At 49.3% G+C, this 122,196-nt stretch overlaps 3 protein-coding genes and 1 pseudogene across 7 annotated transcripts in view; 1 reads left to right on the plus strand and 3 right to left on the minus strand.

Annotated features, from left to right (window-relative positions):
* Positions 1 to 38,040, minus strand: part of Otof (otoferlin) — a 97,730-nt gene extending 59,690 nt beyond the window's left edge. For all 5 annotated transcript variants that reach the window (XM_052184774.1, XM_052184771.1, XM_052184773.1 and 2 more), the window contains exons 1-3: positions 37,962 to 38,040; positions 16,975 to 17,033; positions 866 to 954 (exon numbers count right to left, since the gene is read on the minus strand). In XM_052184774.1, the coding sequence (XP_052040734.1) occupies positions 866 to 954; positions 16,975 to 17,033; positions 37,962 to 38,040 (227 nt within the window). The remainder of the gene's footprint in view (positions 1 to 865; positions 955 to 16,974; positions 17,034 to 37,961) is intronic.
* On the minus strand, positions 23,531 to 31,436 carry LOC127687742 (40S ribosomal protein S9-like; annotated as a pseudogene).
* A 5,186-nt stretch (positions 38,041 to 43,226) lies between the features above and the next one.
* On the plus strand, positions 43,227 to 62,375 carry Fam166c (family with sequence similarity 166 member C). The gene is made up of 4 exons (XM_052184794.1): positions 43,227 to 43,300; positions 58,840 to 59,110; positions 60,557 to 60,669; positions 62,231 to 62,375. The coding sequence occupies exons 1-4, from the start codon at positions 43,227 to 43,229 to the stop codon at positions 62,373 to 62,375; spliced, it is 603 nt and encodes a 200-aa protein (XP_052040754.1).
* Positions 62,376 to 64,393: 2,018 nt separating this feature from the next.
* On the minus strand, positions 64,394 to 121,588 carry Cib4 (calcium and integrin binding family member 4). Its single transcript, XM_052184777.1, has 7 exons — positions 121,535 to 121,588; positions 121,065 to 121,099; positions 110,931 to 111,027; positions 77,051 to 77,192; positions 67,618 to 67,727; positions 66,804 to 66,892; positions 64,394 to 64,424 (listed from the first exon to the last, which is right to left on the minus strand). Exons 1-7 carry the CDS (start codon positions 121,586 to 121,588, stop codon positions 64,394 to 64,396), a joined length of 558 nt encoding a protein of 185 aa, XP_052040737.1.
* Positions 121,589 to 122,196: the final 608 nt, after the last annotated feature.

A 122,196-nucleotide genomic window follows, 5' to 3' on the forward strand; every position in this document is an offset into this window, starting at 1 on the left:
TATATTGAACTAGCGCTGTTACGTCTTTTGGGACACCTTGTAGTTCAGCCATGATCTGCAGGTTACAGAAGAGCAATGAATTTTTGACTCCAAGGCAGCATGCCTCTTTACACTTATGTTTAACCACCATCCCAGCACCCTCTAGAGTGCGTGCATCACCCACAGGGAACGGGACTATTTCCATCAATCAGCTTGTAGGATAACTCTCATATGGCAGGTGAACTTCACTCACAGAAGAGACACTCCATGAGGGTAGGCATCTCTCTCCTTAGTGCCTAGCTCAGCTCATGACATACAGTTTGCATACCATAACTGTTTGTTGAGTGAATGCATGAACAGATCTATCTCATTTAGTTCCCACAGCTGTTTGGAGACAGGTTCTTATCTTTTCTACATACAAACACAGTAAACTCAGAGGGGTTATGTAACCTGCTTAGGCTCACACCTTAAATCACCAGACCGAGTGTCTGAGACCATGTCTGCCTCCTAAACCGCAGCACCAGACAGCCTCTGTAAGACAACTTCATCCTCAGGGCCACAGGATATAACAGCCGTTTGGCTTTTGAATTCTCTGATGGGCCATCATCTTCCAGTATGAGTAAGAGAGAGGCAAGAAGAGGGTCATGAGTGTTAATGGAGAGGAGAATTGAGGGGTGCACAGGAGGGTGAGGTGCTCTTGCTTGACAATGGATGGAAGGGCCAAGGTACTTTGAGGACCCCACAAAGGACAAGATGGATAGCCAAGACCACCAGCCCAAGGCCTCTTAGGCCTTTAAAGATGGCCGCAGAGTACAGGATTTCTGTTTTAAGTCTGAAAAGAGGGGTTCAAGAATCAGGCCAGGCCCCCAGGATAACCCGTACTTACTTGTTGTTGAAGACTTTGCTGTAGTTGAAAACCTGAATCTCCAGCACCTCATTCCTGTCGATGCTGCTGGCCACTGGCCACCGGAACGTCTGGGGAGAGAGGGACAGCTGCGGTCTTGGGGGCAAGTAGCAGGGAGTTGGGACCCCCTCTCATGGGATCCCCGGGACAAAGCATCTGTACCCTTAGTTGCCATAGCTACGTTGTGTGGTGGGTATTCTTACATACTCCTCTTCTAAAGATGGTGCCAGAGAGGTTTGCAAGGTCACAGGGTAAGTGGAGGACTCCCAACCGTGTGTTCCTTCCACTGCCTCCTGGCTCCTGCGGGAGCTGAGGAGGGTGGTGTAGCCAGGGTGGGGGTGGGCTCCAGTAGACACAGACCACCGGTGGGACAAGCTGACTGGAGTCCCAGTTTGTAGCTCTCATGCCATTTGAGTCAGTCCAGGCTTGCCCTGGCTGTCCTCCATCGAGACGGTGTGAGCACTGGGCACACGTTCTGCCACTCTGCGTGTTATAGGGGTCAGACCTACAGTGTGTGCCCCACCTAGAGTTTCTCCGTTCACACCTCTAAGTCAATAGTAAGCATGGATTAGAAACTCAGTGCATCTTTTCCTACTGTCTGAAGAGTGGTGACTAGAACCCGATGCCGATCATAAAAGGAGTCATTCTTTCTCTAGGGAAAGTCATTGACGGGCAGAGCCAGGCACCTTCCCAGGGCTTCGAGGCTCTGGCATTCCAGTCCTTGCCTAGCCTCTCTCTCCTTCGGAACAACAAAAACAAGTGGGGAAGAAAAAAAAAGAAGATCGAAAGAATTTCGTTTTGTGTGTAACATGTGTTGTACTCCCTACAGAGATAGCTCGTAGCCATCAATTTCAAGAACACACAAGTTCCTAGGGACACCTGCCTGCCAGTAAGTAATGTAAGCCACGCCTGACCCCCAGAGACCCTGCCTTCTGAGCAGGGAGAGGCCTGGCATGCCTCTGTTGGTAAATATGGAATTTATTCTCTGTGAGCCAAGCTGAGCAAGGCCACCAAGAGGCCACTCACTCAAAAGGCAGCCAGCCAGGGAAGCCGTAGGGCTGACCCTCCAGGGGCAGGGGACAGTGACTTAGAGCCAGGGCTCAACGCTGGGATGCAGACACAGGCCACTCAGGTCCCTCGCAGATCTCACTACACAACACACTCGAGGAAGCCCGAGTTTGTAGACTCCACCCCCTCCCCGGGAGCCCTACCTGCTGACAGCATCCAAGGCAGGTCAAAACTGGTCAGACTTGCCCATCCTTTGTAGAGACCACACTCCCCCCCCCCCATGCCCTGCTAAAGCCGGAGGATGATAAGAGGATCTGAATGGGACCCTCGTTCATTCTAGGCAGGCCTGGTGGATCCAGCATGAGGATATGGGGGGCGGGGAGCCATGGAGCTGTGGGGAGCAGGCCTGGAGTAAGAGTGGGGTTGAGGTGTGTCCAAACCCTGGAAATCTCTACCAGAGATTGGCAGGAGTAGGATTGTGTCTGTGTCTGCATCTCCCTGCCTTCTGCCCCTGTCCCCTGCACATGTCCTGGCTCACATAGACCTGTGCCACTACCTTGGCCCCACCAGAGGAGGTCACTGGCAGCCAGGTTAAACTTTCCCCTTATAAGGTCATGTCCAGTAGCACCTGGAATCCCTCCTTATGCAAACAAGGTATCCCAGGACCCTGGCCCAGCCCATCGATGTGCACCCGCCCCAAAAGCCTCTACCCACTCTCCAAAGGTTTAAATCACCCTTATTCCTCCCAATTACGTGAGCTGCTCAGTAAGGCCTGCCTCCCGAGAAGTCTGTCTCTCTTTGCGTTAACCTCTTGTGACCCACCGTCTCCATCACCTCGGCCCCACCCCACATTTCCTCTCAAGGCCACCTGTCTGATCCCAGGGTGATCATGCTGCTGCTAAGGGAGAGGGAGCAGAGTGGGAACAACCAGGACAGAGGAAAGGGGCAGAAAACGGGGTGTGGACACCCCTGCCTCCTACGTGCCCTGCTGGGCTACAGGCTTGCACCAACCCATCTGTTTTCTTCCATGCTGGGAACAGAACTCACTCATGCATACTAGGTGAGCACCCTACCGACTGAGCCACACCCCCAGTGCGGCTGGACTTTTGATTAGCAGAGACCAGCAGGCTTCAAGAACTGCTAGAAGCTATTGAGGGATGGTGCCAGGGTTTTGACAGACTAGACAAGCGCAGTGACTTCAGTTTTGAATGTCGCCTATGTTCCCTACTCAGTTCAGACCAGCCAACCGTTCAGGAATAACAGTGACAATAATGATTGCTGTTTATAGAAAACTTTACATTATGCAGGAGGCTGGAGTCTTTACGCACATTAATTTGTTTGGCTTTGTCAACAGCCCAGGAAGCTGGGGTCTGCCTGGTTTCATGGGCAGAGGAGCCACAGCACTGGGAAGTAGGGGTGAGGCAGCGTTCCGCTGATGGCGGGGTGGACACCGCTGACCCTGTAAGCTTGCAATCCTACGGCTGCACTGCCTTCTCCCCGACTGGGGACTTTAAGGGTCGGGGCTTACAGGGCCATCCTGGCTGCTCAGTGTCTCCCTTCATATCGTCTCCTCTCAGGCTGGGTTCCAGGGAAACTGTGAGGGCTGCTTAGCTTCAGTCAGCTTGATTCAAGCTAGAGTTTCCAAGAGGCGGGAACCTCAGTTAAGAAAATGCCTCTGTAAGATGGGGCTACAGGCAGCCTGGGGGCACTGGTGACCAGTGAGGGAGGGCGCAGCCCATTGTGGGTGGTTCCACTTCTGGGCTGGTGGTCCTGAGTCCTTATTTATTTATTATCATTATTATTATTATTATTATTATTATTCTGCTGCTGCTGCTGCTGCTGCTGATGATGATGATGATGTTTTTTTTTTTTTTTCCGAGACAGGGCTTCTCTATGTAGCACTGGCTGTCCTGGAACTCACTCTGTAGACCAGGCTGGCCTCAAACTCAGAAATCCGCCTGCCTCTGCCTCCCAAGTGCTGGGATTAAAGGCTTGTGCCACCAATGGTCGGCGGTCCTGGGCTCTATAAGAAAGTAGACTGAGCGAGCCAGTAAGCAGCACCTCTCCATGGCCTCTCATCAGCTCCTGCCTCCAGGTTCCCACCCTGCTTCCTTCAGTGATGAGCAGTGATGTAGGAGCGTAAGTCACATAAACCCTGTCCTCCCCAAGTTGCTGTGGTCACCGTGTTTCATCACAGCAACAGCGACCCTGATGAAGACAGCTACCCTGTTGGGAGCATGAGCTGGAGAGAGGCTAGAGGTAGGCGGGGCCCCTGGCGGCCTACAGACCTGCTTCAGCACAGCCTTGGCTCCTGTTGTCTGAGGCCTGTGGAGCTCAGCACAACTCAGCTCCACAGAGCATGTCATCTTCTTAATGGAGTTGCTTAGACAAGACTGCCGGGTGGTAGAGGCCTGACTCAGTAGCCGTGGGCCCAGGGGAGGTGTGGAGGGACCAGTGAGGCTGTGGTTTTGGGGTGAAGCAGGTAGGGTATTTCTTTTACTTGGGGACTGTGGGTGACTCCTGACATTGGTAAGAAAGAAGGAGTGGGGGAAACTGGCGATGACCCTGAAATGGCACCTCAGAGAGGGGTGTTTTGGGTGGACACAGTAGCAGCAGTGGGGTCGGTGGAGGAAGTGATAACCAGATACAGGAGACTCAGAGAGACACGGTGAACTTCTGCTTGTCCTCACTGGGGTGGAGCTCAGTGGGTCACAAGAGTTGACAGGACATAACGGCTTGCCTCTCTGTGTTGTCTCTGTCTCTGCTTCTGCCTCTGCCTCTGTCTGTCTAGGTCTCTGCCTCTGTCTGTCTAGGTCTCTGTCTCTGCCCATGTCTCTGTCTCTGTGTCTCTGCCTCTTTCTGTCTCTGTTTCTGCCTCTGTTTCTGCTTTTGTCTCTGCCTCTGTCTGTATCTCTGCCTTTCTCTGTCTCTGCTTCTGCCTCTGTCTCTGTTTCTCTGTCTCTGTCTCTGCCTGTGTCTCTGCCTCTTTGTGTCTCTGCCTCTCTGTATCTGCTTCTGTCTTTGTCTCTGCCTCTTTCTGGGTCTCTGCCTTTTTCCGTCTCTGTCTCTGTCTCTCTGCCTCTGCCTCTGCTTCTGTCTCTGCCTCTGTCTGTGTCTCTGCCTTTTTCTGTCTCTGCTTCTCCCTCTGTCTCTGTCTGTCTCTCTGTCTCTGTATCTATCTCTGCCTGTGTCTTCCTGTGTCTCTGTCTCTATCCCTGTCTCTGCTTCTGCCTCTGTCTTTCTGTGTCTCTGCTCTCTCCGTCTCTGTCTCTCATTGGTTCTCACTTTGCTCATTAGCCTGATTTCTGGAAGAGAACATAGCAGGGCAGAAATGAAAGTCATCATTAGTTCGGGCTTCTCTCCCCCCCACCCCCACCCCTGCAGGGCTCTGTGCATGTTGTAACCAATATGTCTCCCTGGCCCTTCTCTGCTCTGCCTCTGCCTCCCTCACACTTTACCTGCCTTGGCTTTCCATGTCTTCCTCCCCTCTTTTGCTTGTCCTCATCCTGATTTCATTTCTCCATGTCTCCTTTTGGCCGTCATTTCCCTCTTTGTACCCGTTACAGAGATGCACACATATGTCGAAGACAGAGTCAGATAGGGTGGGGGAGTTTAGGAGTCTGGGGGCTCCCAGGAGCCATCGCTCACCATCCCCCGGCAGCCAGACAGTGCTGCTCCACTCCTGAGCGTCTGGCTGAGGGAAGGGGTTCTGAGTGGGACTGCTCTCGAGCAAAACTCTGGTGATGTGGCTAGGATGCCCTTCTGCTGAGAGGACTTCAGAGGTGGGGCCTGCGATTCTGATTATCCTAGATTGCCAGCTGCAAAATCATCTATTTATTGAGCACTGACCACCTACTGGGCACCTGCTACCACTTGACACGTAGCGTGCTAGCAATTTAATCCCACTTCACAGATAAGGGCACCGAGATTCAGGATTTGCCCAGTAATGCAGCTTAATTGATTTTTATTAATTAGATCAATTAATCATTATTAACTAAGAGGCAGAATGTACACATTCAAACTCTGCTGCTGATCTTTAACAACTATGAGAAACTGAACAAGTTACCCCACTTCCCAGTGCCCTTATATGTAGTATGGATGGTATACCACCTGACCTCGGCTCAGGCGCAAGGTAAACACTGGGGAAGCATGGTCTGCTGTTATCTGGGGGTGTCTACTCCCGGTCCCCCTCTCTCCATTTTCTCTGTGACACCTCCTCTCACAAGATGGGGTCTGTGCTGCCGCTCCTTGAGTCGAGGCTGGCCTTATGACTTTTACCAACAAAAGGTTTCAAGTATGAGGCTGTGTGGCACCTAGACCCAGAAGCTTCCCTTCTTCATAGAAATCAGCGGTACATGAAGACGCCCAGGTTATCCTGCTGGAAGAGAGCCCCATGGAGGGGGAGACAGAAAGGACCCAGAAGGATGTTGGGATACTATCACAGCCGCCCAGCAGGCAGCCAGAGCCAGCCTCAGAATCAGAAGCCACAGTAAAGTGCAGAGGTTGTCAGTCATTGGGGGCTTGCTACCCAGTAGTAGATAACTGTGACATTATCTCATTTTGCCCATGATTCTCCTTGTAAGGTCTGGATCAAGATCATGTCTCACCAGCAGCAGAGCTGGACTCCATGCCCCTGCCTCGGTCTCCTGCTCCCTCTCCTTCCCATTGGCTCCCAGAATGTCATGATGGTCACTGTCAGGGTGATCAGAGCAGGAGCAAAGGTGAAGCCCAGGTGGCTGCTTGGTTCACCGGGGCTTCCCACACTCTTTTACAGGGTCTGGCACACAGTGGACTGTCAGCAAACAAGTCTCAGGTAATAGAAGGGACTGTAGCCCAGACACCCACCAGGGGATAGCAGGAGTGTGCTCTTTCGGGCCTATGAGGCTGGCCGGACTTTTGGCAGACAGCCAGAACACAGGAAGTGTTCAGTTAATGGGACCATTTATTATAATTGTTATTACTGTGCTGTTTGTTCCAGGATCTGGGCAAGACTTGGCTCCTTGGTGACAGACACTTCAGGGCTGCAGAGGCTTCTGGGGACATAGGGCACTTCTCCAGCTTGGCAGTGTTAGCACAAGTCTCTTCCTGTGCCATTGCAGGTGAGGGTAGTGACTTTTATTTCTGGAAGTGCCCAGAAAAGTGGTTGCCAATGAAAGCCAACTCACTATTTAATATCCTGCTTCATTCAACCCCTAAGTCTGGGACCCTGGCTCTGCTGAGCCAAACATTGCTGCCCTAGATGTCACGGGCCACCACATCCCATTCAAGGGTACAGATTTGCTCAGCATTTTTTGTGCATCAGACCTGTGAGTGGCTCTGTGTGGGATGCAGGGTTGTAGGAATGCATGGGTTCAGGGATACAGGGATGCAGGAATGAAGAGATATAGGGATGCAGGGATAAAGGGATAAAAGGATATAGGGGTACAGGGATGCAGGAATGAAGAGATATAGGGATGCAGGGATACAGGGATGCAGGGATGTAGAGATACAGGGATGCAGGGATGAAGGGATAAAGGGATATATGGGTACAGGGATGCAGGGATGAAGGGATGTAGGGATGCAGGGTGCAGAGATGCAAGGATGCAGGAGTGAAGGGATATAAGGATACAGGAATGCAGGGATGCAGGGATGCAGGGATGCAGGGTGTTTCCGGGTTCTGGAGATATACCTAGAAGGCTCCGAGGACAAACTGAACGGGAAGCACCTGCAATGGGACTGTTTACAGCAGCTGGGGGCAGGTACTAATGGTGGAGGAAGAAAAGGTGATCTCTGTCTAGAATAGTCTTAGGAGCACTTGAGTGTCCAGTTGTGACCCAGTTCACTCTCTGCAGGCTTGGGCTAACCTGGCTGGTAGTGGTCAGGGCACGGTGTTCTGTGTCCTATCGGTCTCAGGGATCTGGGGCTCCTCAGAGTTCCCTGATATCTGTGGGAGGATGAGCTGAATTACCCCTGGCTGGTTCACTGACTAGGTGTGGAATGTCCTATCAAGAAGACTAGCATCCTAAAAGGCACAGACCCTCATCCTCTCTCTCTCTCTCTCTCTCTCTCTCTCTCTCTTTCTCTGTGCGTGCGCGCGCGCGCGTGTGTGTGTGTGTGTGTGTGTGTGTGTGTGTGTGTGTGTTAAGGGGAATTTGAGAGTTGAGAGTTTTCTGTAAAGATTTTGGGTATAATAGAAACAGTCCCAGGAGCTGAAATACCCAGGTTCTAGTTTTATGTTTGTGTTCCTTTGGAGGTCTCAAGGAGCCCCTTCCCCTCCCATAGACCCACTTCAACTGCTGTAAAATAGTGAAGTCCAACTAAAGTGACCTCTACGGTGCCTTTAAGCACCTGTGCCCTACCTACTGCTTATCCCAAAGGCTAGAGCGAAAGGCCTGTGCACACCACTAGCTCTGTTGAACATTCCAGACCTGGATATGGGCCTGGCTGTAGTAACAGGTGCCAGAGTAGCAGGCACCCGGTTCCCCCCATGTTTTCAGTGCTTTGTGTTAGAGCAACAAAGAAGAGACAGGCACATTCCTGTCTCCTTGGAACTCAGCCTATAACTTCCAGGTGTAAGCAGGAGTGCGCAGACAGGCCCAGGTCCCTTGCTTAACCAGTCTCCAGGCTGAATGTGGCTCCTTACCTGATCTCAGGAGGCAAGTCTACCTTTGCATGTAGTGAGCACCTGAGGGCAGGACTGAATCACTATCCGCCTTACAAGTCACCCTTGGCCGGGGAATCAGACAGACTAGCATTCAGATCCTGATGTGGCTCCATGTGACCTGGGGATGCTGTTCTTCCAGCCGGTTACACAGAGCAGACTGCTCAGGCAACGCTCTCCCCGTATACTAAGCGCCTGGGTCTTAGCATTGAGCACTGGGGAAGCCTGGTTCCCCACTTGAGTAAGCCAGCCAGAATCTTGAAGGCCTGGGGCCTACTCAGGGATGGAGGGATGAGTGGGAAGTGGGGGTGAGGGGATGGGGGTGGGGTTGAGGGTGCTGGGGGCGGATAGGGGTTAGGGTAGGGTGTGGGGTCCAAACAGTGCCTGTGTTAAAGCCAGACCAGGCTGGGCTTAGACAGACTTGGCTTGCTCCCCCAGCTCCACCAGCTCCCCCAGCATTGCCTCAACTTCTTCAGAGCCACAGTCTCAATGAGGGATCTCGGGTTCCAGCCCCTAGGAAAGGGGACACCGCTGGCTCTGTTTCCATCCCTGTAGGAGGGGCATTGTTTGTCTGCACAGCTACCTCGTGCCCACTCAGGTTGCTCAGTCAAAGTGGCTCTTCTACCTGCGTCTGAATCAGTCCCCTCCCTTCATGGGATTCCTCACCCTAGAGAAGCAGCCTTTATTTCATTTGCAAGGAGAACACCCCTCCTCCTTTCATAGAAGAGTCCAAGACCCAGAACATTGTCTCATGAGGGAATTAGAGCCCAAGTCTCCTCACTCCAAGGCCCATGTATCTCCCTCTCTAAGCCAGTTCCCAAAGGTCCTAGGCAGAATTCAGGGACAGAGAGACCCTTGAAGGGTTCATAAAAATTTCTTTCCCAGACTTGTTCTGGAACGTCTAATGGGTAGGTCCTATCAGGAACAGACAGAGGGATGTGGGACTTATCTACTGAGGCAGGGCTATATCTCCATGATCTCTTAGGGGGTCGAGGAGTTGTCCCGCCTGCCTTGTGGGATATGACTAGTGGTAGCCAGGCTATGGGACCCTTTTAGAGGTTCACAGGAAGGAAGTTAGGTTCCTGTGAACAAGCCAGTCAGCATTGGAAGGCCTGGGTCAGGTTTTACTGCTGTACCCAGAGAGATCTTCAGATCTAGTCTTGGTGTACACTTAGAATCCTGGCTTGGCTACTTCTATTCTGTCACTTGGTAAGGGATACTTACTCTCGGGGACTGAGTGTCATCGTCCATTGGTTATCATGGGGAGTGGATGGAAGAGGACGGCTCAGATATTGTGTCACTCCCACGCCCCGCCACACCAGTGGGTCTCCATTACGTAATAACTGGGAACTTCCTGGTCAGTGTCCCCACTCCTAAAGGCCAGGTAGCAATGTGAGCATGATTCTCCCCATCTGGTGGTGGCTCTTGGTCCTGTTAGCGTCTGCCATAGCTCCCTGGCTTCTGCCTCTTCCCCGTGCTCACTGAGCACTGTCCCAGCAACAGCTCTACGTAAAGTTCCTATGTGGAACACCCTGCTCTCCCTCTAGCTCAGGGACCCTTCCTTCTGACACTCAGACTCTGCCCCATGCAGATGTCCAGTGGCATCAAGGGCATCCTCTACCTGATCCGTGTTGGGCTACTCTGGAAAGAGGAAAGACACCGTGATTAACTTTGAATGTCGGGTATTATCTGTGGCTCAGGTGTCCCGGGTGCAGGGCATGGAAAGGGGTGGCATTGTCCTTCGAAGGGGCATCAGGTTGCTCACTGCCTGGGACTTGAGCTGATAGGGCCCCTAGGAGTCTTGAAAGGGGGCAGTTAGGTGCTTGCTGTAGGCTCTGGAAGGCAGGCCCATGAGAAACTGATCCGGAGCCCCTGACTGAGGAAAGAAGGTGGGGATGGGAGCCGACAGGTTGCCCAGTGGGGCTGCAGCCTCATGATAGCTTTTTATGCAGCGAGGTGTCTTTATCACAGCTGACCCTCCTTTTGCTTGTTGTCTCCCAGAGAGAATGCATATCTGTCCCCAGCATGGTCTGACAAACATGGAGACAAAAGGTAAGCTAAATTTGAAATCTACACAGCAAGGAGACAGGGAAAACAAGAACAGAATACCCACAGGATTGGTGAAGAGTCCATATGTCCCAGGACTGAGGGACTCACTTAGTGGGGAGGCAGTGGCCTCGCAGTTGTGGTGATGTAGCACAAGATGAGACTTTATTTTTTTCTCTCTCCAGCCCTGGGTCTGAACTCCCAGGTCTCCCACATGGTATTGGCCCAGGAGGAGGAAATGTAACTGGTTAGGGTGAGCCCTCAGCCCGATGGATCAATTGGACCTCAAGTCTATCAGGAGGTCCTTCTCAGCACAAACAAAACCAGACACAAGAGGCAAATGACAAGGTCAGGCTGCTTTGAAGGCCACCCCGAGCTCTTGGCTTAGTCTAAGATGGCGACTTAGTATTGTTGTCCTCATCCCCAAAATCAGTCCTGGGGAAACTATAGTAGCAGGAGGGACAGACAGATTCCAAGCAGACAGGAGAGAGGACAGAGACACATGAAGTATCCTGGACTGTTGGAGCTGGTGGCTGTTGGAGGGTAGAGGCTGCCAATGTGAGGCAGGAGGTAAGGGGAGGAACCGGGCAAGGGTGAGACCCAAGGCGGAGGAAAAGTTTGCTATGATGCCTGATGCCATCTTATTTCTGATAAAACAAGTGGGTGTTGACAGGCCAGCAGCTCATGTCCTTGAATCCTAGAGGAATGGCCAATGGTGTTTCTCCTCAAAGGTTCCAAGAAGAAACCCTAACTCTGGTGAGGGGTCCACACATCGCTGTGGTGACTTGGTGTAATGGCTATTCCTGGTTGTCAACTTGACTCTATCTGGAATGAACTACAGTCCAGAATTGGAGGGTTTACCTGTGATCCAGATCTTGAGGCTGGAAGACACAAGTTTTTGACCTGAATCTTGGCATGGAGATCTTGAGATATAGTGGCTATGAAAAGCTTAGGGCCAGGCAAGATAGTATACGCCTTTAATCCCAGGAGACTAAGGCAAGGAGATCTCTGAGTTTAAGGTCAGCCTGGGACAAAAGAAGTCCCAGATCTAGGCATGGTGGTACACACCTTTAATCTGGACCACACCTTCTGCTGGAGACACGCATAAGGACATTGGAAGAAGGAGACTGCATTTAGTTGCCAGCCCGTCTTACTTCTACAGAAGCCCAGCTGAAACAACTAGCCTCATGGGACAGAGAAACTACTAGATTCTTGAACTTCTGATTCACAGCTGAACATTACTGGGGAGTTGGACTACAGACTGCAAGTCATCACAATAAATTCCCTCAATACATAGAGACAGTCCCTAAATTCTATGGCTCTAGAGAACCTTGACTAATACACTTGGGTCCAAAGTGTCACTTTCTCAACTGTCATCAGACAATGTGGCCAATACAGGACCATGCACAGAAGGAAGGAAAATGCTTGAACAGTACATTTCCCATGAGAGAAAGAGTAGGCTGGAAGTGTTACCACCACAACAGAGTTAGCACGGAACACGGACCATCCAGCAATGTATTAGCAATAACGACAAGGACCCGCCACAGGGAACAACTAGTGCTCCGAAAGACCAAGGACAGCATCTCCTCAGGAGACAGCAGGGAGGGATCAAGACAGACAAAGGGAAAGCCCAGAGATTCAAGTCTCCAGAAGAGAGAACAAAAGTTTTAATAAAGAGTTGGGGGAACTGATTGACTCTTAAAATAAAATAGTAAACAAAGGTTAAAAAGTCATAGGTTTGTAAAGGTTTACAAAACCCTCCAAAGTAGGAGCAAAAAGGAAAATCTACAACTAGGTCCATCATGACAAATTTTAGGAATAACCAGGATATGGGGCTTGTGAGATGTCTCAGCGGATAAAGGAGCTTGGGGGCAAGACTGGTGATTGAGTTCAATCCCCAAACCCACCTGGTAGAAGAAAGGAGCTGTCTCTTACAAGTCTTTCTTGGACTTCCACATATGTTGGTGTGTGAAACCCCCCCCCCCCCCAACTAACTAACTGTAAAAAACAAAGAATATCCAGGACAGGCTGGGATGTATATAGCTTAGTGACAGAGAACTTGATTAGTGTGTGCAGAGCTCTAGGTTCAGTTTTAAGGAGACACCCACACTCACACATGTGTATGTATGTATCAAATATATATGTTTATATATCAAATACACTTGTGTTTTATATATATAACATATATATATATCAAAGTCAAAAACATGGCATATACATGAGATATAAGATTCATTTTTCTTTTTTTTTAAAGAGGGAGAAAAATATTACCCACAGCGCTCTAAGAATCTGAGGACCAGCAGGCTTTTTAACCATAACATAGAATTACACTTTTTCAATTGTGAAAAAAAGAATCTTAAACTTAGAATTTCTGATCTAGTAGAACTCCCAATCTTGAGTAAGTAAGAAAGATCTCCGATTTATAGAGCTTGGGAAGATGTACTGCAGAAAGACTGAATGACTCTTTTGAATGAAACGCCCAAAGAAGAACAAAATCCAAGGGATTCTTCAAGAGATCCTAGAAGTAAAGATATCAGATATTTTTATTTTATTTTTAAATTTTACGAATATGGATAATTTACCTGCCTGAATGTCTATGCACCAAACTCATACAATGCCCACAGAGGCCCAAAGAGGGTGTTGGATTCTCTAGAACTAGAGCTATAAATAATTGGGAGCTGCCACATGGATGCTGGGAATTGAACCTAGGTCGTTAGAATAAGGAGCCAGTTCTCTTAACCGTTGATCCATCTCTCCAGCCAAATCAGAGATTTTTTTTTAATAGAGACTAATCATCTTTTAAAAGAAGGCCCAGGCAAAGAAAAGTCAAAGAAACCGCACATCCTCCAGGCTAGAATACAGAATCTAACCAAACTCTCAGAGCTGAGGTTGGGACCCCCATGTGGAGTCTCACAGCTGAGACTGGGAATGGACAACACTGGCAACAGTCAAGGTTTCTGAACATGCCATGACCAAAGTCAGTTCCAAACCAAAGACTTAGCAAGTGTGAGGCGTGTCTGGTACTGCTCTGTGCTGCGTCCCACGACTCCCCAGCAGCCTTGGCGCTGAACACACAACACAGCTCATGAACGCTGCCCAGCCTGGCAGTGGTGGCGTACGCCTTTAATCCCACTACTTGAGAGGCAGAGACAGGCGGATTTCTGAGTTCGAGGCCAGCCTGGTCTATAGAGTGAGTTCCAGGACAGCCAGGGCTACACAGAGAAACCTTGTCTCGAAAAAACCAAAACCAAAACCAAACCACCACCACCACCACCAACAACAACAAAAGTAACATTATATGATAGATAAAAGAGACTTATCTTAATAATTTTTATTTTATGTGCATTGGTGTTTTGCCTGCATTTGTGTCTCCGTGAGGGTGTTGATATCCTGGATCAGGAGTTAATGAGCTGCCATGTGGGTGCTGGAAATGGAACCTGGGTCCTCTAGAAGAGCAGCCAGTGCTCTTAACCACTGGGCCACCTCTCTAGCCCCCACAAAGTCTTACTTTAAAACAAAGTTATTTTGTGATTTATCATCAGTGTCTAATTGTATAGCTATCCTATTTTATATAAGTTTGTGCATGAGGCTGCATAAAAATTTCTTGGGTGAAAAGGGATGTGGAGTGGACAAGGTTAAAGGATGTCCAACAGAGACAGTAGTGCCAGCTCGAGGGTGGTGGGGGGGGGGGGGTGGAGAGGGGAGGCAGAGGAGCCAGAGAGGCACAAGGAGCCCCTGAAGTTCTCATGTGAATGAGAAACTACTCAGAATGATTTCTGCAAGCCATCGATAGGGACATTTGATTGTATAAGGGAGTGCGTATAAGGTTATAGAACCTTTCTAGTAAACCTCATTGGGCCATGGTAAATTGATAAGGAGTGGACAAAAGGGATGGGAAATGGGTAAGCTAAAGCAAGATGCTGATGGATACAAGCCTGGTGGGCGTACCGTAAAAATAAATGGAAATGGGAAACAGTGTCACTCATGAAACAGAAAAGCACTAGGGCTGGAGAGATGGCCCAGAGGTGAAAAGCAGGGGATGCTCTTGCAAAGAACCCAGGTTCGATTCCCAGCAACCACATGGGGGCTCTCAACATCTGTAACTGCATTTCCAGAGGACCAGCGCCCTCTTCTGGCCTCTCTGAGCACTGCATGTATGTGGCACACACACACACACACACACACACATATTCAGCTAAACACTCATACACACACACACACACACACACAAAAAAAAAAACCTTAAAAAAAATCCGGAAACACTCAGGTTGGTAAAAAGATCTAAAAATCTTAAGAAGATCCATCTGAACATATGGACATAATGAAAATAAAAAAATTGAAAAGCTAGTTTAGAAAAATAAGCTGAAATTTGCAGTGTGAGTGCATGTGTGCATGTGTGTGCATGCGTGTGTGTGTGTGTGTGTGTGTGTGTGTGTAACAGAAGAGTCCATATTAGCTTCAAACTTGTAGTCCTCCTGCCTCAGCCTCTCAAATGCTCAGTTACAGTCATGTGCCACAAATACCTAGATATCAATCTTAGTATCCAATAGGATAGAAATTAATGTAAAAACATCCTGGGGGATAAGAAGGAGAATCTTATGCTACCAAGTGAGAAATTATGAAATATAGCAACTGATACCATGGTTCCACATTATAGTAGCCCACAGCTCACAGAGTACCAGGGAGAAATCCACAAAGAAACAGTTGAACCTTGGACCTTGTTCATAGATAATTGATAGACTGGAAAAAATCTCTCTGTCTCTGTCTCTGTCTCTGTCTCTGTCTCTGTCTCTCTCTCTCTCTTCACAGGATCTTCTCTAGCTGGGGCTGGCCTTGAACTTGCTATGCAGTTAAGGATGACCTGAACTTCTGTCTCTACCTTCCTAGCGCTTCATTACCGGCATGCGCCACGTGTCTGGTGTATATAGTGCTGGAGATGGACCCCAGGGATTTGTGCATATTAGGTAAGCACCCTACTAATTGAGCTGCATCTGAGGCAGGTGTTTTTAACATCTAAACTCAACAGAGATTAGAATATACTAAGAAGATCTGCAAACCGGTAAGAAAAACCAAAGAGGCGAACTTGTAAGACATCCAGGAAGTTGACAATTTGCAAAAGAGGAATGTAAGAGCCAAAGCCATTCTCAAGAGATGCTCATGTCCCCTAGCAATCAGAGATCTAGAGATCTCTGTTGGACTGGTGAAAACCAGAGGCCTTGGAGGGAAACGCTAACTGTAGCCAATGACGTGGGCAGAGGAAGCGTCAGTCTCTGCTGACAGAAGCACAAGCAGTGCCTGGTCACCTTAGGTGTATGTCACCCTGTAAGTCAGAAATTCCTGATTCTAGTGCTCATCCTGGGGAGACACACACACAGGTCCAGGTGAGGCGTGGAGACCATTTTCTGTATTTCTAGGCCCGAGTTAGGGACCCGCCGTGGTAGAGGGCACATGACCGACTAACTCATCCTGGCTTGCTCAGAACCTGCCTGCTTCAGTACTGAAAGTCTGTTTTTCTAGAATCTTCTCCATCTCAGGCAGACCAGAGTGGTTGGTCACCCACTGCTGGCTGTGTCCCAAGCAGCGCCTTGCAACACAGATGGAACTTAGAAAGAGTGCACAGTGGAAAATAGAACAGAAAATATTTAACACATTGTCATTGAGGTAAACAAACATACACACGCTTACAGCAGCCCAAACCTTGCCGGAATGTATAGAGCTCTAAGAGGCGTTTGTTGACTACATTAGAAGTGGGTGGAGAGGAAAGAGTGAGGACCAGGGAGAAAACACACATATATACGTTCATATCGGAAGACGGGGGTGGGGCCTTCCAGGGGCCAATGAGATGACACACATAAACTGAAGTGTGTGGTTTATAAGTAATCTGAGTCTATAGTTCAAAAAACAAACAAACAAACAAAGTCCTCTGGTGGGGGGGAAACCACTGTGCGTGAGTCTTTTGATGTTCCCACCCAGAAAGTGTCTGAGAACACAGGCAGGAGAGGTACCCCGATGTTCTTAGAAAGGAACAGTCTTGTGTGAGTTGGGCATCACTGAAGCTCTGGTGGCCTTGTTACTCCAAGGATGCCAGGAGACCCTGGGAAAGGCCCTAACGGCAACTGCACCGACCACTTAGAGAGACTCACCCTGAAATCTGGTGGATATTTTCTTACAGGGTCAGAAGGGCTCAGACCTGGTGGCAGCCACTGCTCGGCTCCGTAACTCACTTTGTGGGATTCTGCTGAGTGGCGGCTCCTCCACAGCCACCCACCACCTCCTCCCAGGAAGTCACTCAGAGATGAGGCACTACACACAAGCCACCCAGGGTTAGGACCAGCACATCGAGCGTAGAGGGGATGCTTGCTGGAGAGGGGTGAGGACGGGGACTCAGACATCCTACCTCATCGAAGTCAGCCACATCCTCGCAGTTCTCCAGGACCCGGGAGTAGAAGGACTGCCCTGTGGAGAGAGGAGATCCTAGAGTCAGACTTGTCTAATGAGCTGGAGACACTCATCTTGAGAGTGTCAGAACAACATTTGACCCTATGGCTATGCAGTTCTTTCCAGAATGAGGAGAGTTGCTCCATATAACCTCTTATCTGACCTTCTAGCAGTGAAAGGCCATGATCTCTATTTTATAAATGGGACACTAAAACTTAGGAGGGCCCAGGCTAGTCAGGACACGAGGGTGGAACTGGGCTCTATTTTAATCCTGCCACTTACCCGGCGGCTCCCCTGGTCTCCTTCAACAGCCTGCAGCCCTGCTGCCTCTGCATACTGGCCAGGCTTTGGGGAGTCTAGCCCACGTCTGTGACCATATCCATGGCCACCTCAGGATCTGCTTGGGCTAGAATAGGTCTCAACTCCCCTAACTCTTAGCGCTTAAGAGATGACTGAGGACTGCTCTGGAAGAATTTGCTAAGGTGTCCTGTGTGGTCCTAAGTGACTCATGGCACAGCCTCTTGGTGACCTGCTCCTTTAATAGCCTCATTGGGGTCCTCAAGCAGTCAGCGTTTACCACCCGACAGCCCAGCCAGAGCAGGCGGACCCACTATGCCTGGGCAGACTGGCATGACTCTGTAACAGTCTGCCGTTAGCCAGCAGGACTCTGAGCATGTGCCTGTGAGCCCTCCCTTTCTGTTTAAGCAGCACCAACTGCGTCTGCCTCCTGACTGAAGCTGCGTGCCACCACACCTGGCCTAATGGCTTTTCCCTCAGCCCGTTTTACTTTGTGTGTTGGCGGTTTCTACTGGCAGGTTGAGCTCACTCATTACACCGTTGGCTAGTTACACCAAAGACTGCTGGTCCGGAAAGTGGCCAGTAACCAGGGCTGGTAACTCTGAGAGCAGTTGGCAGCTGCGCTGGGAGCCCATAGCACAGTGGTGAGCCTTGGAGAGCTTCTAGGAGTTGCAAGCTCTGAAAACTGAAGAGTCCCCGAAACCAGCTGGTCGCCGTAGGGGGGAGGGGTCGAGCACTTGGCTGGAGGAGCTGCGGCCACTAGGGGAGCTGTCCTTTGTCTGCTCATGATTATTGTCTGAATCGAGCAAAAGAACCTTCAGCCAACTGGTAACACAACCACCAAGCCCTAGGCAGTAGTTCTCCTCCAGACCCAGGGCCATGGTCTGTCCTTCTCCCACTCTGTCTCCCTTCCCATGTCTGTGCCTCTGCCCCCTTGCAGAGAAGACAGGCTCAGGTACTTCTTGCCTGTGCCCGACACGTGGACCCTACCTCCCTGCTGGCTCATGTAATAGACGATTTGAAATGGACATGGGTGTCTCAGACCACCCTCCCTGCCCCACGCTGCCTCCCCAGATGGGGATTGTTGAGTGGAAAGGCTGAAATCACCTTCTTTCCAGATTTATCCAGTCTGGGCCAAGCTGCTGGAAGAATCAAATTAAGAGAGGGCAGGGCAGGTGGCGGCGGGGCATGGGCTGGCAATGACCGAAGGCACCTACTAGTCCAAACCACGTTGAGAAAGTCACTGGAATACTTGATGTACAGAACAATGGGGACTCAGTCAATATATAAAACATGCCAAGGTATCGTGTGTATGAGATATGAAAATGATGTGTACAAAGGATGCATCATTTCTCTTCTGGAAGGGGATGGGATCTTATGAGAAGGGTAGAAACTCTATCAGGAAGAAACCAAGTAGAAGACGTTAAAATCATTACTTAAAATGAACTTACTATTCAGAAAAGGTAGATTATGATAGGATATGGTTTCTTAAGCAAAAACAACACCACAGTACACACAGACACACACACATACACACACACACACGTATTTTACTCATCCGCACGGAAAGGCTGTCATCTCTAAACGACCGTCTCTGTGGAGCAAGGGGTAGATACTGCAAAGCTGATGTGTGTTCAGGCTTTTACTGTACATTATAGATATTGTGTATGAATTTTTTGTTTAGTTTTCTGTTTGTTTGCTTGTTTTGCTGTTTCTTGGAGATAGACTATCTGTAGCTCAGGCTAACCTTTGCCACTCAAGACTTGACATAGACTTCCAAATACTGGCTTGTGCCATCTCATACATGTGTGTGTGTGTGTGTGTGTGTGTGTGTGTAACTAACAACTAGACAAGGCCCTTGTGCATACTAGACCAACACTGTCTCTGATTTGTATCCCTGACTACACGTGTGATTTTTTTCTTTAGAGATTATACTTGACTTTTGTAATCAAAAGGGAAATATGCTTAAATCCTCACCAACTTCAACCAGCAGTCTATCTCATGGAAACCTTTTCCCAACTTGAACAAAATTCTGTCTGGGAGTTAGTATGGGCTGTCACTGTTGACCATAGCTAGGTGGCCAAGTGACTTGGTATTAGGGAAACACGCTGTGCCCTCCTCTCCCAGAGGACTTGAAGACTCTTCTTGACAAGCATCAGGCTAAGGAAAGGCGGGATGAGCCCTTGGGCCTTGCTGTGACACATGACACGGTGGGGGTGGGGGCGGGGGCTCAAGCAAAGAGGCTTGGCCAGGCTTGTTCCCTTTGGGAGCAAACTCTAGATTTCTGGCCTCCGTGGCTTCATCCTGTTGGTTTTGAAACAGTGCGGCACTATAGCTTGGCTTTGAATGCTCAACTGTCCTCCAGGTGTGAGCCACCGAGGCTTAGCCATTCTATCCTGTTTAATAAGAGATTTCCAGGAGCCGAATGGCTTGTGTGACAGAGGAGGGAGAGCTGGCCCCTGTCCAGGAATCAGGGCTTTGAAGTTGGGCTTACATAAACAACTCAGTGTGTGTGTGTGTGTGTGTGTGTGTGTGTGTGTGTGTGTGTGTGACAGGGACATATAGAAATGGTTGCTTAGTTGCATCTGAGTTAAAGACGGCACGCTGAAAAGCACAGAGAAGTTGTATTCACAGAAAATGGATGGGAAATAGATGAGACAGGAAAGAGTCTTTAGCACTAGCCAGGGACAAAACAAATGGAGAAAAAAATCAAAAAGAAGAAGCCTCACTAGGCATTTGAAGGCAGGCAACGGAGGGGAGGGAAGCGTGCACGATCACACCTGAGCTTTGCGCCTCTGTTAATTTCTCCCTCAGGCCACACACACACACACACATACTATAACTCCAGATTCAGGTGAACACTGGTGTGCACTGTGCGCTCTGAATAATCAAAGGCCTTTTCATCCTACAAAGTCTTAATGAGCTGCGGCCATGGCTGTGCTCTGGGGTCTCCAGGAATGGAGATCCGGGGAACTCAGGGGCAGGGGAGGGCAGGGGAGGGCTGGGGAGGGCTGAGAGGTGCTGTTGGGTTTGAATGTGCATAAAGCATTCCTCTGTTGCTGCTCCTGACCCTGTGGAGGAGACTTGAAACTCAGTGCAATTAGTCACTGCACAGCATACACATCACAGCTCAGCTCCACCCGGAGATGCACTAAAAACCTCATTGTCTTGGGCTCTGGGGATGCAGCTCCGAGGAAGAGTCTCTGGCAGGAGAGCTGAACTCTCTCTCCCTCCATATACCTGTAATATATTCATGCGAATATAAATAAATATTTGCTTAAACAAATCATGCGGAAACCGTGCAGAGAGAAGTGCACGGAGGAAACAAAACACACTTTGGAAGAGCTGTGTTTTGGGAGGATTAGCAGCAGTCCTGCCTTCACCGGGGAAGCCGGAGGCCCTCCGCCTTTCCGAGATATCACGGAGGACTGTGAACCTCACCCTGCTTGAGCTCATTTCCACTTACCACCCACTTCACCCACTGCCAGGCTGGGAGACTGATATTTCAGCTTCATTTTAAATGGCCTCAGACAAAACCACTAAAAATTCCTAATGCCCAATCCTCTTTCTTGCCACAGAGAAGATGGAGAAAAATGGCCTTTTCCTTGAGTGGAGAGGGGTCAGATAAGGAGGTTAGATGGAAAATTGAACATCACCCTTGCTTCCTCCGTTGATGGCTGAGCTATTTGATTTGAAATGGTCCCCTCCCCAGCCAGTCGGTGTACAGCTGAGCTCAGAAGGTCGTTAAGGACCACACCATCCGATAGCCCCATCACAGCTTGGAGGGTTCAGAATCTGAATACAGTGAAACTTTATGTCATTTACCATTTAAAAATACCCCCTCCCCTCCAGCTATATGCAGGTGAGCTGAGCGCTTGTATTATGTGCAGGGTGACTGATGTCCTAGCTTCTCACGGGATGTGATTTCACAGCACAAAATATGCCACCCGCACAGATTAAGTTCTCTATTCCACTTGGCTCTGCTAGAGACAGACCTTTGAGACAAGGCAGGCGCTGGCTGCCCTTAAGTTCCTTCATTCCCACAGGTGACAAGAGGTCCTTCCCTCCCTGCCCGTGTCAGACCTGCCATTCAGCCCTCGTGGAATGAATCTGAGCTGAGATAATTAGAATCTTTAGGAGCTTATTACAAGCCACAGGGAGAGAGATGTGCCTGCCTCGGAGAGGCTTTTATGTAAGGTAGCATTAGGCTGTCGGCATGAAGTGCGAGTACAGACGAGGGGGAAATGAAGTCTGCCCAGCAGGTCAGGGCGGCAGTTACCCAGGCATGAGTTCAAAGAACAGAGGAATGACAGGTTCTAGGTTTCCGAGAGCTTGGCCAGGGAGCCAGGAATTCCAGGAGAGAATGCGTATATATTTTCAAAGAATATAGAGCTAAGTAAGGGGTCCTGGTGGGGCTGTGAGTTCTGATGGTGCCGGGAGAAATACAGCCCCTAGGATGTAGCCATTGAAGGGAGAACTAAGGAGGGTCTAGAGGTGTAGGGGTTCAAAGTCACCCTTGAGGGTCTGGAGAGATGGCTCAGCGGGTAAGAGCACTGAACGCTCTTACAAAGGTCCTGAGTTCAAATCCCAGAAATCACATGGTGGCTCACAACCATCCGTAATGAGATCCAATGTCCTCTTCTGGTGTGTCTAAAGTTACATATAACAATAAATAAACCTTTGGGCCGGAACAAGAGGGGTTGGAACAAGCAAAGGTCCTGAGTTCAATTCCTAGCAACCACATGAAGGCCCACAACCATCTGTACAGCTAGTGTACTCATATACATAAGATCAATCAATCAACCAATCAAGTCACCCTTGAGCCACTGTCTTAGTTTGGTTCTTCATTGCTGTGAATAAACCATTGGACAAAAGAAGCAGGTGGAGGACGGGTTTTGTTTGGCAGACAGACTGCAGTCCCTCACTGAGGGAAGCCGAGGCAGGACCTCGAGGCAAGAACATGGAGGAGGAAGGACCTGAAGCGGAGGCTGTGGAGGAACTGGTTTGCTCTACGTGGCTTGCAGAGCTTGCATTCCAATACATCCCAGGACTACCTGCCCAGGGCGGTGGCAGCCACAGTGGGCTGGACCCTCTCCCATTGTTCATCAGTCAAGAGAACTCCCACACGTGTGTCCACAGGCCAATCTAATGGAGGCAGTTGCTCAACTGAGGGTCCCCCTTTCCAAGTGACTATAGTTTGTGTCAAGCTGACAAGAACCAGCTGGCACAGTTACATAGAGTGTTCAAGGCTAGCCTGGGCTACATAAGACCTTGCATAAAGAAGAAGAAAGAGGAAGACGAAGAGGAGAAAGAAGAGGGGGAGGAAGAGGATGGGAAAGAGGAAGAAGTCTGGTGCTGAGAGTCCAGGGTGGGTTGGTCATCATCTACAGTGCAAGATAATCCCAAGACCAATTCTAGCCTCAACCTGGTTTTGCTAGGAGTTAGCCCTCAGGTCACAGCTGCTCCATGTGACCCGAGAGACTGAACAGAACACTCTTTCTCACCCAATCCTGTCCTAATTCTTTCCTTGCATTACTTAAAACCAACAACACTTCACTGCATTTCCTAAAAGGGCACAGCAGAGTTCCCCGCTGGTGCTCCCTCCCTTCCTCTGACCCTGTGTGCTTCCTGTTAACTCAGTAGCAGGGATCTCTGCGCAGTCCCTGCTGCATCCCCAGTGTCTCCACGCCATGTCAACCTGCATCCTTGGAAGGCTAGCTGCCTTCGCAAGCTGCAGGAAGCAGGGCATGGCATCCCTGAACGCAATGGAGAGGACATACATGACTTCGGCAGGGCTGGGTGGGCCTGGTTAGAGCCCTGGAGCTGGGGGTCCCATCCGCAGGGTCTCAGGCCGTGGAGGAACACTGTTCCTCCTTCATCATCTGTAACATGGGAATAATCATGCTGAACCAGTCTGATGTCTTGGAACATGGGGCAGTCAGCAAGAGGATTCTTTGAAGTATGTCTAAGCATAAAACCAAGTCTCCACGAGCATAGTGCCATTAGGTAGATATTTTAGAGTTTTTATTTATTATTACTGTGTATAAATGCATGAAGATGGTGGGGGTGCACCCCATGAGCACATGTGGAGGTCAGAAGATATCTTTGTGGAGAGAGTTCTCTCCTACCATCTTTTTTTTTTTTTTAACCAAGTATCTTTTTTTTTTTTAAATTTCAACTAGAAAACTAGACAATCCTCCAGGGCAGCAAGGTATTAATTAGTCCTCTTCCCCCTCATCACCAGCTCCAGTGCCGCCCTGGCCTTTCTTGGCATTCTTCCTCTTCATTCGGCCTGGACGGATGAAGTCCCATTGAAGGGTGGGGTGTTCACCATCTGCTTGCGGACCCTGAAGTGACGTTGACGGATAAGCACACGGTCATTGTGGATAGATTTGTCCAGGCCCAGCTTAAAGACCTGGGTGCGCAGCCGCCTCTCCAGGAAATCCTCGGTCTTCAGGCCCAGGAGGTGATCCAGCTTTATCCTGCCCTCATCCAGCGCTCCAATGCGAACCAGTCGCCTCAGCAGAGCATTGCCTTCAAACAGACACCGAGGATCCTTCCCGCCCAGCATCAGCAGCTCCCGGGCCGTTTTACAGATCTTGGCCAGGATAAACTTGACCTTTCACACTTCACGCTTGTTCCCGGCATGTTGACCTTGCTAGGCCTCCTGCACCTATGAAACTCTCTCCTTCCATCTTAAAAAAGGATTCTAGGACCTGAACGCATGTCTCCAGGCTTGCAACAGAAGTGCCTTCACGGGCTGAGCCATCTCCCTGGTCCTGAGTTGTGTGGATAGATGGCGTGACTCTTATGTCAGCTTTGCCACTTGATAGCCACATGCTCCCACCTGTTAGCTCTCTCTGACTTAGTCTCCTCATTCACAAAATGGGGAGAGGGCGGTGTTTAGAGCAGCATTTGTGCATCTTTTATTACTAGGCAGAAAACAGCCACCATTCCACGGAACAGTCCTGTCTTTGCTTTAGGCCTTTAAGTCATGTGCGGAAATATAAAAGCTGTCTCCTCTACTATGAGTCACATTTATAGTGTAATTTTAGCAGCATATAATTAGAAACAATTTTTCACTCACCTGTAATATTATTCAAGTTTTAGGTATTTTAAGTGTGATTATGATTTTTTTAAAACTAGGTAAAATTTACATCCACAGATCTTAAGGGTATGTTTTAATGAGTCTTAATAAATACTCATGCGTATTTAATTACTGCACAGTCAAGACATTTTTAGTTCTTCAAAATATTCCCAGCCCCCCTTCCCAGTTAATTTCTACCTGGCCCTGTCAGTTTTTAACCATGGCTCTGATTTACATCATCAAAGATTGTTTTTATCCCATCTTAAATTTTTAAAGTTTATTTCTATTTCATGTGTGAGAGTTTGGTCTGCATGTATGGAAATGTACCACATGCATGCCTGATGCCCCTGGAAGTCAAAGAATGATATCATATCCCCTGAAATTGGAGTTATAGACAGGTGTGAGCCACCATGTTGGTGCTGGGAACTGAACCCAGTCCTCTGCAAGAGCAACAAGTGCTCTTAACCACAGAGCCATTTCTCTTGCCCCGCCCCCCCCCATGTTTTTCCTACCCTAAGCATCATCTATATGGTATCCTATAGAAGGTGCTTTTGTGTATATGTGTGTGTGCCTGTGCGCATGTTCATGTGTGAACAAGTACCTGTGTGCCTGTGTACACAGAGTCAGAAGAAACAGCCTTGGCAGTTGTTCCTCGAGTGTCACCCACCATGTCCTTTGAAACAGGGTCTCTCCTCAGCCTGGAGCATGACAAACAGGCTCCAGCAGCCAGCCTATGAGTCTTCCAGCACTGGAATCTAAGTACTTGTCACCATGCCTGGTGGGTTCTAGGGATTAAGCCCAGGTCCTTGTGCTTACAGGGGAAGCCGTTACCAACTGAGCTATTTATTCCTCCAGCCCTGAGATGTGCTTTCTGTGTGTCTGGCTTCTCTTAGTCAATGTTTTTCTGACTCATTCATATTGACGTATACATCAGTATACCTGTTCTCAGTGTCTGAGGGCTCCTGGGACCAGTTCCCTATGGATATCGAAGTCTATGGGTGCTGGGGTCCTCTGTACACAGGGACTTGTAACATCTGCATTAACCCACACACACCTTTCCATGTACTTCCCATTGCCAGACCACATATAACACATATAATGTGAATGCTTATAGATGTAAGTAGAGTGTATTACACAGGAAATACCAGAGGCAAGGCCATGTTCCATATGGATGCATTTCCCCATCATTCTTCTCAACCTCATGTATAGATCTCATCCATAGGGTGGGACAGTCTATTCATTTTTGATGTCAGGTAATATTCTGTTGTATCGATAGACGGTTAGGTAGCTCACTTCTAACATTGTGCTACATGGTTATTTTTGTTTTTGTTATCGTTTCCTGGGGAAAGAGAACCTCAGTTGAAGAATTGCCCCTATCAACTTGGCCTGTGGCAATGCCCACGGGCAGCATTTTCTTGGTTAACGATAGTTACAGGAGAGTCCCAGCCAGTGCGGACGGCGCCACCTCTGGGAAGGTGGCCTTGGTGTGTATCAGAAAGCAGACTGGGCATGCTGGAAGAGCAGGCCGGTGAGCAGCAGTCCTGCCTGGCTGCTCTCAGTGACGACTGCAACCTAGCTGCCAATCAAGCCCTTCACCTCACAAGTTGAACTTGTTCAGTGTCTCATCGTAGCAATAGGAAGCAAACTGGAGCGGCTTAAACCAGTAAACCTGCTGTGATCAACAACAACAACAACAACAACAACTCTTCTCATAGACATTAAATTTCATCCTTCTTGGGGAAATGCCTAGGCGCAGAACTGCAGGCGCAGTGGATAGCTATCTGTATAAGTTTATCAGAAAGTGCCAAGGAGTTTTCCAAAGTGATAGCTGCATTTCACAAACTTATTAGTAATAAAAAAAAATCCAGCTATGTCTCATCCCATAAACATTTGATTACTGTGCGACTTTTACTTTTCTGGTTATTTGTAGTGCCCGTGAGACAGCAGCTCCTGAAACTTAGATTTTCATTTCTTTAGTGGTGCTTATTACCATTTTTGGGTTTGGGGCTTAATTCTATGAGATCTGCTCAAGTCTTTGGCGCACTTTAAAAAGTTTACCCATTTTCTTTATTATCAATTTGCATTGGTGTGTATATTTTCATCCTATGTGTGTCTTGCCTTCTTGTATTCTTAACCGTATTTTGTGATGGATAAGAGTTTTTAATTATTAGACAATCTAATTCATTTGGCTCATATTTTACAATGTGTGGCTTTTGTATTTTCTTTAGGAAAATTTTGTGAGAAGCTTATAGTCTTTTTGTTGTTTAACTTCATCTTAAATTTTATTTTAGTGTGTCTGTGGTGTATGCGCATGCCTGTGTACACGTTGCATGCCTGTGTGCACATGCAGAGGACAGAGAAGGGCACAGTGTGTCCCCTAGCACCTCCCATGTTATTCCTTTGAAGCAGGGTCTCTCAAAGAACCTAGAGTTCATGGGGTTTTTTATTGTTTTGATTTTGCTAGACTGACAGTCAGCAAGCCCCACCCATCTTCCTGTCTCTGCTCCTGTCTGTCTTGGTCTTCCTTACAGGTGCCTGTGAGACCACTTCCAGCCTTGTCATACAGATGTGGGAATCTGAGCTCTCTCTGCTCCTCATGTTTACACAGCAAATGCTCTTTCCTTCTGAGCCTTCTCTCCAATCCCTGAGTTTTTGAAACAGGAACTCTCCATGTATCCTTAGCTGTCCCAGCGCTCACTACATAGATCAGGCTGACCTCAAACTCACAGAGATCCAACTGCCTCTGCCTCCAGAGTGCCGGGATGAAGGTGTGCACTGCTTTGCCCAGCTCCGTAGCCCCCTTTAATGTTAAGTGATCCATCTTAGATTCGTCTTTGTGGGTGGAGTGATGTAGGAGAGTAAAGTTTATTTTCTGATTTGGTCCTTAGCTCTTTGAAAAACACATTGCCTTACTTCCAATCATTTGCATGCTAATGAGACCCACCCCTGGATGCTGTGATTCCACCCCATCGGCTGTGATCTAGTCTTGGGCTAACGGCACACTGACTTAGCTCCTGTGACGTTAGAGTGAGACTCCCAGCCCTCTCTGTTTTCAGAGTTGTTTGGACTATTCTAGATCGCCTATATGCCTACACAAGTGTAAAACAGTTTCCAGTGTCTACAAAACATCCTGCTGAAGCTTTTGTTGGGCTGAGCTCATTCTATAGAGCAGGTAGTGGAGATCTGGTACCTTTCCTGTATAAACTTTCCTCCCACTGACCAATACGTATGCCCTGTGTTTGATGTCCTTTTGTTTCTCTCAGTGTTTTGATTATTTTTTTATGCCAATGTCTTTGACAAAACTTATTTCTGAATATTTCATACTTTATGCAATTGTAAATGTAATTACTTTTTAATTTCTTCATTCCAGCTGGTTGATTCTATATGAGTATTTGTATGTCTCAATCCTGTGTCCTAAAAAGCTGCTAAATTCCACTCATTGAAGTCATTTTTATGCAGGTTTCTTGGGCTTTTCCACACAAGCCAATAAGGTCTTCATGAAAAAAGACATTTTCCCTTCTTCCTTTCCAAGCTGTTTGAGTTTTGTTTTTCCTGTCTTATCGAACTGGCAAGAATGCCACTTAGTACTGAGCAGAGATATAATCGGAAGATAACTTTGTTTCACCTGTGATCTTAATGTTCAGGGTTTGTGGAGTAAGTGTGTTGGCTGGATAGTTGGGGTAGTCCTTTATCTGATTAAGAAGTTTCTCTATTTGTATTTTGCTGAGTGGGCATTGAATTTTGTCTAATGATTTTTATGCAACCATGTGTAGAATTATGTACCTTTTCTGATTTATTCTGCTTATATGATAAAATGCTTTGATTTTATAATTTTTAAAAGAACTTTGCTTTTATGGGATAAAACTTGTGTGTCTTGATGCATACTTCGTTGTTATTTATCAATTTTTTTGTTGACTGATATTTTGTTAAGGGATTTTTTATCTGTGCTTATGAGAGCCATTGGACACACAAGTGTATGTGTTTGTGTGAGTGCATGAGTGTATGAGTTGTGACTGTGTGTGAGAATGCATGAGTGAGTATCTGTATGTGTATGCATATGAGTGTGTTATGTGTGAGTGTGTGTGTGTGTATGCATATGAGTGTGTTTGTGTCTGAGTGAGCGTAAGCATCTGAGTATGATTATGTGTGAGGGTATTTATGTGTGAGGGTCTCTGTGTGCATACATGTGAGTGTATCTGAGTGTATTTGTGCATGTATATCAGTATGTGTGAGTGTGTGTGCATCTGTGCATGTGAATATGTATGGGTGAGTGTGTATGTGTGTGTATGGGACTGTATATGTGTGAGTGTTTGTGTGTGTGTGTATGACTGTGTATGTGTGTTTGTGTATATGTGAGTGTGTGTGTGTGAGAGAGAGAGAGAGGGAGAGAGAGAGAGAGACTGTGTGTGTGTGTGAGGGTTTGTGTGTGGGGGCCAGAGCTTGGTGGCCTCCTCAGTTGCTCCCCACTTTATGTGAGGACTCAGGGTCTAGCCTGGAACAGCTTGCCGATCCCACTCAGCTACCCTGCTAGACAGCTTTCCCAGGGATTTCGTGTCTACTTCCTGAGTGCTGAGTTTACAGGCGGCCTCCATGGCTGCCCGGCTTTTACGTGGGTGCTGGGGATCTGAACTTCAGTCGTCATGGGTGGGGCACACACTTCATCCAGCACCTCTCTCTGCTTTTGCAAAATTAGAGCTCGTGGGGAGGAGGCAAGGGTCAAACCCAGAGCTGCGTGCACCCCAGGCACGAGCCCCGCCATGCCTTACAGCCACAGCCACCGATGCTTCCTGATGCCTCCTTTGTGCTCTTTGCCCACAGCTTAGAAAGAAGACCATTATTTAATTGTCAAATATTCTGGGCTTTAAAAGATATCATAATGCTATTGATTTTATCATGAATTTCATATGGCCAAAGACCATACCCCGTGTTAATTGCCCAACCTGAGGCCCATGGGCTGTCTGTGCTCCACAGTAGCTACGAATAAGGCACACGTTTGTAGATGATAATCCCATTTTCAAAAAGTTAGACCTCCCTGGGAGTGTTCAGGATGTCAGTCTATTAAAATTTTCTTAATTATTAATGTGTATGTATGATATGTGTTTGTGGTTGCACATGGTGTGCGCACATGAGGAGGTCAGAAGACAGCGTTAAGGAGCTGGTTTTCTCCTTCAACCTCTGTGTGGGGTCTGTGGATCAGCCTCAGGTGACCCAGCCTGCTGAGCTATCTCCCAGGCCCGGGTGCCAGCCTTTTGCAGTGTGGTGGCACCTGAGTCCTGCAGCATATGCCTGCCACAATGACGGTACCGTAGATATTTAAGACAAGTGTGAGTTCTTCAGTTCAGAGGTGCAATGCCTCAGAAAACCCTGCTAGGGTGACGTTGGAGGAGGGATGTGTCAGGTCGCCCATCTCCCTAACGATTCTTTTGTCTGCTTGTTGGCAATTTCCTTCGGAAATAACCCATCATTTGCTGATACTGAGTGCTTTTCTCTTTCTTATTGATAGGTGATGGCACAGTACAACAAAGAAATTCAACTCAAAAAAAGTTGCCCTCCCCCAAAAAGCATAGCCCTCAAGCTCCTTCAACCTAAAATCCAGCTGTGCACAGAGCTGGGCTCAGGAGACGGAGACTTCCTGGGGCCCCAACTCTCCCAAGCAAAGGCCCCTCAACCACTCTTCTTTACTGCCTGTGACTGTTAGTCAAGGGTCATTTCCATTTCCTCTTCCTCACCCTGCTAACACCCAGAAAGTCAGACTCAGACAGGGCTCATCTGAACCCTATCTCTCTGATGCAGCTCAAACCTCCCCTGTGCTGATGTCATTGGGTCCCACTTTTTAGACAGGATCCTGGAGGCAGAGGAGGAGGAAATGTTGCCTGGGAGGCCAGGCCAGGGCTAGCAAACACTGGGAGAGAGGTTCTCCCAATACAGAGGCAGATGGAGGTGCTTGTGACCCCAGCCAGCCACAAGCTGTGCAGAGAACTCACTCTGTGTCGGTTACCAGGAATATAATAAGGCACGAAGGGAGAATGACTGATCACTTTCTCAAATGGAGTAAAAGTATTGTTACAAGCACAATGGTGATTTTATCCTAAACTTTCACATAAAGAGCAGGGGCTGGGTAGATGGCTCAGTGGTTAAGATCACCAGCTGCTCTTCCAGAGGATGTGGGTTCATTTCCCAGCACCCACATGGCGACTCACAGCCATCTGTACTGTACTACCAGTTCTACCGCATCTGAAACCCTCTTCTGGCTTCAGCAGGTATGAGGTGCACACGTGGTACATAGAGTTACACTCAAATAAAACATCCATACACATCATCATCATCATCATCATCATCATCATGGAAGCACTAATGGGCGTATCACAGGATATTCTGTCAAAGGAGATTTTTCCAGAACTGTGAAACAAGGATCCACATGAGAACTGCATGTCTGTGCGGCAATATGACTCCCTTTCCCTGTGTAGTGCGGGGTGGCATACCTCCTTGCTGTAGTGATGTTTGCTGTTCCCTGAGGTATGAGACTAAACATTCAACCAAGGCTGAGCCATCTGCAAATGGAGCATCCTTAGAGGATGTGACGGCTGGTCTGTGTCAACGTGACACAAATAGAGTTATCCGAACAATGGGAAACCTTATCTGAGAAGATGCCTCTGTAAGATCTGGCTGTAAGGCATTTTCTTAATTAGTGATCAATGGGAGAGGGCCCAGCCCATTGTGAGTGGTACCACCCCTTAGCCTATGGTCCTGGGTTCTATAAGAAAGCATCCATGGTAAACAAGTCAGTAGGCAGCACCCTTCCATGGCCTCTGCGTCAGCTCCTGCCTCCAGGTTCCTGCCCTGTTTGAGTTCCTGTCCTGACTTCCTTTGGCGATGAACAGCAATGTGGAAGTGTAAGCCAAATAAACTCTTTCCTACCCATCTTGCTTTCCAGTCATGGTGCTTCATTACAGTAAGAGAAACCCTAAGACAGGGGAATCCAGGGCATCTGTCTTTCTCTGTGGTAGGGAGTGGTGTACCTTCTTGAAGAACGGCATTCTGAAACACTTAAAGAGTTAGGAAGGTGTCACAGTCTCTAGGGGTGGAATCATCACTGTCCTCAGGCTGCACAGTGACCTCTGTTGCTGACTGGCCAGCTGCTGTTGGAAGGGGTCAGGGCTCCAGTCCTGGGGGTGCCCACATGGACGCTCACAGTTCCGCCCGATGTCAGCATTCCGGAGGCCAGGGAATGACTGATTGCTCAGAGCAGTGCATTGGTCCCCAGTATCATTTGACCTCACATTATTTACCCATCTTTTCCTGGGACTCCACATCAGAATTCTGGCAGGGTCACCCGAAAGGCAAGCACAGGGATGTGATCCTAGTCCTATCTGAGTTTATCAATTCCTGCTTCTCAAATCCAAATCCCTGTGTCCACAGCCACACCTGCCCTCTATCCAGAGCCGTCTTTTCCTACTCGCTCAATTACTCTGTCTCTGAGCCACCTCTCCTCTGAATAGCAGATCTTCCTTTCCCATCTATCCCATAGCCCTAGCTGTATGCACACAGCCCTGGCTTCCTCTCTGCAGTCTGCAACCAAATGGAATGTTTTTTCCTGAACCATCTCTCAGCACACCGCCCCCTCCATACATTCTCCCCACATCCTCTTAGCAAACAGAGTTCAAAGGCTTCAGTATGCCACCAAGACCCATTGAGTCCACAGTTAATCGGTTTCCAGCCTCAGTGCCACGCGGCCAGCTCCTAGACCCCTGCCTTACCTCCACACACTACACTGTACCAATCCTTTCTTTTTCCATTTTTGCACATGCATGTTTATTTCTCATGAGTGTGAACAGACGTGTGCTTGCTGGTGGTGGCCCAAGGCTTCCAGGGTTCATCTTGCTTCACCTGCCCACCTTAATCATTGAGATAATCTTTCAGTCAAGTCCAGAGCTCACCCATATGGCTACTCTTCCTGTCTTGCTTGCTCTAGGGAATCTCTGCCTCTGCTGTCCCAGGGCGGAATTGCAGGTGAACCACTATGCCCACCCTGGAGCATGGATGGGTCCTGGAGCTCTGAACTCTTGTATTGCAGGCACTTGAACCACGGAGCCATCTACACAGCCCCACACTAGTCTATTCTGTAGGCTTGTCCCTGCCTCGACTCTCTGGCCTGCACTCAGGGACAGTTCCTTAGCAGCAGCAGCAGCCCCTTCCCTCGTAAGCCACACCCTCCCGGCTTCCATCCACATCCCTCCCAGACCCCACTCACTTTGGCTTCAGGTTGGCTGCAGGGTGCTGCCCCCTGCCTCTGCCTACCTTGTCAGGGCTGCCAATGTCCTGGTTCCAGCACGCTTCCCTGGCTGTGCTCTGCCCTGGCACCTGTGTCTCCTCCTCTGCAACCCTCTGTGTGTTCACAGTGACAGTGTCAGGGCTGTCCTTCCCCCTTGAGGGCCTCTTTGCTGTCCCCTCAGGGTCCCCAGGGTCTAGAGCAGTGTTTGGCACATGGATGGTTCTCAAATAAAATTTGTGGATGAATGAAATACTGGGTGAAGGGATGATTAACTACTTGATTCGCAAGACACATTGAGAGAAGCCCTCCCTGAGCTAGAAAACAATTTATAATATCATGGAGACAAAGAAAATTGGCCTGGACTGAGTACTTGGAAATTGCTCATTTTTAAGGAACAGTAAAATATATGTTTTTTTTATATCTATGATTTGAATATTTCTAGACGAAATGATAGATTTTTTTCAGGACAATTGGCATGAGGGAATTAGAAGGGGATCATGAACAGGATGTGCCGTGAGCGGAGGGTGTCGAAACTGCAAAATCGTAGGCTCCCTCCTCTTGTATATATTTGAAGCTTTTTAATATAATTTTTTGTCTGACCATGGAGTGGGTGTAGGTAGGAGAAGGCAGCCTTTTGTTGCCAGTAGAGATGGACATGATAAGCGAGCCTTCACGATCGCTTGCTTGCTGGGGAATCATTTGCAGGTCTGCTCTCTCCGTACATTTCCAGCAGTGTTCACTGCATGCCTTTGTAGCAGAAGATGATTCTACAGTCATTTTCATAGCATGGAAGTGCCTTCTCCTATCAAAGCAGGAAGCCTGCGGAATGTTCCGGGTGGAATGTCTGCTTCCTACCAGGACTGCGTCTGCTTGGGCTTACTCAGGGGAAGAGGGGGAGGAGGAGGAGGAAGAAAAGGAGGAGGAAGAGGAGGAGGAAGAGGAGGAGAGAAAGGAGGAGGAGGGAAGGAGAGGAGGAGGAAAAAGAAAAAGAGGAGGCAGAAGAGGTGGAGGAGGGAAGAGGAGGAGGGGAGGAGAGGAGGAGGAAGAGGAGGAGGGAACGGGGAAGGAAGAGGAGTAGGAAGAGGAGGAGGGGAGGGGAGGAGGAAGAGGAGGAGGAAGAGAGGAGGGGAGAAAGGAGGAGGAGGGAAGGAGAGGAGGAGGAAAAAGAAAAAGAGGAAGCAGAGGAGGAGGAAAGGGGGAGGAGGGAAGAGGAGAAGAGGAAGGGGAGGAGGGTGGAAGGAGGAGGAAGAAAAGGAGGAACTCTCAACACCCTGGGGTTTAGGCAAGAAGCTGTCCCCCAGGTGTCCCCCAGTGTGCTGGAGGAATGGGAGGATGGTGGGGACGCATTCCTTGTAGCCATGTCGAAAGCACAGCACTGCCCACACCTGCATGGGCTGCAGCTGCTGTGCCCAGGGAACCCCTCTGTCTCCTGCCTTCAGAAAGAGGAATACCTGCCCCATTCTCCAAAATCAGGGGGGCTAGGATGGCCTAGGCAGTCAGGGAAATAGTGAGGATGGGACCTTGGACTGTCTGGCTCCCTTCCTGGGGATGGCAAAGATGGTTCCAGAAAGAAGACATAGTTACAAACAAACAAACAAACCCTCTGGCTAAATCTTGTCCTGGGGCACGCTCACCCCCTCCCTTGCCTGTAGCCCTGGGCTGGCTTCCCAGGTGTTCTGGCTGGGAGTCCACTCTGCTCCCTCATTAGAGTAGTTCTGCCTCCGACAGCCCATCCTCATGTCTCCTGATCTATTTATGCCGAGATGCCATTCCAGACCCAGCGAGGAGCTGCTTTTCCAGGTCAACCTTCCCTCCCCTTACAGGAAGCTCTCCCTGACTGCCGGGGCTCTTAGTAACATGGTTACTGGGTTGCACTGCCCCCGGCATTTGCAGAAGGATAAAGTCTGCCTTCCTCCTGGACCCTGAAGCTTCTCCAAGCTAGAGGCTGATGGGAGGACGGCGAGCCAGTGTTCTTAGCTCTTTGCCCCTGAGATCTCTTTTCATTGGGTATATACTGTAGTTCTGGTGACATTTACAGTTGGGCTAAGCCAAGGGGGTGACAGGGCCACCGTGGAAGACTTAACCCATTCAACAGTGAAAAGCGTGGCACATGGTACCGTGTGTTTGCAGTCCTGTAAACCTCAGCTTCAGAGAGTTCCAGGCCAGCCTGGGCTACATGAGATCCTGTCTCAAAACGCCAACAAATAAACACAACATCTAGAGACCTCCGAGAAGGAGGACATTTCTTATAGTGACTGGTTAGCAGTTCAGCTGAGATCTGCTCTCTGCCTTGAGGGCCCTCAGGAGGTACCACAGCACAGAGTGTGACCTGTGCCCACAGTGAAACGATGGCAGAGCTACAGGAGGGTGTACAGGATATGGAAGGGAAGGAAGACTTCCTGGAGGAGGTGGCCCATGAGTGGGCCTTGAAGTATGCACAGATGGACATTTGTAAGGTGGAGAATGGGGGTCATTCTGCAACGAAGAGCAACACAGTCTCAGGCAGGAAACCCTTGGCATCTCGACAATCAGCAGTCAATGTAGTAGGGCAGAAGTTGGGATGTGGGGAGGAGTGTACAGATGAAACCCCACAGGAAGCTTTACTACAGAGGACCTCCGCACCAGCCGGCGGGCCAGGTGAACAAGTGGAAGTCTGGAAGATTCTCAACTGTGTGTCTTGGCAAAAAGGCTCAGGGGAGGAGTGTAGAGATGACAAGATACCACTGGGATCTGACAGTGGAGGGGTGGGGGGAGAGGGCCACAGGGGCTGAGCACAAGGCAGAAAACAGACAGACAGGCAGACAGGCAGACAGGCAGCTCCCTCCCTGCGCTCTGTGGCTCTGGTGATTACTTGAGTTGAAGTAAGAGGAGAGAAACTAGAAGCCAGCTGACAAGCCCTGCACCAGATCTCCTCCTGAGCGGCTCCTGCAGGCTGGAGGCCCCTCGGGGCTGCTGTATCCTATCTGCTGATGGGAGGCCCAGGCCGGCCATGCCGGGTGGGGCAGGGTGGAGTCCTTGCCTCTTTGTTTCCCCGCATCTCCTCAGGGCAGCACCTTCCTCTCCTTCACCCTAGGTCCCATGCTAGCTTCTCATCCCATCTGCCGCCCGCTTCATTTGAGAGTTTTGGAGGGAGGGTATTACGCTCTATGTTCTAATTTTCCCCCAGTACAGTGTGTTTTGAACATGGGTTGTAGATGTCAGGAGAGCATGTCAGTTCCCTCCGAAATGTCAGTGTTAGCTGGTGTTTTGGGGTGTCCGTAGTTACCACCTGCTGTGAGTGTCTGAGCATTCCCTTTTTGGAAATCTGACTGCAGTCTTCCTTGTCCCTACTGCCCACCCTCACCTCTTGCTCCACCTCTGACTCTGAGGAGAGCATGGGTTACAAACAGCCTGGTGGGGCAGGCCTGCAGTCTCAGCTTCCCGAGAGGCTGGGGCAGGAGGAGTGTGTATGCTCAAGGCCTGCCTGGGCTACAGAGTGAATTGAAGGCTACAAAGGGGAGAGGCACGTGTGGTTCAGTGGGGGAGAGCTTATCTAGTGTGTGGGAGACCCAGGGTTCAACTTCCTGACACTGCCCGCTGCAAAGAGAAAAAGAAAAAAAAAAGAAGTCTCTGATGACCAGGATGCCCACCCACTGTGGGCCCTGGAGGAGATGGAAGAGAGTACAGGATTGGGTAACCAGGAGGAAGACATGACAGTTGAGCAACTGTCCCTGTCCCTCGCTAACTCACTGACCAGCTTTCTGGGCCCTGGTTTCTCTTTTTGGGAAGGAGACAGGCCCTGCTCAGTCCTGACTGTGGTGTTAAAACTGTCGTCACCGAGTACCTTAGGGCTAAGAACCAGGGCCAGAGCAGTGTGTGGGACACAGGGATGCACTTCTTCTGAAGCCAGCACAAGCCAGCAGGTGGCACACGGAGAGCTGGGCTACTGCGGAGAAAGCAGCCCCTGGGGTGGCCAGCAATGCCGTGGTGGGTGGTCCAGCCCACTCCGGGTCCTTTCTGCCTGCCTTGCTCCTGCCCGCAGACACAGCTGGAATTCCACCTGCCCTGGGAACAGCTGACGGTGGGTGGACAGCCCAGGGACTGAGTGGGTGACACAGGGTGCCTGGAGGCTCCCACCGGAGGGTCGTGTGACTTGCCCTGTCTCGTTTCTCCCTCGTGGCAGACCTGTAGGGACAGTGTACATGCCGGGCCATAACTCCTTCCCTGTGACCCCTGTGGGGAGATGGCACCACACCGGAGAGGGGCACATCGACCCTGGTCAAAGCGGCTAGGCAGGCTGAATTTCGCAGAGGTGGGTGGGCACAGAGATAAGCCCGATCTTGGATTTCTCTACTTGATCCTCAGGGGCCGCCAGATACCCTGGATGAAGCCCAGCTCCGGCTCCTTGGCTCTTTGGAGGTCAGCTTCTGCACTCTCTCTGAGCTCCAGCTCATGCAGCCTCGTCTCTCCTTTCTCCAGTTCTGCCCCCTGACATGGGGAAACACGGCCCCCAGGTCCTCTCACACCATCCTTCCCTTTGCCTGCTCCCTCTGCTGATCTCTCAGCCAGCAGTTGAGCACCGCCTCCTCCTGGAAGCCTTCTCTGACTGCTCACTCCCAGCCTTGGTTAGGGTCATCAGGTCCCCTTCTGTTCTGCATCACACACTCATGCCTGCCTGCTGACTGCTTCCCCTATCCCACCAGATGCAGCTCTTTAAGACACGGCCTGCCTCATGTTCGTCTTCACAGTTCTAGCCCCCAGATTTGGTATGCAATAGGTCATAAAGCACACATGCCGAAGGAGGCTAGGAGTCCACAGAGGAGAGGTGGGAGCAATGCCCCTGCCTAGAAACACAGGTCTAGAAAAGCCAGCAGCATCCTCATCACGCTGGAGGGCAGAATACCCCTGGCTGCCATGGTTTCTACCAGGCACTCTGGTCTTTCCAGGCACGGACTCCTGTTCGGCAGATAGAAGCCAGGCTGGGGGTGGTGCTAGAAAAGGGGTTCCAGGAAGGTGCTGGGCTGGGGCCCTTTGTCCTGGGTCCGTGTGACTAGAGGGATGGACCCCCTCATTGAACCAAGAACCTGCACTGAGCCAGGACCCTGGTGTGTTGGCCCAGGGCGATCGTAGGAAACCTAAAAGCTGGTCAGGCCAAGGGCAGGTGGCCACTCTTAGAAAGCCTTGTAGCTACCATGCCTGCTAGAACTTAGCCATCCCTCCTCCTGTCCTATTCCCGTCCCCATCAGCTCACGGACTATGGGCTGAGCCAGCTTGCAGAACTGGCATTCTCCTGAGACCGGGGCTTCCTTACCTCGGAAAGTCACTTTGGCAATCCGGTCGCCTCTGCCTCGAAGCTCCGAGACGGTCTTGAGGTGGACGATCAGGGCCATGCTGGTGCGGGGAGCCCGGGCAGTGTCAGAGCGCTGGGAAGAAGCTCCCTGGTAGAGTGTGGCTCACACGCCTCCCTCTTCTCCGGCTGCTGCCGCCTCCTCCTCCTGCTGCTGCCCACAGAGACCAAGGCAACCAAAGCAAGCTGCTCCTTCAGCTCATCAGAGCCGTGCAGCCCTGCCAGCCCCGCCCCTCTGCGTTGTCAGCCCAGCGTGTGTGTAGTGTGTGCGTGTGTGTGCATGTAGTGTGTGTGCGTGTATGTTGTGCACCCAGCCAGTAGCCCAGGAATGCACTCTGAATTCATTATTCAGAAGCATCAGCCCCTAGATAAAGCCCTGTCCAGCCTCAGCTGTCTTCTCTCAGTTCCTCAAATGGAAGCCCCTGCCACTTGGCAGAGCAGAGTGAGCTGTGCTACTCAGAGCCGACCGATTGCAGAGGGGGCATGCGGATGGGCAGGGGTGGGGTCAGGGCACTTCTCGTGGGAATCTGGAACTTCATGGCCTGAGCTTGGATGGGGCGTTGGTCTCTTGGGCCGTATCCATGGGGTCTCCTGCTCTGTCTAGCTAATCGCCGGGGTTGTGGATGCTCAGAAGGCTTGGGGAACATGGACGGGACAGGCCCGGCTGCTCTGGATAAATCATGCTGTGCCTCAACCAGGGGCGAGGGAGACGCCTCAGTCAGTAAAGTATTTGCCACACAGACACGAGGATCAGAGTCTGTGTTAAAGATGGGCACAGGGGCAGGGGCTTCTAACCCAGCTCCGGGGTGACAGAGGGTAGAGACAGGAGAAGCCCTGGGGTTTAGTGGCCAACCAAGCTACCTGCATCAATAAGCTCCAGTTTGGTAAGCCTGTCTTTAAACAAATTAAGTTGAATAAATACATACTTAAATACATAAGGAAGACAACTGAGGCTGACCTCAGGCTTCCACACATGAACACAAACACATCCACACATCCATGTGCCTACATACTACACACACACACACACACACACACACACACACAAGCAGAGGTAGAGGCACAGAGAGACAGAGAGAATTACCTAGAGTCTGGACACATACACACACAGAGGTGGGGGGAATCATCTAGAGCCTGAACAACTCTCTCTCTCTCTCTCTCTCTCTCTCTCTCTCTCTCTCTCTCTCTCTCTCTCTCACACACACACACACACACACACACACACAGAGGGGGTAATCATCTAAATCATCTAGAGCCTAGACACACTCTCTCTCTCTCTCTCTCACACACACACACACACACACACACACACACACACACACACACAGAAGGGGGAATCATCTAAATCATCTAGAGTCTGGACTCACTCTCTCTCTCTCTCTCTCTCTCTCTCTCTTTCTTTCTCTCTCTCTCTCTCACACACACACAGAAGGAGGAATCATCTAAATCATCTAGAGCCTAGACTCTCTCTCTCTCTCTCTCTCTCTCTCTCTCTCTCTCTCTCTCTCTCTCTCTCTCTCTCTCCCTCTCTCACCTGGGTCTGGAAAGCAGCTTCTATAAGGCAGCTTGGAGGAGGCCCCCAAGGACTGTTCCCTATTAAATAGGAACATTAGAAGTCACAATGCATTGCGCACTTGGCCCTGCACTGTGTGTGCCCCTGGGATGCTAGGTTCTGGTGCTCTGTCCTGGGACCACAGTCTTGAATTTCAGGCAGCTGGTCCTGAAATGTGGGACTGTGACTAGAGATGCCCTAATGAGAGGTCACAGGGGCTTCTTCTGTGCTGGCTAGGGAGTATGTAAGAGTCAGGACACTAACCTACCCACCACAGGCTGGGGACAAACAACTGGAGGAGGCGACGCCATTGATAGGCAGTTTCCAGTGAGAGGACTGCCATCTTGCTCCCTGCTCTATCCAGCTGCTAGAGGTTGCAGAGGGATATCTGTAGAGGAATAGCCAAGGAACAGCAGAAAACCACCCATCTGCTCTTGTAGGGGAAGGAGCGCTGGGGGCTGAGTTCCCTGACCTTGGGGACTACACATTACTGCTTTTATGGCTCCCTCTTGGTAGGGTGTCCCCCATCTTGCCCCTGCCTCCTGGGCTCAGGGGCTCATTCCCAGGGGTGACTCTGCATCCACACTCAGGGGGGCTTTGGGACCCCCTTTGAGTGGCTCCTGCTCCAGGCATCACTGGCCTGGGGCTGCTGCACATGGATCCCCCTGCTGACCCCTTTCACCGGAGATCGTCACAGGGCATCTCCTGTTCAAGATGTGGCAAGATGTTCAACTAATCCCGACAGGGCTTGGGAGTGCAGGACCCTGTCCAGAAGAGTCTACAGGCTTTGTGCTGACGGGATGGCTCAGCAGGTAAGGACTCCTGCTGCTCAGCCTGCTGACTGGAGTTTGATCCTTGGGACACACATGGTAGGAAAGGATAAACTACTCTTCTGTGAGCTGTAGTACATGTATTCCTCTGAGAGAGAGAGAGAGAGAGAGAGAGAGAGAGAGAGAGAGAGAGAGAGAGGGGAGAGAGAGAGACAGAGAGAGACAGAGAGACAGAGAGAGACAGACAGAGACAGAGACAGAGACAGAGATAGAGAGACAGACAGAGAGACAGAGAGGGAGAGAGAGAGAAAGGGAAAGGGAAAGGGGGAGAGAGACAAAGACAGAGAGACAGAGGGAAAGACAGAAGGAGAGATAGAGGGAGAGAGCACAGCACATGTGCCCTCTTCATAAATAATAGATAGATAGATAGATAGATAGATAGATAGATAGATAGATAGAAAGATAGATAGGTAGATAGATAGATAGATAGATAGATAGATAGAGCTAGGTAGGTAGGTAGATAGGTAGATAGATAGATAGATAGATAGATAGATAGAAAGATAGAGAGGTAGGTAGATAGATAGATAGATAGATAGATAGATAGATAGATAGAGAGGTAGATAGATAGATAGATAGATAGATAGATAGATAGATAGATGTAATGAACGGGTTTGATAGTTTAAAGATGCTAAACTTTCATGGCATGGTGTCTCCCCTCGGAACCCCTCAGTGGGGTAACCTCAGACACCCTAGAGCCTTCCCTGTCTAATTGTTCCCTTGCTTTCAGCCCTAGTTTTCTCTGTTCATACTTTCTCCTCTAGCTCCTCAGTCTCTGCTCACCTTCCTGATGTATATTTAACTACATTGAGTTAGAAAATTCTTCAAAAATACATATATTGAATGCAAGAAAATATCAGAAAAAATAAAACCAAGGTTAATGTCCCTTTTAAATGACAAAATTCGTCTTCGTCTGTAAGGCTCTGTGGCACCTAGTAGCTCCCCTCCCCGAGGGTCCCCTGGTTGTTCTCCACTGTCAAGGGTGAATTGCATGGAGCCTCTTACAGTCCTGCACATGATGAAGGGAAATCCTACGAAGCAGCCCTAAAAGCTTTGCTGAGCCTCAGTTTCCCCATCTCAAAGATGACAGCGATTCCAGTTAGCATGTCCTGGCTTCACCAGCTCCACCAGACTCCAGTACAGAGTCCATGCAGAAAAGACAGAGGACTTGTGGTCCAGAGCAGCACAGGAGGGTGATGTGTCCGCAGACGGGGCCAAGTGGGAGGCCGCGAATGGTGAGGAAGTGAGGCCTTCACCTTGTAGAGTGGGTTCATTCAAAGTCTTCCTGGAGAACGTCACATTAGAGCCATGGGTCACCTTTTAAAAGCAACTTTGCCTAATATTTTTCTTAGTGAAGCAAAAGTACCCCTAGGCGACCTGGGAAACAGTAGATATGACTGCGCATTTCCTTCACTGATTGGTAACCACTCCCACACCTGTGGCTTTTTGGCCACGCTAAGCTTCAGTCATTCTGATTGTGTGTGTGCGTGTGCGTGTGCGCGTGCGCGTGCCTCTGCCAAGCATGTGCCCCCAGCATCGCTGGCATCTGTTAGAGGACATCTCTGTAGAGTTCTGATTGCGGCAGCATCCTGTGAGTTCATTAGTGACTGTGGTCTTCATCCACGGCCATTTACAGGGTCCAGCTGTGCAGGTGGCGCCTCTCCCTGCGGGATAGCTGAGGAGAAGAGGCCCGCCACAGGACGGTAAATATCCGCTGGCTCTTTTCAGGACCTCTATTTGCTTAGGAGTGGAAAAGCTTCACAGAGGCAGACAGTTTATGTAAAGCAAACCTCAAGTGGACTTCGGGGCTTGAAGGGAAACCTTCGGGGCTTGAAGGGAAACCCTACACGACAGATCTCTGGGCAGAAGGAGCTGCAGTACCTGAGGCAGGTGTAGGCCACACACTACTCGTTATTTCTACGCCACCTGGACAAAATAGTGCACCGAACAACTTAAGGAAGCCAAGCTTTATTTGAAATAACAGTTTCAAAACATCCTCTTGGGGAGGCATGGAAAAACAGCTCCTTTCCTATCTCAATGATCAGAAAACAACGAAGCCAGAACCAAGACATAACTTTCCAAGGGTGGCCCCTAGTAACTCTGTGGACCAGCCAGGTCCCTCTCCTACAAGATTCTTGGTCTTAAGGTAACACCCACCAGGGAACAAGGCTCAAAATATGAGCGTGTGAGGGATATTCTAGACTCAAACTGTAACAGGCACCCCTCCCTTCTCCTCCTCCTATCCCTCCTCTGCTCCAGCAAGTGTCTCACTAGGTCGCCCAGGCTGTCCTCAAACTAGCAATCCTCCTGCCTCAGCCCCTGAAGATGGGATCACAGGCAAGTGTCATCCAACACAGCTCACCCTATTGGAGGACCGTGGGAAAAGTAAGTTCCAGGGGAGAAAGGAGAAACTAATGAGAAAATTAGTGAACATTGAAAATGACAGGGGCGGGAACCCACCGGCACATAAAGTGAGGTCCACCATAGAGCCACTTCCGGAGGGAGCTCCGTGGGTGGAGGGAGCCCTCGAGGTCCAGACGGGATTACAAGAACCTCTTCAGGATCGATCCAGCTCTTTCATCTCTGCAGCATATCTGAGCACGGTAGATAGGAACACCTAAACTAGACAGATGTCAGGGACACTTGGGGGACTCACACAGTAACCTTGTGAGGATGGGGCGGCAGCTTTTCCGAGCTGCGAGACAGAGAAGGTCCAGGGAGCACACAGCAAAGAGGACTCACTGTCCCAGAACGAACTCAGGTTGCCAGGCATGTGGTTGCCGGGTGACCAGCTGGCTGTTTACCGCAGGGCTGAGCCGAGCCACCGCGCTGGGGCTCGCAGCACCCACCATGGCCTTCCGCAGCGCGGGCACATTAATGACCGAATTCAATGCCGCCTTCGTGCCCCCAGCTCTCATGCCCGGGTAAGCCGCCAGGCACCCTAACACAGGGGAACTTGCGGGTCAGAGTCCTCGCTCTCCTCCCTTCCGCACACCCCTGCGGGAACGCCGAGGCCCCGCCCTCCGGCTCTGGGGGCTTCAAGGAACCCCACCTGGCCAAGGTTTCCTTCTTGGCTTTCCAGGTCTTTCTGCTGTAACAACAGACGGGCTGGTGGTGGGGCTGGAGAAGTGGGTGGCCGAGAATTAGCCCACCTGCTGTGGATGGGGTCCAGACTGAGGGAGAAAGAGAATATGAAAATGTGTTTGGAGCAAGCAGTCTGGCTCACAGAGAAATACTGTGAAGAGGAGCGGGGAGTGCCTGGTTTTCCAGGAAGGAGGGATTGACGCCGCCGGGTGGGCATGCCTAGCAGAATCTGGCGGGGCAGTATGCGACAGTTGGTAGCGTACACTATCCACCTGATTTTTACACCCTTTCTCCCGCGAACCGAGCAGACTGCAGGGTGAAAGCCACAAGCGTCGACAGAACACATTATATTTTACATAAAATTCGAGTTGTTTTCCTGCAGAAGGAGCAGAACGAAGGGGGATCTTGTGTTACCAACATTTACAGGACAGTGTGTGTGGAAGGAGCTGCCCCAGAGTCTGGGACTCTAGGTTCCATCCGGCATGTCTGTGGACAGGACCCATCAGACAAAGCTGGTTTACAAAGCATAGCAGTTTCCCAAAGGCCAGCCAGGCACATCGGATCACCAGGCCATGGGAGTTAGCTATTCACTCCTTCTTCACTTGGGAAAGGTGTTGAGTGCTCATGGGCGTGTGACAGGTGTTATAGGATCCCCAGGGAAACAAAGACAAAGGGGCAGGGTTCTATTTAGATTTTCTTTACATTTTGAGGCAGAGTCCCATGAAGTTACCTGGACTGGCCTTGAGCTCAGAATGGAGGCCAGGCTGTCCTTGGACTTTTGATGCTCCTGCCTCAGCCTCCCAAGTGCTGGCATTAGAAGCCTACGGCACCAGGCCTGGCTCTTGTGTAAATACTTAAGATTTAGTTCAAATTCATCTTTGGGACCAGGGCTAGCAGTGGTTTTTCCACATTCTAGCTGTCCGTCATGAAGTATGGTTGTAGACATTGATCTTTTATTTTTCTTACCCCTCCACAGCAGTGGGTCTCAACTTGTAGGTTTCAATCTCTTTTGGGGGGATGGTGTCAAACGACCCTTTCACAGGGGTCACATGTCAGACACCCTGCATATCAGATATTTGCCTTACGATTCATAACAGTAGCAAAATCATAGTTAGAAAATAGTAACAAAATGATGTTATGGCTGGGGGTCACCGCAGTCTGAGGAGCCATGTTATAGGGTTGCAGCGTTGGGAAGGTTGAGAACCCCTGCTCCACAGGCTTTTCATTGGAAAAGCTTCTTCTGCAGAACTGGTTGGTTCTTTGCCGCCTGCAGGGCAAGCCCTGCTGTGCCAGCAGCCCTATCCTGAGATTGCTTCACGCTAGAAGCTACAGAGGCTGTAATTTCAGGGTAACCCCCACAGCGCCTCTCTAAACACTAGGCTTGCCTACGCTTCCCTTGAGGACTGCATCCTACCCCATGATGAGTTTAGAAATAGTAAAGACAATGGGCGCTAAAGGGGGCTTCAAGCCTGGCCTCTTGATAGGCAGAGTCGCTGAGCCAGGGCTGCTGCTTCCTGTCAAGACCTTTCTGGGAGAGATACGCTTTCTTTAAAGGTCCCCCTCAGCAAGGAATGAATCAGGACAGCTGGCGTTTCTACTGCCACGGTGGCAATCCCGTTAACTTAATGAAAGACTCCAGGATTCCCTACCTGGCTTGGATAATTATTATTATTATTTCCCTGTTCTTTTTCAAACATTAATCACAGATTTGAAAGAATAGTCATTCTCTTTTGACACCTAAATCACCCTCTTTGTGGATTTATCTGCAGGCAGGGAATGTTTGGGTTATTTGGGACTGCCCTCCTCCCTGCTTTTCAGATGCTGGCATGGAGGCCATTGGGGTCAACGCATGATCTCCTGCTGGTGACTGTAAAGAGCTGGGCTGGAGCCAGGTCTCTGCCCCACCCTCACGGTAACACCGCGACCCTCCCCACCAAGCATGCACCAAGCCCTCTGCAGAAAGGTTTCCACAGGCTCAGTGCATAAGGGAACTTGACGATCTGAGTTCAATACCTGGGACCCACATGGTGGAAGGAGCAGAGAACCCAAGGGAAAGCTGTCCTTTGACCCCCACACACAAGTAATAGTAACATGCAGCGCTGTCCCCTGAAAAATAATAAACAAAAAGGTCTTCATCGCAACCAAGAGGAGGTTGGAGCGAGCATTGTGCCCAGGGCCACCCAGCAAGACCTCTCGGCTTTAACCTTCCGCTCTATCTCAGTACCTACGCCGAGCCCTGGTGGAGTACAGCACAGTTTCTCCTTACTCTGCACGGCAGGAGCAGACAGACAGCCGTGAGCCAGCCTGCCTGGGTTGGAGTTCCGGTCTTGTCATTACTTTACCTTTGACAAGCTCTACTTAGCTGTCTAGTAAAAGAAGACAATGGCGTGCAGGTTAAAGGAAAGGAAATCATCCAATGTGTGCAAAGCCCTGTGCTCAGTGACTGTTAGCTGTTATTGTTAGTGAGTGCACTACTGTGTTCAAGGTCTCAAGCTCTGGGGGTTTGGGGGGCAGCACCACATGAGGATGATAGTGATGACGATGATGGTAGTGGTGGTGGTGCTGGGGATGATGATGACAGTGTTCAGATAGCTATCAAGATGGCCGGATTTGTTTCTTGCTGTTCCTAAGTGGCACATTATCTTTCGTAGATAATATCTGTATATACCTGGTCCACTATTTGTATATGCCCTGTCATGCTTACCAGGCAAAGAACTCTTGAGTCCAAGGCCCTGGAACCATGAGCCTTTTGAAGGTATAAGCCAGTCTGTGAGAGTCTGCCCTCTGCCTGCAGGCCAGCGCAGGTGGGCGGCGCCTTCCCTGTGTCTCTACCTCCATCCACGCTTCTTGTACGCTCACTCACGCCCAGCCTGCTTCTTGAAGCTCACTCCTGAGGATCTGTAGTGTTTACCTGGATCTGTGGCAGAAACCCTCCCTGGTTGTTCGTTTCCAGATGTCAGGGTGGTGGCTGTGAAGCTAGGTACGTGGTGACACACCACGACACAGGACATGGGCTTCCGGCAAGTTCAGTTACCAAAGTTCAACCACAGTGGGAAATTAAGAATGGAACCTTCCAGAGCTCAATAATTCATAAGCTTTAAATAACTTTAATTACGGTGTGTGGTTGTAATTGTTCCATTTATAGCATTAGTTATGGTTAGCCTTTCGTATACAGTTTATAAGTTAAACTTCCTCATGAGTTCATAGGCACAGGAAGAAAGTGGATAGCGAGAGATAAATACCTGGAGGTCTCTTCGCAAATAAATCCTCCTTGACGAGAGAGAGGCCAGTCTGTGTCCTCCCTGTAAAATCTAATAGGTAGAAACTAGAGAGCACAGACCATATATATGATCAGGGGCGATGTTTTTCCGCACATTTATTTACTTCGTTTTCATACGATTCGTTTAATTGCAACTTTAAGTAACTCAATTTTTATACTAGCTAATTATTCATTTATCTTTTAATAGTAGCTTTTAACATAACAGATATTTTGGAAATTTTAGCAACCATTCTTCTGAGGCCAGCCTGGGCAGCGATCCATTCCCCGCACCTGCCAGTTCCCTGAGGCCTGTGGCTTCACGGGCGAGGTACGGAGGTACAGGAGGGACATGATGGGGTGGGGCAGAGCTTGGGAAATGCTGCCTCCGAGGTGGGCCACTCCGTCGGCGTCGGCGTCAGCGTCGTCATCATCGTCGTTGTCGTTGTCGTCGTCGTGGAGTGTGAAGCAAGGGCTGTCTCAGCTAGCTGTGCGCGTCACTGTTAGGTCCTCTGAGAGCTTTAGTTTGTGTTTTCCCATGAGCCACACCTACGTAGAGGTTCCGATGCCATTGGTCAGCTAAGCACAAGGGAGAGGTTTTCCATTGGTGATTCCAGCGTGGAGGACCTCTGCGAAGGGGCAGGCAGCAGCCTAAGCATTTTTAAGATGTATTTATTTATTTATTTTATGTATATGAGTATGCTGTAGCTGTACAGGTGGCTGTGAGCCACCATGTGGCAGCTGGGATTTGAACTCAGGACTTCGAAAGAGCAGTCAGTGCTCTTAGCCGCTGAGCCGTCACTCCAGCCCCTAAGCATTTTTAAAAAGGTATCTCCTGATGTGGGACCTTCCTGTTGGTGTGTGCCCTTCCTGTGTGTGACTTCCCATAGCTACCTCTTCGGGCTGTAGGGTCTGACTCAGGCTCATAGGCAGCCATCTTCTGTCGGTCTCATCCCAGATTCACCAGCAGGTGGCGCCCCAGCTGCAACAAGCAGGTGCCAGACGGTAAGGTCCTACTCCCCTCCTGCTCTAGATTCAGCCCCTTCAGGAAGTCCTACCCCAGCCTTAGCCTCCTTAGTGGAAGCCTGTTCTAGTGTGAGGATCTTCTTCCAGGGTGGTCCTCAAGGCTCTCAGCACCTCTGACCCAAGGCTATTTCTTCCTCCTCCCTAGGCTGTTCGGAGAGCTGGGGGCAGTTCTTAAGTGGCTGGTAACTCTCACACAAGGTGTGGCATTAAGGAACCCCTGTGAACAGAGCGTCAGGAGCCTGGAACATGGGCTTCCTCTCAGAGGTTCTCTCCCCTTCCTAGAGAAAGATGGGCTCGTCAAAATGAGCCTCTGCTGGTCAATTTGACCCAATAAATATTTACAGGTCACCTACCGGGAGGGAGCAGCAGGACCACAAACAGGAGTAGAAAGAATATTCCAAGGGTTCAGACCATTTCAAATACGATCGAATGTGCACAGGTCAGTCACCCTGCACATGAGTCTAGAGGAGCGTGGCCTAGAGGCGTCCTGGGAGTGAAGGCACTTGGGTTGGGAACAGAGCTAAGGAGAGAGGACTTGCCTAGCACACATAGAATTCCTGTGTTCAATTCATAGCATTGTTTAAGAAAAAGAGTGTACTTGGCATGGCCTGGAAAGGCATTCCATACAGGCTCACAGCTAGGAGCTCCCTCCCCCCCACTGGCCTGTTTTGTTCTTTATTCCACAGGCAGTGGGGAGCCTCACAGGCCTGCCGGGGCATGGGATGGGGCGGGAGGATGCTATCAATATTGTCCTCAGTGGAAGGTGTAGATGCACCGGCTGCACATGGACCGGGAACACACTGACTGTAGCAAGTGAATTAGTTAATAAGGCTGCTCGAGGGATCCCTGATGCTCACGATAATTAATTTTAATGTCAGCTCTGGGGCCAGCCAGCGCTCTTAAGAGGCAGGGATAGGATTGCTCTCTGCACACAGCGATCCACAAGGGGCCTTAGAATCCATCTGTGGTCTTGGCCCAAGAGCTCTGCTTAGTATCTCCTAGCTTGTGTGTCAGGTAGATGGAGAAACATGGCTCTCGATGAGAGATGGGACAGAAGAAGGGTTCATCGGGAGACAAGTGTGTGCCATTGTTCGATGCCCCTCAGTCCCAGAGGAACAGGAGGCTCTATCGTGGAGCTCTACGGGTCTGCTGAAGGCCCACACACCCAGGTGCGGCCAAGGGACACACACCCAGGTTCTTGATGTGTCCTCCGAGAGATAAATAATGAGACTGTGTGCGCACGCATGCACCTGGCAGAGCTTAGAATTCAGACTGGAAGCCAGGCAGAGCTTAGGAGAGCTGCGGAGGAGGGGGCTTCTATTCTATTGAGACGCAAATATCTTGGCATTCAGAGAGGGTGGGAAGGCAGGGAGCAGAGGAGGAGCCCTCGGGGAGCTGGGGGAGTGTCAAGAGAAGTCATCAGAACAAGTCTCATTTCCGCTGTTCTTTTCTTCAGAAGAGCCCAGTGTCCTGTGGGTGGGATGCTTCATGTGCTTCAAAAGTCTGAACTTTTTAAAACAGGCTGGGGACTGTTGTGCCCCTTGATCTGGACTTCCGGTCCTCCTATGAGCACGTATTGATCTATGCTGGTTTGGGGGCCTGGGAAGAACATGGAGGTAGACTTTTGCTGTTTCTGTTGCTGTGATAAGACACTGACCAGAATGGGCTTGGGGAAGAAAAGGTTTGTTTGCCTTACACAGTCCAATCACAGTCCATCACCGAGGGAAGCCAGGATAGGAACTCAGGCAGGGCTAGAGCCGGGAGGCAGAAGTGAAGCAAAGACCACGGAGAAACTCCCCTTACTGGCTTGCTCCCTCTAGCCTGCTCAGTCAGCTTTGTTCTGTGACCCAGGACCACCTGCCCTGGGTGGCCCTCATCAATCACCCACTAAGAAAACGCCCCCACAGGCTACCTGATGGAGTCCCAGATGACTACCTGTGTCAAGTTGACAAAACCAAATACATTCACCAGGACATGTGTGGACTTGACTCTGAGTGTAAGAATGATAATACCAACAGCAAACATTCACACCAGGTACAGGGTGAGGTCAGGGGTCAACTCAGAGTGCTGGCTGGCTCTTCCCAATCCAGTAGAAGGGCAAATGTCCTGGTGGGCAGAAGATCAGCCCTGCAGACGTAGGAGCTACTGAGAGCATCAGAAGCTGTGTGCACCACTGCTAGGCCTGGGCATCTAGAGGGCAGTGGGCAGTGGTGAAGGTCACTCTGACCTGGACACAGGCTACAGCAGGGGTTTGGGAGGGTGGATAGGATGGGACTGGGAGGGGGGAGGAAGTGGGGACAGGACTTGGTTGAAGGGAGAGACACTAGAATTGAGATTGTCCTGGTATGAGCACAGTTGTGGTAGAGAGGAAGACAGAGATTTGGGGAGTATATGAACAGGATTGAGGGAGAGCTGTGTGCAGGTGACAGAGAAGAAACACGGACTACTGTTTTCTGGACAAAGTGGTATTAACAAGGGCAGGATTATAACACCAGGCAGAAGAAGCAGGCAGGTTCCCTGTGTGGAGAGTGGCGCAAGAGCGTCTGTGGGCAGAGTGGTTGGGGCTGGAGCTGGAGCCAGGCATCATCAGGGAATGAGAGATGGAAGTCTCTCGTGGTGCGGTTTCCTGAAAGGAGTCAATCTTTGAAAATAGAACCATAGGTCATACCAAGATGACTCAGGACCAGCGCTGACCCTCCCTCCACCAGACCTTTCCAATCCCTGCTTTGTGGTTCTCCTAAAGCCAAGCCCTTCTCCTAACTCCCAAAGGAGACTTCCATACAGAGCTCTGCCAGTCCCCACCACAGGAGTGGGCTTCCCTCCTGGCCCTTCATGAGAGCCTGACCACGATCCAGCTTGAGCTGGAGCTGCTCTTTGTTAGCTACCAACACGTCACCCACACAGGACGCACCCTCACGACACCATCACTTCTGCCCGAGAGTCGGAACTTGTGTCCCCCACAGCCTAGCATTATGTCACCACACAGTTGGGTTCACAGAAAAATGGCTTTAACCTCTCTCTGTCTTCCCTGCTCTGCCTCTCTCTTAGACGCATATACCAAAAAGAGAACAGTGAGTCTTCCCAAATCTAACACCCAATGTCATCATTTGGTGAACCCCACCTTAGGTCTGAAAAAAGGGCCAGAAAAAGGAGACAGATGTGAAGTCATACAAAAGCAATTTTATTTAAAAAAAAAATCAGAGCCTATTTGCTATTTCAAAATGAAAGTGTGAAATTTAATCTCACTAGAATGTAAGGGAAGGAAACTGAAATAAAAGGAAAGACTAGGCAGACTTTCGATAAATGCCATCTCATCAGAAAAAGATATTAATCCCTCAGCGATCCTTGGGTGTGGGGGCAGGTCGGGAGAAAGCACCTCCCAAAGGCTGAGACTCAGCATCACTCACGTTGCCCTGGCTTTCAGTGGCATTTCCATCCTCCAGGCACGACTGACTGCTCAGAGGCATTCTTGGTGCGCCCCCACCTCCCCTCCACCCTCCTCTCGATTTTTTTTTTTTTTTGGTTGCTCAGGTTATTTTTACCTTGACAGGTTTTATAACATTCGCTCTGCACTCAGCGCTCACCTGCCTGCTGTTCCTGGTTGTGCTCTTAAGTAGGCTGGAGGGCTGCTGCTCGTCCTGACTGCTCACAGACGCTCTCCATGACTGAATTCCGTTTTCCCTTTGAATCACCTTTTGGTTGGCAGGGTTTTGTCACTGAATACTTCTTTTAGGGCGAGTCCGTGAGCGTTTTCCCCACCTTCAGGCAGGGAGAGGAGTGGCTGGACCCTTGGCTGGGGTGATAGATAGTCTCAGGTCCTGCTTCCTGTAGAGTGTGCCCTACAATGCATGCTTCCTCCATTCGATCTTTTAGTGCTGTGGGGTCTTAGGGTTTCTACTGCTCTGAAGAGACACAACGGTCACACAACTCTTATAAAGAAGACATTCGGTTGGGGCTGGTTTATTGTTCAGAGGTTCCGTCCATTGTCATCACCTTAGGAAGCATGTTGGCACCTGCAGGCAGACACAGTGCTGGAGAGTATCTGAGCTGTCTACATCTGGACCTGCGGGCAGCAGGAGGAGAGCGTTAGGAGAAAGCAGTGGGGCGACCTTCGCTGGGCCTGGGGCCTAGGTGTGCTGCTAAGACCTCACTCCACACAGCAGGTCTATGGGGGGGGCGGGGGAGGCAGTGGGAGCAAAAGGCTGTCTTGGAATGGTGACATGAGAGGGGGTTGGGGGCAGGAGACAGAGGGAAGAAGACAGACAGAGCTATCTGGGGTGGCTGGGACCCTTTAAAGGTGGCTCATATTCCTATGAGACGGGTAGGAGAGTGGAGACGTGCTGCCCCTGGAGGACAACAAGCCGAGATGAGCCGCTGCGGGGCAGCCTGGTGTAGCTCACCTGATTTATGACAAAGAGAGTGAGTCGCTGGCTGGCCTGGGCTTCTGAAACCTCAAAGCCCAGTGACACACTTCTTCCAACAAGGCCATTCCCCATGAGCTCAGGGAGGCCATTTTCATTCCAACTACCACATGTGATGTGGTGTGTGTGTGGGGGGGGGGGTAAACGTTTTTATTACATGTATTTATGTAATGTGTCTGTATGTACATGCATGCACGTGAGTGCCGCTGCACATGTGGGGGACCAGTGGGAGTTGGTCCTCCCCTTCAGTTGTGTGGGTTCTGAACATTAACCCCAGGCTGTCCCGCTTGGTGGCAAGTGCCGTTACGGAGCCGTCTCACTGGCTTTCCATGGTGTTTGTTGGGCAGAGTCTCGTTGAACCTGGAGCTCGCCAGTTGGTTCCAGCTGGCTGGACTCGCATACCCACCGTCTCTGACTTTGCAGCTTATTGAATCTGTGTTCTTAGGAGGTCTACTGTACAGCGTGAAGCTCTGCTTCCGCTTCTCAGAGTTGCTTCCTCCCAAACAGGGATCATTATCGTCATCCGTCCAAATGTAACAGAGGGGCCGGTGAACCACAGACATCGGATGGCCCTGGAGGGTCTTGATCAATGCAGTAGGGGTTTCGGATTCAGAGGGTGAGATGGGGGAGGGGCGAGAGAGGCCAGGAAAGGCCAGGGCTGAAGAAACAAAGACAGAGGTTCTGGGGCATTCCTTAGAGAGGCAGAGACACAAAGGAAGAGAAAGGCTAAGATGTGAGAGGCAACAAAGTCTCCTGTGGAGCTTCACAGCCTAGAAAAGACCAGGGCACATCTTTCCGCACAGGGAAGAAGTGAGGAGAAGAGGAGACATTGAAGATGGCAGGGAGGATGGTCAACCGTGCACATCATCACTGCTGAAGACACACTATCTGCTCGTCTAGAGAAACAGACAAGAAAGGGGGACTCCAGGTCAAGAAGGGGCAAGCCATTTTACAGAGGAGGATTCTGTCTTCTGAGAGTGACCAACATGGTCACCCATGCTCCCAGGAGAGGGCAACAAAGACTCCTGAGCTCTCAATCAGAGGGGGCATGGCGGTCAGCAGGAAGTCCAGGAGGACCCAGAAGAAAGGGCTCTGAAGTGGATACAAAAGTATCAAGAGCCCATGAAGTTAAAGAACAGAGTGAAGGTGCTGGAGAGAGACCTGTGAAACCAGTGATGTGATCTCCCAGCTCAGCCTCCTCTGTGGCGACTTTACTTCCGGCCCTGACCCAGGTGGCATTCTTGCTACTGCATCCCAGGCCCACTGGTGGGAGGGACAAGACGGGAACCAGAGGAACTTGAGATGTTTTCACCACAATGGAAATCAACCAGCAGCTCTGTCTGTCAGTCAACATAGTTTTCCTGCCTCCTGCTCTCCCATCAACCCCAAAACTACAGGGAAGGAAATAGTTTATTACTACTTAATTCTAGGCCTTTACCTGTTGGTAAGGAGGCAGAGGCTCAAGGGGGCCTCTGGGGACATAGATCCCTTGGAGCAAGATGAATGTCTGGAATGTAGGAACAGAGAAGCTATAGTTCTCTGTGCTATCAGGGTGTTTCTGGGATTGCCCTGGTGTGGTAAGGCATCAGTTCTCATGGAGGGCAGTTGTCTTAAGGCGTATATACAAGCCCCTGAACACAGTCCCTGACTTTCTGGTGCTTGCTAATCTATGGTCAACTGTGCCCATCACCACTGCTGCTGGTACACTATCTGCCCACCTGTTTTGTCTGTTTAATAAACAATTTATTTTCTCCTCACACACACTTATGAAGAGCCAGTGACTCAGATAGGTAAAACCCAACCCCATTCTGCATCTGAGAAGCTCGCCATCTGGTGGAGGGTGTGGAGAGTTGCAGCCATCTGAACAGACACAGGTGCAGGCGATGGAGGGGAGGTCAGGGTGCAAAGGTAACAGGCAGCAAATCAGAGCCAGGAGAGGGAGAAGCTCTTAGGCATGCGTGGTATCCCACAAGTCTCGAGGACCATTTAACACTGGGAGGCAGAGCGTGGTAACATGCATTTGGCACTCAGGAGGTAGAGGCAGGTAGAGCTCTGAACTTGAGGCCTATTGGTCTATATAGTAAGTTCCACTCCAGCCATGGTTGCACATTCTCAAAAGGAAATGGGGGAGGGACAGAGGGAGTAAAATGGACAGATTGACATCCTGATCGCAGGAGACACAGGATAAGAACCCAGGAAAAGGAGGAGGCAGAGAGAAACCAGAGAGGGAGGGAACACGGCACCTATAGAAACACAGTGACTCCATAGGCCTGAGATGTCAGGTGGATGGGGCTTTAAGTGCCTCACCTAGGACCCAATGCTGGGCAGTGCCGTGTGTGGGATTCAAGGGGGAGAGGTTGGAGCACAATGAGGAAAACAACAAAGATGTTGTGGCCCAAGTCTCTGTGAAGGAGACAAGACCAAGCCTAATGGAACAGTGGAGAGATGGGACCTAAGGGCTGGCTGGATGTGAGGGATGGAGATGTCTGGTTTTCACCCTGGCAGGAAGGGAGAACTCTTCATGGAGCTAAGGCCAGACTGTTGGGCCAAGTAGGAGTGACAGGTCATGCCCTGGAAAGGCCCAAGAGAGACGTGTAGTGTGCAGCGGCATGCAGCACTCTGTGCTTGAAGGGGGCTCCTAGGCTAGATTATGGTAAAGGCAATGGCCTGCGTGTCAGAAAAAGACCCCAAAGGGGCCCAGCCTTTAAAGACTGTGAGAGGGAATTGAGAGAAAGCTTAAGCAGCAAAGGAATCCATCAACAATGGGAAGCTGGCTTAAGCAGCAAAGGAATCCATCAATGGGAAGCTGGCTTAAGCAACAAAGGAATCCATCAACAATGGGAAGCTGGCGCACGCATAATTGAACAGAAGGCAGCAAGCTCCAGCTGCTGCAAGCAGAAATGACTCGGCAGCTTCGACCACACACATGGCCTGGCTTTATCAAAGGATGGGTATACAGGGCTAGCGTTGTGGCATTCCCCCTACACACACACACACACACACACACACACACACAGCTATGGAAAGCCACTGAGGCCCAGCACATGTCAGGGAGTCCCTGCATGGAAGTCCATAGAGACCATTGTGTGAAGCTGTGAGAGTATAGCCTGGATTTTGTTGGAGACCCTGATATATTAGAGATGCCAGAGCTGTGGGATACCTTCTGAGGAGAACTGCTGACAGAGTGGAACCAGCCCAAGAGAAAAAGTGTGCTGCCGTCATCAAAGCCAGAAGGACTTGGGATCTGAAGAGTGCTTTTACATCAAATATAGAGATGCAGAATTTGGAGTTTTCCCTGCTGGTTTTAGGTCTTGCTTTGACCCAGGATTTCCTCACTGTGCTCCCTTTCCTCCATTTTGGAATGGTAATATGTATTCTGTGTCGTATGTTGAAAGTATATGACCTGCTTTTTGCTTTTGATTTTATGGGGTGAGGGGGTGTTATCATTAAGAGATTGCTTTAGTCTCAGTCTCAGGGACTTGAACTTTGTACTTTTAAACATTGCTGAGACCGTGAAGGATTATGAGGACTTTCGAAGTTGGACTACATGCATTTTGCACTGTGTTATGGCTACAGGCCCCAAAGGCTCTTAGATTTGAAGGCTTAGTCACTAGGAGTGGAACTGTTTGAAAGGATTAGAAGGATTAGGAGGTGTGGCCTTGTTGGAGTAGGGGAGGCCTTGTTGGAGGAAGGGGATGGGCATTGGGTTTTAAAAGCCCATACCAAGCAGAGTGCTTCTTCCTCTGTCTATAGATCAGTATATAGCTCTCCATCCCATGCCATGCTCCCTGCCATGATGATAGTGGACTAACCCTCTGAGACTCTAAGCAAGTCCCGATCAAATGCTTCCTTTTATAAAAGATGCCTTGGCTGTGGAGTCTCTTTACAGCCTTAGAACAGTGAGTGACTAAGACAGGTGGTTTGAGGGTCTGAGTTCAGTTGCCTAGCACCCACATAAAGTTAAAAATCCAAGTGTGGTAGAACACACCAGTATAGACCCCAGAAAACCAAATAACCCTATTAAAAATGTGGTACAGAGCTAAACAAAGAATTTTCACCGGAAGAACTTCGGATGGCTGAGAAGCATCTTAAAAAATGCTCAACATCATTAGTCATTAGGGAAATGCAAATCAAAACAACCCTGAGATTTCACCTTACACCAGTCAGAATGGCTAAGATTAAAAACTCAGGAGACAGCAGGTGTTGGCGAGGATGTGGAGAAAGAGGAACATTCCTCCACTGCTGGTGGGGTTGAAAACTGGTACAACCACTCTGAAAATCAGTCTGGCGGTTCCTCAGAAAACTGGGCACCTCACTTCCAGAGGATCCTGCTATACCACTCCTGGGCATATACCCAGAGGATTCCCCAGCGTGTAATAAGGATACGTACTCCACTATGTTCATAGCAGCCCTATTTATAATAGCCAGAAGCTGGAAAGAACCCAGGTATCCCTCAACGGAGGAACAGATACAAAAAAAAATGTGGTATGTATACACAATGGAGTACTATTCAGCCATTAGAAACAATGAACTCATGAAATTCTTAGACAGATGAATGGAGCTGTCTGAATTCTTAGACAGTATGAATGGAGAACATCATACTAACCCAGTCTCAAAAGATCAATCATGGTATGCATTCACTAATAAGTGGATATTAGCCTAGAAAATTGGAATACCCAAAATATAATCCACATATCAAATGATGTCCAAGAAGAACAGAGGAGTGGCCCCTGGTTCTGGAAAGACTCAGTGCAGCAGTATAGGGGAATACCAGAACAGGGAAGTGGGAAGGGGTGGATGGGGGAATAGGGGGAGGGAAGAGGGCTTATGGGACATTTGGGGAGTGGGAAGCCAGAAAAGGGGAAATCATTTGAAATGTAAATAAAAATATATTGAATAAAAAAAAACACACCAGTATGTGAACTCTGGGAGTCGGGAGGGTCCAACAACACTCACTAGACAGCAAGTCCAACCAAGTGAGCTCCAGATTCAGAGAGAGCCTGTCTCAAAAAGTCAGGTGGAGAGCAATGGAAGAGAGCAAGAGCCACTCTGGCCTCTCCACATGTCTGCAGTCTGTCTGTCTGCAGTCTGTCTGTCTGTCTGTCTGTCTGTGTTTCTCTATTTCTCTCTCTCTCTCCCTCTTTTCTTCTCCCTTTCTTCCTCCCTCTCTCTCCCTCCCTCTCTCTTCCTCTCTTTCTGTAGTGAATAGAGAAGCATGAAGAGACTCAAATGAGTGGTCAGGGAAGTGGGTGTAAGTACAAAATAATGAAGAGTGACATTTCCAGGGTGGACGGGAGATGTCCTCTGTGCTAACAGCAGGAGGAGGACCAGGTGCTGGCCGGGGAGGAGTGGGGTGGAGTGGTGCCTAGGCTGGCTGGAAAGCTTTGGTCTGTATCTGACACTGCTGGGCGTCATCCTCTGTTAGCTCCATGTAGCCAAGGCGTTCCCATCTCAGAAGGGCCACTGAGTCTTCACTCTCACATCTTCTGACCCTCTTGCTGGGCCTCCTTGGCATCCAAAGAGTTGTTCACGGGCATTTAGCATCACAGATCGATGGCCAAGGCCCTCGAGTCACGTGAATAAGCACCCTTGTGTGGCCATGGGAAAATCATCCGGAAAACTACACTCATCTGGAGAAGGAGTGGGAGGGATCTGGGAGGAGTTGGGAGATGGAGGAATAGAACTGATGTAAATTCAGCACTCATGTATGAAATTTAAAAAAAAATTCTAATTAAAAAGCAAAATCAAAAAGCCACCAAGAACACAATTTGCACCTCAAAGGAGAGGAGAGAGTTTATTGTAGAGCCAAATATGAGTGTCTATGGGCCTGGAATGCAGAGTTAAATGACCCCAAATTTTGTGTTCCAACGCGGTAAATGTTGGATGAAGCTTTTTTGGTAACAGAACAAAGTCATAAATCAAGACACCTTAAAAATACATCGGGGGAACATTGAGTAGGTGCTTGAAGCAAAGTTTCCTCTGTTACAGGCCCCACGTGCTATCTGATGACATTCTTACTTAGCCTTTTGGTTAGTAGAAATTAGGGTTTTAAGTTAATGCATTCCAAAGAGTTTTGCCTATTAGCCACTGGATAGAAGCCTCAGACACAGAGGTGGGCAAAACCCCAGCTGTCGAGGGGGATATGGATAGCCTAAGACAGGATGCAATTAGGCTCAAGACCGCAGCATTCAACTTTTCAGTCCTTGAGGTTTAATCAGTGGCTTGGCCTTGAAAACAGTTTAGTTGAAAGTGCAGTTTCTTTAGGGAACGTCCGTTCACAGGAACAAGATCTAGGCCTGTGTTGCAGATAAACCAAGTCCTCACAGCCTTTCACCGCTGAGCCCCACCAACTTCTCTAGTTCGTTCGCTCTCAGAAGACCAGGGTCAGACAGAGTACCAGAACCTTCTGGCTGGCCCCTGAAGAGCTAGAGGATCCACTTACCTCTGATGTTCCTGTAGGCTCACTAAGAGGTGTGAGGGTACTCTGAGGTGTATAGGGGCTCAGAGGCCTGTTCGTGTGACCATCCCTCAAAGACCTAAGTATTCTAGTGCTCTTTAAGAATCCTTTCTCAGCCAGAGGGACACAGGGACCCTCAGTCCTCAAAGGCCTGCCTGGGAACTAGCCGTGGGTGTCATGAGACTGTGTCTTCTCCACCCCTCCCCGCTGTCCCTGCAGGTATAAGGGCCATGTCCCCAGCGTGGCTTCCTCCTTTGGCTCCTCTTACGGCAACACCACGTTCAAGTACTTCCAGGACCTCCGCCACAAAGGCTTGGAGAAGAGCTACGCGCTTCTCAGCGGAGGCCGCTTTCCCACCATCTTCTCCCCTAACTGCTCCCTGGTGCTGTCTGACCACTCACAGAACTGGGATCGATGGCTGCACCTGCCCACCTACAGCCGATCCAGCCTGGACAACGGGCGCACCACTGAGCTCACAAACTTTTACAGGGTAAGCTGCCTGCCTGGTCCCAGCCTGGGGAAGCCTGTGTGTGGTGGGAGACGCTGTTGTCTTTCCAGAGTTTCAGGGGCAGAGGAGACTTTTCACAATCCGGGGATTTCGGCAGCCCTGTCTTGCTCACTCGTAGCCCGTGAGGCTGGAGAACCTTTAGGGACGTCCCCTACCCCTTCCTTCTGCTCCCTGACGTCTTTTGACTCTATTGCTCTGTGGTAGAGTTTTTATTTCTCTGATAAAACACCACAGCCAAAAGTCAGCTCGGGGCAGAAAGGATTTCTTCGGCTTACACTTCCACATCATGGTCCACCACAAAAGGAAGTCAGGACAGGAGCTTAAGACAGGAACCCTGAGCCAGGAACCATATCAGAAGCTGTGGGGAAATACTGCTTACTAGCCTGCTCCCCATGACTGCTCAGTCTTTCTTACAACATCCAGGACCACCGGTAGTAACAGTCACAGTGGCCTGCTCACTCCCACATCAATCAGTAACCAAGAAAATGCCCCCACAGGCTTGCGTACAGGCTGGTCTGGTGGGGACATTTTTTCAATGGAGGTTCCCTTTTCCCAAATGACTCTAACAGGTCTCAACTTGACATAAAATTAGCAAGCACCGGATACTTGCTTGCCACTTATGTGAAGGAAAAGCCAAAAGCAAAACCCGGGAGAAATCATACACAAAGGCCCTCCTGACATTTCTTTGTACCCACTAATCCTCCTCAGCCCCCATCCCGCTGAGAGTGTGACCCGCTGTACCAGACTGTGCACGACGGAGAGATGAAGATGGGGTAGGGGGGACCCAGCCACACACCCCAGTGCTTTTGCGTCTCTGATTTAGCATGTGCATACCTGCCGCTGTCCCCTTGTGGGAATGAGGCATCGCCCTAGTCTTTGCGGCATCTTCTCTCACAAATACCCTTCCATTTAGATGGGAAGGACACGGTCACTGTCTGGTGTCAGTGTAGGGGACTTGTCCTGGGTGAGGAAGTTTTCCCCGGGGCAGGATGAGTAGATGGTCTCAGGCTCTGAGAAGCCATGGGGTCAAGTCAGTGTCTGTCAGTGTGTCTGTCAGTGTGTCTGTCTGTGTGTCTGTCCGTGTGTCTGTCCGTGTGTCAGTGGCAGGCTTTCTCTCCATGTTGACTCACACCTGCTCCAGGAGCGAGGGAGAAACGGAGCTTAGAGCATGCTCGCGCGGACATGGGTGTATTAAGCATGTGTGTGCCTAGAGCATGCGTGTGTGAACAGCGTTTAGGCGTGCAGATGCTAAGTTCTCATTTACTCTCTGCATCAAAACCGCTGTGTGATGTCACTGTCCCCGAGAGACGGAGGACGGACTCCATCAGGAACACTGGGGTGGGGTGGGGCTGCTCCACCCCTGGCCAGCTGTATGGAGGAACAGGCGGTACAGCCACAACCTGCTATGTGTTCTTTGCCGAGCTGTAGACAGTCCAGCAGCAGCGGGAGTATTATAAAGACAAGACTGGCACGGTGTCCCGTGTTCCTTACTTTGTACTGCCTGTGAAGGAGCCGGACCGGTACCCACTACCCACCGACCTGTGAGTGTCCTCTCTTCCTCTCTGCTGTCAACAAACACACATCCACAGGGCTCCTCCTCCTCCAGCCCTGGAGCCGTGACCCTGAGAAACAGTTAACCTAACCAGTGGTGCCTGCCATTGCAGAGGGTCCCGGGTCCAACAGCTTTTTTTTGGGGGGGAGGGTGCGCCAGAAACCTGCATGGGAAGATCAGGAAGTGTTTTCCTGACCAGATGCATACTCCACAGCCTTTGCTTGTGGGAACTTGCCCTGCTGCTTCCTCTGCAAAGGCCCTTCTCAAAGCTGCACCAGTCCAAACCTGGAGCCGCTGCTGCCCTCTGGTGGATGAATAGGACACTACATGGACTAGGGAGGGGTCATCAGCTTGCCACCCACACCTCTCCCCCTCCTGTGGAACCCAGTCTGGGATGTGCTGGGATCCACGGACTTGAGACTATCTTAAAAAGTCTAACCAGCCAGGTTAAACAAAGTAAGAAACGCCTTACAGCCCCGCTTTGGAGTCTGCTATTGGAGGGTCCCTCACCACCCCCAGGAAAGACCTTTGCTCCCTCCTGTTACCGAACCCCTGGTGTTTCACAAGTTTATTCTCAGGGCCCTAATGGCTGCTGCGGGAAGGAGGTGACCTGTGCAGGGGTAGAGACCAGACCGAAGCCTGTTCCCCACCCCACTTTGCAACCCACCTGTCTCTGTCTGGGAGGGGCGGGGACTCAGGAGGTCAGCAGACAGGTTTGGGTTTCTAACCTTTAACCCCTGCTTGCCTCAAGAGGCCTAGCCTTAGCTTCCAGATGTAGATACAGCAGCTGTTCCCACAGAGTTTGGTACACTTTGCTGGCATTGTCTCAGTGTCTCTAAAAGTGCCTCTCTGTAAGACAGATGGGTCTGGCACATGAGAAAGTAAACTGAGTCCAGTGAAGACCTCAGGAGCTTGGGGCTAGGTGGCATTGTGGTTGGAGACCCCGTCTGGGAAGAGACCTATGCTCGCTGGGGTCTGCTCAGCCTTTGTGTTGACTGTCTTTCTCTTGAGGCAGTTCTGAGCTAGTGAGTCTCTTGAAACTCTTTCCTGGGGACAGGTCTCCTGATATCTTGCCATGTGCGCCCCTTCTTGAGGTCCTTGTATCTCTTTCTTCTCCAAATTACCCAGTAGTCTGCACTGCTGACCGTGCCATGCCTGTTACAGAGGGTTAATCTTAAGTGGCTGGGGAAGGTCAGTATCCCGGGGAGTCTCTAGCCTTTCAGAGTTACAGCACCATCACCACCATCACCTTCCCCACCATCATCACCACCGTCTCTACCACATCAGCAGCCAGCATCTCCTGTAGTGGCTGAGTGACTCCTCAGAACAAAGCCAAGAGGGTAAAAGCAGGAGTAGTTCCCCGCCACGTGAGCTTGTTTTCAGCAGAGGACAGGACCAGAATCCAAGTCACGTCCTTGTTCACTCAGCAGGTGTCACACTGCTGATGGCTACAGGGCCACAGAGCTATAGTGGGCACGCGGGGGTTATGACGAACATTCCTCCCCCTCCCCTGGGCGCACTGCCTGACGATGGCCCATCCTTACCCTCAGGCCTCCTCTGAGTGAGAAGAGTAAGTGGAACCTATTAAGAGTATCCCCCGACTACGTGAAGACCTACCAGACCTTCCCATCAGGGAAGAGAGTTTCCTCTCAGGAGCGGCAAAGGCGGGACCTTTACTTCGAGTTCAGAGCCTGAAACCAGGTGGCTGACACCAGGGAGCCTTGGCCTGCCCAGGCTGGCGTGCTTGTAATAAAATCTTCAGCCACAACCATCCCATGTGCCTCTCGGTTGGATCCTGTCACCATGCGTGAAGGTGTCCTGAGCGCCTAGGGACAGCTAAGCCAGAGGGATTCGCACCAAGAAGCAGTGCCCAGCCACTGTGGGCCACCCAGGTGGAGACAGGTGGGGCTCGGGGGACGACTACGGTCAGGCTCATAAGGCTACCCAGGCAGTAGGGCCACTTGGGGATGGAGACCTCCTGTCTGCTTTCACGAGTATAGCTGAGAACACCCAGCAGTGTCTGGGGTGGGTGGCAAGACCCCCAAAAGTTTCCCTCAGTGCTGCTGCTCAGCTGGCTTTCCCATTTCTTGTTACGGAGTCTGGGACCACAGCCCACTGGGTGGTGGGTGCTTCTCACTACCAGAGTGGGGTTTCCACCCTCAGTTAATCATCTCTGCAAACACCGTCACACATGTCATACACACCGCAAAAGCACATGTCACTAACTCCCTAGGCGTTTCTTAGTCCAATCTGATTGATAATCCAAACAACCCAGGATTCTCCCTGGAGCCTTGGCATCGCTTAAATTGATCCTTGGGATAACTTGTGAACAAAGTGTCCTCCTCCCGCCCCACCCCCACCACTGATGAAGTCGGGGAACTTCCGGGATGCTGAGAAAGTTGCCCAAGAACACAGTATGGAAATAGCACCGGCAAGATTTGAACCAGGTCTTTTGGGCTCCTCAGTCCTGGTTTCTCAAATATCACACACCCATGTGTAGACAGAGAGAGTCTTAGTGATCCCAGGGGTCTGGCTGTGGGACGCCAGGGGGTGGGGGTGGGGGGCAGCAGACAATTCTTTAAGAGAGGAAGCCATTTGAAGCAGGCAACATCTTGTATTCAGCACTGACGGGCCAGACTGACTAGGTCTCTACATGTGCCTCAACTTATTTCTTGAAGAGCTGAAGGAATAGCCTGGGACTAACCTACCCTTAGTGACATGACCTCAGGAAGTGGGTGCCAAGGTCGCAACAAGCCTAGGTCAAACTCTACTCTCCCGACATGGCTGCTTTGGACAGCCTGGGAAACTTTGATAGGGCAGAGGGTAGGGCACAAAATCCCATCAATGGTTCTGGGCAGAGACCTCAGCTCAGGAGTGTGCTACACCATTGGGCTCCCCCAGCATTCCACTCATCTGGATTAGATCAAGGGGATTCTGTCGAGGAATGAGTCTCTATTGCCACTGAACAGGGGAATCAAGACCTAAAGACAGAATTCAAGTGTACACTGTGGCAAAATAACTCTTCCTGTGTAACCAGAGCTATCCCCTCCCTCAGGCCCACAGAGATAAGAAATCCACAGCAGTTGGCCATCTGGCAGCTCCCTCAAGTTCCCATGATGAACTTCTCCTGTGTTCCAGAGTCTCTAGACAGCTGGACCCTAAAATGTCCCCCGAGTGGCCAAACTCATTACAGGGCTTGGCTGAGTGGCAAAGCAAATAGGACCTAAATGCTGGTCACACATGGCCCCATCCCCAGGGTCCAAGGGTGGCAGCAGGGCCAGGATGTCTTCTCCCTGGGAGGAAGCCAGGCAAGCCGGCGCCAGCTGGAATGGCAGCTATGCGCTCATCCTGACACGGGTGGGTTCCAGAGGAGGGAAGGACGAGCCTTTCCTTTCCTTCCGAACTTTGTTCCAGTTGGCTTGGTCTTTTCCTCTGACACGGGTCAAGGCTTGAACTCGGTTCTCAAAAACCCTCCTGCTTGTCGGGAGTCGTTGGCAAACCTGAGGCCTAGAAGCAGCACCGTACCTAGGACCCTGCTTTCAGAAAGCAGTGGGTATGGATGGGGAAACACAGATTTATTTAGCAAACAGTATTCTAGAGGTGAAGGAGGGACAGAGCTGAGTCATAATTCAAATCAGATTCTACAGAGCCCGGATGCAGGGCTGGTCCAGTAGTCTTCCTTGAAGCTGCTGAGCCGGGCGGTGACCTCCAGGTCAGCATCCCCAGAAGTGAATCCGAAAGGAGCTGAAAGAGAGACCCAGAGCTAGCTGAGGTGCCCGCCTTGTCCCATCATGCATCATGCCCCTTTCCGTAGGCAATGGTCCCAAGCTGATTCAGTTGTGTGTGTGTGTGTGTGTGTCTATACACATGCTCATGAGTGTCAATGAGGGTGCATGTACACATATGTACATGTGTGGAGACAGGAGAACAGCCCAGATGTGGTTCCTCAGGAGTCATCTACCTTGTTTTTGTTTGTTTTTAGACAAAATTTCTTGCTGGGACCAGGGAGCCCAGGGACCCTCCTGCTCAGCCTCCTTAACCTTGCAAGTTTACACCACCACACTCAGCTTTTAACAGGGATGCTAGGGGTCAGACTCGGGTCTTCATGATTACATAGCAAGAAATCTAAGATATCTCCCCAATTCCTATACTTTACGCTTCTTTTACCATCACCAGAACACAAGGGGTTTCTGAATTTTTGGGTGGCCAATAGAAAGAAACAGGAATGACTCAGACACAGGTGAAGGGCAGGTAAGATTCCAGCGGCCGTGCTGTGTGGGAATGTGGAGGAGGGGGAGGGATTTCCTCTGACAGGGTGATTCAAGCATGGCACTCTAGGTTCTGCCCCAGCCACAGCCCTGGAACCTAGAGATGTCATGTCCATACAGGGGGTTGGAAGAAGCGTGACACCTGACCCAGCGGGGTCAGTCAGAATCCCTCTGTCTGGGAATTCAGAATTGAGCTGAGACATTACTTTAAGATTCTCTAAAATTAAATCAAACAGACACAAACTGTTGGGAGGCCATAATATATGACAGGCTATGCCTGACAACTCAGAGGTTGCTGGTGTGCAGTGAAAGTAAGTGTGTAGAAGAAGAGAGAATGGAGGGAGAGACAGATCGGGGAGAGGGAGAGATGGGTCGGGGAGAGGGAGAGAGGGAGACGGGAGTGTGCAGCTATGTTCGCTCCTGCCAAGGTTCTTGCTAGACCAGCTCTGTCCTTTTTTAAGTTGGTTTGCAAAACTGTCAAGACCCGTCAATCATCCTTCTTCACCATCAAACTCATCTTGCCTATGAAATCAAGGGGCAGCGTTAGGGGCAAGCACGAAAGACACGTGTCACCAGAGGCCAACTAGGCACACATACGAAAGGCCTCTTCAGTCATGGTGAGGACCATCTCTAGAGATGATGCATTCACCCTGAATTGGAAGGAACTGGAAGGCTGGTAAATATGGCTTGGAAATGCAGAGAGCCAGTCATCTGGAGGGAGTCTGGAGCCTAGATCGCCGAGGCCCCTTCTGCTCTCCAGAGGAATGATTTGTTTCTCTTGTCGTCTCCAGTGTATCTGGGTAAGAGTGTATCTGTGTTGGAGAGGCAGGTGTTGGAGAGGGTGCGGAGAAAGAGGAACACTCCTCCACTGCTGGTGGGGTTGCAAATTGGTACAACCACTCTGGAAAGCAGTCTGGCGGTTCCTCCGAAAACTGGGCACCTCACTTCCAGAAGATCCTGCTATACCACTCCTGGGCATATACCCAGAGGATTCCCCACCATGTAATAAGGATACATGCTCTACTATGTTCATAGCAGCCCTATTTATAATTGCCAGATGCTGGAAAGAACCCAGGTATCCCTCAACAGAAGAGTGGATACAAAAAATGTGGTATATCTACACAATGGAGTACTATTCAGCCATTAGAAACAATGAATTCATGAAATTCTTAGGCAAATGGATGGAGCTAGAGAACATCATACTAAGTGAGGTAACCCAGACTCAAAAGGTGAATCATGGTATGCACTCACTAATAAGTGGTTATTAACCTAGAAAACTGGAATACCCAAAACATAATCCACACATCAAATGAGATACAAGAAGAAAGCAGGAGTGGTCCCTGGTTCTGGAAAGACTCAGTGAAACAGTATTTGGCAAAACCAGAACGGGGAACTGGGAAGGGGTGGGAGGGAGGACAGGGGAAGAGAAGGGGGCTTACGGGACTTTCGGGGAGTGGGGGGGGCTAGAAAAGGGGAAATCATTTGAAATGTAAATAAATTATATCAAAAAAAAAAGACAAAAAAAAAAAAAGAGTGGGCTATGCTCAGGTCAGATCTGAAGGCCGATATGAGAGACATGCATTGATGTCTGTCATCAGGGACAATGGCTCTGAGGTTGCACCAACCCCACACATGGTTTGCAAGCACTGGCATCCAGTCAGCCCCTGTCTCGGTTCCCCAAGGTTAGCTGATGTCTCGGAAGCTTTAGTTTTACTATTTCTCAAAGAATGAGGGAATCCCTGGAAGCCCATGACTTCCATAGGAAGACAGAGACAACCCTTAGTCCAGGGGAGACTACAGAGCCATCTCTCCCTCCAACCTTGGTGGAAAAGCCCTGCCCTCAAGCATGACTTACTTCATGAAGTCTGGAGATTTGGCCATTGCATGTTCAAACTCGGAGAAAGAAAGCATGCTGTCATTGTCGAGATCTGACTCACTCAGGACCTGGCGGAAGGAAGGAGTTTGAGAGGAGCCTTAGACCTGACAGGAGATGGGTCTCAAGTGGAGGGAGACGATGGTCTGTGTGGAGGAACTACCTGCCACATGCCAGGGTGTCTCAGGGCCCCTGCCCCACAGAGAGGAGAAGGTGTGTAAGCTAAGGTAGGGGAAGAAGAGGATTCATGGGCTTTCTCCTGGAAGGACTCTCCTCATGGGGCCCTCCAGCACCAATGTAGAATGAGAACAGTAGGCCCCATTCACCTCATCAGCCAGACATTATCGTGGGCCCTGCATTGTAAGAAGCCTGAGTCAGGTGGTACCATCCAGACCTGAGACACTCAGGGGTTCTCACAGCCTGAGGGCACATGGGCCTGCGCCTCATCTAAGGTTTTCAGGGCTCTCTAGGCCTTGTCACTAGGACGTCTGGGCACTGGGCTCCTAATGAATAACACGGGAGAGGACATTGTGATCCTTGGTGCCCCGTGTGGGTGGGAAACTCTCCGAGGGAGGGCAGGATACACTGTTCTGGGGAGCATAGATGATTCTCACAGAAAGGAGGCAAAGTTCTTTCCACTGTGTACCCACTTCTCAGGGCACCATGTGCCACCCATCCCCAAGGCAGCTGCAGGGGACTCTGAACCGATCCTTTCCAAAGAAGATGGCCTGTGTCTGGGAGCTTTGGGTGCCCACCTGGAGCCCCAGGTCCCACCCTTCAGCTTCTGGATACACACGTGGTGTGTGACGTCCATCAGTAGGTCCTCAGACACGTCATCACTTTTCAGTAGTCTTAGCACTATCTTCTGGAGGTCCTCCTCGTCAATGAAGCCATTCTCATTAAAATCTGCAGAGGAGATGGAGACTGGGGTCTCCGGCCTGTAGACCAACTCCCATGAGTCCCTGAGAGCTCAAGTGGGGTCCACTTGCCCCAAGTGGGTCTAGAATCTGGGCATGGCCTAGCTGGCTGGTAGGGGTGGGACATGCTGCAGAAGGGCCAATTGTAGGCAACAATGATTGCAATGATTAAAAGCATTGACTGCGTGCCTACTGTGTGCTCAGATGCTACTTTAAGTCATTGAATCCTCAACATCTACTTTGTTATTATTTTACCAAGAGGAGACAGGTTCAGTTATGATGTAGCTTGTCCATGGGAACAGGGAATGGAAGAGCAAAGTTCAAATCCCCTAGGCTGACCTGGCCCCATGTCGAAGTCTATGGGATTCTCCATTTCAGAGCTCAGAAGCCAGGTTGTACTTTGGTGGCTGGGATCCGGGCAGAGTAGAGAAGCAGAAGGTGGCCTGGGTCTGGAACCCAAATCCCTGAGCATTTCTCCATGCTTCTGTCCCTGTGTAGCTTCAGTAGCTGCCCGAGTGACCGGGACATGAGTTCCGGCTTCTCAGGGAAGCGGGATGGTAGTCCTTGTGCCTTGTACCACTATTGGGTTGGCTTCAAGAACTCTCTCTGACTGCGTCCCCAGAGGGCCAGGGACTTGAGTAACTCTCCGTATAGCTTGACATCCTAATTCTGAGGGCAGTGCCCAGCACAGAGCAGAGTCTCAAGGATAAGTGGATGAATGGATGCCCACTTACCCTTAGCAGTGGATGGGGTCATGACTAAATCCTTCCATTCAGACTCTACAGATAATCTGTGCTCTTTACCATGCACCCCTGCCTTTGTCACAAAAAGCCACCTATCCAGACTGAACACTGTGTTTCCCAGCCTCTCTTATTGCAAGAGGTGGCCAAATGGATGAGATCTGAAGCAGAAGGGCAAATGACTTCTGGGAAGATCTTTGAGATAATAAGGTAACCATGGGAATGGAAAGCAAAGGAACAGGTAGGAGGAGCCCAGATGCCTAATGCCAGAGAGCCTTAGAGCCACTGTGAACAGCTACTTTTGGCTTCTCCACATCGTGGTGTGTGTGTGTGTGTGTGTGTGTGTCTGACATCTCAGCTCATTATTTGAGCCTCAGTTTCCCCATCTATAACATGAGAACAACAGTATTAGCTCTACAATGTGAAGGTTAAATAGGGAACACTTAGCCTTGTTGGTCATGAGTCTGGGACACAGAGCATTCCTGCTGGCTGTAGCCAGGGCTTAATTCTCCATCATTTGCTTATCGTTAAGTACTAAAAATGAAAACCTGAGACTGTAGCATCCCATTTCAAAGAATGACAGCTAGAGCTAGTGGGCTATTAGGGAAACTGAGGCTCAGAATTTGCTAGTACCAGAGTCCTTCTATGACAGAGCCAAGAAATGTCTGTCCCCAAAGGCAAGGCGTGTATATGGAAGGTACAGTACTTCCCTGACTGGACTCTTGGCTCATGGCTGGAGCCCTAGTCTGAGCTGCTCTTGAGTTCTCTCCCGGCTCAGCTCTCTCTTGTAATTCCTGCATGCGATAGGAAGTGAGTCAGAGGAGCAGGATAAAGGGGTGGGGGTACAGGAAGCATCAGTGGCCACAGTGACACCACACTGCTGGTAAGAAGCTCTGCAGCCTCTCTGCAAGCCCCTGCAGTGTCCCCAGGCATCCTGCTGGCCTGGCTCCCACATGCGGAGACTACAGAAAATGACATGGCTTTGGTCCCAAGCCATCTGAAAACAGAATAATTTGTTAGAGTAAATGTAGTCCTGGATGGTTCCTGTCCTTTGGGGGGGGTGCAAGGGCAGAGCAGTCTGGGAGAGGGCTAGGGCCAGGGAGTCTGTCATTGGCTGGATCTCTGTCTATGCTGACCCAGCAGTCTTGGGACTCACAGCCTGTGACTGGCCACTCCAGTGGGTGTGGGGGCTCTCTCCCACTTGTTTCTCAACACCATACGAGCTTACTGAACTGGTTCAACCACCGATTCTCTCCAAAACATGTTCCCTCAAAGAACTGTTATAAGCAAAAACCACTCATTGCTTGCAGACTGAGGACGAGTTTTGATGCATTTCCCCTAGGCTCCCTCTATAGTCTCAGCCAGCCACTGACATCTCTGTGCTTGGGTCAGGTCTCAGGAAGGTGGGGCCCAGATGTTGGTCTCTGACAGGTGGTAAATCATCCTGGAGGTATGAAGAGATGTGGCATTGGTCGCCTGGAGGCCAGAATGTCCCTCAAAGCAGAACTGGTTCTCGGGAGGTGAGTTCCAGGCCTCAAGGTGCTCTAGCCCCTCTGCAGCCTCACCCAGTAGCCATTTTCAAGACAGTTCTTGTTCAAGATGACAGATGAAAATTCATGGCTTTCCTGTCTCTGCCGCAGCCATGGGTGGCCGTATGACATCATCCTGGCCCATGAAATATAAACTGAAGGGTCTTGGTGGAATTCCAAGAAAGCTTGTGAGGAGTTGACTTATTTGTGTCTTTGGATGTAAATCCCATCTTTCCTCCTTCTCCCACCCCTCCCCACCCCCACATAGCACTTTCCCTGCCTAGAATAAAGATGAGAAGTCTGTAGGCACAAGAGTCATTTTGTGCTCATGAGGACAATAGGAAAACAGTCTCATACCGACACTTTACAGACGAGGAAGCCTAAAAGACTCTGGGTCCTTGTGTTATTTTCTGGAGCCACCATTCTGGCTCTGGACTGCCTGACTGCAGATCTTGGTTTTTAACCAGGGGCGCTGCAACATGCAGCTGGATGTAGTCCTGACTGATGTAGTAAGCCAAAGGAGAAGTTGCCAAATCTGTTGCACATTAGTAATACCCCAGGGGCGGGGTTTGTAAAAGCCTAACAGCCAGGATCTACCATCACATCAAGTTGTTTCTTGATGTTTTAACTCCCAGGTGATTCGAGTGTTTGGGAGGCAGGAGGCTAAAGTTTGACTTTTTAGGGGCATAAACTGGGGTGGGAGTGTCTTGCTAAGATGTAGATTTGATTCAGAGGTGTAAGGGGGGCAGCAGAGAGTCTACACGTTTGATATGTTCTCTAGCAGCACTGACGTGCCTGGTCCCCAAATCTCGCTCGGAGTCATCAGGTCAGGAGCACTGACAGGTCTTTGAATTCTTGTGAGAATCACTACCATGACCATCAGCAACACATTCTTCTCCTCTCTCTCTCTCTCTCTCTCTCTCTCTCTCTCTCTCTCTCTCTCTCTCTCTCTCTCTCTCTCTCTCTTCACTCTTCTTCATCCCTCTTCTCCCTTCCTTATGGGCCACCACTTCACACTGACTGAGCAGCCTCTGGGTACCAGGCTTTAGACACAAGGATCCTGGAGTTCTGTCTCACACTGAGCAGACATCCGTGTACACTCACAAATCTTCAGACAAAGAGAACTTTGACTTGTCTGGATGTACTGGATGCAGCCTAGGACATGAGACCCAGACACCTATTTCCACCATTGTTTTTCATGGAGTCGAGCTTTGGGTCTTTGTGCTTGGGGATCCTTGGGAAAGGGGAGTAACTGTGTGCTTCGGGGTCCTGGAGAGGAATGGAGGGAGAGTCAAGAGCACGGGTGGTGGTCGTGTGTGTCTGGTCTCCAGCTTGGCCCCACTCGCTCAGTCCTACCTCTGAGGACTAAACATTCTCATTTCTAAAGCTAAGCAAAGTTGGTCCTGTGTCTAGAAGATGCTTATGAGCATCTCCTCCCTGACGGGCTTGGAGACCGTGTTTATTAGGCTCTGGAAACCATAGATGGAAGCAGCACCCTTTCTTCCTCCCTTTCTCCTTCCTTCCTCCCTTTCTCCTTTCCTTCCTTTTTCGCTTCCTTCCTTCCTTCCTCCCTTCCTTCCTTCTTTCCTTCCATTTTCCTTCTTTCTGTTCTTCCTTCCTTTTGTCAAGACCAAGCCTCACAAATCTCAGGCGAGCCTTGAACTCACTATGCATGGGAGGATGACCTTGAACTCCTGCTTCTCTAAGCTTTCCCGATTCAGTGCTGAGATTACAGACTTGAGCCACACCACCAGCTTTTCCTGCTCCCGAGAAGTGTCTTCACCTCTGGTTTATTCATGTGACTCTGCTTTTCTTTTGGCTATAGATAACTTGGCAAGGCTGATGCCAACCCAAAGTATCAGATCATTGGCTTGGCTGAGCCATTCGGCACCTTCTGAGAGACTGAAAGGGAGAAGAGGTGTCTGTGGCTGGTTACTCAGATTATGAGCAATAGGCCCTGTAGACATGACGGTAGTCATCTTTAGTCCATGGGCACAGATGAAGAAGCTCAAGTCTGGAAAACAGAGGTTTCCTCAGCAGCCATGCGGAGAAGCTACCTAGCTTTCTGACAGCTTCCTAGCTGTATCCCAGGCCTTTGTTTTTCTCCTGGAGTCTATAGTGGACACACTCCATACTTGTGAGTAGAGAAATCTCTCAGAGACAGATACCTGGAGCTGTGCTTCATGGTACTTTCCTATAATACCACAACTCTAGAGGTAGGGGCAGGAAGATCAGGAGTTCAAGTGAATTTAAGGCTAGCCCGGATACATACACATACCCTGCCTTTCTACCACGCACCGCAGCCCCTGAAATCCACACCTCTTGGTGCTGTTTGGTTTGGATGGAGACTGTAACCTGCCTCCAACCAACAGAGTTTGGCAGGCATGGTGGGATGGTGTATTCATGGTCAGATTATACTATAGAAGACATCCTAACAGCAGATGAGTCAAGGGTTACTCCCCCTCATTATCTTTGAAGATAAGTGGTCACATAGGCTGTGTGGCAAGGGCCCGAGGGTAGCCTGCAGAAGCCGAGGGCAGACTTCAGCTCCTAGGAAGCAAGAAGCCAGGGCCAAAGGTCCATGGACACAAGATCTGTGCTCTGCCAGCAGCCTGAAGGGGCTTCCCCAGCCAGCGGGCTCCGGATGAGAAGCAGCTTGCCTGGAACTTTGTCTGAAGGCTTGTTTGAAGGGAGGGGATCCTGCTGGGAGCGGTAATGTACACTTTCCTTCCAGCACTGCGGAGGCCGTAGATCTCTGTGAGTTCCCGACTAGACAGAACTTTATAGTGAGACCCAATTACAAAGAGAATAAAAATAAGAAGAGGAGGAGGAAGAGGAGGAGGGAGGAGATGGGAGGAGGAAGAAAGAAGAGGAAGAGGAGGAGGAAGAGGAGGAGGGAGGAGGAGAGGGATGGAGGAGAAGTGAAGAAAGGAAAAAAGGAGGAAGGAGGGAAGGGGAGGGGGAAGAGGCAAGAAGGACTCAATTAAGCCAAACCTGGACTCTTAACTGGCAGGCATCCTGAAACCATGAAGCGCACTCCTGAGGCCAGGAGCTTTGGGTGATTTTTTTTTTCACTGTCTCTCCTTTATCTGTTGCTTCACAAACTAAGTTTCTGTAACTCGCAACCCACACACTCTTGGCTGAGATAAAAAGGCTGAGCTGGGTCACTGTTCTGCTAGAGGAGCTGTCTTGTCCTCGAGAGTGTGACGGGGACTTCAGTCAGTGCATCTCTCACATCTGACAGAACAGTGGTGGTGACAAGCAAGCTAGGACTCCTGGGATCCAGTGACTACTCCCTCGGGATGCTTGGGACTGCTTGGGATAAGGAACCAGGAAGTCGTAGAGGAGCACAGACACATGCACAGACACACAGACACACAGACACACAGAGACATAGACACACAGGGACACAGACACACAGACACACAGAGACACAGACACACAGAGACACAGACACAGAGACACAGACACATAGAGACACAAAGACACAGACACACAGACATAGACACATAGACATGCATACACAGACACATAGAGACACAAAGACACAGACACACAGGGACACAGACACACAGAGACATAGACACACAGACACACATACAGACACATAGAGACACAAAGACACAGACACACAGACACAGAGAGACATAGACACACAGACACATAGAGACACACAGACAGACACACAGAGACATAGACACACAGAGACACAGACACACAGACACAGGCACACATACACAGGATGAGACTGCTGAGCTAATATATGGGTGTATGATTTCATTTGGCTCGGGATTCATTCACTATGAATTTGTGTCCTGTACCAAATTTAAGTCATCTGGGGTAATATCTTCAGATATCTCTTACCCTCCAATTGGATCAACTGGCTATACATTTCAACCTTTCTAACTCAGCATGGCCCAGAGGCCCCGTTCTTAAATTCTTTCAATATTTGCTCTCTCTGTTATTCACATTTTTTTCCTTTGTGTGTTTTCAGATTTACCCTTTCCTCTGTTTCCTCAGTTCTCCTGCTGAGCCCGTCCACTGACTCTGATTTCGTGTGGTTTTGTGTTTGTTTGGCTTTGTTTGTCAGTGAGATGTGAACCTTAAGGCCATTGCAGGCCTGCTGGCCACTCTGCCTTTGGACTGCATCCCAGCACTTTACCTTTTAAAATGTTGTAATACAGACTTGCTAAGTTCCCCCAGCTAGCCTAGAACTCCCTCCGTAGCCCACCTTGAACATGTGATCCTCCTGCCTCAGTCTCCCCATGTCGAAGCTACCAGGCCCCACCCATTTAATTCCTTCTCATCGCTGCATTTTTTTTCTGCTGAGATTTCACATCTTTTCTTTTTTTGTGAGTCGATTCTCTTTTACTTTATTGGAAATGGCTATTGTGATGGCCAATCTTATGTGTCTGTCAATCTGACTTGGCTGAGGAATACCCAGATAAAGGCAGAGAAAAAATTATTTCCTGGTGTGGCTGTGAGAGAATTTCTGGAACAGATTAGCATTTGAATCAGTCAACTGAATAAAGAAGGTCGCATTCAGATCTGCAGGAGAGAGCCCCTCCCTCCGAGGTTGGGGGAGGGCTGCCTCCTGAAGTCTTGGCCCTGAGAACAGAGTTATTGATGGTTAACAGTTGTGGGCAAAGGGGGAGTGGTTTTCTTTAGTGGTAAATTGCCATGCTTTAGTAAATAACCCTTCAGCCATGATCATGTAAGGAACCCCAATTAACCACCTCTCTCTGTCTCTGTCTCTGTTTCTGTCTCTCTGTCTCTGTCTCTGTCTCTGTCTCTCTCTTTCTCACACACACACACACACACACACGAAAGTTAGAGGGGCTTCTTGTTGGTAAGGAAGGGTACTGTTGTCTTAGAGGAATGAAAGACGGTACTAGGAATTGAAAATGAATAAATACATTACATACTTCTATGAAGTCATCAAAGAATTAAAAAAAAAATAGGGGAGGCAGCTCATCCGTTTGGAGCATGTACTGCTTTTGCAGAGGACCTGACCTGAGTTTGCTTCCCAGCAACCATCTTGAGATGCTCACAACTAGCAACTCTAGAGAATCTAATACCCTCTTGTGGCCTACTTGGGTATTGCACACACACACACACACACACACACACACACACACACGCACACGCACACGCGCACACACACACGATCACATTTGTCAGTGTGGGTGGGTGCTATCCAGAGGAGGGGGTGTCTTTGCTCTTCTGCTCTGTCTTTGACCAGCAGCTTGCTTTGCCTTTAGACTGAATTAACTCACATCCTTCCTGGGTATCTCACTCACAGAAGATTGTGGGGTGCCAGCCACTCTAATTATCTAAGTCAATCACTATACTACATCTTCCTCCTTCTCCCTCTCCATTCCTGCAATTTTTTCCTCCTTGACTCCTTCTCTTTCTCCGAAGAACCAAAGCCTGTCGTGATGGCTGTTTTAAAACTTTTTATCAGTGAGTTTCAGTATCTGGGTCATGTCAGAGTCAGTCTCCGTTCTGAAGGCTGCAGCAAGATTTAAAAGAATGTTCTTGCATTTCAGGTCATTTTTAGGTTTCATTTGGAGTGTTGTAAATGTTTATTGTAGGGACTCTGAGTTCTGTTTTATTTCTCCAAAACGGTGCTGACATTTTTGGTTTAATTCAGACTGTAATCCTGCTGTTCAGGTTCTTCAGATTACAGAGAATTTGGGGTTGTTTGTTTGTTTGTTTGGTTGGTTGTTTAGTTTGAAAACCAAATCCAGAGGCTTGCCTAACCTGGGCAAGCATTCTACCGCTGAACTATATAGCACTAGGCCGTTGGCTTCAAGACAAGGTCTCACTATGTAGCTCAGTTTGTATTCAAAGTTATCCTTCTGTCCCAGCCTCCTGAGTGCTAGGATTACAGGGATGTGCCATTGGTAATCCTAGCAAGTTTAGGTTTTCCTCAGCCTGCATGAGTCTGCTCACTGGTGTCTGAGGACAGGAGAAGCTGGATGGCCTATTTAAACAGAAAGGGCAGTGCTGAGCCACACCAGTCTGCCTCCGCAAGCAAAGGAGGAGTTAGCACGATATACTAAGACAGACATGGACTGTGGAGGGCATCTCAAGGTTTCCTTGATTCTTGTTTTGGTTGCTTTGGAGAGGTCTGAGAATCTTACTGTGCTGAGGGAACATTGCAAGATGAAAGGCAGATCCCAAAGACTTCAGAGATGATTTCTCTCAAGTTCCTTCCATTTCACGGTAAGAAAAATGATTCTCAGGAAAATGAAATGACTTGGAGTCTACGAAGTCATTGTGTGCAGAGATGCTTCTAGTGCTCAAGTCTTGCAAGTCCCATCCAACCTTCCTGCCAGATGAGCCCAAGTCCTTCGCACCCACATGGGTTTTCTATTTCTCTCTGGCCTGCTCAGAGAGAAATCATTAAGTAGCCACACCAGCAACCCCAAGTACCCTTGGATGGCATTGTAATTTGAACCTAAAGTAGCCCTTCCAGGTTCATGTGTTTGTTGGTGCCCCAACTGCTGGTGCTGTTTTGGGAGACTACAAAACCTTTGGGAGGAGGAACCAAGCCAGGGAGGAAATAGATTTCTTAAGTGGGTAGGACTGGAGGCTTATGGTACCACCCAGCATCCTGGGTCATCTCTGATTCCTGTTCCGGAAACATATAAGGAGGTGAGACATCCCAGCCGCACACTCCAGCTCCTGTGGGCTGTTTGCCAGCTGCCACACTGTCCCTACCACAATGGACTATATGCCTTCAGACTGAGCCCAAACAAATTCTCTCTCCCCTCAGCTGCCTCTTGTCAGCTGTGTTGGTTACAGCAATAATAAAAGCCACTCACACCAAAGAAGTGGAGGGAGGAGCCTCTGTCAACTAGAGTCCTCTATCGATTCTGTTATTTCATAGAACTCAAGAAGCATGATATATCCCAAAGAGCCAATAAATCCCAGCCACACAACCCCAGCAGTGGTTGGATTTCAGACATGGCAGGTCCTCTTTGGCCCTTGTCTTCTCTCCACTCAACCCCACCCCCACCCCCAACCAAGGTACCCACCATAGATGCGGAAGGCATACTCAATCTTCAGGCTGGGGCAGGCCTGCTCACTGAACACAGATGCCATGCCCAGCACATCTTCAAAGGAGAACACGTTGTCATGAGAGAATACCCTGCAGATGCGATCTCTGAAAGGGTTGACCTGTGGTGGGGTGGGGGAGACGAGGTCTGTCAGGGTCGGGATGTGGTTTCCATGAGCCTCTCCCACCTGCCTCTAGCGCCATGTCCTGGCCTTGAGATGAAAAGAGCAAGAAGCTAAAGAATGCGAGGCCCCTAGGCGTGATGGAGGCGCCCAGGTCGCGGGGCCCTGATGACCTCCCTCTGCTCACACATTCCAATGGCTTGCGGTTTGGTTGTGTAATTGAGTTCTCTCATGGCTATTAAATTTCCCTCCATCTTATATTTAAAACTTTGAAAATTTTAAAAATGGATTAACAAAATAAAATCTATAATCGACTCCCCAGAGTTAACCACTGTCGCCATATTGATGTAGCTGTGGGTAGGTCTAAGTTTAATGCTGTGTCATTAGTTAGGAAACAACTGTCATATAGATACATCCATTACCTGTCCCTCAGAGTTACAGATTTCTCTGCAGTAGAGGGATAATAATTATGTTTACCTTGTAGGATTGCCATGAGGAAAATGTAGAAAAATTACCCGGCGTCTGATAAATAACTCAGCCGATGAGAGCTGTTAGTTGCTACTTAACTACCACAGAATCAGCGGGGACATTTTCAAATTAGGTTCTCAGGCTAGAAATGAAGCGCAGCAGTAGGGCATTTGCTAGCATGTGTGACATCCTGGGCTAGGTCCCCACCCCTTCCCAGGTATACACACACAGACACACACACACACACACACACACACACACACAGCTGGCACATCAAATTAGATTCCCAAATCACCAAGTGCCAGGCAAACTGGCCCTGGCCTTGGCATACAAGCTCCCTCCTATGCTGACCTTCCTGCACAAAGGCTTGGCATCCCAGCAGCCATTTGCCAGCTCAGATACAGCTAGCTATTTCAGCCTGCAACTCCTCCTCCAGGCCCTGGGAATGGGCAGGTGGTGAGGGCTTTGGGGTGAGGGGGCAGTTCTCCTTTGAGTTTGCTATCATTTAGATATAACTGTCTCCCCAAAGCCCATGTATTAAGGTTTGATTCCCAGGAGGTGGTAGAAGCTTTAAAAGGTGGTGTACAGTGAAAGGAGATGCATCCTCAGAGAGGATCATGGGATTCCAGCTCCTTTTGATTATTGGTGCTTCCCAGGTCCCATGAGATTAGCAGATTCCTTCTTTAGACCCTCCTGGCATAATCTGTTGCTTCACCATAGGCCCCAAAGCAATGGGGCCAGTTGACCAAGGGCTGAAACTATCAAGGTGCAATCACTTTCTAATAATGCCTCCAAAGGTATTGTATTATAGTAACAGCCAGTCACTATACAGATTTCTGTGGGGCGTGCTTGGCAGTCTGTAAAGGTGGCAAGTTCTGCTTTGACACAGCCTCTGCTTACTCTCTAGACTCCCAATACACTCCCACTTCCCAAGATACCTTTCTCCAGTTGTTCAGTGCCCCCACCCCTGCCCGTTCTCAAGTTGCCTGACAACAAACCTTATCAAACTCCAAGTCTCTCCAGTACTTCAAAACAAACCCTTGCACCTAATACCTCCCTCAAATCCCTGTTCTTAGATGTACCCTGGCTAAGCCGCCTGACCCTGTAAACCCGCAGAGCAGATCGGAGCATCCAGTAGAGCCCCAGCCTCCAAAATTATAATCAGATGAGGTGGCTCTCTGCTCTGTCTCTAGCTCCCTTTCCTGAGATAAGGCATCTCTTCAGAGCTCCATGTTTTATGCACAGGGGTTTAGCCCAGCCTCTCTGCTTCAGCCGTGCAATGGCTTTATCATCCGTCATGGGGACCAGCGGAGAGTCAGCAGAGAAATTTTCAAATTAGGTTCCCAGGCTGGAAATGAAGCACAGCAGTAGAGCATTTGCCTCGAATGTGTGACACCCTGGGCTAGGTCCCCATCCTGGTGTGTGCGCACACACACACACACAGAGTTGCTAAGGGTTTATACCAGTGGTTCTCAACCTGTGGGCAGCCTGAGACCATTGGAAAACACAGATATTTATAATGATTCATAACAGTAGCGAAATTACAGTTGTGAAGTAGCAATGAAAATAATTTAATAATTGGAGACCACCACAACATGAGGAGCTGTCCTGGAGGGTCGCAGCATTAGGAAGGTTGAGAACCACTTGCTCTCCACCGTCTCGCACGCTCTCCACCGTCTCACCCTCTAATGCTGTCCCGGATCAGTCAATGCTTAGTTCTCTGGCTTCATGTCTCCATACATACATACATACATACATACGCATACACATACAAATACACATACACACATATGTAATGTATCATAGGGAAATATATTCATATATCGTATACACGGTCCAGAAAGGGATGCAGGGAAATCCAGGCTGACCCACTCCAAAAGCTAAGCTCACTTCAGGCTGGAGTATCCAATTCTTTGACACGCCCAGAAATACCTGGTTTCCCTCTCTCTAATTGATGCTGATAGTTTGAACTCCTATGATACGTTCCAAGTCCCTAGCTAAGTGGCTTTATCAATTATGTGACCAAATCTTAAGTGCATTAACTCCTCTCACAAATGGATATACGGCTTAACAAGATTCCTACAAGGAATCTACAATTGAAGATAATGTTTGTAACGCAGATAAAGGGAGCATCAAGAAAATGCCAGCACCGAGTCTTTCTGCTACTTGAAATTCAGTTTTATGCCATACAGAGAAGGTTTGAGAATCCAGGCAGACAAGACAAGATGTCCTTGCTTTAATTCTCTGTGCCTGTGCCCAGTCGGGCGCAAGGCAGGTCAGTGAGCTCTCCACTACCACACAGTCCCAGCTAGGGAAGGAGATGAAGTCCTCTTGTCCCTGGGCCTCCTCCACTGCTGCCCTGCTGGCACTAAAGGGCTTGATGGAGGTGACACAGTGTTAGGGCTAGGGAGGCCGTTACTGGAAGATCAGTTCACTCTCCCTTTGATCCATCTCATTTCATACACACACACACACACACACACACACACACACACACACACACGATCTGGGGTTGGAATGTGCTGTCCTCCAAGCAAAACAGTCACTATCTTCATAGTGACTTAGACCAGCGTTGCCTGATTTCAACAACCATCACAATAGGGCCCGTTGGTTATAGGTGGTTCCTCAGATAAGGAGAGATTGGGTCAGTCATGAGCCCTCCCCTGAGACCCCTGTCACTCTTCCCAGCCTTTGTATGCAATTCTGTCCTAACTGCAAATGGCCTATGGGTCTTGGGATATGTTAAAGTCTAAAAGCTTGGGAGACCAGTGAGAGTCTGTGAGGCTCATGCTGGGTGAAGCCTTTCTAGTATGCAGGGGCTCACTCATGGCCCTGTAAGCCACCCCTCAGCTGCTCCCCATCAGGCCTTCAAGCTCATTGGTTCCTTAGGCTGGACTTTGGAGGGACCTTCTAAGGAGAGCGCATATGTCTGTATCTTCCCAGGGAAGGAATCCTTATAATATACACACATAATATACCTACCCTTGTCTTAGACTGGAAACCCGGAAGTTGGCAGTCAATGACAGCAAGAATAATAGTACACGCAACACGACTTTGGAAAAAGCAAAGAAAGTATTTCCAACGACGAAGAGGGGGGCCAGGCCTCACTCGCGCTGCCAAGGCTTTGCTACGTCGTTAAATACGTCGTTCTAATTTGGATTTCCTAGATTTCCCTTTAATAATGAAGGACATGAACAGCCACGTGTCTCTGACCCACTAAGCGAGGAAGATGTTACAGAATGAATAATAAAGTATTTCATAAAAAATACCATTTCTACTCGTATTCTGTGGCACAGGCCTGTAAACCCAGCACTCAGGAGGTTGAGGCAGGAGAACTATGAGTTTAAGGCTGACCTGGATTGTATAGCAAAATCTATACTCCCAGGGGCTAAGCCCCTTAAAGAAACCCAAGTCCTCCCCACCCGCCCCACCCTGCCAGAAGCCATCAGCTGTACTGAGCTCCACCTCTGGTTCAGTGTCTTGAGTACAGTTTTTTTAAGGACTCTCCTGGATAGCTTCCTGTCTAGACTGGTTCTTTTCTGTGTGTAAGGCGTTTGCCACAAGAAGTCATCAATGTCTCTCTGTCTTCTCAGGACATGGGCAACACAAATTGGCCTTGGTGGGCTTTGGGGTATTTTTTTGTTTGTTTGTTTGTTTGTTTGGTTGGTTGTTTTTTGGTTGTTGTTATTTTTGGTCTTTTTTTTTTTTGTGGGGGGGAACAAGGGTAGGAGAGTAGACCTGGGAAGAGTAGGAAGTAAATGTGATCAGGTATACTGTATGAAATTCCCAAATAATTAATAAAAACATTATGGGCTCAGCCTTTAAAGGCTAGGCTCACAACCAAGAATGAAAATATTATGTGTGTATGTGGGGGGGGGGGGAGAATACAAAAAAATCAAGACAAACCCTCCAAAAGCAGAGGGTATGGGGTGGTTTAATTAGGAAAGTCCTTGCCGTGCAAAGCCAAGAACCTGAGTTTGGATGTCACACAAGGATTCAGGTGTAGCAGAGCACACTTGAAGTCCCAGCGTTAGGGAGCTGAGGACAGGAGGGTCCCTAGAACTTACTAGCCAAATTGAAGGGCTCTGAGTTCAAACAACAAAAAGAGTGGAGAGTAACTGAGGGAGACTCTTGATGTTGATCTCTGACCTACCCACACTCACATGTGCAAACATGCACGTAAAACATGCACACACATATACCCCACACACAGTCGCACAGACGCACACAAACCACACCACTACTTATGGTGAATTGAGTGCGATCATTGATACAAAGTTTGTCTATGCCTGATGGGCACAAACAACAAGCTGAGTTGGTGTTAATCTCCTTGGAGATTTTCTCCAGGCCACTGTGACCAGGACGGTCAGTCCAGACGCTCAGAACCTGCAGCAGGAGTCGTTGACATGCTCAGGTTTTATTTTTCTTTCTGGAGTTTTCTAGCAACACATATACAAGCATCTGGGATCAGAGAGGAGTGACTGAGCATCTTTCCAACCACAGGGCGGCCTGCTCGGCTGTCTTGAGACAGCGCTCTCAAATGAGCCAGACACTTGTAGATGGCTTACATATTTTTCCTGCACAAACAAGTGTTTTGCATTCGCTGACCTATTACGATGTCAAGTGGTGGTTGGCATTTTCCACCTATTATATTGCTAATGATATTTTATACAATTTGTAACATATACGCAGCTGCTGCTCACCAAGAGGAAATGCAACTTCATTTGCCTACTCAAGAGAAATTAGGTGACTCACTGTAACATGCTTTTCCGTTGTAAAACTGGCATCTCGGGGAGACTTTTGAAGTCTTTTTTTTTTTAAACTTTTGTTCCCAACACTGTGGCATTGCCCTATAAAAAAGTGTTTACATGGACACACCTGGAAATATTAGAAACAGATTTTTTCTAACCTGTTTGAAATTTGCCCAAATAATGTAGGTGGATGTTGAGTCTGTTTGTTTAAAAATATAAAATATCCAATTAGCTTGTAAAACCACTGGCTGACATGAGGGAAGACGCATGATTCCTAGCTCAGTTCAATACAAAGCTTTTAATTGGTGGATGGGGATGAAAATGTAGTGCTGTGATTTTAATACATGCACCCCATGATACACCTCTCTCCTCTGTGAATCAGTTATGATAGCTATTAAAAATAAAACAAACTAGCTGTACCTCACAAATATGCACATTATGCGTCAATTAAAACAACAGCAACAACCAAGCTAGACCCAGCGCCCTACATAGCTCTGTTTCAAAGCATTACAGTAAGATTCTAAAGAACAAGCTGGCAGGGGTGCGGGGTGGTGTGGTGGTAATGTAATATGGCTCAGTGGATAAAAGTGCCCATTGCTAAGCCTCATGACCTGAATTTGATTCCCAGGACCCATGTGTGGAGGGAGAGAACCACAAATTGCCTTTTGATCTCCACACACATACTATAACACACCACACACACACACACACACACACACAGGATATCCAGATGCATACTATAGCATGCACATACACACACATACACACATGACATATCCACATGCATACTATAGCACATACGTACACAGCTATGCATATTATAGTGAACATACAACACACACACACACACAAACCAAACACAGAATAAATGTTTTTTAATTATATTTTATGTGTGAGAGTCTTGCTTGTATGAATACACACCACACATGTACGTACATTGTCCTCAGAGGGCAGAAAAGGGCATCGGATCACCCTCCTGTGGACTGTGGTTAGCTGCTGTGTAAGGAATGGGAATCGAACCCATGTCCTCTGTAAGAGCTGCGAGAGTTCTTAACCACTGAGCCGCGTTTCCAGCCCCTAAACTTCTTACTTTCAATAAAATCATTTTCTCAACAAAGTGTAAAACATGGAAGCTAGACTGAAATGGGGTGAAGCCTTGGGGGCCCCAGTAACTGTGAGAACTGGTGAAGGCGGGAGAGGCTAGGAGAGAGCGGTGGGGCCGCCAGGCTGGTGAAGGAGGAACCAGAGCTCTGAGCAAGAGACACTGCTCTCTGGGGACAACAAGACCAAGGTAGGATGGTGTCATCAAAGCAGCCTCTAAGAAAGAGTCAGGGCTTGAGAACCCAGTCATTGCTGAAGCCTGCTATCCTGAAGAGACAGGAGTGTCCCTCCTTAGGGCTATCGGATTCATAGCAACGGACCCCAGGATGTCGGAATTTCCACAGAATCCCATGGCGAGAGAAGCACAGGTGGTGCCAATGGAGGAGAAAGCTGTCTCCCGGCCTAGGATTTCCAGTTCTGACAACTTGTCAGCCCACGTTTAAGAAAAGGCTGGAGCCAAGACAAATGGTCAGTGCTAGGCAGGAACAGACATTGGCCGGGACGGCTTAGTTTCACATACACGCCTCTTGCTATTTAAACCTGAACCCCATGTTCGGGACCCAGAAGCTAGATTAGCTGGGGTTGAGGAGGTGCTGGGCAGCCTCATTGCCCTTCAAAACGTGACCACACTGAGTAAGCAAACTCCTTCTCTCCTGTTCACTGTTGAACTCTTTAACTGGCCTCCTGGGCACGGGTGGTGGAGCCCAGCTCCTTAAGGCTGCCAAGGCTCTGGCTCTCCAGTAGCAGGCAGCGTCTCTGTGCCTGCTGCTATTCCAAACAAAGGCGGCTTCCTTCTCTCCCAGGTTCTGTGCCTTTCTGTTTCCCAGAGGGCTGGTCAGACACCGGGATCCCGTGATGAGTTATTTCTTAGGATCTGAACAGCTGCAGAGATTTCTAAGTGCCTGGGGGATGCAGGTAGAGAGGTAGTGACAGAAGTCAAGGGACCCTTCTGTCCCAGCCCTCTGGGATAGACAGAAGAGCAACCAGGACGGCCTTGCAGAAGTGTTCCTTAACCCGCCCGGGGCCCCACCCTTAACCAGCCCAGGGCCCGTTTAGTTTACCATGTTCCAGATTCTTTTTTTTAATGCTATTAACATTAACAATCTGAAACCCAAACCCATAAATTTTGGGATATCCAGAGAGTCATCATGTGCGTTAAATTTCACAAAAGTCCTCAGTCCTCCAAGGGAGGAAGGAAGGGACAATTGACAAAGTAATACTTCCATTCTGAGAATAACGTGTACCGGAGATTGAAGGCGTTCTGAACATGGGGAATGTAAACACGTCAGCACAGACATTTATACAGGTAGCTCATAGTGCAATCTCCCTTTTTGCATGGAGAGACCAAGGAAGCTGGAAATAAACCCCAAGCTCTGGCAGATTTTTTTTTTGAAACAGAAATTACAGTTTGTTGATAAAAAGATTGCAGTCCCTGCCCCCCCAAAAAAAATTAAACTTTTTTTTTTTTAAAGATTCTCTCAGAGTTATTGAACAAGAGATTTGATTTGAAGATGAAAGTCAGGGGGGAAATATTTGGGCTTAGCTTAAAAATATCCCCCTTGCCATTTCTCTAGTTAATGCTTAGTCAAAAAGAGCTTTTTTACAGTTGCTGGAAAAAATGCTCATAAAAATATGCCTCTGACTCAGTGATGGCTTCACGGAGGCACTCGGAGTTTTAAGACCTTGTGGGGTTTTTTTTGTTGTTTTTTTTGTTTTTTTGTTTTTTTAAGAACTCAATGTTATTTCACTTAAATTTTCTTGTGGCTATTTTTAAACATCCTTTGTTTCAATTTTGTTTTGACCTAATTTTGTGTGTGTATGTGTGGTGCTTGTACACAGTTGTGTGGGTGCATGCACATGTGTGCATATGCATGTGAAGGTCAGAGGTTAGTGTGTGTGTGTGTGTGTGTGTGTGTTAGTGTGAGTGTGAGAGTATGTGTGTGTGTGTGCATGTGTGTGTGTGTGCGTGTGCATGTGTGTGGTGTGTGTGCAGTATGTGTGTGGTGTGTGTGTGTGCGTGTGCATGTGTGTGGTGTATGTGTGTGGTATGTGTGAGTGAGTATGTGTGTGTGTGTGGTGTGTATGTATGTGTGGTGTGTGTGCGTATGCATGTGTGTGGTGTGTGTGTGTGTGTGATGTGTGTGCATGTGGTGTGTGTGTGTGTGTGGTGTGTGTGCGTGTGCAAGTGTGTGGTGTGTGTGGTGTGTGTGTGGTGTGTGTTTGTGTGTGTGTGTGGTGTGTGTTTGTGTGTGTGTGTGCATGTGTGGTGTGTGTGTGTGTGTGTGTGTGTGTGTGTGTATGTGTATGTGTAGGATCCTGGGAAGACCAGAAGAGGGCATTGGATCTCCTGGAACTGAAGCTATAGGCAGTTGTGATCTTCCATGTGAACGCTGGGAACTAAACCTGGGTCCTCTACAAGAGCACTCCCTGAGCCAGGAGATCTCTACCTGAGTAGACAGAGTCGCCACTGAGCTCCAGGCAGGCCTGGCTCGTCGCCCTGCACCAGCTGGAGTTACAGGTGTGTTCCTGACAAGGAGCCGTTCACACCTCGGAGCCGGCGATCCAAACGCGGGTCTGCACGCTTTTGTAGTGGGTGTGTTACCAATTGAGCCAGCTCCCCCATTCCTACTTGTGAATGTTACTTTAGTTTTGCTCACGGTACCTCTTGTCAACTCCGATTAAAACAATTTGGCTGTGTGACAGTTAGTTCATCAGGTAAAAGGACATCTGAGCCTGACTATGTGTGATCACTCCTGAGACCGGATGATGTGATTGCAATTTCTGGGAGCCACATAGTAGAAGGAAAAAAACCCCAAAAGTTGTCCTCTAAGCTCCATTGATGATCTGTGGCATGTGAGCATGCATGCACAACCAATAAATGCTAAAAATAAAACAAAAGTATTATTAATGTATAAGCATTTTTTGATAGCAGTAGAGGTTGAGCCTTGGGTCTGATGAAAGCACTCCACCCCCAAGGGCACATCCCAACCTTCTTTTTTTTTTTAACGTTAAAATTTTTTATCTTGAGACATGGCCTCAATAAGTAGCTCAGGTTGGCCTTGAACTCACTGTAGCCCTTTATCCCCGTTTCAGTCTTCAGGTAGCTGTGGTCGCATAACTACACTCCCAGATCCGGATAACGTATGTTTAAACGTTTGAAACATGTGAAAGCACCTGCTGAGGACTGGAGTGGACAGAGTAACCGTCAGGAGGGGCAGAGAGCAGCACCCCTCGACTTTGAAAAGAGGCCTCAGTTTACCTGGAAAAGACTCTCCCTGAAGGAAGCTCTGCTTGTGAGGTTACACATTTGTGTGGACAGATCTCAGGTCTTGAGAGAAGGGTGTACCTGAACCTCTTGGCTCCGTACCTTTAACATTTTTTTTCTCATATATATCATAGTCATGAATTGAAAGGCTCAATAATAAGATGCTGATTCTCCCCAAGTTGATCCACAGTGTTACTACGATTCTAGTTAAGGTCCTCTGGCTGCTATTTTCATGGAAACTGACAAGTTGATTCTCTTCATGGAAATACTAAGAGTTTAGAACAGCAGAGGCAATCCTATGAGGCTTGAAGACCTGGACCAGAGCATTGAAAACTGAGACAGAGTGAGATTAATGTAAGGATAAATGAACCAGACTGGAGTAGAGGCTCCAATACCAATGCCCCATCTATGATGGAAAGGCACTATTATGCATCCAAGAGAAAGGGAGGTATCAAGCCTGCTGCTGGCTGGGTGGCAGTAACACTGGGAATGATGGGTCTTGATCCCTACTTCACACAAAACACAAAAGCAATCTCAGGTTGATCTATAATCTAATATAGGACTAGCATTCTAAATTCAGAAACATTTGATTTTTTTTAAAACCCAGAATATCTTAACCTTGAGGCAAAGATTGTTTAACAATCTACAAAAGCACCAACCATAGAGGGACCTCCATACATTTGAGTATACCAAAATTGAAAAATTACATTGTTCAAAAGACATCATTACGAGAATAAAAGGGCCAGCTACAACAATCAATACACACTTCAAGAGATGAATAGATAAACAAGCCGAGACACAGCCAGAAGATGGAACGCAACTCGGAGAAAGGCGAAGCCATTGATGAACGCCACAATGCCAGAGATCCTTCAATGGGGTTTGCTGAGCGAGGGAAATCAGGCTAAAAGGGCTACATACTGAGCCTGGCACAGCGCCTGTAACTCCAGCTCTCACGAGGCAGAAGCTGGAAGATTAAGAGTTCAACCGGGCCAGTCTGAGCTACTGAGACCCAGATTCCAAAAAAAAAAAAAAAAAAGAAAGAAAGAAAGGAATCGAAGAAAGGGAGTGAGGAAGGGAGAGGGAAGAGAGAGCGGCTACACATTGTAGGAATCTGTTCTGGAAAATGCAGAATTATAGGTATAGAAAACAGATGAGCATGAGGTCGCAATTGATTGGGAAGCTAACATTGGTGGGGAGGGGCTCACGGGAACGGTTTATGGTGAAGGGACAAGATGGTGCCACTGAGGGGGGCAGATTCAGCCCTTTGCATTTTAATATATAATTTATAGTAAATGTGTGTGTGTGTGTATATATATATATATATATGCACACTGTTTTTAATTGTCTTTCTGTCTGTCTGTGGGTACACCACGGTGCAGGCTGGAGGTGCCGGATCAGTTACAAGTGGCTGTTAGCTGCCTAAGAGATTCTGGGTCCACAGAACTAGAGTCTTCTACAAGAGCAGTGCTCACTCCCAACTGCTGAGCCTTCTCTCCAGCCCAGTCTAAGCATTTTTTTTTCAGAGCCTCAGCGCCATACACCACAGGAGTGAGCTCTTGCTGGGTGCAAATTAAAAGCAGTTAGCAACGGGGTGGCAGCAAGCGCCTGAGGGATGCCAGGCCTGCAACAGATGAAAACGTTGCAAACATGTGGCCAACGACACGCTCAAAGAGCAGACAGACAGAGACACTGATCAAGCTGAGTTCTGGTTAAGAGTAAATATCCACACCCGTACTCTGAGAGCCAGGGAAGTTCGTGTCTCACTGATTCTGAGACAATGCCAGAGCTCAAAACGTAAATCAATCACAGGTAGACGAGTTACCATGCAGAGTAAGCAAGGGGGCCAGGCTGTGATAGACAGGCATCAGCGTGAACTCCGTGGCATCCACCATACATAAGTAGAGAGCTACAAAGGCTAACTACTGATGGGTGGCATCTGGGTATGGGTGTGTGCTCATGTGTTTGCAGGTACACACTGTTCACACATGCCTGTCTGTGAAGGTCAGAGGACAGCCTCAACTGTTGTTCCTGTGTACCATCAACCTTGTCTGTCTGAGACAGGGTCCCTCACTGGCCTATCAACCTTGTCTGTCTGAGACAGGGTCCCTCACTGGCCTATCAACCTTGTCTGTCTGAGACAGGGTCCCTCACTGGCCTATCAACCTTGTCTGTCTGAGACAGGGTCCCTCACTGGTCTATCAACCTTGTCTGTCTGAGACAGGGTCCCTCACTGGTCTATCAACCTTCTCTGTCTGAGACAGGGTCCCTCACTGGTCTATCAACCTTGTCTGTCTGAGACAGGGTCCCTCACTGGTCTATCAACCTTCTCTGTCTGAGACAGGGTCCCTCACTGGTCTATCAACCTTGTCTGTCTGAGACAGGGTCCCTCACTGGTCTATCAACCTTATCTGTTTAGACAGGGTCCCTCACTGGTCTATCAACCTTGTCAGTCTGAGACAGGGTCCCTCACTGGTCTATCAACCTTGTCTGTCTGAGACAGGGTCCCTCACTGGTCTATCAACCTTGTCTGTCTGAGACAGGGTCCCTCACTGGTCTATCAACCTTGTCTGTCTGAGACAGGGTCCCTCACTGGTCTATCAACCTTATCTGTTTAGACAGGGTCCCTCACTGGTCTATCAACCTTGTCTGTCTGAGACAGGGTCCCTCACTAGTCTATCAACCTTGTCTGCTTGAGACAGGGTCTCTCACTAACCTGGGCTATGCCAAGCCAAACTGGTGTGACTTTAGGCTAGGACTCCAGGGATCTGCCTATCTCTGCCTTCCCAGCCCTGGGATTACGAGTTGATATGTCCTGCTTCACATATCTCTATGTCTCTGTTTGCTCAGGGGCCGTATGCTGGCCTCTGTGTCATTCCAATTTTAGTATACTTGATCACAGTTTTGATAGGTATACCATGAGTCTGTAAGATACTGACATCAGGGAAAGTTGAGCAAAAGAACAGAACTCGCCTTCTGAATCCCGAGAGTGACTGTGGCAGTAACAAACCATGTTTGGACTCAAAACTCAAGAATGCGTGAACAGCTTCATCATTAGGTGCTCACCATACTTAGATTAAAAAAAAAAGCCATGTAATAAATGCCATTGGATGGGAGCTACACTAGCAGAAAAATAATGTAATAGAAACAGGGTCCGCAGTGACTCAAATGACAGGGCAGACACTGACAGTAAAATCACAGCTGTAGCCACACTACTCATGTTCTAAAAGGTAGAGGAAGCTGGCTTAGAGGTACATACTATAAACCCATCTACTCAGGAGGCTAAAGCAGGAGATTGAGTGCCTCATGGAGTTTCACACCAGCCTGGCAACAAAGCAAGTCCCTGTCTCAAAGCAAACAAACATTACAAAAGAAATGACTTGTAAACTGTAATCACACATAATCAAAGCAAAACAAAAACAAAACAACAACAAAACAATCTTTTTCCAGAGATAAAACGAAGACCTAGACAGTAACAAAACAACACCAGAACCATTGTTTAATTCTCTGGAGAAAAAAAATAAAGTTCTTATCTTGATATATTCTATACCTAGCAAAGATGTCCTCAAGACAAAAAGGCACAAGAGTTGTTTTTCCCCAACAAACAAAGCTAAGAGAACTTGATAGCAACAGACTAGAGTTGGAAAAAGCATCCCAGGAAATAACCCAGTATACGCACAAAGAAAATACCAGAAAGAAACTTGGATCTCACATAGGAGTAAAGGAGACCAGAAATGAGTGAACAGAAAAGTCCTTTGAAAAGAGACAACCTACAATTACAGTTGGAAATGTCAACATTCCTCTGCCAATAGTAGGGCAGGTAAACCATCCCCAAAGTCATATAGAATGTAGCACTATCAACCAACAGGATGTAATTACTATTTTCTAAAAAGTTCTACCTATCACAGAAAATATACATTTTTTTCTAGTACATTTGGAACATTGAGCAAAACACACCAGATTCTGAATTTAAAAGCAAGCCACTGAATTTAAGAGGGCATAAACTATACAAACTATGTCCTTTTATCATTACTAAATAATTAGAAATCAACAGTGGAGAAAACAACTTGGAAACCCACAACAAATGAGAACACGTTTTGAGCTAAATGAAAATAAAACCGTATCAAAAGTGGCGGGTTTTCAGTGAAAACAGTGCATACATGGAAGTTAGTACGCGTAGGAAAAAGGAAAAGGATAACTAAAGTCTTTACAAGATGCTTCACCTGTTGAGGAGACGGGGCCACTGGGGGGAGGGGTGCCAGTCTACCGGCCATGCTGGAACCCATCCCACGCAGCTCCCAAGCCATCTGCTTTCCGGGAAGTAGCTGTCCCAGAGAAATGGAAGAGCTTGGTTCGCAGGAGTGGCGGCAAGGGGGCCACAGGCCAATGGAGCTCTGTGCTCCCGGAAAGCAGAAGTGCTGTGTGGACCCTGTGTGAGGCTCCTGTCCTGCCAATGTCTGCCCAGGAGGAGTCCCTGCTTCCTGATCTGAACCGGGTACAGCCCTTCAGCACTGGAGCAGTTCCACCAGAAGGTGGCAGTGTTAGGTCAGAACCACATGGTCAGTTCCCAAACCCAGCACAAATGAGCGCCTGCTGTATGCAGACAGTGGCGAGGCAGACGTCAGCACTCTGTGTGACAGTAAGAAAGCAGGGCTCACAGGGAGAACCGGCCCCTGGCTGTCTGCCGCAGCCCTAAAGAGGCCTTACCCAGAATCCCATGCTGGGGTTGTCAGCTGTCAGGGGCTCAGGAGACAAGCAGTGCTGGTGAAAATACTTCTCTATCTGTGAATCTGAAGTTGCAAGGCTTAGATCTGAATTTATGTCCTTGCAGCAAGTGTGTGTGAGTCCCTGAACTAGACCCTGGGAGTCCCGTCATGAGGATGGGATGATGGGACGCCTTTTCCATGAGGCCCTGCACTTACAGCTGTCTCTCCAGAAACACAAAACACAGGAGAAAAGTCTAAGCCAGGAACCACAGCCCCCTTTATCCTCCGGGGAAATGGAAAGTGAAGCTAAGCCTCGCACAGGCTCCATGATACCTGGGAGTTGCTGAGACCCCTGAGGGAGCACTGGTGTTCAGTAGGAGGGAGCACACACAGTGCGGATTCGCTGCGCGTGGGGAAGACTGGTGCCTCCAGCTAAAAGCAGGATTCCATCAGGGCACTCAGAAACGGCACACTCTTCGAAACCTAAGAACCATTTATTTCTGACAGTTGGGGAGATGGCTCAAGGATTAAAAGCACGTGCTGCTCTTGCAGAGGATCTGAGCTTGGTTCCCAGCACCCACAACTGCCTGTAACTCTGCTGACGTGGGGGACCCAACACCTCCGGCCTCTGAGGACAATCGTACTCATGGGCCCAGACAGACACACGGATATAAAATGTAAACAAACAAACAAATAAATAAGGAAGCACTACCCTTGGTAGGCCACAGTTGGCTGTGGGTAATTGAAACTGTGAGGAGCAATGGCGGTGAGCCAGGTCTACTGTACACAGTAATGCATGGTGCTTCAAGCCCGGGTAATGTAGTGTATGCTGAGAGGGAGGACGGACAAACAGCCTGGAAGGGAATACCAGAAAGAAGCCGATCAGAGAAGGACTGAGGCCAGTTGAGGGAGGAGGGGATACAGTCAGATCCCTGGAGAACACAGAGAGAGGCAGAGGGCTCTCTCCTGCTTCAGGCTTCTCCTAGTTGGAGAAGCAGGTGGACACTCTTCTTCTATGGCCAGGCACTGGGGTAGGGTGCGGGAGCGTGATTCCCACTAGTCCCTGCCTGAAAAGTTCACCCTTCTTAAAGGTCCTGTGGAAGCTGTCTTCCGGTGACAGATGGGCTGGCGGGGACAAGCTGGGGATGTGTCCTGCTGGCAGCTGGAGGCAGATCACTGATGGAACAAATAGGCCAGCTAGGCAGTAAAAACATTAAATATTATTAAACAACTGTGGGCTCACAAGGCCTGCGCCTGGCTCAGATCCAGCAGACCAGTCTCTGCCTAGATTCCAGGCCCACAACTATCTAATGCTTCCCTGAGGAAGCTTCCAGAAGATCTTCCTGCCTTAGACCCTCCCTGAGGAAGACCTCAAGGGGCCTGAGTCTTCAGAGGCCGTCCAGGACTTGGGCCTTCTGCTGTGGAAGGCTTGGGACGCAGAGACCCAAGAAGAGGTTCTGGAAGCAGACTGTCTCTAAAAAGCTCACATAATTTTTTTTTTTTTAAAGGAAGGATCTCGGGTGGTTGGAGAGATGGCTCAGTGGTTAAGAGCACTAGCTACTCTTTCAGACGACCAGGGTTCAATTCCCAGCACCCACATGATATCTCACAACTCTCTGTAACTCCAGTTCTGGGGGATCCAATGTCCTCACTCAGACATACATGCAGGCAAAATGCCAATGCACATAAAATTAAAAATAAAAAAATCATGTTTTAAAAGACAGGACCTCATGTAGCACAGGCTAGCCTTGAACTTGCTGCATAGCCAAGGATGACCTTAAATTTATGATCCTCTTGCCTCTATCTCCCAAAGGTTGCTTTGCTACCATGACCAGCAGAGTATAACTTTTATTATGTTTATTTTACACACACACACACACACAATTGCATCAATGTGAAGGACACAGAACAATTCCTCTCCTTCTATTATGTGAGTCCCAGAAATCAAACTCAAGGCATCAGGCTTAGAAGCAAGCAGCCCAGTACCCACTGGGCCATCTCACCAGCCCCATAATAGCTCTTGATTGGATTTCTATGAGATTTTGGCACCTCGCAGCTTTTGACCAGCTTATGCAGTTTCAGGGTTATATTTATACAACCTGAACAGGCAAAATAATAATAATAATAATAATAATAATGTCAGCTAGCCAGTGTTCCCTTGCCTGATTATTAACATCTCTTATAAACTAGAGCCACAAGCTTTGCACATATTATAGCTAAGTGTCTGTTTACACACTACCTTTCTGGAGACCAGGTCTCCCTATGTAGTCCAGGCTAATCTGAAACTTGCAACTTTCCTGCCTGGGCCTCCTGAGGCTTCCATTAGCATTTTTAGTGAGTCAGTCCGACAGTGTCACACGACATATTAGACAATATTCAAGACTCTGTATAATGCAAACAGCAAAAACAAGCTATGTGACTTTGGGTAGACCCCAGGGCCTCTCCATTTCCCCATCTATTAAAGGGGCAGGCGGAGACCTTTGCTCATGGGTTTTTATGCAGTTTGAATGAGACCATATTTGTATCTGGTACCGGCAGGCCGCTGATAAATGTTCTATAGTATTCAGTCCAGTCCACTTGGCCAGCCTCCCATCAGTATCATGTTCGCCCTGCCACAGTCAGAACTATGTGGTTTTGAGCTCTCACCAAACCTGTTACCCGAGTCAGCATGCCAGGATGCAGCTCCTGCCTGTGCATTGCTTCATTCTGCAGCTGGAGCAGAGGTGCACACTTGTTGGAGGCAGGTCTGAGGCTAACGGGAGCTTTAACAGGAATCCAAATTCCTTAACCACAGTGGTCCTTCTGAGTCTCCATGTGGCCAACACAGAAGGCCCCAGTGACCATCGCAACACCAGGAATCGGCAGGCGAGATTTAGGATGTCCTTGGGCTGCTCCACTGGTAGTCCCTGCCCCTACCAGGGCAAAGCCTTCCATCCAGCAAGGAGGGACAGAGCTACAGGCAGGAGAGAGTCACCCTGCACAGAACAGACGCCCATCGGAAAACCTGGCTTCAGCCCAGACACCCCACCACGCCCCCTTTTCTCCCTTATGGGGCTATAGCTGGGCCTTACAAAGGCATTGTGTTTATCGTACAGGTGTCCTGCTCCCTATGGCTTCTTATGCCTCTGACTAACTGTCTCTTCTTCAAACAGACCCTATAACTGCCATTTCTCTTCCTCCTTTCTTTGCAATGTTTGCCACATTCAGTAAATAAATAAATTTTTGTTGGCTGCCTTCTGACAAAGACTCTTCTGCCTGGAGCCCCCAGGAAAGTGCTGGCTTTGTGGGAAAGGCTGTCAAGTTCAATGCTATGGCTTTGCCATTTCTTCTCATTATGGGGACAGCGGGGGAAACAATTACTACCCACATCCTGAAGCCACTGGTCCTGGGAGGGTGGGCTCTGTGGGTGAGCCAACCTTCTGCTCGGGGAACCTGCCTAGAGACAACAACTACTGCCTATGAGGAGGGTGTGAGGCTGAGCTGGGGAGGCCAGATTGAGGACAGGGAGGGAGGGAGGGTCGAATAGATGCAAGCCTGCTCTGCAGACACCCAGCCTCTCCCCGGCTTTCTGGGTTAGTGGTTACTACAAGACTTGGCCAAGGCAATGTTTGTGACTCTGCTATGAGGCCAAGAGTTTGTTTGGATAAATGCAAAGTGGAGGCAGAAAGAACAGAAGGAGAAGCAAGACCCCTGACCCCTGTTCCTTATACCCCTCCCCCAGGAAGACACAGGAAAGGCGAGGAGGAAGGAGGCTCATGTACCCCACAAAGTGAGGAGAGTGGCTCACAGCCGCTGCAACCCCATGTCTCTGCCGTTCCAATTCGGATTGGTTTGCGACTCTGGGTGCAGAGATGGCTTCTCTGTGTTAGCGCTGTTGCGTGGTGAGGTGATCGAGGACAGTTCCTATGGCACGGGCTGAGAACTTAATGACAGTTTCTACCAGTTTCTGGAGAAAATACAAACAGAGCCCAGGGTGGGCAATATAAAAGTCATTTACGATGCTCTCTGCACCTGCAGTTCACAAGCAGTTTGTTCAAAGCAGGCGACTAAATACTAGCAGGAGCCAGCTGCCTCTTAGGAAGTTTCCAGAACAGGCCTTTTGCTGCCTGGGGAGTTGTTGGTCTGCTACCAGTGGCAGAGCTAGTCTAGGTTCCCTCTCAGAGCATCCGGATGGGGGCCATGTTGCTTTGCAGCTCTTTGGGGTCACCTGACCCAGGGCATCTTGGGAGCCATGTCACTGCCAACTCTAAGATGTAGGTGTCTGTATCATGATATCCTGCCCTCACTATGAATCAACCAGTAAGTACAAAAGTGTGTTAGCCAATGTGGTGCCTGCTGATAATCCCCACCCCTGGGAAGATGGACACAGGAGAATTTTCACAAGCTGGTGGTTAGCCTGGCCTGCAGAGTGAACCTTGCCCCAAAATAAGCTAAACTCAAAAAAAAAAATTTTTTTTTAAATAAGACTCAAATTGCTCCCTAGTCCTGAGTGGAAGAGAGCCCCTCCAGATACTTGCACTGATTGTGTTTGGTTTCGATTTTGATTGTATGTGTGCATGCGTTTTGGAAACAAAGTCTCATGAAACCTTGCAGGTCTTGAGCCTGGGTATGTAGCCTCAGCCATTCTTGAGAGCCTCGTGATCTTGCCTGCACCTCCCAAATGTTGGGATCGTTAGGTGTTTGCCATCACACCAGTTCCCTTTCCACTGTGCCTTGTGCTCCACGGCTCTCAAAACGCCATGAGGTATGAACCTAAGAAAGAACTTTTCAGTACAACATCCAAAGCCCCCAACATTATATCCTTTTTATCCTTATCCTGGGTTCACTGCCCCACTCCCACCAAGCTCTTCTTGATCACCGATATCTTCGTTTTCTATTGCTGTGATAAAATACCATGACCAAAAGCAACTTGGGGGTGGGGAAGGTTTATTTTTGTTATACAGCACCAGCCATCCAGGGAAACCAGAAACCTGGAATGCAGAGGCCATGGAGGAGTGCTGCTTACCGGCTTGCTCCCCATGGCTTGCTCTGCCTGCCTGCCCAGGGGGTGGTTCTACCAAATCAATCACTAATTAATAAAATGTCTCACAGGCTTGCATACAAGCTAAGCTTTCAAAGGCATTTTTCTCACGTTAGAGTCCCCTTCTTAAATAACTCGAGCTTGTGTCGAGTTAACAGAAAACTGGTCTGCACACTAAGGGCCCAGCCAGCCATAGGGCATTGCTATCCGGGTATTTAATGGCGCCTGCTGTTGGCTCAGACCTCTGGGCACTTTGCCATGTCCATTCTCCTGTTGGTCCAAGAAAGACAACAAGGAAAAGAAGGAAGTCTACCTCTTTACAGGTTTACGCCCCAGGCCCTGCCTGACTCTGCGATCCCACCATTGCTGTCAGCACAGCCCTGACAGTAGCTATGGGTAATTATCTTGAACATGAAAATCTCTGACCAGTGCTTTCCTGGCATGCTCTGGAAGGTGAGTGGAGGTGTCAATCTGAACCTCAAAACAAGGCTGGCACCATCTCATGGAGGACCAGGCAAGAAGTGGCAAGTTTCCAGTGGGTGTCAGCACTGGGTGCAGAGGCCAGTTGAGCTAATCTGTCACATATAGACATATGGTTCCTGAATCTTTTCCTCTAGGTCAGGACTAGCTAGACAGTGGCATAACGGGCTTAGGTGGGGGTAACTACACTGTAAGAGATGTTGAAGTTGTAGATTCCAGCCCATCGCTGGGGTCCTGTTAGGACATCTGAGGATGTCCTTGTTCATTGTGTCCTCCCGAAAGCATGGAGAAAATGGATCAGAGACAGCAAATACAGAGCTAGAGATTGACGGCCCACGTGTCGAGTGACCTTTTGCAGGGATGGCCACTTGAAAGGGAAGTCTCCATTCGCACGCTGTAGGGTTCTATCTTTTCACGTTGATTTGATTTGAGACTATTTAAACACCCCGGTTTTTCATTTCGTGCTATCCCCTGCAAGGCACAAATGTTTTCCCATGATGCTACACCATCGATGCAATTTTCATTTTAATGGCTACTTTGTTCTAATCTCTGGAGTGGGCTGCCCTGGCTATTCAGTGCCTCCAAGGAGAAACTGGATGTCTAGACTCAGAAAATAATGCCCCCAAAATGAAGAAAATAATACATAAGGATGTTTACTGTGATGTTATTTATAGTAGCAGAAAAATAACTAACCCCTGGAAAGAGTGTTACAGTTTGGCCACAGAGGGAGGGTTTGTTTGGTCAATTAGCACCCAATGCAATTATGCAGCCATCAGACCACAATCACTCGGCTATTCAGCAACATGAAAAAAAGTGTTTATGCCTAATGGGGAGGAAAAGAACACAAAATAAAATTGCATCTAGGTACATCTACCATGTTGTAAAATAAAGCTTGGTCAGGGGAAGAGACAGCAAGAGGAAAAAAAAATGAAATCTTAGGTTGTAGTAATGGGTGCCAATGGCTTTTCCTTAAAGTGTGTTTTACAGACACTCTTAATAAATAAAAAGCAAACCAGAAAACAAGTGTGCTGAGAAGGAAGTGATCTGGGTAAACAAGTCCTCCCACTTCCTCTTCCCAGTGCTTGTTTATGGCTTTGTTTGCCCATAAGCAAAGGCCTGGCTCAGGCAGGGCTGGACTCCAGACCCAGGAGGATGCTGGTGGCCCCACTGTCCCCGCAGGAACAAAGGTACTTCAAAGAGATACTTGGCCTCCTCCCTTTGGCTATCACACTATTGAAAGCATAGAACCTAAGAAATTAGAATTTCCCCGAGGCCTTGTGATGGTTTGTACATGCTTGGCCCAGGGAATGGCACTACTAGAAGGTGTGGCCCTGTTGGAGTAGGTGTGTCACTGTGGGCGTAGGCTTTAAGACCCTTGCCCTAGCTGCCCGGAAGTCAGTCTTCCACTACTTCAGATGAAGATGTAGAACTCTCAGCTTTCCCTGCCTCCTACCTGTCTAGATGCTGCCATGCTCCTGCCTTGATGATAATGGACTGAACCTCTGAACCTGCAAACCAGCCCCAATTAAATGTTGTCCTTATAAGAGTTGCCTTGGTCATGGTGTCTGTTCACAGCAGTAAAACCCTAGCTAAGACAGACCTCATGCAAGGTTGGGGGTGGGGGTCCAAGGCCTGGTGCCAGACAGAGGGTAGCTTGTCTTTTAGACAGAGATTTTTACAGTTTTGACAACTTATCCAACCATCTTGCAGAAGAGGAGCTGAACCGAGCGTGGTCCGACGCGTGCTTTGACCAGCCTGTCTGGCTACCCAGGCTTCTTGCTGTTTAAGCTTGAGTCTTAAGAGTCTGTTTGCTCCACTTCCTAATGTGGCTGCGTTGAATAAGTCTCCTTTCCCTGATTTTCACTATTACTTGTGTCTTTAATCAGTTATTAAGGCGGGTAGGCAAGTCTGGCTTGTTAGAGCTGCTGGGGCTGAAGCCTTTGACCCTAAACATTCTGGTAGTGTTCTGAGCCTGGCAGCCAGCACTGGAGTCCTGCTGAGAAGACAAGGGAAGGTCATTGGAACGTGACCCATGTCATTTGCACCTCAGGGCATCTGAGTTTTACCTTTCCAGAGACATTCTAAAATAAAAGACAGAGAGGACCAGTTGGCAGTTCTGGTGTGGTTTTCCACAGGGTTCTGGGGCCTTTCCTGGGCCTTCGCTGATCTACTCCTCATAGTGCCCACCCAAGAAAATGCAGTCTCCTTTCATTTTCCCATGGCTCCCTGGTACTCAAGGGCTTTGGAAGGATATGGGTATCATCTGCTGGCCTGAACCTGGGCGGCTCTTCCTGTCCCATTTGCCTGGGAAAGAAGAAGCCAGGGCAGCTTGTAGGGCGGAGCTCTGCTTTCTAGTGAGGAAGCAGGTCCGCGCTCCACGCCGCCAAAGCTGCTTGCCAGGTGTTTCTCTGGCTGCCCCTGTAGGTATCGGATCATGGGAGGTATGGGACAGGATGAAGACAGGCTCTGGGTGGACAGCAGTTGGGGACATCGTTTAGCAGAATGCTTTAGCCACCTCCAGAGAGAAGTCATTTCTGATGGGGAGGTTCTGCCACCCGAGGAGCTGTGTCACAGTCACAGTCACAGGTACTTTACTCTGTTCTCTTGACTCTAGATGGGCCACCACCTACCTCTGTCACTTGTCCTCAGGCAGAGTGAGGAAAAGGCTGGCCTCTCCCAGAACCTCGCTGGGCTCAGGGTGCATGTCTATCAGAGATCACCTTTGCTACAAGTCTCAGCTCCATCTGCCAGGGCAAATTTAAGGTGCCCCACCTGGAGCCTGGCCCCCTGCAGGATATCAGGCAGATCATACGGTTATGGTCCCAAGTCTTGCTTCTGGCAGAATACTGTAATTTTGAGTCCTTCCTTGTGACTGTTTAGGGACACCTACTTCTCTCTAGTTATTTTGTGTGAGATGGGAGACGGCCCCCCTCCCCTGTGGTCATGCCTTCCTTCTGGCTACTCCTTAAGATCACCGACCCCCAGTTCTCATCCACTTTCCTGGAACGCCTCTCATCCAGGTAGGATGAGTCCCTCTGAATGGGAACGAGATGCTACCACTTGGCGTGTTTTTCCGACAGAGCAAACTGAGGTGTGATGAGCTGTCAGTTAAAGGGTCTGGAGACAAAACTGGCATGCCTGAGTTCTTGGCAAATCTCAGGCAGTGCCCGTATTTAACAAAGGGCTATGGGCCTTCTGAAAGGGGCTGAGTCGAGAGCCAAAAATGGGAGAAACCCCCAGAAGGTCCCTTCATAGCTGAGCCTGTCCCTCCACACCTGGGAGATGTCCCCACCTCCGTCTGTGTAGGGCCATGTGATCAATAGCACGAGGCCGGTGGTACTGTCCCTACCTCTTCGCATCTCGACCAGCCCCCCCCCCCAAGCCCTTCAGTGCTGCAGGGCATCTAGTCCCCATGGAGGTGACATCAGGCAGAGGATCAAAAACCCTGGGAACAGGGCCCTGGCAGGCCCAGCCAGCACCTCGTTAGGAAGCCTGAAGGGAAAGGGGGTTGCATGAGGAACAATGTTGTTTATTTTTTCTATTTTTAAACCAGTCTGAGGTCTCTGGGGGCACAAATGAAGTTATCAGTAAAGACATGAGGGGAATAGCCTCCAGCCAGCGGGCTGAGAAGGCCCTGGGGAGCAGCACTTTTGAAAGCTGAAGGGGGCTTATTTATCTTGTACTCTGAGGGCCGGACAAGGCCTGGAGTGCTGGACAGGCAAGCCTCCAGGCCCATGGGTCCCCTCCGCAGGCCCTTAGCTGCTTTTGCCCTCAGTACTGCTGGGAAGTCTTACAGTGGGCCCAAGTCTTACAGTAAAGAGAGTTTCAACTGTATGTCATCTACACATAGGAAGGAAGGTTAGCATACACAGTACACACACACAGGCAATACACAATACACACATATACACATACACAGGTAACATGCACACACACATACATTTACACACACATACATACACACACATACATACACACACATACATACATACATGCATACATACATATACATAGAGGCAATACACATATATATATATAGGCAACAACATACACATACACACATATACACATACAAGAGGCAATACACATACACAGGCAACACACATATACATACACAGAGAAACATGCATACATGGAGAAGCATACTTACACATAGAAGAATACAGAGACACACAGAGGCACAACCGCACACATGTTCTTTCTCTCTCATACAAACACGCACTCATGCATACACAATACCTGTCTTTGCCTGGTCACAGGATGCCCCTGCCACCTCAGATGCCTGGGACGACCCTTCCTCCTGTTCCTTCAGCCTCTCTAGTTGTGTTTATACAAACCTAACTCCAGAACCTCTCACAGCAGGGGCTGGGGTTGGGGTGGGCGTGCAAGCGTATCGATATATGCAGTGTGACAGGGTCGTTCAATGAAACTACAGACAGGATGCATCGCTCCTGTCTTAAAGGCAAGGACATTGAGAAGGTCAGTAGCCTTTTCTCCGTAGCATCAATGGCCTCTTACGGCTTTGAAGCACAGAGAATCTGTTCTGCCTTTGGGAACTGAGGAATCATGATCTTGACGATGCTAAGCAGGAAAAGGCAAGGATGGTTAGGCCCTGACCACACACACACACACACACACACACACACTGATTTGAGTTCTGGTCCTTGCCGAATTCTAGCTGGGTAACTGTGGGCAGGCCCCTAGTGACTCCAAGCACCAATTTACCACCCTCTGGAGACAGCAGCAGTGAATTATTCCCTGGGGTGGATGTTACAATAAAACGTAACATTTGAGGAGACAGAGATAGCCCAACTCTGTGCAGCTGAAGACATTTTCCTCTCCATTCCAGCCCCAAGATGTGTTGTGGGAACTTCTACCCATTACCCATTTGAGGGGCCACTCGCTGGCTAGAGGACACAAAGCTCCCTCCGGGGGATTGGGGGAAAGTGTCTCTCAGTATCTCTGTGAAATCCCCATCTCCAGCGGAGGAAAGGCAGCTGAGAGAAGCTGGCACTAGAACCCAGCTCTTTCTTTCACCTTCCCCAAGTTTTCCTAGCTATCTGGTAGGAGGTCAGAGTGGATCCACTTGAAAGATGAAGAAACTGAGGCCTGGGGACCAGTGATGTACCCAAGACTGCAGAGTGCCCGTGTCAAGGCCAAGACCAGGCGTCAGACCCCATCCCTCTGAGGCTGCTCGGCCCAGAACAGAGACAGCCTCCCACAGTACTGAGCTTTCTCTGAAACAAACCCCTTAATTCTTTGGCTGAATGTCTAAATAAGGATTTTTGCCAATTCCAAGCCCTGCTAACTGATGAAGTTGTCAGAAAAAAGATCTAATGATGCTTGAAAATGCAGGGAGTGAGCCAGCTGCCAAATTGCCCTCCCAGCTCCGACTCGACATCAGGGAGCCAGGACCCTCCCACTGGGGCTGAGGCGGGGCCTTGGGGAGCAAGACTTGGAGGCTGGGACTGCTGACTCCAGTCCTCCTTCCTGATGAGCTGCCCGAACCTTTTGATCTTCCCAGCTGCAAAGGAGGGTACCACTTCTGTCTCAAAGTTACCTTGACGATGAAATGAGGTGATATATGGGCTAGACCCTGCTGGGCACAGCTCAGGTCTCTGGACTATTGGGGGCCAGGCTAGAGCAGCCAGCTGGCCTGAGCTCTGTCCAGTGGACCAGTGCCTTGCAGCCCTTGAGGGAGCAGAGGACTAAGCGTCCGGGTTCCATCTGGAGAGGCCACGGGTCTCTGGCGGACCCCTAGTATTTATTTATCCCTGAGATAAATCCAGCTGCTTGCCTTGGATGTGTGAAAAGCTCCAAATGACCTCGGGCCCCTGGGGGTGGGGCTTCAGGGAGAGCCTGGGAGCCCAGGGGGCTCTTGGTCATCTCTTTTTTTCTCAGTGGAACATTTGTCCCACTCGGGAGTCTGGGTACTAGGGGTGGAGCCCAGTCTGGGGACTTGAGAATCAGACAATTCCCAGGCCTGCCCTGGGAGCCAGAGACACTGGGTGCTAAGGGCAGGAGGGACTCGGTCATCATACAGATATCTACATAGAAGCCCCACCAACACAGAGACACCCAAGTGTGACCTGCACGAGACTGCTTCCTACAGTGTGTCACGCACACATGTACACACTCACTCTGGTGCCGCCTTTTGCAGGAGACAAAGGATGACAAACGGGATTCTTGTCTTTAAGTGTAATGGGGGGGACTGGATGGCGTTGGGGGGGGGGGCTTTTGACTTCTCAGTTTCCTTGTCTATAGGATAGGGAGACACCCAAGTGTTTCACAGAGTGAGATTCAAACAAGGCAGACTATGAAACAACTCAAGCCAGGGCAATGGGCAGGCCTGTGTGGCTAAGCACTGGGATTGTTGCACCCATGAAATCCTTTGCTGTTTTAAAATTTTTTTTTATAGCATGCCAGGAAAAATAGCTGAGGATGATGGGGGCTCAGGACAGTGGCCTAAATACAGTCTGAGGATTATTCTCGGGCGCAGCTGTCCCCTCCTGCTGCCTCTGAGTTCATTCAGTGGCACTGGAGGGATTGTCATGGGTGTTAGGAAGTTCTGTCAGCTCTTCATCTAGGGACCCTCTGATCATGTGTTCCCTCAGGGTGTGGAAGAATTCTGAAGATAGAGAGTGGCTACAGCCTCAACGTGGGAAGGGAGGGGGACTGTCATTGTGTGTCCCTTCTCATCTGCCAACCTCGGCTTCTTCATTGTGCAGGCACAGGGGCAGCCACGGGACGGGTGTGAGCAAGTCGACTGCTAAGTGGTCAGGGAGACCCTTGGCATCCAGGCACAGTCCCTCCTCCCACCTAAGTTTCCCCAGAATACTGAAGAAAACATTCATCCCTGTGCCATCTCCCATGGAAAAGGAACCCCCAGACAGACCCAAAGGCCTCTTCTGGCTCTGGACTCAGCAGGATGGAGTGAGGCTTCCACTTACAGACTCTTCCCTAGGCTGGGGGTCCTAGCCTATCCCGGCGTAGCCATGCAGCCGAGCAGGGTACGCTAGGAAACCCTATGTGCAGCTTCCCTGGGTACCCAGCCGATGCCCCCAGCCTAGTCCTAGGACGTATTAAGAAGCTCCCCAGGCCTTCTGGTGGGTAGGTATGTTGCCCTGAGACTTGCCAAGCACCAGAAAAAGTCTTTCCCTTGGCCTCCCAAGGAGTGTGAAAGAACACTGTTGGAGAATGTCTGTCTGTGGTGTGTCTGTCTAGAGCTATCTATGAGGAGCCACGCTCACAAGAGGAGTTATAAGACTAGTGGGGCACCAGGTTTGGGCACTAAGATCTAGAATCTGAGCTCTGCAAAGATGGGGTGACTTATGACACCTCTGTTCTCTGCCCTGAGCTCCCCACCAAAAGGCTCTGTAAAGCTGGAGATTGCCCATGGTATACAGTCAGCCACTGGTGGTAATATCCAGCTGTTAGGGGGTGAGAAGGATACATGCATACCCTCTGTGTGAGCATTCTAAATACACACACAAACACAGACACACACACACACACAAACACAGACTCACACACAGACACACACACACACACACACACACACACACGAGTCTCTCATCCATGGTTCCCCCTCTCGATAATGAAAGCAGAGGAGAGGACAGAGACAGTCTGTAAGGGCCTTGTGCAGGGCCCCGACTGGGGACGGGGGGACGATCTCAGCAGCCTCGGGGTATCTGTGTGAGCGTGGGAATGAGAACCATACAGGCACAGGGCTCTGAGGACACCTAAGTGGGGCCTTCGGCAGGTGCGGAGTCAGGAGGAGAAGACAGAAGTCGGCGAGACAGCTGCCATATGTGGGAGATGCCGGCCGGGGTGACAGTAGGGTTGGTGTTTATCGTGATGTTTTATTTTACTCAGGAGCAGTGAACTCTTGCATCTAACCTCACGCCCTCTGGCACTCACTGCAGTGGAAATAAAGGGATTTCTTGGAGATACAAGTAAACACAGAACACCAGCCGGGAACAGCAGTCAACAGGCACACCTGCAGGCACGAGGATGGATGAGTTGCGAGTGAACGCTAGAGAGACAGAAACCGGACCCGAGCCCACAATCGGAAAGGTGACAGTGGCCCGCTCTGGGTCTGCACACTCTGGTAGTGCTGGCAAGGGGGGCAGCTTACATGGAGGGCTGTGGCAGGGGTTTCAGAGGGTCTAGAATTCGGAAGCCTTTTACACTACATGCCGAGGGACTGCCTTGTTTGTCTCCAGACTTACCGAAGTTAGGGAAGGTTTTCCCTTGTGAGAGCCAATTAGAGCCTTTCTGGGGGACACCAGACACCACTAAAGACTGAGAACTGAGCAAATATGTGGACGTTAAACTCAGACCATGCAGCCCGTTCCTCATCTTGCCTCTGGGATGCTGGCTCACAGAACACCCCAGTGTTTCTAGGGAATCCTCAAAAAAAAAAAAAAAAAAGGCCCCTTCAGCTCACTCTCCATTGACGCTCCAGCTGACAGACACCACCCACGGGCTCAAGCTTTGAAACTGTTTTTTTGGGCAACCATTCACACTCTTCATTATGAGCAAACGATTACCAGATAACCAAGGAAGGCCTCTGGCATGAAAGGCAAGGACTCCCTGCAGCAAATAGCAAGAAGCTCTTCAAAGGAAGATCAGAGAAGATACTACATGCGCATGCGCGAGAAGCAGGAGGGTGTGGCTCAAGAAAGAGAAGTAGAGAACACGGAAGCTCCTGGGAGTCAAATGCTTAACAGGAAGATTGAAACCAGGCAGTGGTGGCGCACGCCTTTAATCCCAGCACCTGGGAGGCAGAGTCGGGCAGATTTCTGAGTTCAAGGCCATCCTGGATTACAGAGTGAGTTCCAGGACGGCCAAGGCTACACAGAGAAACCCTTGTAATATAAACTCATTGTAGTAGAAAGACCGAAGTTGAAGCCCAGAAAGAAGAGACAAGAGCTGGCGAGACAGCAGAATCGGCAAGTGTCTGCAGAGCAAGCATGAGCGATTAGAGTTTGAGTCTTAGAAACTATGTCAAAAAGCCAGACATGGTCTCCGGCTCTGGGGAGATGGAGACAGGCAGACCCTGGAGCCTGCTGGACAGCCAGCCCAGACCTATAGCTAATCCCCAGATCAATGAAAGATTGTCACAGCCAGGTGGAGTGGCTGGTTTTGTGTGTCAACTTGACACAGGCTGGAGTTATCACAGAGAAAGGAGCTTCAGTTGGGGTAGTGCCTCCATGAGGTCCAACTGTAAGGCATTTTCTCAATTAGTCATCAAGGTGGGAGGGTCCTTTGTGGGTGGTACCATCCCTGGGCTGGTGTTCTTGGGTTCTATAAGAGAGCAGGCTGAGCAAGCCAGGGGAAGCAAGCCAGTAAGAAACATCCTTCCATGGCCTCTGCATCAGCTCCTGCTTCCTGACCTGCTTGAGTTCCAGTTATGACTTCCTTTGTTGATGAACAGCAATGTGGAAGTGTAAGATGAATAAACCCTTTCCTCGCCAACTTGCTTCTTGGTCATGATGTTTGTGTAGGAATAGAAACTTTGACTAAGACACCAGGTACGGGCTCAAAGATGGTTTAGTGAGTAAGGGTCCTTTGTACTGCAAGGGTCAATGTCTGCCTGAAATTGAACCCCCAGCTTCTGTGTTAAAAAGCCAGGCGTGGCTGTGTGTGCCTGTAACCCTGACACCAGGACTCCAGTGAATGAGAGAGACAAGTTTTTAGAAAGAAAGTGGGCATGAACAAAGAACCAATAGCAAACGGACACACACACACACACACCACAATGAGGAAACAGAAAGGCTTTGGATTTCTCATTAACAGCAGTGAAAGCTAAAAATGCAGTCAAGTGATACTTTTCAAATCCTGAAGATAAATGGTTTCCAATCTATAATCCAATTTCATCTAAATGCTCAGTCGAGTGTGAAGGGAAAAAAAAGGATGTCTTCAGACGCGTGAGGGGTCAAAACACTTAGCTCCCAGTATTCTTTCTCAGAAAGCCAGTGAAGGATGACTCCCCACCAAAGCAAGGGGAGTCAAGGAAGGAGCACACAACTCCAACGAGATGTGGGAAGACTCTGGAAGGATCAGAACTCGATGTTTCATGGGATGCTGACACGTTCTGGGTTCAAAGTGCAACCTTGTCCCGGCTACAGCAATAATAAGGGCAAAGAAAAACTTGCCTAAGAAAATGAAGTGTGCAGAAAACCCACCCTTCTGAACACTCTCGGAGACTTCGACAATTGGTGGAGCCCTGGTGGAGAGTCAATGATGTGTACAAAGAAAACTAAACAAAAACAATTATTATATCCAGAAAAAAACAGTAACAAGGAAGCTGCGCAGAGAGAAAATCTCTCCACATCTTATTTCACAGCTCAGCTTGGAATAGAGCATCCGACCATGCTGCGGAAACTCTTCCTAGTGGTCTGGATACGATTGTCCCCCATCTCTGCTCACTGAAGGAGTTTAATCCCCCAAAGCTTTATGTTAACGGGGTAGAAACCCCATTTTACTGCAGTGCGCAGAAGTGAGGGTTTTAGGAAGTGGCTGGGACAGATAAAATAACAAGGTTGGGGCTCTTGTGAGTGAATTCTAGTGGCTTTAAAAAGGGAGAGGGGAAGACAGTTATCCTTGTGACCCTGCTGTGATGTGCACAGCCACGGGGAGGCCCCTCATTGTAGCCTACCGCTTCCAAGATTGAACTAAATAAAGTTCATTTCTCAGTAAAGTTGCCTGCTGCAAGTATCTTTATTAAAAATAACCAGAAACTGAGTATGTAACACCAAATTTCCCTTTACTTGAAATTATTCCATCACTACACTGGGAAGTCGTGAAGCAAGGGAGGGGTAGGGGGCAGAGGGAGATGTCATGGGGGAGGGCTAGAGGAAGTCTTGGGCTGATTTTCAGCAGAGCGATCTAAAGGTCACTTTGTAGTTGGGGTGGGGGTGGGGCAGAGAGAGGCTGGAGATGTCCTCGCTAGGGGGTGAGCCTCTGCCCCACCCTTTTCCATAAGACCACTCTATTTTTCTCTCAGGCTTTGGTCGCATCATTCCAGGTGGACACAAAGACCCAGGGCCAGGAAACCAGAAACCCGAGTCACGCCATGCCACACTCACAGTGTTTACAGAAAGCGAGATCATTATTTACAGGAAGAGAAACATTGAGCTAATTGACTTTTAAAGACATCAAATACAGCAGACAAACAGAGCACCAAGCCCCACATGGAAAAGGGGCACAGTGTCCCAACCAGTAGGCGCCTTTGTCCACAAGCTTTTCCGGTTATCTCTGCTACCCGGAACCTTCTCACGCCTTGTTCTGTAAAGCACAGGCCTGCTTTTTCCATGATGAAACAGAGTAAGAAAACAAAACTTCATTATTCAGAGATCATCCAAGTCCCCTAACCAAGCCATACCTGTCCCTAAAGTTCCCTGAGGCCCCCTTCTCCAAGCCTGTCTCAGAGTCCCAAGGCTCCCGTTCCTGGGCAGCAAGGTTCTGCTTGTCTAAGATTGGGCAGAGGCTGAAAAGGACACACGTGTAGCCCGAGGCCAGTAAGGTGGCTGCGGACAACTGATAATAATGGGAGAAGATAAAGACAAAAGGGTGTGTGTCTGTATGTGTATATGTGTGTATATGTGAATGTGTGTATCTCTGTATGTGTGTGTCTATGTATATGTGTATGTGTGTGTGTGTATGTGTGCATGTCTGTATATATGAATGTGTGTGTCTCTGTATGTGTGTCTCTGTATGTGTATGTGTGTGTTGTATGTGTTGTGTAGTGTGTGTGTGTATATGTTTGTTTAATTAGCTAATTTATTTTTGGTTCTTTTGAGACAAGGTTTCACGTTGCCCAGCCTGGCCTTGAACCCCTCACCCCCAGCTTTCAGCTTCCAAGTGCTGGGATTACAGCACACATTATCAGGCCTGGCTAAAATTAACAATTTTTAAAGTGAATTGATGGTGATTATGGATGACATATTTTTTTTAAATGTCCTTACTTGGAAAAACTGAAGGTCGGTATCTCTAGTCCTTGCTCAAAATAAACTTCAATTTTGGAGTAAAGAATATAGGACACGCTGTGGCATGTGATCCCAAAGAAAACCAGACCCACCCCAGAGCTAGAACTACAGAGCTGAGGGCGCGTCTGGTCCAGTCTCCCATTGGCACCAGGTGTATGCCAGAACACCCCTGCCGAGGGCCTCCTGACATGCCCTGCCTGGCCCTTTTCGGTGGTGGGGAACTCCTTCCTTACGTAGAAAGTATCTTCTTGTACTGTTGAAAATTCCCACAATCCTTGGACAGCTCTACATCTGCCCACACTTTCTCATTCCTTGACCTTCTCCGTTCTTGTATTTCAATCCCTCCATGTTGGTTTCCCACCCAACTCTATACCCGAGGGCCTAGACTGACACTTAGGAAGGACCATGTAGCACTGGCTGAATGACTTTAAAAAACATCTTCACTCTGTGGCCAGTTCTTCCTTCCAGCCTGACCCTCAGAGCCCATCCTGTCCCAGACAGAAGGGATGGCATGCATGCCCTCGCTGCATAACAATGACTCAGATCACTATTCCAACAAGGTCCATACGATGTATAAGGAAGTCTGAGGGCTGTGATTGTCGGCCCAGTACTGCGTCTCACAAGCCATGGACAAGTGAGTAAGGGAGACTCCTTTTCTTGTGTACCTCTTGGCCTGGCCGGCCTGCCCTGGGGGAGAGCAAGGTTTTTTCGTAACTAAGATAGTCTCAAGCCACTGTTCCTAATGAATGGAGAGGCATGGGATAGTGTTGAGAGGTGCTGGGAGCCAGGAGCCTCCAAGTCACCCCACTGCTCCCCCATTTTGCATGGGGAGAAACTGAGGTCTTACCAGAAGAGCAGAGTATGTGTATGCACACACCTGCCTGCCTGCCTGTCTGTCTGTCTGTCTGTCTGTCTGTTCTGGGAACATGGAGTGTAGGATTCAGCCACAGCAAAGTAGAGAAAGTCACAGGGAAATGTGCATATGACTTCTGCAAGTGTATCCAGACATTGTCATCGACAGACCTCATTCTCAAGAGCCACACAGACACCAAAACATCAGCACCCAAATTAAAACAAAACAAAAGGGAAAAGCCATACTGGCTCAGGAAAAGGGTTTTGTGAGGAATTTCATTCAAAGCTGCTGATGGTCACTCATGGCCCATCAGGCTGCAGGTTGGATATGACTGAGGGCGCCCCTGGCTTGGGGAGGTGGGCAACACTGATGGAAGGATGGATGGGTGGACAGATGGGCAGATGGATGGATGGACAGATGGATGGATGGATGGATGAGGAATTACTGGAAGAGATGAAATCAGGGTGCTTTTCTTCCTTTTAAACACCTGGGAATGCAGACCCACAGGACTGGACAAAGGCAGGCTTCAGGATCCACACCTCTCTTCTCCTAGAAGAACCTGAGAAACTCTCAGCCCCTCCATAAGAGTCCTAGTCTCCTGAAGTGGCATGAGCAGAAAAACAGGGCAGGCCGGAGGGTGGGCAGATGGCTTCTGGTGGCCCTGTGTGGGTCCTCAAACATTTCTACTGCCCCAGTTGGGGTACAAAGAGCAGCAGAAGGAATGAGATCGTGCAAGGATCTCTGGGGTCAGTGAGAAGTGAAGTATGGTGAACCCCAAAGGTCAGATCATGAGATGAGACTCAGAAGTTCCTAGAAGGCATGGAAGTGGGGGCTCCATAAACAGCGCCAGTGAGAGATTCCAGCTGGGGTGACTCTCACAGCCCTGGCTGAGTTGTCCTCACCTGAGAGACAGCAAGGGTCAGTACACCTGTCTGTCCAGGTCTGATAGGAGGCAGACAGACATGAGTGAGAGGTATTTGAAGTCCGTGTCCTGATGAGCCCCGGGGAGGGAGGGCATCAGCTGATATTCCTTAACCCTCAACACGGAAGGCCCACTTTGCTCTGCCACTGCTACACCTCAGCCTCTCCCCACCCCGGACTCACCCTCAGAGCAGGAAGGGAGCTGACCTGGTCCATGGTCAGTGTGGCCTCCTTGTAGTGCTTGCCTGAGGGGCAGAGCTTCAGGAAGGTGTCATGGATGCTAAGAGAAAGGAAGAGAGGTCACATGGGAATGAAAGGGCGCCATGGAACCCCATGCTCATGTATGTAGGGCGTCTCATTAAGAGAACAGACTAGGGGTAGACTGACACGAACATCTCTCTATCCTCCCATGGTCAATGTGGGGTTAAGCGAGTGGCTGGATTACGGTGTGTCTCATGGACCACACTTCACAGTGTTCATTCTGGAACGTTAGGGCTGCCAGGAATGCTGTCGTGACTTCTTCCAGCCACTCAGGTACAGATGGAAACATTTAGGTTGGACATCTAGATACTTCCATCCTCAACCTGGAGAAGAGAGGTCACTCGCTGAACACAGGAGCCAGGTTCCAAATCCATGTGCTGACAGCTGGTAAACCTGAGAGCCAAGCCAGACAGCTGGCAGCAAATGGTCCCTGCAGACCGAAGCCCTGGACAATCCACCCCTTGCCCTTACTGTGCCCTCTCTCCATCTGTAGGTGTCCTGGGAACTTTGTAAATGACAGACACAGGGTCGCATGACCGTATGGTCACAGAGCAAACAATAGGAAGGAACCCTGCCCCAGGCCTAGAGATTATGAGCCGGTAGCCTCTGTTCTTCTCACACTACCCTGGACAGCAGGCTCTTGGGACTACAAGGCCAGTGACTGTGGCAGCCGCCGGAGGTGACGGTAGACAGCAGACCCGGCAAGGCTGTGTGGTCTCAGGCAGCTTGGTTAATGCTTTTGAGCCTTGGCTTCATCATCTGGGTAAAGAGCCCCACGGTTACCTCTCTTGTGGTGCGAGCACAGTTTAAGGGAAAGGAAGTGTGTGGATGCATGTGTATGTGCATGCTTGTGTGTGAGTTCGGGTGTGAAGGCTTAAAAACACGCTCTTTATATCTAGGTAGACCTAAGTCCCTATCTCCTCTCTGGGTTCTGCTCCTTGGCATCAGGCACCCTCTGGTTGCTGCACGTCGGCAAGCCAGGTGATAACAGAGGGAGCCCACTCACCTCCCTCGGGCCTCTCCAGCCTCCTTCTTAGCACTGCATTTTTATTTAGTGTGTGCGCATGCGTGAGTATGCATGTGCGAGCATACACACCTCTGACATGAGCACACGCCATTGCGTGCTCGTGGAGGTCCAGGAGCTGATAAGCACACTTCCCACCACGCGTGCCCGGTTTTCTAACTCAGGCTTCCAGGCTTGGTAGCAGACACCACTGCTAAGTCATCTCCCCACCCTCTGACAACTTTTATCCTCCTCCTCAAGCTTCAAAATTATCCTTCTTTCCTTTACTCCTTCTCTATTTTGCCTTTCTCCAGCATCAAACCTCTAATCTCAGCCGAGTGCCGGGAGCAAGCGATTTAATTCACGTTCTGGAGTGGAAAACTCACAGTCCCTCCATTGACACCCCCAGATAAACCCAGATGGATTTTTACTCAGTGGGATTTCGTGTCATGTGACTCAGTGAAGACTTCAGGAGTGATTCTCTGACTAGAGTCTTGGGGGAGAAGAAGAGCCCGTGCCACGTGCCCAATGACAGAGAATGCAGGGCCGTCTTCTGCTCCCTTTTTAGACAGCCATCTTGTCACAGCTCACTGACGAGGAAAGCATCCTGTGAGTCTCAGCCGTGGACAAGTGGAGGAAACACCCTAAGGCTCTGCTTGTCCACAGAGTGTCACCCCACACTCCGGGAGGCTGGGCTCCAGCAACTGCCACCGGCTTTTTTTTTTCTTCCAACCCTCCAAATGGGCTTGAGCCCAGAAGAAGCCCCAGCACAACTTAGAGGCCGTGAGAGAACACTCAGGGTTCGTCTCCTCTGTGCTCGCAACCTCAGCACAGCTCTTAGCTGAGTTTGTCCTTCCAGGAGGCAGTAGCAGTAGCAGCAGCAGCAGCAGCAGTTCCAACCCAAGCCTGGATACTTCGAGCCTGGGCAGGGCCCGCTGCTGTTTAGATACTTCCGCAGCCTCTGAGGTGTCTCTCCCTCCTCCATCACCTCCCAGGACTGAAGCTGTGGATGCTGCCTTTGTCCTCCTGGGATGCTGTGTAATGAGGCAGGCAAACCCATGTGAATCCTTTTCCTCCCCTACAGAGCATGTGAGCAGAGACTGTAACATGGGTTCCGTTCCTGGCCGTCCAGTGGAAGGCAGCCCCTTTCCAACTACTCTGTGCTGACTTGGGAGGGCCTGGACAATGGGAGGTGGACCAGACCTTGGAGATGCACGGAGAGAGAGTCATGACCCTCTTGGTCTAGTAAGAGGCTCTGAACTGTCCCTGGAGACTCCGTGTAAGTATTAAGAGGGAACCAAAGAACAGGTGTGGGGAGGTTAGGAGAGAATTCTAGAAGGTGTTGGGATGGGAAAGGTCATCTCAGATCCACAGGAAGAAAGAACAGCCATTTCTGCTAGATGCTCCATCTCTGCTGACCTGCAAGGGGCAAGGGCAGGCAGACACAGGCAGAAGGAGCATTTTGTCCTTATTGTTAGAATTGTTGCAGACTCTCCCTCTCTCCTTCCCCCTACTCCTCCCCCTTTCCCTCTCTCTCTTTTTTTTTTTCAGAGTCTCACTATGTAGCCCTGGTTATCCTGAAACCATGTAGACCAAGCTTGCCTTGAAGTCAAAGAGAGCTGCCTGCCTCTGCCACCAAAATGCAAGAATTAAGAGTATGTACCAACCATCCTGCCCAGTCAAAGAAACAATGTAACTTTGGCTATGGGGGCGGGGTGTGGGGGGTAAGAACACATGTGCATGTGCCTGTGGGGTCCAGAGGTGGGTGTCCCCTGTCTTAGTCTACCACTTTCCATCTTATTTTGGGGGGTAGGCCCCCTCGCTGAACCTAGATCTCACCAATCAGCTAGAATGTTTGTCCAGGGAACTGCAGGAATTCTGCCCCTGTCTTCCCTCCTCTGAGTCAGAGGCACTGCTCAGCGTTTTCACACAGGTTCTAAGGACTACACTCCTATTTCCTGCTCGTTCTGAAAGCACTTTACCAATTGAGCATCTCCCCAGCTCTCTGTTAGGTTTAAGCATCCCCTGGCCATATGTGCTTGCAATATGTACCGAGATGACCATCCCCTACCCATACTATAACAAGGACCCACCAAGGCAGGGGCTGTTCCTTTACAAAAGAGAAAACAGGAAGTAGATGATCTGTCCAAAGTCACATGGGTGTGGACATTAAAGTGAGAGCTGTAGATACCAGAGATCTCGCCCGGAAGCCCAGAGAGGGGAGACTGTGAAGACCTGCGGTTCTCACCACGCCTGACCACACACTGTGTGCTTGGCACATGCAGCCAGACATGCTCCTCCTAGCACCTTCCCAATAGTCCCTGTGGGAAAGGTGTAAGTGACCACTTTGTGGATGGGTAAACTGAGCTTGGCAAGTTTACCTAGTGTGCCCAAGGTCTCACAACTGGGAAGACACAGAGAGGATGACCGAACCCTAATATAGGTAATTCGAGTTGGGCTATTTCCCCTTGAAGGGCCCACTATACCCCACCCCCAGGAGAAAGCCCCTGTGAACCCATCCCCAGAATGGGCAAGAGTGCTGGACAGGGCCCTGCCCAGACTCCACGTTTTCCCAGACGGCCACAAGGACCAGCTGTCCACAGATGAATCATGGCTGCCTCTCGGCTGCCACAGAATGTTCTCCTCCTCCAAATATGGATCAGTAAGCTCGAAATGGAGCTCTGAATTAATCACTAATGGACTCAAAAGTCAAAGCCATTTGAGAAACTCACACGTTGGGCTTGCCAACAGCCAGGCAGCCTGGGTGTGGCTTGCTTCCACATTTGGATCTGAAATGAGAGACCGGCTCTGACCCGCCTCGATGATTGCTACCTCTCCACGAGACCTTGGACCTGCCACAACACACCCCCCAGACTCAGTTTCCCTTGTGAAATGAGAGTCTAGGTGACTCCCCTGCCTGGATCCCTCCAGTCAGGGACCTGTGACTTTGAAAGCCTATACCCTTCTCTGCCATCTTACTGCCCAGTGCTGCTGAGACCTTTTAGTTGAGTGGGTCTCAAATGGACTCTGTTAAAACCCTGCAGGGAATTTGCAAATGGCTCTGTACCTCACTACACCTTGGGGTTCTTATTCAAGGCCAGAAAAACATTCTACAAGCTTCTGGGTGCTTCTCCTGCAAGAGTAAGATCAGAGATTTAGTGTAAGCCCCTGGTCCCTGCCTGGGCTCAGCCCTCTGGGCTTCTCCACCACAGCCAATAGTCTGTTGTCTTCTGGTATAGCCTACAGATATTTATAAATGGCCCTTCTTTAGCCCAAACATGCAGAATTTTTACTTCCGAGCTGTGTGACCCTGGGAAAACCACTACCTTTCTCTGAGCCAGTTTCCTCATTTGCAGACAGGAAATAACAACACGGTGGAAAACAGCTGTCTGTGCTTAGCCCTGAGCTAGGTACATATCGCTCACACGATGACACGCCATCTCCTTGGCCTAATGATGGCTTTGTGAGATCGGGTGCTGAATCCTCTCACTCTGTTCTATAGTGTGCAGCCGAGGCCCAGTTTCACAGCCAGAAGGCAGCAGAGAGCCTCAGGCCCAGGCTCTCGGCTCCCAGGAAGAAGTCTTGCCACACTGTGCGCGCTGGAGCTTCGGCTGCTCCAGAGACCCCCAGTGCCCGGTAGGTAGAAGAGGGAATGGAGACTAGAACGTCTGGGAAGTCTCCAGGATGCTAAGAAGAAAAAGAGGCTTCATGAGATGCTTGGCAGAGCATTTGCCTATCTGTGTGATACCGCATGGAGGGAGGGAGGGAGGGAGGGAGGGAGGGAGGGAGGGAAGAAGGGAAGAAGGACCTGAGCAGGGTCTGGGAACAGCATGCCAACAGACACATCCTTAATCCAGAGATTCCAGAGTATCACGGATTCATCCAAAGGGCTCAGCCTACACCAGGCTGACCAGGGCTCCAGTCACAGTATATGAGGACCTGATGACCTGGCCTCTATGTGCTCATTCATGTGGAGAAGAGGGTAAGGCACCTTAGACAGACTTACTGCCTTCTCCCCACCCCCTGCTATTGATTTCTTCATGGCTTTTACTAGTGGACTCAACTGGGCCATCACTAAGGCCCCTTAAGAAAAACTGTTCAAAAAAGATGGGGGCTTGGTCTGGTCCAGCCTCACATTAGCAGCTAGATGTCGCAAGGCCCCGTCTCCCCTAGACGTTGTGAACTAGGTACCTTCTGAGCCCGCACTATGAATCAATGTCTCAGCTGTTTTCCTCCTTGACCGACGGTGCACCACTGACATGGACATGTCTGAGACCCTGGTGGCCCCTGAGGAGTTGGTCTGTTTGCCGCATGTGTTGTACCTTTCCAGGAACTGTTCTTGTGCATCGGTGTGTATAACCATCTTAACTTCAGAAACCAGCAGCATCTTTCAGCTCCCAGTCTAGTTTTCCAAAGCAATACACTGCAACAGGCTAAAAACAAGAGCTTTAAAGCCTACCGTCAGGATGACTTATATCCTGCACCCCACACTTATCCACTTTGTTCTCCAGAGGCATTTTACAAACAGCTTATTGTTTCTCCTGGTTTTTCTTCTTAATATTTATATAACACTTCTAAGTACTGTGCTAATGCTACCAACTTGTCAGTGCCGTTTCATTATAGACATTATCTTGCGGCATGCCCCTATTAAGAGGAGGATTTATTTCTCTCTATATGTCTCCTTTCCCAACGTCCCAATTTAAAACAATTCGCCCGAATCGATATTCTGTATTTACCGTATTACTGTTATATTTTATTTATCATTCAAACATTGCTCACAGCTGGTTTCCCGTGTGTAATGCGAGTGCATTCTCTTTCTTGTAAGTCTTTTGTTTTTCCCAGAGTTAACCACAGCCTTGTTTTCTTTTTCTTAGATTGCAGTATGTCTGTCATTAGTTCATCCACCAAACTTTCTACAGCATGGAAAAGAGCTGGCTGTTTGCCAGGTCTGCTTCCGTTGTCCCGCTAGATAGAGCCTTTCCTCATTACCATCCTTGTAATTAACTTTTCCATCCATTTAGTAGAATCCTTTCTTGAGTCCTGGGTCCTTGAGCTTGATTACTAAGCAAATCCTCAAAAAGCTGCCTCAGATATGTGTACACCCTTTATTTAGTTGCATGTAAAGATATTATTATCCCATTTATATTCATGGTGGATAGACTAGCCAGGAACTTTGTTCTAGATTGAAAATGTCTTTCCCAAGAATTTTTGAAAGGATTATGTTTTCTCATCCAGCCCAAGGCTGTTCTGGTTCCAGACCCAATCTGTATCATTTTTCCTCTCCTCCCCTGTGGAAGGTCTTCCTATCGTCTCAGCATCCTGAAATGTCACGATGGGGTAGGCGCTTTTGTTCCCTGTTGACATGTAAGAGTCCAGGTCAGACTTACGGCAAGGATTTGAAGGTTCAATGTAAGATCCTCTTCTCCTCATTGTGCTTGGCTGTGACTCTTATCCAGAGTGTGAGCTCCTCTCTCACCAGAGCATGGTGGCAGGCCAAGTGACTCACAGGCAAGAGGAAGACTCACCTGAGACCCTCAGTTTCCCTTTGTGTTCTCTCCTGACTCTTCACTGTGGCAGTCTAAGCTCCCCGGGCCTTTCCGGGGTTTGAGTCTATCACTCCAGGCCCTGCACATCAGATTCTTTCCGCTTTCTACACAGTTGAGTCCGTCTTAGAACCTATCTACTTGGTACTGCTCATGTGTCTGTTGACCTTTCTCATCTATGGCTTTCTTTTTTTGTGCCTACAGGTTTCTTTCTTCTTCAAGCAAAACAGACAGCATGCCTCACTCTTCCTTTGGTAGTGGGAACAGACATGAGTGGTACTCTCATTCCCCAGGTTGACCTGGATGCTCCACGAACTTTCCTGATTTAATCTTGTAGTCTTGAACATCATACTTCTAAGGGTCTCCATGGAGGCTCCCAGCCACCCAAGATGGCATCCTGCTTGTGGCTGAATCAGCACCGATGTTTCCTGAGACATCAGGATGCAAGGAGAACAACCAAGTTGAAGTAACTTCTTCATTTTGAACCATAACACTTGAGCACCCTAATCATCTGAGGTCCTCATCCACATCTTCAGCTGCTCCTCAGCCTATGATCTCCTCCGGCTGGGGTGTCACCTTTGCTGAAGGAGCGGGACCTTCTCCAGTGTCACCCTGCCGTGTTGGAGTTTCCTCTGCTGCTGTCCATCTTATCTGAAGGTGTGCAAGTCTAGAGACAGATGTAGAGTGGAAGCCGAACCACCGTCTCCTCCACTGTCTTTATTAGGCAGGATACCCAACACCCTTGACCTAATCTATTCCTTTTCTCCATGGCCCCAAAGGGAGAAGCCTTTTAGCAGGAGCTGTCCAAAGGGAGGCATGGCTCCTTGTGCTCAGGAGTGGAGCCATCAGTCAGGGTGAGTCAGAAAGAGCTGCAAGAGAAGCTTGTGGGACAGGCTTGACCTGGTGCACAGTTTCCCTAGCAACATTTGGACAACTGAAGTTGCACCTTTTCCAGGGGAAGTGTTATCAGATTTGGGGGTCAAGCACTGTGCTCCAAGCTAGGCTTGGCCACTCACCACCCTTCATAAGCCAATTAAAGGAACTAAATTAATAGTGGAAAGCAGAAAAGGATTTATTCAACATGACCACATTGGGAAGAGGAACAAAGGAACCCAGCCCCTCTCCAAGTCATTTTCAGCAAGGTTAAAGTCCAGACAAAGAGCTGAGGATGTGCACATATGTACGTCTAAGCAGTACCGGTCAAGGTGGGCCCCCATCTATCTCTGACCCATCATTATCTGGGATTCAGTCTCATTCTGTAAGGTGGTTTGACAAGTGGTTAGAACGGTGTGAAACTTCTTTCAGGTAGACAAGCTCCCATGATGGCCGCTACCTTTTCTTTCTCTGAGCATGAGACTCCTGGAGAAATTCCCATTCTTTGGGATCCATTGTTTGAATAGTCTGATAGATTGAGACGCATGGTGTCTCATTAGAATATCTTCATTTCTGCCAGGCCAGTTACATAAAGACATTGTATTAGTTGCTTTTCTCATTGCTCTGACAGAATGTCCAACAGAAATAACTTGTGAGAGGAAGGGTTTGGTTGGGTCATGCTTCAAAGGGATACAGCTCTTCGTGGTGAAGACAAGCACGGCGGCCGGGGCAGCTGGGATGTTGGGTTTGTACTCCTGGGGACTTATGAGACGGCCTATTAAATCCTAGTGGATGAGGAAGCAAAGAGATCTGGAAACAGAAGTTTCTGTAACCCTATAGTCCTCCATTTGTCAGTGACACCCTACCCACTAAAGGTTCTATAACTTCCTGAAATAGCATTAGTGTCATCAGCAGGAGGTCGAGTGTTCAAACACACAAGCCTGCTGCTGGCACATTTACATTCAAACCATAATGCACACCTTTGATGGGAGACAGAAGCAGGCAAGGAAGAGGATGTGAACAGCTGTCACCTCAAGACCTGGGTGGTCAGTTCCAGTGGGAGGGGGGACCTAAGGATGGCTTGCTTCCAAGAACCTCATTCTCAGGAGGCTAACCCAGGGCAAAGGAAAATGGGGGAAGAACGCTCAAGGGGGAAACGTGTGCACCCATAGTCTCTCCCCCCAGGTCCTCACCACCATCATCACAACCACCCAACAGGCTGTGTCTACAACAGGGTCTGATATTAAGTTACAGTTCATGAAAGCAAAGGCCATCCAGAGCCACGAGGACAAACAGGTGGCTTTCTATATGCTTCATATAAAACGGCAAAGAGGACAACTTAAAAAAAAAAAAAAAGACAAAGGTACAGAAGGAAATGAACAGGATGCAGGCCCAGGAAGCAAGAGCGGTGTTCTTGGGTGAGCCATTCCTGAAGGTGTGTGCGTGGACCATTCTCCCGGGAGTCTGGATGATGCACCGACTCTGAGCAGGAACTGAGTCAGGAGGAAGGGCCCGTGGAGAGAATGGGGCATTTGCTTTGCATTTACAACTTGTGTCCTGTTTGGATTTTCTAGTCATATTACGACGTTGCTTCTTTTCCTCTTGTTTTATGTTTTACGTATACATTACTTCTAAGAAACTATTAGTAGGGATTAGGTAAGTCATAGGATACAGTTTACTTGGAGTTTTGCCATTCTTTTTCCTCTATGTGAAAGAGTGAGTTCAGAGTGTGACTCAGTGCTGGAGTCCTTGGCTAGCACATATGGAACCCTAACTTTTATTCCCAGTATAGAAAAAATTGTAAATAAGTAGTGCTTTTAAAAGGAAAGGTAGCTAAACCTCAAGACAGTTCCTGGTCTCCATAGCTCTTTGTCACATAGTTACCCCTGCTGTGCCTGGAGAGTCTAATGTTTGTGATGTTTAGGAACGGTCAGTTCAAGAAGAGCCAATGAGGACAAGGGGTGCTGTGTGTGTGTGTGTGTGTGTATGTGTGTGTATCTAGGTCTTCTCATTCCCATCTTCACTGTCTTCCTCCAGAAGTGTCCTAGAATGCTCATTTATACACCACACAATTTTGCTGAGCACTTGACTACAAGTACACTACCCTGGCCACCTCATTCCATGCCCTATAGAGCCATTTGTCACAACTCCATTCTGGATGAGTAGGACTTTGGCCAAGAGGTTTCCCACAAGACAGAGTCCTACTTGAGAACACATTCTCTGCCCCCCATTGTGTCTGGCACAGACTGAACGCTGGAAGGAAGCTTTGGAGGAGGGGGGCAGAAAAGGGGATGAGACAGGTAGCCAAATGAGTGTTCGTGATGCTTCCAGCTTCACTGGGCAATGCGTGGCCCCAGTCGGCTCATCCTACACAGTTTAAGCCTTTCTTCGTTTTCCTCACTGCCCCAAGGAGTCTCGACATCTACAAAGAACCTGTGCCTTGGCTGGTGGTAACAGCACTGTAGCCTGAGTCTGGCATCTCCAGTGGACTCTCACGACTTCTGCCCATCCCAGATGTTGCTTTGGGACTGTCTGTGTGGTTCTGAGAAGGGATTACCACCCAGGGCCAGAACAGAACCACAGCAGGAAAGAATCCAGCTTGGGGAAAGGGAAAGGAGGACCAGAGTCTTTACGCACCACAGAATCTCATTTCTTGTCAGGAAGGTCAGAGCCTGCAACAAATCAGAGAGGAGACTGACACTCAATCCAGCCCCGCCCTCCAACCCCCAGCCCTGGAAGAGCATGAAGCTCTCCCATTGTAGTGAAGAAGTGATGGCATCAAAGCCCACAGGACCAGGCCTGTGGTGATAGCAAAGGGCAGGATGATGCTGTTACTCTCCTGGCCACATCATTGGGAAAAGGCAAAGTGGCCCAGAATGGCAGAGCTGATCCAAGCCAAAGTCAAAACCTTGGGCTCTGGGGCGGGAGATACGGGGTGAGGAGGTTTAAGTATTGGTCTGGATCATGTGGATACAAGTACAGGAACAGCAAAAGATATCACTGCCAGCCTGGCAGACTCTAAACTTCAGGCAAGAGTTCTTCTCCTCTGTCCCTCCTGCTCTGGGAAGCTCCTAGTTCTGTCCCGAATCTGTGACCTGACTACGCACCTGGTACTCCTCCAGGTCCTCCCACTGCATCTGGTATCTTAAACACTGCCCCATGCTGACCCAGCCACCTCCCTGCCAGCAGCAGAACTTCTGCCCCCAAGGGCTCAGCAACCGGTGCTGTCTGTTGATTCTGTTACCATGGTGACCAGCATTCCACCTTCTGCCCCTGAGTTGGCAAACAGGTTCTTTTGATGCCCTGGCTAAGAACCATCACCTCCAAAACAACAAACAGAAAGGGAGTCCAAAAGCAGCCTTGAGACCGTTGACTCAGGGAGTCACGATGCCTGGGATGGAATCCCAGATCTGCCACGTGCTTACCGTGTGACCTGGCGCAGGCCATGCAACCTCTGTGACGCTTTTTGCTCTTACCTCTTCAAGGGGATGAGAGTCTCGGGACTCTCGTGGGGATTCACTGAGTCAGTGCAGGTGATGATTATTATTGATGTGTAGAATGTGCACACTAAGTTTTAGAGCCAGATCCGGCGTACTGAGGCAGGGTGTGGGCTACAGAGATAGAGAAACATTCACCCTGACTTCAGTAGATGGCCTACAGGATACAGAAGGGTACTCTATACCATCAGTCTGAGTCCCTGTAGGAACAGAAGGTACATTCAGTGAAGGGACTCTACACAAAGATGAGCTCAAAGGTAGAAAACTACCAA

Source organism: Apodemus sylvaticus, chromosome 6 (genome assembly GCF_947179515.1).
Source record: "Apodemus sylvaticus chromosome 6, mApoSyl1.1, whole genome shotgun sequence".
Classification (NCBI taxonomy): Eukaryota; Metazoa; Chordata; class Mammalia; order Rodentia; family Muridae; genus Apodemus; species Apodemus sylvaticus.

Coding starts and splice junctions, on each gene's coding strand:
- Fam166c (XM_052184794.1), top strand. CDS start 43,227: ATGGCCTTCCGCAGCGCGGGCACATTAATGACCGAATTCAATGCCGCC. Junction 59,111..60,556: donor AGCTCACAAACTTTTACAGG/GTAAGCTGCCTG, acceptor GCCGAGCTGTAG/ACAGTCCAGCAGCAGCGGGA. Junction 60,670..62,230: donor TACCCACTACCCACCGACCT/GTGAGTGTCCTC, acceptor CCTTACCCTCAG/GCCTCCTCTGAGTGAGAAGA.
- Cib4 (XM_052184777.1), bottom strand. CDS start 121,588: ATGGGGCAGTGTTTAAGATACCAGATGCAGTGGGAGGACCTGGAGGAG. Junction 121,100..121,534: donor AGGACCTGGAGGAGTACCAG/GTGCGTAGTCAG, acceptor GATTTGTTGCAG/GCTCTGACCTTCCTGACAAG. Junction 67,728..77,050: donor GTATGCCTTCCGCATCTATG/GTGGGTACCTTG, acceptor TCTCCTCTGCAG/ATTTTAATGAGAATGGCTTC.